General features: G+C 48.3%; 4 protein-coding genes and 2 long non-coding RNA genes across 15 annotated transcripts in view; 3 read left to right on the forward strand and 3 right to left on the reverse strand.

Moving 5' to 3' along the window:
• Nucleotides 1-4,361: 4,361 nt before the first annotated feature.
• ZBTB8OS (zinc finger and BTB domain containing 8 opposite strand) lies at nucleotides 4,362-18,862 on the reverse strand. Of its 2 annotated transcripts, XM_034754030.1 has the most exons (7): nucleotides 18,710-18,862; nucleotides 14,018-14,042; nucleotides 10,375-10,496; nucleotides 10,017-10,099; nucleotides 9,550-9,602; nucleotides 7,559-7,595; nucleotides 4,362-6,459 (listed from the first exon to the last, which is right to left on the reverse strand). In XM_034754030.1, the coding sequence occupies exons 1-7, from the start codon at nucleotides 18,795-18,797 to the stop codon at nucleotides 6,373-6,375; spliced, it is 495 nt and encodes a 164-aa protein (XP_034609921.1). In that variant the 5' UTR covers nucleotides 18,798-18,862; the 3' UTR covers nucleotides 4,362-6,372. The 2 variants fall into 2 exon arrangements, with proteins under 2 accessions (XP_034609921.1, XP_034609922.1); XM_034754031.1 differs by lacking the exon at nucleotides 7,559-7,595.
• Nucleotides 18,863-23,910: 5,048 nt separating this feature from the next.
• On the forward strand, nucleotides 23,911-34,401 carry RBBP4 (RB binding protein 4, chromatin remodeling factor). 4 transcript variants are annotated; one of them, XM_034754014.1, is made up of 12 exons: nucleotides 23,911-24,072; nucleotides 25,406-25,550; nucleotides 26,284-26,429; nucleotides 28,892-29,065; nucleotides 29,817-29,932; nucleotides 30,040-30,218; nucleotides 30,322-30,448; nucleotides 30,572-30,649; nucleotides 31,902-31,978; nucleotides 32,081-32,138; nucleotides 32,243-32,353; nucleotides 33,313-34,401. In XM_034754014.1, the coding sequence occupies exons 1-12, from the start codon at nucleotides 23,937-23,939 to the stop codon at nucleotides 33,376-33,378; spliced, it is 1,413 nt and encodes a 470-aa protein (XP_034609905.1). In that variant the 5' UTR covers nucleotides 23,911-23,936; the 3' UTR covers nucleotides 33,379-34,401. The 4 variants fall into 4 exon arrangements, with proteins under 4 accessions (XP_034609905.1, XP_034609903.1, XP_034609906.1 ...); XM_034754012.1 differs by having other exon boundaries at nucleotides 23,913-24,072; nucleotides 25,403-25,550; XM_034754015.1 differs by having other exon boundaries at nucleotides 23,915-24,072; nucleotides 25,403-25,550; nucleotides 30,058-30,218.
• Nucleotides 34,402-35,988: 1,587 nt separating this feature from the next.
• Nucleotides 35,989-48,229, reverse strand: SYNC (syncoilin, intermediate filament protein). Of its 3 annotated transcripts, XM_034754017.1 has the most exons (5): nucleotides 47,984-48,229; nucleotides 45,582-45,736; nucleotides 41,262-42,231; nucleotides 37,682-37,806; nucleotides 35,989-36,105 (listed from the first exon to the last, which is right to left on the reverse strand). In XM_034754017.1, the coding sequence occupies exons 2-5, from the start codon at nucleotides 45,641-45,643 to the stop codon at nucleotides 36,048-36,050; spliced, it is 1,215 nt and encodes a 404-aa protein (XP_034609908.1). In that variant the 5' UTR covers nucleotides 45,644-45,736; nucleotides 47,984-48,229; the 3' UTR covers nucleotides 35,989-36,047. The 3 variants fall into 3 exon arrangements, with proteins under 3 accessions (XP_034609908.1, XP_034609910.1, XP_034609909.1); XM_034754019.1 differs by lacking the exon at nucleotides 45,582-45,736; XM_034754018.1 differs by lacking the exons at nucleotides 45,582-45,736; nucleotides 47,984-48,229 and adding an exon at nucleotides 45,042-45,249.
• On the forward strand, nucleotides 43,676-69,503 carry LOC117868224. Its single transcript, XR_004643584.1, has 3 exons — nucleotides 43,676-43,960; nucleotides 64,255-64,340; nucleotides 69,359-69,503. It is a non-coding gene; the product is annotated as an uncharacterized LOC117868224 (long non-coding RNA).
• Nucleotides 69,504-73,959: 4,456 nt separating this feature from the next.
• LOC117868433 lies at nucleotides 73,960-75,108 on the reverse strand. Its single transcript, XR_004643626.1, has 2 exons — nucleotides 74,381-75,108; nucleotides 73,960-74,218 (listed from the first exon to the last, which is right to left on the reverse strand). It is a non-coding gene; the product is annotated as an uncharacterized LOC117868433 (long non-coding RNA).
• A 552-nt stretch (nucleotides 75,109-75,660) lies between these two features.
• KIAA1522 (KIAA1522 ortholog) overlaps nucleotides 75,661-119,824 on the forward strand; it is a 53,467-nt gene continuing 9,303 nt past the window's right edge. For 2 of the 4 annotated variants that reach the window (XR_004643625.1, XM_034754358.1), the window contains exons 1-3: nucleotides 75,661-76,202; nucleotides 116,868-117,023; nucleotides 117,661-117,716. Coding sequence is in view for 3 of the 4 variants with exons in the window: in XM_034754358.1 (XP_034610249.1) it covers nucleotides 75,920-76,202; nucleotides 116,868-117,023; nucleotides 117,661-117,716 (495 nt within the window). In the remaining variant the exon portion in view is untranslated. Of the gene's footprint in view, nucleotides 76,203-85,760; nucleotides 86,010-109,637; nucleotides 111,718-116,867; nucleotides 117,024-117,660; nucleotides 117,717-119,824 lie in introns of those variants that run through there. The other 2 variants (XM_034754359.1, XM_034754360.1) reach the window with 2 other exon arrangements.

The raw sequence follows: 119,824 nt of genomic DNA on the forward strand, positions 1-119,824 counted from the left end.
AAAGCTTATGCTCTAATAAATTTGTTAGTCTCTAAGGTGCCACAAGTACTCCTGTTCTTTTTGCGGATACAGACTAACATGGCTTCTACTCTGAAAAAAACCACAGTATATTAAGTATAGGGACAAGTGAGACTGAGGGCTAAAACATACAAATTTAAAATACAATTTAACTAATTTTAAAAATTTTGTAAACAAATACAGATCATACTTCAAGAATTTGATTTGACTACACAAGGTGAATGGCAGTACAAAATTGAGCCCCTAATCTACATTGCTGAGCTGCATGAAAGGCAACTTTCCCTGTTCCTGGATCTGTCTTTTTCATCCTTAAGAACCATCTTTGTAGAATGCTCAATCATGTGGTCTCGCAAAACCTTTAGATCCTAGAAACACTGAATTCTTAGTGCTAACTGCTACAACACTTCAAAGGGGAAATGCAAAAAAGAAACACTGGCAGTGGCGAATGGGGGGGGGGGCACTAATGAATGGAGAATGTCAGCCTTATGAAGAGAAGCCACAGCTTTCTCCCATACCCAGTTTCTAGTTTTCTCTTTTCTCCCAACATAACTGCAGGAGAACAAATGACTTTCATGAGTTATTAAAAGGTAGACAAAAGGTTCTTGAACATTCTTTGAAATAGAAGGCTATAGATGAAGTAGCAATAATGGGCCTGATTCTCTCCTGTATCCCTGCCCCCTTCACACTGCTCCAGTGACCTAAAGTGACAGCAAACCTGGCAGAAATAGCCTTTAGAGCAGGGGTCAGCAGCCTTTCAGAAGTGATGTGCTGAGTCTTCATTTATGCACTCTAATTTAAGGTTTCGCATGCCAGTAATACATTTTAACCTTTTTAGAAGGTCTCTTTCTACAAGTCTAATATATAACTAAACTATTGTTGTTTGTAAAGTAAAGAAGGTTTTTAAAATGTTTAAGAAGCTTCATTTAAAATTCAGACCCCCAGACCAATCGCCAGGACCTGGACAGTGTGAGTGCCACTGAAAATCAGCTCATGTGCCACCTTCAGCACGCGTGCCATAGGTTGCCTACCCCTGCTTTAGAGAATTACGCCCTGCCTGCCCCAGAACAGCTCTGCCACTATTTCCTTATAGCCCCGAGTGTAGGAAATGTCAGGACAAAGATGGAGTGTAGCCAGAGCCTTTGTGTGCTGTGGTTATCATCAGGCAGTGAATTGCCCCTATGGGGCATGACTATTCTCAGCCTCCAGCTGCAATAGATATGAGATTGCTAAGTTTCAACAGGGGCTGAACAGGCCTTCAGAGAGTTTAAGAACTAGTCTACACTAGAAGTGCTGCAGCTGCGCCACTGTAGTGCATCTGGTGAAGACACTATGCCAACAGGGGAGAGCTGCTCCCACCAACATAGCACTGTCCACACTGGCACTTAAGTCAGTGTAACTTACATCACTCTTGGGGTAGGAGGGCTTATTCACACCCCTGAGCAACATAAGTTATACCCACATAACCTGTAGCATAGACAAGCCCTTAGAATACGAGTGCACGTAGAATTTAAACTTGTTTTTGGCATGTCCATTCATTAAGGCCTACATACTTCAAACAAGTATTTAAAATATAAATTGGTTTGTTTCTTACCTACCAAAGTCCAAAGTTTTACCCAGCAAGTGTCACACCTCCTAAAAGCAAAGCATTTTTTTCCATTACTACAATAATTTTATATAGTATCTTTTTCTCCATTGTTGATACTTGTTAAAATTAAAAATAATTTCTCTTTGTAACTTTCATTTAACTGTAAAAGTGTTTTGAGTGTATGTTACACTTCCAGAAGAGACTTGAAAATATCTGAAGTTGAGGTGAAAAGATACATAAGGCTGTTCTGAACCCAAGGAGCTGCAAATGTGTTTCTTACCTACATTAGCAAATTTCTTATCCCTTGTTCAGCAAGGGTGCAGCTGCCCCTGTGCTACCAATGCATAGTGCAATATAGTCCACATGTATGCATACTTTTAAAAAATCTGTATCATCAGATACCAAAGTGGCTAGATTTTATGGAGGGGCAGAGGAGACCAGTGCTAAGATAAGTGAATAAAGGGGAGAGAAAGAGAAAGCATGTGAGGTTCAGAGTAAATCAGTAGAAGGCTTTGAAATCAGGATCCAAATTAGTCAATGGGGTAATTTCATTGCAGTTAGTAGATGGAGTTACTTCATGGATGAGTGGGGCCTCAGAGGACATTTTTTCCCATTATGCACTGAAACAGATGATCTAGTAGTATCTGTGAGGAGTATGGAATTACACTTGTTTTAATGTATGAGAAAGTAGACAGAAGCATTCTGCACAAGCTGAAATCTAATTAATCAAACCTATAGTATCTGTAAATGCATGAACCATGCTCTTTTCAAAGATGCAGCCTTCCCAAAAGGTAATGGATATATTTAAAAATAAATATGGAATACAATTAAAAGCATGCCCCAAAATAAAAAAAAAAAAAATAAAAAAAAAGTGAGACAGCATAATGTGCCTACAAACATAAATAGGTTTCTCCAGTCTGAGCAGGAAACTTCTATTTCCCCCTCCCCCCCTCAAATAGAGCATTCCTTTTGCATCTAAACTATTTTTTAAAAGTTTACTCACATTTTTAGCTACCAGATTGTAGATGTAAATATGTATCTAACAAAATGAAACATGTGTAGTCATTTGTCATTAATAAAATGAACTACTTTTATTTTAAAATAGTGACTTTTCATAGCTTTCAATTATTTACAGATAATACAGACAATATTATTAAAAAAAATATTGCTATATTGTACTGTATACATATTTGAATTCCTTTCAAATGTATTTGAATAAATATGGCATTATGAGCAAAATATAAATGGGGAAAAGATAAAACGAATGTCAAATTTTACCCACAAGCACAACCCCTTCATCTGCAGGGGAGCCACATATGCAGCAATGAAGTCAGCACTTTCCACCCCAACCCCACACACCCCAACCCCATCCCACCACCACACACTATACAAATTGTTCCAGCAGCACTGGCCTCACCCCCCACCTCCCTCATTCTCACCTCTAGCCCCATCACAGGCCGGCCCTTGCCACCCTGCCCCCTCTATCCCCTCAGGAGGGCCCCCCCCCCCAACCTCCCCTACAGGACCTTCCACTCACACTTCCACTGCTGCTGCCCCTTTAGCTTTTGGGACCACGCTACCCCCCTCATGCAAAAAGTTGACCCCACATGCCACAGCCAGCCCCACCTGAAACTCCTTCACGCGCCAACGGGAACTGAACCTGACCTGCCCGAGGTTGCTCTTGTGACAGAATCCAACTTGAAGCACCATTGGCTGAATACAGCCCCCTGACAGCCAATGGGAAGTTGGGCTAACTAGGTTAATCTGACTGATTGACAGCCACTTGGTCCAATAGAACTCCTTCCTGATGAGATGTCTTGAGTGGGCAGGACCTGACCCAGCACTCAAACAGCTCTGTGGCGTAAACAAAGCTTCACAGAGCTTCCCGCTGGCCCCATGTCAAATCCACGCTGCTACTGGCTGAACAAATCAGCGGACCATTTTTGCCCAATGGGGTGATGAGTTGCCACGAGGGAGGGACAGGGGCTGGCTTGGGCGGGAGACTGTCCCCGTTCATGCCCTGGCCCTCAGACAGGTGTGTCTTTTGGTTCCACTCTTACGCTATAAACCCTCCTGACCAACCCGCTCTCTGGCTCCACCCCACCAGCCAGCATTGGCCTAGCAGTGTCCAACTGAGGCCCAGTTTCCCTCACAGGCCAGGCTAGTTTCCCCTTCCCTCCCTCCCTCCCTTTCCCCCTCCCCACCATTGTACTCTGTATTACACACCCACCCCGCTCATGATATCAGTTCAACTAGTTGTCAGGCTCACATGTGTTTAGCCCCTCCACCCCTCCCAGACAAACAGGACATCACCCCCCTGCAGCCAGCTCTGGGGTGGAGGGCAGCAGCAGACAGCCAACACAACTGTACATCTTGCAACAGCCTGAGAGAGGGGCAGTTTAGCCAATATGTCATTGCCCACATATAACAGTTGCAGAGGGTCAACTGGAGAGAGAGGGAAGAAAATTGGTGGTGGTATTTTCCCTACTCCACCTACAAAACTAACCCTACCAGTCTGTCTCACCTCCAGGAGATGCTGCTCTCAGATTGTTATAACACCTGCACAATTAGGTCAACTTTATTTTGCACTATACATACAACTAAATTGAAGAGATTTTTAAATGGACACATGCACAGTAACATGATTGCAAGAAAACCCATTCCTTTCTTTAAGTCAGTCTTAAGTGAAACATTTTAAAAGAAAGCTGCTTAAAGTGGGCAGCCCTTTCTACACTTTGTATTTTGAGAAAACAATTACAATGGAAGAATGGAGGGTATTGAACACAATATTAAACCTTTCCTAGTTATAGTACGATAGATGCTTCCTTTTTGAGGTAGTGGGCAGTGGGGTTCATTAGGGTGACAATGTCCCAATTTTATAGGGACAGTCCCGATGGTTGGGACTTTGTCTTATATCGGCAACTATTGTTGTTGTCTTATATAGGCAACTATTACCGCCAACCCCTGTCCCAATTTTTCACACTTGCTGTCTGGTTACCCTAGTTCTGAACATGCTATACTGAGCCAAACTTAGAGACAGCTGCAGAAGAGATGTTACTGATACCAGTCTGCGATTTGCTCCTTCCCTTTTCAAAGATCCTGGCCCTTATGCTGATAATAAAGGAGCGCTCATAAGCAGTCATTAAAAAAAAAAAAAAAAGTTAATTGTCTCATATGGATCCCTATATGCAGTAATGTTCAAACAGCAAAGGACCATCACTCGCACAGTTAACTTGTATATTACTGTGAAAGATATAGGTCCCAATTCTAGTTTGCCCTAAAGCTCCTTTCACACAGCTCTGGCAGAGTTGCTGCACATAAAATTTACTCACACCTGCCCTCCAAAAAACTCCAAGTGCTGTAGTTATTCTTTTTCTCCTCCCCACTACCATACTCACAACCATCCCTTGCTGGTAAAGGCCAACTCAAAATATATCTTAGCATTTAAAGAAAGGCAAAGAACCTTCTGCACTGTTTACATGCAAGGGCTCAGAATTGTGTAGCACGATGAAGAAAGGTGAAGTTTGAACACCTTTCCTGCAGAGAAGTGTGTGTAGTCAGAGTTTGCCTCCTGCATTATAATGCATTGTCCGACAGTGGAGGAACATTCTGTACTGTTCTATGGTCTTGTCTTATGAAAGAAGCACCAGCCAGTTTATTGACTGCCATCACTGGAACAGGAGAGAAGTGCCCTTTGTATTCCAAAATCTAATTATTCTGGGACATGCAGATCCTGGTAGGCTCTCTGAATGCAGCCTCTACTTGTGAGAAGGGCAAGAGGAAACATTAGTACTGAACTACACACTCACAGGGACACACGCGTCATTACACCAGTATTCTATAGAGATCCAGCACCACCTAGTGGCATCTTTTCATTTTAACACAGACATGTGGAAAAGGATTTACCATGTTAAAAGTCATTCATTAGACCAGACTAGCAGCAGAGATCTCAGGGTAAGTCTACACCCCAGCGAGACACTTGTGGCTGACCCATGCCAGCCAACTCAGGCTCGTGGGGCTGTTTCACTGCTGTGTAGACTTCCAGGCTTGGGCTGGGGCCCAAGCTCTGGGACCCTGTGAGGCAGGAGGGGCCCAGAGCCTGGGCGCCAGCCTGAAAGTCTACACAGCAGTGAAACAGCCCCGCACCCAGAGCCTGAGTCGCCTGGCACAGCCCAGCCCTGGGTTTTACTTTGTTGTGTAGACATACCCTCAGAGGCTTTCAATAAAGTGAAACAGAGATGCCACTTTGGAATGAGCAAATTAAAATCTATATCATAGCAGCACAAAACAGAGGAGAGGTAGTTTCTCTAAAAGCAGGCAAAAGTGTGCAGAGCTATTACAATCTCGTCTTCTCCCCCTCCTGCTATCTCAATAAAATATATATTTTGGCTAATAAAAATAACCTCCTTTTGATTTCCCACACCTACATTCAAAAAGAACCCAGTACCAATGCTGGCCTTTAAAAATCAATATAAAGTATCAGTGCTACCGAGAGACTCCCTACAAATCCCTTTCTTCTCACCAGAGAAACCTAGCTCTCCTTTCTAGATATGCAGTTCCCAGCCTGGTTCACCATCCTCAGAGTAAAATCATAGGTGGCTATTCCCTGTGGTTCCTCCTCCCAGCTGAGGGAGCATCTTATTGGTTCCAAGTATTACAATACATTTATAGCCAATTTTTCCATTATTTCCTGACAGATGTCAGAGTCTGTGTGGGACCTTTGCCAGCACTGACAAGCATTCACTTCTTTCAGCAGTTCTCTTCTTGTTTTATATATCAATGATGACAAACACTTCTGGAGTATCTTCTTCATAGATCTGCATTGCTGAATAAGTTATTGCCTTGACCTCAGTACCCTGGAGGGAATAGGCACAGGAAATTAGAGTGTGTAGACCATGAACCCCAGCAGTGACTCTGCATGAATCACAGCAATACATGAATATTCACAGACCTCCTGGGAATGCTATTCAGTTTACAGTAGTTTTCAAACTGGGGTACGTGTACCCCTAGGGGTATGTGAGCTCTCGTCAGGGGGTACATAAGAAAAATCCTGTAATGGCAGACATTTTATTTAGTATAGAGATTTTCAAACTGTGTGTGTGGGAGGGTGCCCCCTAGGGGTGTGTGGAAGAACATTCGGGAGTGAGCAGGGACACCAGGTGGCTTGGGCCAGCAATGCCAGGCAGCTCAAGGAGGGAGTGCCACCTCCACCCCCTGACTGACCTCTGTGAAAACTTCTAGCAGCTGTTGCTAAATGGAAGGAAGAAATTGGGGAGGGGCACATGATACCACACACCCTCCCCCACCTATGTCAGATGGCGGCATGCAGTAGACTACATTATTTTGAAAGGGGTACAAAGCCTAAAAAGTTTGAAAACCGCTTAGTTTAAAAAATAAATATATCTATCTCCTTCCCCAGAAGCACAGCTGTGCTACATTTGTTATGAGTGCAAAGGTTGGGACATCACCATGTAGTAACTGGTCTAGGTCCGTGACTGATGGGAAAGTAGCAGAACGGAAGTAACATCCTGCATAGCATGATCTCCCATCTCCTAGCCACAACAGAACACCACAGTTTGGGTGATGTGAGAGGTAAACAGGAAGGATTATATTAGTTTATTACGGACTCTCTAGAGAATTTACAAAAGAGCACCCTAATAACTAATGCCAGTGTAAGCCCCCTGACTTTGGATTGCTTTGCATTTCATTGGCTCCACAAGACAACTGACTTCTCATTGTTGCTAGCTGGAGTGTCTGGGTGATTACTCAGAACAGTTTCAGGAGTGCTAATTGCTGCCTTCACAAATGGCAGTTAGTGAGCCAGGGTTTTGGTATCAGAGGCAATACTGACATCGAATTACACAGAAAAGTTTGTAACTGGCATTCTTAATAATTTAGGAGAAAAGCCTTTGTCATACTCATGAGACTGTAAGACGCAGAGCAATTGTTACATACCTGAGGGTGTTTGGGTAAAGAGAACTCTTCCCCCCACCTTAGGGAACAAACAAAAACAAACAAACCCACAAATAAGTATGAAGAGATTGATGAAGCTTTGGTTTAATTCAGCAACTACCATTGCTGGAATCACTAGTGCAAGAGAGACACTTAGCGGAAATCCACTTTATGGTAAACGTCAGATTAACTCTCCTCAGTAGTTCTCTCATAGCATAACAATTGAGGTGGTGTGGGGATAGAGAGCGGAGCCATCCCAGCATAGATGCTAGTTACTTGTACCGTGCTTGTTTAAATATATAAAAAGCTTCCTGTTCCAGGCTCTAGCCTCTTGGACAATTTTACAAGCTATTAACAACAACAAAAATGTAAGTAATTCAGGGGACAACATACTACACCCTCTCTAGTAGTTAAAACATGCAACTCCCACTGTAGGGGAGAGAATGGCACACCATCCCTTGATGGAGTCTGTGTGTCCCATGGAGGGGAATTTGCCTTTTCCAACTAATTGGTGGAAAGGTCACTCCCATAAGCCATGATTGCTAGGAAAGATGTGGGTGGAAAAGAGGAAGCATGAGCCAGTGGTTAGGCAGCAACCCAGGATATAAAAGAACTGGGGTGGGGCTCTACTACAGAATTCCTGTGTGACCTTGGGCAACTCACTTAGCCTCCCACGGTTTCAGTTCCCCCACCTGTAAAATGGGGATGATAGCACTTCCACACCTCAGAGGTTTTGTGAGGATAAATATGTTAAAGCCTGTGAGGCCCTAAAAATAAAGGGGCCCAGAGAAGTACTTAAAATAGATAGGAGGAAGAGGAGAATAAACAAAGCCCCTTTTCCTTTCACTTATGCATTAGAGATTCACTCTTACACAGTTCCCCTATACAATCCTCCTATTAAAAAGGATTCAAGTTATTCTGGTCCTTCCAAGTCTCCTCATGCAAGTATAATACACGCAGTGTACGGTCAGCTACAAAACTGAAAAGCTAATCCCCCAATAAATTCACCGAATTAACAACCCCTTCAGAATGTAAATGCTATAGAAATTCTCCAGTGGGAGTGAAACTAGGCATCTATGGCCTTGTCTAGACTATGGCCACATCCACACCAGGAAAATGTATTAACTAACCATGTGCTAACAGCCTAATCTTAATAAGGCTGCTATAGTTCAAACGTTTTAAACTGGTCAAGATAAAACCTAGCGGAGAGCATAGGTTTAACTCCATCAGGTTAACATGTTCTGAAGTACAATTGCTTTGTATCAATTAGACATTTAGGGCTGGTCCACACTAAGCCCCCAGTTCGAACTAAGATACGCAACTTCAGCTACATGAATAACGTAGCTGAAGTCGAAGTATCTTAGTTCGAACTTAAAGGTACTTACCGTGGGTCCACATGCGGCAGGCAGGCTCCCCCGTCGACTCCGCCTACTCCTCTTGCGGAGCAGGATTATTGGCGTCGACGGCGAGCACTTCTGGGATTGATTCATCGCGTCTAAACAAGATGCAACAAATCGATCCCAGAAGATCCGACTGCTTGCCGCCGAACCAGCGGGTAAGTATAGACGTACCCTTAGATGAGGTTAGTTAGATTGAGCTGCCTCAATCTAACATCACACCTTTAAATCCTAGTCTAGAGAAGGCCGACAAAACAGAGAGAAGGAAGTGGAGAGACATTGATTTGCCTACAGTCCCTGCATGGTCTCAAGTAATTCCCTGAAGTTCTGGGCTCAGATTATTTTTATTTCCGGTCTGCTTCCACGTCTTTGATAGTGACTGGTTGAAACGCATCAGAATAATAAGTAGTATTTATACAGTTTTACAAACATTGGCTGGTTAATCTTCATGACAGAGAGCATGGTAGATACTTAAATTTTATATACAAGACAGACAGAGATAGAGGGACTTGCCCAAGGGCCCCCCCAACTCCTTCCTAGTCTTTATTCATTGGTTTTCAGAATTTTGCTTTTAATGAGATGGTGTTGATCACTCACCCAATGGACCTTATTTTGTACCTCATTCGGTCAATGTAAAGCACTTTCACCTCCTGCAAGGAAAAAAGAAACAGGGGGGAAAAGTTGCCATTAAGAGGACTTCTCAGAATGATTTATACCACCAGATGAAGACTCCCAGCGAACATGCCCCCATACAAAGCCAATATTCACATAATCATCAGAACCTAAAGCCAACATTTGAGCAGCCTTAGAGAGACACTGGTGTTCAGAATTCAGATGTACATAGAACAGTTATTACAGTAGAATGGCACCTATTCATTAGCATTTATAACAGCTAAACTAAGAGTGTATTCCTTGCCTCTCCCTATCCTTGTGTCTACAATCCTCCCATGTGTTGGTGGGTCTAAGTGGTTTGTTGGTTCCACCTTTACTGCCCCAGATACTGCTGTACATAGGGCAGGTGTTGGTAGGGAATATTCCTGTCCTGTAAGATGGAAGAGACTTACCCTGGGTATGAAGAACTGGTCAGCACTGAATTTATACAGCCACTCATTCAAGAAGTTATAGAGAAGAGAAGGGAGGTCATGTCCTGCAGGATAGAAGCAGAGAGAAAGTGACTCAACTGGGAGCCCGGTCAAGAACTTCCCAAACATTCTTTGAGTCCATATCAAAGGGGCAGTTTCCTGATGACAAAGCACTAGAAGGTTCAGATTACCGGTGTATAAATCTGGATTTAATAAATCTGCACCAGTACCACATCTAAGGAGCCAACTGAGATTGGCTCCTTTGATGTAGTACTGACCTTTTAATTTCAATGCACTTCTCTTTCAATGAGTTAATATAATAGGTCCACTGCCTTCTTACCTTCTGCCTCCACTTCTATAGTATCCAAGGGTTCAACAGTCTCTGTATCCGTCATGTAGCCAAACATGGCCATAGCACATTGCTCAAATGTCTCTTCCAAAGTATCTCCCCAGGCATGTAACCTACAGACATCAGCATTACTCCATCATACAACAGTAACAAAGAAAGTGGAGGGGATGCAGATGAAAGATTGGGGTGCTAGTATAAGTGGGAAAGGAAGTGAATGCCGAGAAGTGCAGGCCTGCCATTACCCAAGATTAGGGAAGCACTGCTTAAAAATTGCAAGAGGAAAGGGGCTTCCTTTTGGAGGCACAGTGGGAAAGTAGTAAATATTTTATTAAAAGTAGTGATGTCCTTCCTAAATATGGACAGTTGGCATGCATGGAAATAGACCACTTGGAAATAAGAGGTAGCATGAAAATTTGAGTTTGAAGAGAAGAGACAAAGAGATGAAGAATTAAAACACCTCCATGTAGCTTAGACTTATTTCAGGAGTACTCTAGGCATACCTCTGTGACATTCTGTACCTTGGGGGAGCACCCTGTAACACCCCCATACTCATCTGTATAGAATTGTGATATTACATATAAAGCATGCCTTGTAAAGTACCAGGGGAAAGGTTATCTGCTGAAAGTCATTTCTCTATCCATATACAGACATTCCCCGGGTTACACAAACCTGACTTACGGAAATCCAGGTACGGAATTTTTTCCGTAAGCTTTTTTGTTTTTTGGCGCACGTAATTGTTGGAGATACATTCCCAACTTACACAAAGTTCCAGAACAGAATGTTTGCGTAAGTCGGGGAGCATCTGTAGGTATATCATTAATGTATGTGACGTTATGAGAATTGTGTTGTATGGTTGTCGCTAAAACATGCTGTAAGTTGGGGAATCAGCAGATATTAGCTCCCCAGAGGCAACAGCAAGGAAAGTAACCAACGCTCGGGCAGGGTGTCAACCCATCAACAACCACTGTCTAGCAAGGGCACTACAATTCAATGATTCACTTGCATGAGGCCACACCAAGGGAATTGCTCAACCTTGCCTGGAGACTCAGCAATGCCCTGAGACATTCCTGGACTTGTGTTCTACAAGCAGGGTAGAAAACTGAACACAGGGGCCCAGGCTTGGCCTTTCTCCTTCACCCACCTACACTGCAAGCAACAAGGACACTCTGAAGACTCCCACTGAGGGGACTGGCCCAGATGTCTAGGGTGAAATCGGTGTACTATGAACTGCAATATCTAGTGGAGTGAGAAAAACTGCTTAATCTAGTTGTTGCCCAGTTTAATAGTGTTGAGAGTTAAGACTGCAGGCTTATATTTTATTTCTGTTGGTAACTAACTGACTTTTTGCCTATCACTTAAAAATCTCTCTTTTGTAGTCAATACATGTGTTTTACTGTTTTATCTTTACCAGTGAATTTGCCTGAAGTGTGTGGTAAATCTGCTCAGGTTTTGCAAAGGCTGGAGTATGTCCACTTTCCATTAATGAAGTAGTGAACCAATTAATAAATCTGCACTGCCCAACTTGAATATATTCCTGAAGTCCAGTGCTGGGAGGATTTGGTTGGTGCCTTTCCCGGTGTGATTCATGAGTGGCTCTGGGAGCATTCATGCAATCTAGCTGGCTCTGGGGCTCCACATGTGGTTGTGCTGAGTGATAACAGCTCCTGGAGGGGTTTGCTGCTGGTCACTAGAAAGGCATTATGACAGACAGCCCAGGTTGCACAGTTTAGGGGGCACAGCGGTCCCACGGTCCCAGGCTGCACCCTGGGGAATCCATCACAACCTTAATAAAAGGGAAATAGAGGACTATATTCCCCCCCACCCCTATGTCCTCCCAAGAGAAACCATATTGTTAAAATGAAACAAAGAATATCTAGCATCCCAGCAGTGGTGTTGGAACCACTTTTATAGTGGGGGTGCTGAAAGCCATTGAACAAGACTGTAAACCCTGTACATGATAGAAACTACTTCAAGCAAGAGGGTGCTGCTGCACCCCCAGACCCCTAGTTCCAGCACCTCTGCATCTCAGCATGCTTAGATATGCATTCCGTAAGCTCAAAGGGGATATATTTGGCCCAATTCTCCTCTCACAACAGTTTACATAGATGCAACCCTGCTGACTTCACAGTTACTCCTGATTTACATCAAATGTAATAGAAGAATTAATCTTAGTGAGGTTACACACAGAAATTTACTCCTGGGGGAATTCTGCGCCACTGTGCATGCACAGAATCCCCCCCCAACAGAAAATACATTCTGCCCCAGAAGTGCTGCAGTTCCGCCTTTCGCACACCAGAGGCTGCTGTGGTGCCACCGCATCCTCTGGTGGGCAAAAGGAAGAACTGCAGCACTTCCAGGGCAGAATGTATTTTCTGTTGGGGGGGNCTGTGACATACACACACACACACACGCACCCAGCAGCTGTGTGTGCCCCACTCTCTGTCCTAACCTGGCTCTGGAGGCAGGGTGCAGTGATGAACTTCTCCTGGGGGAATTCTGCGCCACTGTGCATGCACAGAATCCCCCCCAACAGAAAATACATTCTGCCCCAGAAGTGCTGCAGTTCTTCCTTTTGCCCACCAGAGGATGCGGTGGCACCACAGCAGCCTCTGGTGTGCGAAAGGCGGAACTGCAGCACTTCTGGGGCAGAATGTATTTTCTGTTGGGGGGGATTCTGTGCATGCACAGTGGCGCAGAATTCCCCCAGGAGAAGTTCATCACTGCACCCTGCCTCCAGAGCCAGGTTAGGACAGAGAGTGGGGCACACACAGCTGCTGGGTGCGTGTGTGTGTGTGTGTATGTCACAGATTGGGGTTCAGAATAGCTAGTGGGGTGGGGGGCAGACTGGGGCATGGGCCCAGGAGATGGTGTGGTGACAGTGTTGAGCCAGGGGCTAAATGGGAGTTGGGATGCAAGGCCACATGGGGATGGGGGAGAAGGGCTGCAGGGACATATTCGGATGGGGAAGGAAGCTGCAGAGACCCATGGGCATAGGTGCTGACTCCATGGATGCTCTGGCACTGGAGCTAGGGTCGAGCACCCCCTGGCACATTAGAAAGTTGGCACCTGTGCCCATGGGGATGGGAGGTGTGGGGAGAGGGGCAGATGGGCCTGACTGAATGGGACAGGCTTTGGGTCACCAAGGGTCTGCATGTGGAAGGCTTCCGAATTCCCTAACAATCCAGCCCCACCCCAACAAACAAACAACCCGTTCCATACTTCTCCCAGCCACATCCAACAACCCTCCGGGTTCACTCCAGGCTCCTTCCCTCTCCCTCAGCTCCTCCGTTACCCCTGACTCCCCCAAGCCTTTGCACTGCTTCTGACAGGTACAGGAAATACAGTTCTGTATTGTAATTTAAAATTAAATTACTCAAAGTTCTGTGTTAATATCCCTAGTAAGGAATCTGTTTGTCAAAAAAAATTACCAGAATCATTTTTTGGTCTGTATTGTTACAGACAAACTTGCTGACAGATATTTTGAAATAAATTACCAAAATAATTGAAACTGGCATGATTATACTGATATTTTGGCAAATAAAATTTGCAGAATTTTAAAATACTGTGTACAGAATTTTTAATATTTTGGCACAGAATTCCCCCAGGAGTAGAAATTGCAGCTGTAAATACTCACTGCACATCAGCTGTGTGATCCAGATCTGAGGGAGTAGAAAAAGAATAGTTATAATGAGATCATCATGGTGGTTTAAAAATAAGCAATAATATGGAAGAAAAAGTCAGGTTCTGTTAATAACAAGATAATTGTTTGTGCTTGTTTTGACACTGAAGTTCCAGTTAGTGTGTTAATCTGATTAATAAACAATGACATTGGAAAATATTTAATTCAGGGTCATCAACACATGTCCACAGAGCAGGTTTTAAAAGAAAGCCACCAAAAGCCAACTTGTTGCTAGTGAAGCCACCGATAACATGGTACAATTCAGGGCAGGCTGCAACAGTGTTCCCCTTTTGTGGTCCACCAAGGGCACCCACTCTTAGGCTTCCAGCTCCCAGCCATCACCTCTCTTGGGGAGAGACCCACATCTCTCTCCCCCTCCTGAGTGGGTTTTTTCCAGGTGGCACAATTCCCTGCCTAAATAAACCAGGGTTTGTGATTTGCTCTCCTCCCAGAAGCTATAGCCAGCTTAGATTGCCCACAGTTATGTTCTGACACAACCCTTTCTAAGTAAGCACTTTTACTCTTAAGATGAAAGCATTACAGAGAAAACACAATTTAAAAAAAAAAAAAAAAAAACCATGACCCTACACATGCAATAAGTTTACCAAAGATCACCCCTCCTCCAGCAGGGGCTCTGGTAGGAGGTAGTCCTTCAAACCCACAAAAGATTTCGTGGTTACAAGTTCCTAACAGCTTCAGCTCAGCACAAGCCCACCTATGCATAGGTTAGTCTTTTCTTTATGCAGCCAGGTTGTCTAACTGCATCCACTGCTTTTAAAATCAGTTTTATTTGTTAAAATGCTATTCTAGACCATTCCAGCTTTTATCCGCCTTCCATTAATCTATTCTTCGGGTCAGCTCGTCAACATTCAGCCCCTCCCTGTGCTTCTGCTTGTAGGAGTCAAGCACAGACAACGTAACCAAGTTAATTTTACAATGTAAATGTACTCCCACCTCCATTGTAGGCACGATACCCCAGAGGGGACTGAGCTGAATAAGAAAAAAGCAGCAGGTGGTACAGAATGTATTTTGCTGTTTGCATACAACAAGGTGTGGCGTTGTAATTGATAACAGTATTCTGCACCATAATTTTGAAGCATAATGTTGATGGATCAGGACCGGATACAGGAAGTTGGGGAGAACATAAGAACAGCCATACTGGGTCAGACCAAAGGTCCATCTAGCCCAGTATCCTGTCTTCCGACAGTGGCCAACGCCAGGTGCCCCGGAGGGAATGAACAGAACAGGTAATCAGCAAGTGATCCATCCCGTCGCCCATTCCCAGCTTCTGCCAAACAGAGGCTAGGGACACCATGTCTGCCCATTCCGGCTAATAGCCATTGATGGACCTATCTAGTTCTCTTTTGAACCCTATTATAGTCTTGACCTTCAAAACATCCTCTGGCAAAGAGTTCCACAGGTTGACTGTGCTTTGGGTGAAGAAATACTTCCTTTTGTTTGTTTTAAACCTGCTGCCTATTAATTTCATTTGGTGACCCCTAGTTCTTGTTTTATGAGAAGGAGTAAATAACACTTCCTGATTTACTTTCTCCACACCAGTCATGATTTTATAAACCTCAATCATATCCCCTGCTTAGTCGTCTCTTTTCCAAGCTGCAAAGTCCCAGTCTTATTAATCTCTCCTCATATGGAAGCTGTTCCAACCCCCTAATCATTTTGTTTCTCCTTTTCTGAACGTTTTCCAATTCCAATACATCTTTTTTGAGATGGGCCAACCACATCTGCACGCAGTATTCAAGATGTGGGAGTACCATGGATTTATATACAGGCAGTATGATATTTTCTGTCACATTATCAATCTCTTTCTTAATGATGCCCAACATTCTGTTTGCTTTTTTGACTGCTGCTGTACATTGAGTGGATATTTTCAGAGAACTATCCACAATGACTCCAAGATATCTTTCTTGAGTGGTAACAGCTAATTTTGACCCCATCATTTTATATGTATAGTTGGGATTAGGTTTTCCAATGTGCATTACTTTGCATTTATCAACATTGAATTTCATCTGCCATTTTGTTGCTCAGTCACCTAATTTTGAGAGATCCTTTTGTAGCTCTTTGCAATCTGCCTGGGACTTAACTATTTTGAGTAGTTTTGTATCATCTGCAAATTTGCCACCTCACTGTTTACCCCTTTTTCCAGATAATTTATTAATATGTTGAATAGGACTGGTCCCAGTAGCAACGCCTGGAGAACACCACTATTTACCTCTCTCCATTCTGAGAGCTGACCATTTATTCCTACCCTTCGTTTCCTATCTTTTAACCAGTTACCAATCCATGAGAGGACCTTCCCTCTTATCCCAAGACAGCTTACTTTGCTTAAGAGCCTGTGGTGAGAGACCTTGTCAAAGGCTTTCTGAAAAATCTAAGTACACTATATCCACTGGATCCCCCTTGTCCATGTTTGTTGATCCCTTCAAGAATTCTAGTAGATTGGTGAGGCATGATTTCTCTTTACAAAAAAAAAAAAAAAAAAATAGATGTTGACTCTTTCCCAACACTTGAGCACTTGATTCCCACTGAAACCAGTAACTCAGAGGATCAGACCCTAAATGCCTTCAGTTACATAGGGGCTCCCCAGTATAGCTGCACTCTGTAAAGCATTAGGTTTATGTTTAAAACGGTCTTTAAAAAATAGTTTCCAAACTTGTGCCGTTAAAGCAGATACATGAACAGTCAAAACGTTGGTCATCAGCCACTAACGGATCCAAAAAAGCGTATACATGGACTGTACAATCCACTGCAGATAGAGATCTTTGTACAGAGTCATGTTAAGAGTAGTCCAGTGAAAGGACTAAAGAGTCCGGCTCTGTGCACCTACAGTGCAAGATGCAGACATTAGGCCCGATCCTACAAATACTGCCCGTCAGCTGCCAGAAGTGGGGACAGCTGCTGAGTGAAGAGCACTCTTGAAAATCTGACCAATAATGCTTACTACCTTTAAGTCCCATTGACTTATGCCAAGTGTTAAGTGCTTGTGTGATCACACCCAAGATGGCACAGTTTCTCCATTTTATTATTGCCAGGGCAGTATGCTCCAAATCCAGATCATTACTCCTTAAGATTATGAAAGTCCATTTTAAGCAAAACCGCTCTTTCATAAAAAAGGCTTTTACAGCTGGGTTTGGGGATGCGTGTGTCAGTAAGGGTTTTAAGAGAGGACAGTGCACTTAACAAATAAAGAGTATGATGACCTTAAGTGACAAAATCTAATTGAGAGCAAAGTTAAGGAACAAAAGTAAGTGAGCTAGTGATTGAATGAAATGATAGTTATTAAAATCAATAGGGGAAACCTAGAAATGGTGTATCAGTGTTGTTGCATTGTCAAACAAATAATTATAGAACAGAATTTCAAAGCAAAGATGAACACAGTCTATATCTCCTATCTCTAGCTAAAACAGATTTCTGCCAGCTCTTAGGAGATATTAAAGGTGTTTACTGCACCAACACAGCAAACAAGTGATGAGGACTAGATGTCTGTGACAGTTTCTTCTTTTCCCGCAAGGCTGAGAAGTGTCATGTGTCTGGTATATTCTGCAGGCTCAGTGCACAAGCCTTTTTTTGTTCATTTATAGCTTTTAAGCTATACATGAACACCCTAATATGTGGCACTGGCTTTTAAACTATTAAGAATTACAGAATGAGGAGGACAGGGACCCACACTATAAAATTAATCTTAAATTACGTAATATTAATTTCTTTAACACATATGAAATTTTATACAACCACAATTTAGGGATCTAGTTTAAGTCAACTCACAGTAATAAAAAAAAAGTGTGAGAAATAACCACATTTGTCGGAGACAGATCTAAACTGAGGTCTAAAATAAGTAACAGACCATAGATCATCACAGCTGAAAACCATCCTCTTGGTTCCATAATCACTTACCTGATTAGGATTTGTGACTAGTTTCCCTACCAACTGTCTCTAACAAACAACAAACATAATGACAACAACTCCATTCAGCCAGAGAATAAAAATCTTCTCTGATTACATAAGGAAGATTGGTTCCATTTTGACTGGTGGAATATGCTGCTGTCATTAGACCTATACTAGGCTTAAGAGCTGAACAAGTCCTGGAATATATGTTAATGAATTACACAAACTACTCTCCCAAATGGGCACTACCCAAATAAAACTGCAGTTAGACACAGGAGGCCCTTCCTGTAAGTGCCTAAAGCTATTAAATCAAGGCAGGAAGGAATTCCTGGGGAGGGAAGGGGGGAAAAAGCCCAGGCAAAAGTCTCAAAGCAGCAAATTAAAGCACATAATGCAAAAACAAAACAAACAGAAAAACGAGTGGAGAAGGAAATGGAAAAAATATATTCTCCAGCTAAGATCTTAAGCATTTGTTTAGAGACAAGAAACAGCTTAGAAGGAGAGTTTCTCGGTTTGCTTTTTATGAATAAGTCATTGTCTAGTTATTTACATCACAGAAAGGCACAAAATAATTCAACAAATTAAGAAACATAAACAACCCCTACAGTTAAGCTACAGACACACCCACAATCTGAAAGTGAAAAGAGCATGCAGCACTAGTGTATTAAGGGGACTCACCTTTCCATAGTCCCCCCACACCCATCACCACATCGACTATGCCTAGACAAGGCTAGGAATACTCACACTCATATTTCTTATTGAGGGGCGGATACTTGGCTTTAACGGCCTGCTGGTCCGCTGTCAGATTATAGTCCCTGTAGTTGTCTGCCATGATCACTTTGGTGTACACGACTCACTTCCTGCTTTATAAAAATGGCCACCCCCTTCCAGGCTACTGTCAGGGAAGTTTCCACACGTGATGCTGGTGCTTAAAGAGAGAGTTCTCTTTTTATCAGGCCAGTCTCTGAGGAGAATCAATAGCAATTTTGGAAGAGCTCTTTTATTGTAACTAAAAGTAGCTAGCACCACAATTGTAGGAAGCTATGGAACGGTGATATTTTAAATGTGCCTCTTTGAATTCCCATGCCACCAAATCCTTTGTTCATGGGGGAACTTTAGACCTTGATTCTGCAAAGATTTTACATGTGCGTTTAAATGTATGCACTGCAAATAGTGAACATGCACAGTGGGTAAAGTTAAGCATGTGCATAAGTCTTTGCAGGTTTGGGGCCACAAATTGTAAACTCCTTGGAGCAGGAATAATGTCTTCCTTTATGCCCCAAGCATGCTGTCAATGCTCCATAAATAATAGAATGATATTAAAACCAAAGTAACAAGCCAGTTGTATAGGAGGCCTGCCTGAGCTTACAAGTGTCAAATGCTTTCCAGTCCCCCTGAAGTTAATGGCATCTGAGGGTATTCAGCACTTTACAGAACGCTGTCCAGTGCGCATATGGTAATCTAAACATAGACGTGTTACAAAACAAGCCCCTATAAAGCCCACCAAAACCGCAACAGCTGGCACAAATGCAGACTCTGTGGCTCTCAACCAGGTTACTACAGCAGATAAAAGTGAAATCTGTTCTTAAGGGCAGTGACTGTTTGTTAGTCCCCAATCCTGAAAACACACACAAATGCTTAAGTCAATGGGGCTCTGCATAGGATCTGGTCCCTAGCGAACAAGGTTGTCAGATCCCAGTGAAGAGTATGTTTCCTAAAATCAGCCTCTTTGCAGTTCCTTCAGACTTTCATGCCAGGTTTATAATTTGAAAGGTAAATGGAAATAAACGTCAGGACCATAAAACACATATCAACTGCAGGTTCTGTAATAAAATATTTATCCCCGAACTGGACCTTCCTATATCTTCCCCTTCCCCACAGAGTGGCAAGCCTTGCTCTTTCCTTAAATTGTTTGCATGTGGAAGGATCTATCTACAGCTAAATCCAAGTAGCATCCTCAACAGCTGATGGAAATTGTACTGATTCAAAACAGTATTGCCAGCTCTTGTGATTTTATCATGAAGGTCTCACAATGTGTAGTGTCTTCTTAAAGGCCCAGGTTCTGGAATCATGCTATTGCATGATAATTTCAACTTTAATTTTTAAAGTACATTTCTAGCCCTCGTGCTTGCAGAGAAAAGCTTGAAAACGTGAAGCAAGGGATCCCTAAAGAGCCAAAAGGCAAGAAAAAGGACCTAACATTTAATATATATATATATATATAAAAACCTCATGATTTTGAAAACAATCTCTCAATTTTTTATGGGCCAAGTTAATTATTTTTTCAATATTTGGGGTTGACAACACAGGGCTAATAATAAAAACATAAGAGGGGAAATCTATAAATAAGGGCATATGTGAAGTGAAATAAGGGTATATCTTTTTAATTTCAGTAGAAGGGAAGGACTTTTTGGAAGGACTAAATAAAAAGCTCTCATAGTGCTTTTTATCAGGAGATTTTAAAGGAGGTCAGTATCATTATTTCCACTTTAAAAATGAGGAAATGGAAGCTCAGAGATGTACAAGTGACTTATCTAAAGTCTCCTAGTAGAGTCAGAAATAGAACCTCTGCATTTCCTGAGTGCTAGTCTAGTGTGTACACCTCTAGACCACATGTTTTTAGCTGCAGCTAGTCTGCTTTTTAAAATTGGGATTAAGGGCAGAGTATAGTCTGTGTCTATCCAACGTAGTGTTTTCTATAATGTCCATCTCTGTCACATCTAAGTGGAACGGGGAAAGTATTGACTAGGGTTGAATATAGTCCATTTATGTCTTGCTGCCATAGAGAGAACTAAGAAAATAATCAGGAGACAGGAAACATCCAAGATTTAGGAATCAGATTAAAGTCTCAATTTGAACCTTATTTCTCAAATTCTGTAATTGTTTGGATTTTAGGGTGTTCCATACTATTCATAGATTATCAGGGTTGGAAGGGACCTCAGGAGGTCATCTAGTCCAACCCCCCCTGCTCAAAGCAGGACCAATCCCCAGACAGATTTTTACCCCAGTTCCCTAAATGGCCCCTCAAGGATTGAGCTCACAATGCTGGATTTAGCAGGCCACTGTTCAAACCACTGAGGTATCCCTCCCCCCCAAAATTTTATCTGATAATAGATTGCTCTGACTTGTAGACAAAAAAATTTTATTCCTAGGTGTATTTACTTCCCTCAGATGTAGTATGTAGGGACACACAAACTTTAAAAAAACGGAGGCTTATGGATAATTTGCATAAAGTGGAGCCGCTAACAGTTTTTCGGCTCTCTCCTAGATGCAGTATGGAGACCTCAAATGTCTGATGCAGCACCTCATTAAAGAACATCTTGAAGCACTGCATGGTGGGGCCTCTAGTCTCTGCAGTATAGTGCTGCACTATTTAAAAACTGCTTGGACTAACATGCAGCATTGCATACTGAGACCTAAAATATGTATGTGACCCATCTGCCTGTATTATATGAGCCATTACACACATTGAATCTATTTCCCCATGTTAAGTATCCTCACACCCACCTTCTTGTCAAACTGTCTGAAATGGGCCATCTTGATTATCACTACAAACGTTTTTTTTCTCCTGCTGGTAAAAGCTTATCTTAATTAATTAGCCTCTTAGAGTTGGTAGGGCAACTCCCACCTTTTCATGTTCTCTATATGTATATATATATATATATCTCCTTATTGTATGTTCCATTCTATGCCTCTAATGAAGTGGGCTGTAGCCCACGAAAGCCTATGCTCAAATAAATTTGTTAGTCTCTAAGGTGCCACAAGTACTCCTGTTCTTTTTGAGGATACAGACTAACACGGCTGCTGCTCTGAAACCTATTATAGATGAGTGGTTGTTCATTGCATATTCCTCTTTGGTGCACCTTAGCCAGTACATAATACAATATTACTCCTTATCATGGATTCACAGGATCAGTGCTACACTCCCAATTTTGGAAGAGCGTCTTGGAGGAATCCCTGTGATCTGCCAGACCCCTAGGGGTCTCACTTGTTTCCCAGGGTAGGCCATGCATCCTTACCATCTCCTGATACTGAACTTCTGGGGCTTCATCACTAGGGTTACCATACGTCCTCTTTTTCCCCGGACATGTCTGGCTTTTCGGCAATCAAACCCCCGTCCGGGGGGAATTGCCAAAAAGCCGAACATGTCTGGGAAAATGGCGGCTCTGCTCCTCCCCTGACTCTTCGGCTCTGTTTAAGAGCCGGGCTGCCCAAGCACTACCGGCTTCAGGCAGCCCCCATGCCTCCGGACCCTGCGCCGCCGGAGCCCAGGAGGGGAAGTGCCCGGCTGGGGGCGCAGGGTCCGGAGGCAAGGGGGCTGCCCGAAGCCCAAGCACTACCGGCTTCACGGTTTGCCGTGCAGCCTCCAGACCCTGCGCCCCCAGCTGGGCGCTTCCCCTCCCGGGCTCCAGCTGCGCTGGGGAAGCGCCGGCCGGGGGCGCAGGGTTTGGGGGCTGCCCGGCAAACCGTGAAGCCGGTAGCGCTCGGGCAGCCCTTTCCACGTGGCTGGGAGTGGGAGGGAGGAGGGGGCGGAGTTAGGGTGGGGAAGGGGCGGAGTTGGGGCGGGCTGGTTGGGGAAATGGGTGGGGCCAGGGCCCGTGGAAGGTCCTCTTTTTTTATTTGCTAGATATGGTAACCCTATTCATCACTCCTGCTACACACTGAGCTCTGTTCAGCAAGTCCAACTGAGACAGGGTCCTGATAGAGACTTGTACACTCTTCAGGGATTAGTGCACCTTATCAAGTAATTACACTGACACTAACAGCATTTTCAATACAGTAGGGTTTATTAGTCAACTGGAACACAGCACAGGAAGTCCTTAGGTTAGCATACAGAAATTAAGATTAAAACATTCTGGTCAGCCCAGAGCACCAGTCAAGCAGTAGTGAACCCTATTTTCAGATTCTCTGTCTCTGACTTCATTCCTCAGTTCCCAGGTAACAGTGCTCCAAGCTTCTTCCAGGAGCCAACTCTTATGTCCTCACCTCACACCTCCCAGCCCTTTGTTCTCCAGTTTGGGTCTCTGCTCAGTTTCTCTGCTGAGAGGCAGGGACATCCTCCTCCATCTGGGTCATTCGTTGCTCGGTGTCAATGTCCTGGTGCGTGGGCTTTCCATTGTTTCCTGGATTTTCCATTCTCTGCCAGTCCTTTTTAATGACATTCATCTAGTCCACTGTGTGACACACACACAGACACAGCTATGTCTTAGGCTATGTCTACACTATCATTTCTGTTGGTATAATTTATATCGCTCATGGGTGTGAATAAGCCACCCCCCAAGCAACATAAGTTACACTGACATAAGCGCTGGTGTAGACAGGGCTATGTCAGCAGAAGAGCTTCTCCGACCAACATAGCTACTGCGGCTCGTTGTGGGTGGATTAAGTTGATGGGAGAGCTCTCTCCCATTGGCTTACAGTGGCATGGGTGCAGCTGTGCTACTGTAAGCTCTCTAGTGTAGCCATAGCCTTAGCCTTCCCTGAGAGCAAACACAGTCCTTTTCCCCCAGGGCCTCCACAGTATCACCTGCGGGATGGGGTGCAATCGCTGATCCCACTATCCAGGATGACCCCAACTAATGCATGCACATGGGGCTAGAACCTGACAGTCATAGAATCATAGACTATCAGGGTGGGAATGGACCTCAGGAGGTCATCTAGTCCAACCCCCTGCTCAAAACAGGACCAATCCCCAACTAAATCATCCCAGCCAGGGCTTTGTGGAGTCTGTGGTGCCTGCATGCAAGTGGCCACTGACTGGTTACTGGCCCTTTAAGAAGACCTGGGCGAGGAACAGGGTCCATGCCGCCCTACGTTGGGAAATGGCGGCTCCCAGGGGAACTTCAGCAGCACCTTCGCCGCCCACGTGATCGGAGAGCGCGCTCGCCGCCCTCTGGGCCCGCCCACCCGAGGTCGCCTCGGCGCTATGATTGGCAGCGGGGGCCCGGCAGCGGGTTGTGATTGGCGGCTGATGGCGCGAAGGGCGCGCGGCGCTGGAGCCGCACGCAGGGGGCAGGAAACAATAGAGCGGCGGCTGGCGGGGACGGAGGGAGGCGAGGAGCCGGCTGGCCGCACCGCCTGCACCGACGCCATGGCGGACAAGGAGGGTAGGCGAGAGCGCGGAGCCGACGCCCAGGCCCCGGCCGCCTCTCTGGGGCGGAGGCCGCTCGGCCCCTTCCCCGGCCTGTGGCGAGCCTGCGCCGGGGGGGAGGGGCCCTGCTCCCGGTCTCCCCCCCCCCCGCGCCCCGCCCGCCGTGTCTTCCACGGAGCCGGTCCCTGGTGCGAGGCCGCCCTCCCCGGAAGGGCTGGGGGTGGGGCCCCGCTCCCAGGCTGGCTGCTGTGGAGGCGGCCCCTGGGTCTGGGGGGCGGGGTCCGTCCCTGGGGGGGGGTCAGGCTGCGGGCGTGTCCGCTGTGGGGGGGGGGGGCGGCGTACCAGGGGGCGCCTGCCCCCGTAGGGCCCCTTGTCTGGGGGCTCTGGGAGGTGCCCGTCTGGGGTTCGCCGCCGCCCTCGTACGGTCACGGCCGAGGTCCTGTCCCCGGGGATGTCAGGCCCTTCCGCACGCTCGGCACCCTGCCCTCCCTCCACTGCTTCCCAGGGGCTGGGGGTGTCCAGGGGTGGGAGGGATTTCTTCCCTAGCCGCCTGCTCCTGCTTTCTGCCCGCATGGGAGCTGATTCTCTGGGGCGTGTTGGTCCATTGAAGAACTTCCTGCCATCTGCTTACAGGGGTTTATCATGTGTGATTCCCCAAATCGCCCTTATCTAGTCGTTTAACCCTCAAGCCCCCCCCCCCCCCCAACTCCTCTTCTACACACATGGAAATACCTTTGCTCGGTCTGGATTCTAACCCTGTCTTTACTGCTGCATTTTCATAAGTTTCCTGGGTTGCTCAAACCTAGCTAGTATGAAAGGAGGGAGATTTTGTTTTTAATGCTCAATGAAAACATGAGAGAAAAATGCCATTCTAAATGGCAGAAAACTTTATGCGTTATCTTTAAAGCAATTTTTAGCGAAGGGTGAGTTGGTAAGCCAAGATTCAACTCACCTGTCACACAAGGAGATGCACAGGAATCTATTGGCTGACTTAGGGCTATATAGCCTTATTGGGGATATTTCTAGTATGAACTGAGCCTAGGCACTGCTCCTTCCTATTCCAGGCATATTTAATTTTTATTGCTTTCTACATCTGTGAGATGATGAGTCTTTATGTATTGGTTCTGGGTTAGCCTTCTTTATCTGAAGAGAGAGAAGTGATTGCATGTGCTGCAGGGGATTTTTAATCCAATAGTTGTCTTTTCAGTAGAAGAACTGTCTATGTATCAGTAGCGTGACAGTGTAAGGCAGACAGCTAGTTGTTAAATGCCCACTCATTGTCTTGTTGCCAGCTTATAAATGTACTTGTCCATATTAATTTTGTGCATTTTTAAAAAAAACTTTAGCAGCCTTTGATGATGCGGTGGAGGAGCGTGTGATCAATGAGGAATATAAAATTTGGAAAAAGAACACTCCTTTCCTGTATGATCTGGTAATGACCCATGCTCTGGAGTGGCCCAGCCTGACTGCTCAGTGGCTTCCTGATGTAACAAGGTAAATTGAGCCTCTTATTTTGAATGAGGAGGGAGAAGGCAACCGAAGAACAAATTTGCTATCACATCTCATATTGCTGTGAGACTGTATAATTGCTGTCTTCCATGACCAGCTGTTTGTGCTCTTGCCTTATCAGTAGTGAGCTGAGGACTGTTATGGCGTGCAGAATGTTACTAATACCTCTGCTCTTCCTTTTTGAGTTAGAAACGAGCTTCTGTCTGACATTTTTTTTGCCTATATTCAAAATATTCTGTTTTCTGCTCTTCCCCCTCCCCCCTACACCAAACAAAAGCTTCAGAGTAAAAGTAAACAGTTTACATATGTCCATTGCCTGCTTCCTTGTCTGCACACAACCACTGTCATCCCCTAAATTTCTGAGCCAATTTATTTTCCATCTGCTGCCTGCAGAAAGTGCTAATGAGCCTCAAGGTTTTTACTCCACTAGAAGCTCCTTGGGGGTATATCAGGGACACTATAGAGGGGCAAAGAAAACTAGTAGGCTTTGGTGCTGTGAGGACTCCAGTATAGGATCTGGAAGCAACCTGGTTTGGAGTGAGGGGATTTCCTATCTGAGTAGGAGGGGAGGGACAATACTAAAATGAGTGGGTGGTTGTGTTGTTTGTTATGATTTTGTTTTGTAAGGGATAACTTCCAGGCAATGGCTCATTCTGACGAACTGGTTATAGCTGGATCTCTCTCCCTTGATTCCTCATGTAATTTGATTTTGTTGTAGACCCGAAGGCAAAGATTTCAGTATTCACCGACTAGTCCTGGGGACCCACACTTCAGATGAACAAAACCATCTTGTGATAGCCAGTGTTCAGCTGCCCAATGATGATGCACAGTTTGATGCTTCACACTATGATAGTGAGAAAGGAGGTAAGAGACAAATGAGATGAACAAAGTGGAGTTCTAACATTTTTCTCACTAGCTCTTGGCCTTTTCTTAGCTTTGGGTTTGTAAAGTACAGATATAAAATTAAAAACTCTTACACTATTTAATCATCAGGAAAGGATTCAGCTTCTCTTTCATGGATTTCTACGCAGTACCTCTGTAATTCATATGCTACACTGAATGAAATTTAATTTTTACTTACAAAAAAAAAGGGTTACATTTTACTAACCGTGATGAAAAGAAAGGGGGAAAGGTTTACTGCAAAATGGTGGGGCACAACTATATATCCATTATGAGATGACTGAATTCTACAGGTTGTCTTTTACAGTGCATAAAGTATTCCTTTGTAGTGACTGTTTTCTTAACCTGGTGAAAGGGTCCTTTTCCCCTGCCCCAGAGGGGGTGTAATGTTTCAAATGTTCTCTTCAGTTTGAATCCTGCTGTCAATATTTGTGCCAGCCCCTTCAGAATAAAAAGGATGATTGTACTTTGTCCAGTTAAATAGTCAAATACTTCGGGTTTGGATCCCATGTTTTCTGCAGCCTTGTTTGGCTGCCAGTGTGCCTACTTGTTATAAGGAATGGCTATTTTAGTCAGTTTAATCAATTGTTCTACATGACATAGAAAATTCCCAATCCAGTTGTTTGCTGTGCACTTTCTTGCTAGAAGCCAGGATTGTGCAATTGGCATTTTGATCTTTGGACTTCTCAGTATTGATCATGAACAGGATTCTATCTAATAAAATACTTTATTTTAGAATTTGTTTTCCAGAAATGTCAAATCTCAGTAATGCTGCTGCTTTTCTCCTTGGTATCTTAATACTTTTTGTTTTTCATGATGGGGGGGGGGGGTGAATCACAATAAAATTGCAAGAAGTATTCAAATAATTGAGATGGGAAGTCTGTAGAAATCTCTTCATCCCAAAACCTTTAATCATGGTCCCAAAATGGCTTTCGTTTTAATGTAATGACTTTCACATTAGTGCCTCTTTCAAGGAATATACCGCACAATACTTGCTCTCAATTTCATATTCAGATGCTAAACACAGCTTCAAAAAGGCTATCATTGAATTTTTTTTAGTCATCTGACTTTTTCTATAACCCTGATATACTTGCTACTTCCCATTCTTCCACATGAGGCAGTATGGTCTATTGAACTGAGCACTAGACTAGAAGCCAAGAACGATTGACCTAATCCTAGCTGTGGCAGTAATGAATGCCTTGTCTAAAGGCCCATGGCAAGGCCTCATTTTGTGGCCTTGGGCAGGTTGCTTAATATAACCTTTCTACCTCAGTTCCACTCTGTAAAACAGAAATCTGTTTTCTATTATTATCCATTTATCTTCTATTTTAAGCATATTTTTATTAGTTGTAAATGAGAGGAGCATGAACCAGAACTTTGTTTAATTGATTACAAGAACATTGACAAGGAATGTGAACTTTTTTAGTTATTTTTAATGTCCCAGTACTGTAAAGTACATTCATCACAAAAGAAACTTGCCATTTTACTGAGAGTTCAGTTGATAGTTTCCTATCAATTCACTAAAACTTATCTAAAAACTTTAAAATTTCTCTGAAAATCTCATTTCTTACATTCATGGGCCAGATTCCAATGTGGTTTCATTATCATTCAGAAATGGAAGAGAAATCTACTGTGAATCCACTCATAGGAGTAGGTAGATTGATGCCAACACTGTGGAAGAGAGGTCAGGAACTCTGTCCAGGGATTCTGTCACTCTGACACCTTTCTCATCTCTGGTCCCTGCTGCCAGATCAATGGTGGTAGGTTCTATTCTCTTTCCTAGACTTGGGTTGCCTGCCAGATTTTTCCTACAAGGTCCTGTATCATCTTCAGGGAGCCTTGGGGGTAGGCTGAAGGCTGTATTGGTCCTGGCTGCAGAGGCAGGCTGAACTGTTGAACAAAATTGTGCTGTAACTCCAGGCCTTAAAGGACAGTATTATGCTTTGTTAAAAAAAGTTTGGTACCATCTAACTGGGCAAGACTCGAACTGTGTTGTGTTTTAGGAACAGATGTGTTCTAATCGATCTCCCAACATACATGACCTATTTGTAGAACAGAGAGGCTCTTTTAAAACTTAGTCTTTCATCTTTACCAGTAATACGTTTGTCGTGAGTTTCTTAGCTGAAATAATTAGCAGAAGGTTTTAGTAAATTAGCAGAAGGTTTTAGTAATAAACTGTCTTGGGGGTGGGGGGGTTGGGAGCTAGTTAGAGCCCTGATGTGTGGATGTAACAACAACAAATATATTTCAAAATGCAGTATTTGAAAATCCGCTTCTCCTGGTTTATTTTTTGTGAATATTGCTTCAGAACGATGTATTGTCCTGTAATCCATGTGGATATTTCTCTGGCCTTGTTGAGTTCTTGTATTCTGATTTGAATGACATGCTCAGTTCACTATTAACCGCTATCTGTTCCTTATTTCCAGAGTTTGGAGGCTTTGGATCTGTTAGTGGGAAAATCGAAATTGAAATAAAGATCAACCATGAAGGAGAAGTGAACAGAGCACGCTACATGCCCCAAAATCCATGCATCATTGCCACAAAGACTCCATCCAGCGATGTCCTGGTCTTTGACTACACCAAACACCCCTCTAAACCAGGTGTCTGTAGCTCTGTCTCTTACCATAGCTGAGCAAAGTTGAGCAACATTCTAGTGGATAGGCCTTATGAGTTTCTTTTGGGGTGGGGGAGGGGAGGCTGAAGGAAGGGTGAAACAGCCCAATAGAAGCTTAAGGGTTTTTGTGGGATACATTTTGTTTTTAACTTAGAATTAAAACTGACTTTTGTTTCTTGCGTAGAAGATTTCTCCAAGGAACTAGTTGATGTGTGCCACCAGTGGCTGCCTCATTGCATTCTCTGTCATGTCTTGTTTAGAATCTAATTTTTAAATATTTATGTATTGGCTGAGTGGGGCACCACTAGCAGTTCCTCACTATAAGGCAGTATTGGGAATTCACCTGTTGTGGTAATGGAGGATGCTCAGTGGCCAGTTTTGTTAGCCAGGACAGCAGCTCAGCCACCTAGCAAACAGCAATGTAAAATTATCAGCAAACAGCCTTGGCAAAGTGGGGAGGAGTCGCCTTAAAAACTACTTTGGGGCTCTCTTAGGAGAAGCAGAGGAAGATCATTGCTAATTACAAAATGAGTGGGTTTTGGGAACTTAATTGAAAACAGACCCTACTAATGCAGTAAGGAGAATTATCAGAATAGTAATTCTCCTGTGGGAATCCTGTTTAAAATGTGAAAGCAAAGCTTGGGAAAGCACCATAGAACTCTTGTCATCGTGTTTCATGATGGGCTTGCATTAGTGGAGTTGTTAGGAACTGAAGTTTTCTGACATTACCTTTGCAGACCCTTCTGGAGAGTGTAACCCTGATCTGCGTCTTCGTGGACACCAAAAGGAAGGCTATGGACTATCATGGAATCCAAATCTGAGTGGGCATTTGCTTAGTGCTTCTGATGATCATGTGAGTATTGTAAATATATGTAAAATGCCGGCTGTGCTTTAGTTGATTAACTATCGCTTTTTTGGGGGTGGGTGGGGGGAGGTGAGGAGAGTTCCTCTATCTTAAAGATACACTTTTTCTTTAAGACCATCTGCTTGTGGGATATTAGTGCTGTTCCGAAGGAAGGTAAAGTGGTGGATGCAAAGACCATCTTTACAGGGCATACAGCAGTAGTGGAAGATGTATCTTGGCACCTGCTCCACGAATCTCTTTTTGGATCTGTTGCCGATGATCAGAAGCTCATGATGTAAGTGGGTAGTATCTTTATTTGTAAAGTTGGGGACGTTCCCCCTTTCTCGTGACATTGGACAAGAAAAACTTATATCCCCTCACGGTCCCTCTCTTTGTAGTTGGGACACCCGGTCAAACAACACCTCCAAACCCAGTCACTCTGTGGATGCTCACACAGCTGAAGTGAACTGCCTCTCTTTCAATCCCTATAGTGAGTTTATTCTGGCTACAGGATCAGCTGATAAGGTATGGTCTGTCTTGAATGTGGACAGATGACATCCCTTAAGCTCATGTTCACACAACTATATATTGCTAACTCTGCTAAAAGTATCTCTTGCCTTAATTTTATTTTTCCATCTTCCTGAATAGACGGTTGCTTTATGGGATCTGAGAAACCTAAAACTGAAGCTGCACTCCTTTGAATCTCATAAAGATGAAATATTTCAGGTACAGTAAAATGGTATCATTTTTTTATGGAACTACTTTGATTTTTGTTTCCTGCAGTTGAGGCCTCCGAGACACTGACATCCTGCACAATGTTAAAATTAGTCCATTTAATTCCTTCCACTGTTTTTCATACTAAGAATATTTGCATTAAAAACTCGTGGTGGTTTTTAGCTCATCTTTGTGATTCTCCCCACAGTAACTAGTTGCAGTGAGGAGCTCCATAATAGTGAGCCCTCTAAATGTGGGAGAATACCAAACCCTTAAGGGAGTTAATAAAATGATTGGGAGAATGGAACAGGTTAGATGAGAGGTAGCTTTAATGGCCATTCCTCTTTATCACTAGAAGAGTGAAATTAAATTATTCTTGGTGGTAGACAGAAACAAGGCGGTGTGCTGAAATGGCTGCAGCATGTTCATCATCTGGATTTGTCCCTCAAGGAAAGCTGCACCTTCATAGAGTACAAACTGGTGACCAATAATGGGGATCTTCAGGATCAGCTAAAGACAGGGAGCAATTGGGAAAGCAGGACCCCTTTTTAGACAGACTAGCATCTTCAGCATCAGAAGAGATGGCAGGTGAAGCTAATTGTCCAAGAGCAGCAAAATGGAAGACTGATTTGAAAGAAAAGAATATGCAGGGGTTTGTTGGGTAAGATGATTATCATTGAGAACTATAACTGCTTCTAAATAGAACACTTGATGGCTTTTACATGCATTGTTGGAAGATATGTGCTTAGAACGCTACTCTCTTCCCTCGATCTCTGGCCCAGCTGCTGGATTCAGTAGTATTCCCAGGAATAGTTTGTTTTCCAGTTGGAGGCAGTAACTCTAGTATTTGGGCTGGTATAAACAGGATTGTGGGATTTATTCCTTTTCCCTCTGTTCTGCTTTTTTTTGTGCTCCATGTAATCTTGCCTCCTATTTCACGAGTGCATGGTTTATTGTGTAAGTGTAACCCTTGGAGGATGCAGTGCTTTTCAGTAAGCATCCCACATGAGAAGGAAGATTGGATGTTGCAGCTCCCTGGAGTCTGAGCACATCACCTCATTCATGCTTTAGGCATGCAGTCATGAGCCTCTCTTCCATGTAAAAGCATTATCAGTGGAAAATTCATATTTTGAATTGATGCATTTACATCTTGAAGCTGGAAAACTGCATTCATGAGATAAAGCAGATGTCGCTCCACTAACTGTCTCACGCATCGCTTCTTAAGATTCATCTCCTTCCTGGTGTGCTTCTTCTATTTGTGCAGGTTCAGTGGTCTCCTCATAATGAAACTATTTTGGCCTCCAGTGGTACTGACCGCAGGCTAAATGTCTGGGACTTGAGGTAAGTCCTAAACTGACAATGTTATCTGCTATTGTCTTTCCTGAATCAATTCCCTTGTGTCCTGTGAAATCTGTTTACATTTTGCTCTTGTTTCTACTACAGTAAAATTGGAGAAGAACAGTCCCCTGAAGATGCAGAGGATGGCCCACCAGAGCTGTTGGTAAGTTTCCCAAACCATAACACTGGATCTGACATGCTCTCCATCTCTGCACTGTAGATCTGAATGCTGTCTCGTTTGTTTGTTTGTTTTTTCCCCAATACTAGTTTATTCATGGTGGTCACACTGCAAAGATATCTGATTTCTCCTGGAATCCCAATGAACCCTGGGTAATTTGTTCTGTATCAGAAGACAATATTATGCAAGTCTGGCAAATGGTAAGTTTCTTTGTGGTTTGTGTGTGCAGGGGTGTGTGTTGTTTGGTGGCTGTGTGGGGAAATGACACTGTCTCAGATCTATTGAGCAAAGTAGAATTCCCTGCTCTGATACAGACTTGTTGTGCAGCCTTGGCCAACGCCACATGGAAATACTGAAGTTGGTTTAGGTTTTGTTTGTTTTTACAAACATTAAAGAAACTACTTCATGTCTCTCAATTCCAAAAATAAACATTCCCTTCCGGTATTTGTAACCCACACATTATATTAGTGCGTGAGAGCCAAAGGAGAAGTTGAAAACTGATTGGTCATTGTCCAAAGTGAGTGAAATGCTTACAAATGGTAAATAGAATAAATGGGGCTGGGGAAATTAATTTTATATTGTTTTACATAACACCAGTTAGAAGCATAGGAAAATAAACTGGTGTTTCTAAGTGACTTATACGCTGACAGTTACTTTTTTTACCTCCTGTTTATCTACCCATAAATGGGTGGAATATCCACTTTGCAGGGGCTTTGGTATGATAGTGTTGAAGTGCTTTGAGATCTTCTGAAAGGCACTTACTGAGTGTAGAGTATGGGTGCTTTAAAAAAAAAAAAATTATTTTCCTTTATTTAATTTTCTTTAAAATACAGTGGGATTCTCAGTGATCTTCACTTACAGTTAATACACAATTAGGGACTTGCCTCCTTATGTACAAACTACAGTCTTTATAATGAGCCTTTAAGGAAATACTGTGGAAAACATTACCATTATGAGACAGTTCAGTTGTATTTATAGTAACACTTCTGTAAATGCTAAATGGCCTTGAGGGATCTAGGGTGAGAGCTCAGTATGTGGAGATGAGCAACTGCTAAAACTGCAGTCCTTGGGAGTGTTCCGATTGAATCCCTTTAACTTGGATGAATGTTGTCCTGTTAAGTTTTTCTCCAATTCTCCATCCCCTATATCTGTCTTGCAGGCTGAGAACATATATAATGATGAAGACCCTGAAGGAAGTGTGGATCCAGAAGGTCAAGGGTCCTAGATGACTGACCTTTTACTGTTTTTAGTCCTCTTTCCCTCTCTTCCCTTCCAGCCCTGATATTGATTTAACACTGGTTTTGAGACACACATAGACTTTGTGTTCAGCCTTCCTTATGTAGATACCATCAACAATGCTTTTAATTCCAACAGTGAGGACTCTAACTTAAGGGCTTGGCCCAACTGAGCTGGTACTGTGCTATAGCTCCTTGTTTAAATTTCCTACAGAGGCTTTGTGTGTATTGAAGGGGCCTAAGATGCCTTCATGAAGTGGAAAAAACCTCACACTTTTTTTTTTTTTTTTTTTTTTCCCCCCTTCTGCTTAAATGCTAAAGCTGCAGGTTTTCTGGCTAACTTTAACCAAGGTTTGGAGCCACCTAAGTGTGTGCCTGAGATGATGCGGTTCAGATGTTGCAAGGGGTTTTAATCTGTGAGCAGTTAAATGGAGAGTGGAATCTCTTGTCCTCTTTTTGGTAAAACTCAGACTGTCGGGATCCTTTTAGTCTGTGTGCCAGTATTTTCAAGTGCAGATTCTGACTTCAACCAGAACTAGAGTTCTTTCCTTAATTCTGGGTTTTCACTTTCTCTTCCCCCATCCCTCCCCTTCTGGTGGGCAACGCAGAATTTTGGATACAGTAGCTATTCCTGCAGATCACTATTCACCACCCATGTAGTTTGCTCTATTGTGTGTTCTTGAGCTGTGTTTTCATATTATATTTTCTTTCCTTTCTGTGAAATGGTTTTTAAAACTTGGGACCACCAAGTTGTAAAGTTGTATGTTTTTACCTGACTGATGTACCACAGATGGCATGCCCAGTAATCTGAAAACACCATTGATAGCTGGTATATGTAAAACAAAATATTAACTAAATGTGGATGACCTACTTTTTTTTTTAGGAGTTAGTCCTTGACCACTAACTTCTGCACATCTCCCACTAGGGTGACCTGTTCCACCACTAGGCTGTTACTCTCCATGACTAATTATGTGTAAGTGCTTCAAATGGAATAAATTGTTTTTCTACATAAATGGTGTGCTGCTTTGATTTTTTTGGCGAAGCTTATCTTCAGGAAAAGTGCATTCTCAAGGCAAAACTGTACCTCTTAGAATAGAGGTGCTTTCTGAGCAGTAGTGTGTGGAGGCATACCTTCTAGGAGGTGCTTTAAAAGGTGTGACACGCAAATGCTGCCACGAGAATGCTGGTGTGTAGGAGGCAGGACCATGGCTTCTCCTCCACATCAACCTCTGGGGCTATTACTATGTGGTACTGCTGCCAATGCTATCTTCTGTGACCCCCTTCAGCCAAAACATGGCTGTGGTGATAGGGGAGGAATGAAGGGTGCTCTCTTGCCCATTCCTTCTAGAGTATATGTACAGAGCTATCCATAATTTAGCCTTTAGAAAGTTCTTCTGTTCACACCCTCTCAAGGACAAAGTTCTAATGGCGTGGCAGCGGTGGGCGGGGAGAGTCCAAAATCTTGATATCCGTGAGGTCAAAAAATACAATTCAAGGTTACGTAGCATGGATTGCCTTTCTATATAAGGCTTTGTGGCTCTGATTCATTCAACGTAAGGTAAAGTTTGGCTTTCAAGAAGTTGAGCAGACTGAGGTGTAATTCTGAAAAGGGGTTACTGTAGAGTCTGATTCTCGCCAGGTGCTTTGAGTGGGGCTGTGTTTACACTACAGATGCTGTGGTGCTGCTGCAGTGCCATGGTGTAGATACTTGCTACAGTGATGGAAGGGGGTTTTCTGTGGCTGTAGTTAATTCACCCCTCCAACAGGCAGTAACTAGGTTGATAGAATAATTCTTCTGTTGACCAAACTGTGTCTACAGTGGGGCTTAGAAGTGTAGTTGAGCCACCTTTAGGAGTGAATGTTTCACACCATTGCACAACATAGGTCAGCCTAAATTTTAGGTGTAGACCAGGCCTGGGTCTTAAACCCCCTACCGATTGTTAATAATAGGCTGTTAGGTCTACATGCTATGATGAACATTAAGGTGTGAACAAAACAGCTGTAAATTTGATTTGATCACGTGAGCATGTTGTACTTTCCATGAGGCAGAATGTGCTTTGGGATATACAAGCAGCCTTTAAAACCTGAATCCTTATTTTCAAGGTGAAATTTTTATATAAAGTGGAAACCACTTATATGGGGACTCAGTTTATGGACCCTACTAGAACATGTCACAATACAGCAGTCATCTTTTAGGTTACAAAAGAAACAATCCTGGTTACCGTGCAACAACAGTAGTCCTCTGAAGTATGTTGTTTGAAACAAAAAAATTGGCTTTCTATATGATCCTTTCTGTGCAGGCTTATACGATCTACCTGCAAAGCAAGATCAGATATACTTTCCAAACACACAGCAAAACCTACATCTATCGTTCCTCTTTATAGGTTCGTTGTTTAGTGCAAGTGTACTCTTCTGTGCTCTCCTAGAGGACAGCAGCTTCATTCTTTCTACCATGCTAGAAGATCAACAGAGCAGCACCTCAAGAAATATAAACAAGCAAATGATTGTCTAGTAGTCCTGATTTTAAATAGCTGCTATGCATTATTTAGGAGGGGGTGAGCAGGGAGAGGGAAATGTAAGTGTCCACTGCAGATACCTCAGTCCTTCACATTGAGTGCCTCTGCATTTATTTTTTGACAGAATAAGGAAAGTCCATAAGTCAGTCTTGATCGACTTTTTCTGAGTTGCAAAGATGACCATAGATTTCTAAGCAGCCCCTGCAAGGGAATAAAGTAAATTTAGGCCACCAATTCTATGAAATAATGATCTGGAGAGTTACGGGAGGCGGATTTTATTTATGAAGAACATCCTAGTGCTGCAAGATGTGCAGGAATAGCACTGGATAGCACCCAGGTTGGCTGACTAAGCATGTAGAACTGAAATTTGCCTCTAGAATGCAGATCAACTTATCCTTAGCACAGAGTTTGACAAATGAAGAACTACTGCTATGGCAGAGAGAGGAAGGGTGTTGACATGCAGGCCACAGACAAAGGAGTAAACAACACACACTTTCAAATTTGGGTACCCACTTTTAGGTTTCTTATTTAGATGTCTCAAGCCATATTAAATGGCCTAACTTTGAGTAGTGAACACCTGCAGCATGTGTAAGTATCCAGGAATTCTGACTATTGGGCAACTTTTATTTAGATGCAAATACGGATTTAAGAGTCCAAGACTGACCATTCACATTTGAAAATGTTGGCCTTTGAAACCTGTGATTTAGAATAATCTGGCCTACATCTGTAGTGTCCTAAAGCAGAGGTTCTCAGACTTTTGTACTGGTGACCCCTTTCACACAGCAAGCCTCTGAGTATGACACCCCCCCCTTTATACATTAAAACACTTTTTTATATATTTAACACCATTATAAATGCTGGAGCCAAAGCAGGGTTTGGGGTGGAGGCTGACAGCTTGCGACCTGCCCCCCATGTAATAACCTCACAACCCCCTGAGGGGTCTCAACCCCCACTTTGAGAACCCCTGTCCTAAAGGCTTTGCTACCTGATACCCATTCAGAAGGGTGGATAAAACTAACTCCTTTGGCAGCCTTGGGAGAGGGACTAGAGATAAAATGGGCTAGGAGACTGAATTTCTCCCTCTTAAGGCAGGGGCAATTCCCTACTAATTGTTTTGAGGGAAGCATATCATCTCTCTCTGGAGTGAGGGACTATTTTCTGAAACTGTACAAAAGAAAAAAGTGTGGGGAAATGAATGCTACAGTAAAAAGAAAAATTACTAAACACCTCCAGAGCCTGTACAGCCCAAGGAAGGGGTAAGATGCCCTGAAGTGCAAACTTTGATTTGCATCAGACCAATCATCGGTCTCGCTTCTCAATGTATTTTTGTTTGAAATTCTTGGCGTTGTGGAGCATTCCCATATCATGATGAGGCGTCCCCAGGAAAAATTAGCAGTAGTGGTATCTTGGCTAGAAGGGGAATTTTCCCCTTTGCTTGTGGTGATGGAGAATATCCACAGGTGCATTTCCCAAACTTTTCCAAAACTGGGGCCTTCTTCAAGAAAATTGTGCCCCCACTTCAATCCTTTTGTGTTGCTAAAGGTCTATCCATTTTAATTTCTATCCTGCTCTCTGGTAAATACTTATGAGTGCCAATCCCACCCTTTTCTGGCTGACATTAATGGAACTGTGCCTAGTTTGCACGGTAAGTGCTTTCCATCAAAATAGTACTGCTCTGGCCCCCTGCTTGTATAGGAACTAGGAGCCTTAGGCTCCTACTCAACCAACGTCTAAGGCTGCCCTTGAAAACTACTGAAAACAAGAGAAATAAACTGACTTGTAAATAGATAGCGCCTGGTGCAGGCTGGTCCTCAGCTCTTCCAATTCTTGGTTCTTACGTTGCTGAAGTTGGACCTCGTTTTTCAGTTCCCGTAGCCTCTCTTCCATCTCTTCCACCTGTTCCTGTGGACAAAGAAAATGTCTGATGTGTAACTCTGAAACACAGTGCCTGGGAGATGGTTAACCAGCTCTTAGTGTTGTCTACATGGGGAGGAGTGGGAGGAAGACGATTTGTCCTGCTTGCAGCCATCAGTATAGCAGATCTGCCTGTTTACATTATGGGTTTGCACCGTTGCAGCTATACTGGTGGCTAGCCCCACCCATTGATTAATTCCCTGGTATAGATAAGGAACCTAGTTTGCCAAGGGAGGAAGTTCTGCTCTTGGCTGAATGTGCTAATACATGCTCGGTTGGCTCATCTGTACGTATGGGATGTTTCTCAGCTCCTAGTGCCTCAAGAAGCGATAACTGAAGTGTAATACAAACAGGAAAATTGTGTTTCAGAGAGATCTAATCTATATTTTTATCTTCATGTAAAATTGGCAGGAGGTAAAGAGGAAATTAATGGGGAAAGTACACTCTGAGTTCTTGTGTGCTGTGGAAATAGGGGGGAGATCTGAATCCATTTTCAGCAAGCCCTGTCCATTCAGAGCGCTGAATGGGAAGAGAAATCTAAAATGAAAAGTTGATGTAAGACCATAAGCTGATCTGGACATAGATGGCTTGACCTCTTCATACAGTGCCTGCTGCATCTGTTACCTTCCTGCATGATCAGGGGAACTTGCCAAAAGCTTTTCAACAGTAGCGTTCGGAAAGGGTATAGGGATTGAAATCCAAGTCCAGTTTTAGAAGCCACTGACTGCCTTGGCTTGCTTTAACTTAGCTGAAAAGCTGTGGAGTGAAATGGGGATAAATGTGGTGGATCATCTTCACCTAAATGCACTCTGTAGGTAGTTAATTGCTTTCCCTTTCCCTACAAAATGGGGGAGAAATGCTTAACATTGGACATTTCTCTTGTCTTTATAGATAACCTCTGGCAAGGGAGGCAGCCCAACCCTGTAGCGAAGTATGAGAGATTGTTACTGTTAATGCAGGAGGAAGTCAGCCAGGCAGTGCTTTCACTGGGACCTAAAATGTTAGGGAAACAGCTGAACCAGGGCATTCAGAAAGGCTTTTACTTTTAAAGGAGCACCAACTTCATTGACTAGATAGCATAGACTCTATTAATAGCTGTGTTAAGAAAAGCAGAGAGAACAATTACTGAAAACAGTCTGCCATTATGGGCCTTGACTGTACATTCTCCCCTTTGAATTCTGTGGGTTCAGGTTTGGTCTCAAAAAGCATATTCTAGAAATAGAAAAAACTAGGGAAAGTGTTTAAAGACAGGGAAAGAATTTCTATAGGAAGAGAGATTAGAGTTGGACTATTATGTTTTAGAGAGGAGGTGAATGTGATAGAGGTATAGAAAAAGGGTCCGCTAGGGGGCTTCTGTTTATCCTCTGTCATAATACAAGAACAAGATAAAGGAAATGTAGCAGATTTTAAAATGGAAAAGGAAACTTACACAACTCCTTGAACTGTAGAACTCACTGCTAAAAGAGAACGTGGCAAAGATTCAGAGAAGGAGTACTCATTTATCTGAGTAATATCTGCCATTACACCAACTGGGATAAAAAAATGTATAAGAGGTCTAAACCTTCACATTTCAGGGCATAAACCAACCACTAGCTGCACTTGCTTAGAAAGAAATTCCCTCTCCTTTCCATCCTCTGAGCAGGCTATGGCATAAGTAGCCATGATGAAGGTTTAAATCGTTCTTTGAAGCTTCTGATGTTGGCCAGTGGAGGACACAGGATACCAGACTGGATGGACCATTGGTCTAATGCAGTATGGGAATTTGTAGGAAAATCATTTCTCTTTCTAGGGGGGAAAATAGCCCTACTTGAAACAATAGAGGGAGGTCTACAGCTCTTCCCATCAACATCAGTAGTTTGGTAATAACAGTGTATTTGGTTTAGGCATTTGTAATGGTGCCAAACATTTCCACAACTGGTGCTTTGTGTTACTCAAATCAGCTGCTAGTAAAGGCTTACATTTTCAAGATAATATTTGACATCCACTCCCTGGCTTTGCCAATGATGCACCAGAGAGGACAATTCCAATGTGTCTTACACAGCAGTCTGAAGCTCCCCAAGTTAGCAGCCCAGTGTCCTGCCAACAAGGTGACAAGATAAATAACAGGCATAAACCATTTAAGACTTTATAAACTAACCAGCACCTGGAACTAATCCCAGAAGCAGACAGTACTCTGAACACTAGTGTCGTCGCAGAAGCTCGCTCGGTATAAGAGAAGTTGCTGTATTCAGCACAAAGTGAAGCTATTAGGTGCTTCTCGGGTAGCCCCAAGCAGAAATGTGATGTGCTGCAAGTTGGACTCTTTGGATACATCTCTCCTTCTCTCTCTCTCTTTGTTTATGAGGTGCTTATCTCTGTGGTATTTGAACATGCATGTCTCTAAGGCAGAAATAAATCTGCAGAGGTGTGTGTATTACATACCTGTTAAGCTAGTGTGTCTGTATATTGGATATGCAGTGTTGTTGTAGTCCTGTTGGTCCCACTTTATGCCTGTGTATCCAGTATACAGAGACATGTTCTCCTGGGACAAATCTAAATAGAGATAGGGCCAGGTCCTCCGGTGGTGCTAATTGGTGTCGCTTCATTGAAGTCAATGGAGTTTCACTGAATTATACAGAGGATCTGTTTCATTGTGTCTCATAGGTCAGTCAAAGCTTAGAGGCTTTTCAAAAAACAAAAACCTTTTAGCAGGACTTGTATTTGACATCCGATTTAAATGCAAATACATAAGACAACTGCTGCAGGTATAAAAATCAACAACGTTGGCACTACACTGCTTCACAGGCTTTAAACTAACGCCTTGACAATGAACATGCATGTGATAAGCTCATGGTGTTGCGCTTTAGGCCCTTAATTAAGATTTGCTTTGAAAGTAACAAAGCTAAAGTTATTGCTGCTCCACTGTGTTTCACACAGTGTGCGAGGTAGGGACTGGCTTTGTTATTTGGAGCGGTTATCTAGGTGCCTCACGTTTGAAGAGGAGATCAGTAACCGATCTGGTTAACCTAGAAGAATATTTCCTTTGGCTGTCCATGGTGGTGAATCTCTAGCAATATCGCCTAGTGTCCTCTTTATTTCTAACCTCTCTTTTCTGCCTACCTAGCAGCTCCCATTGCTTTGCCTTGCCTCCATCAAGGAGAGGGACATCTGTCGTTTCTGGGCTACTAAATGTATCAGCAAGTAGAAGATGTCTGACTTCCTATTACCCCTGTTATTCCCTGCCATCTTTTCCCTGGGCTCTGAGTGCAGTGTCTTCTATAGCCTAGTTTCCACGGGTTTCAGAGTAAGATTCCCAACTCTTGTGTGTAAGGTACTTGTCTAGCACCAATCACTGTAGTATGCTGTTTCTGAATCCAGGAGCCAGACCACCTACATGGAAGCAGCAGAGACTAGGCCTAGACTAGAACGGTGTTTAAGCTATTTTATAGGCCCGTAAAACGTACCCTGTACTGGAGAACTTCTTCGTCCCGTTTTTGCTTAATGAGCCTGATCTGTTCTTCCAGATTTCTGTTCTGCAGCCGCAGCCTGCTGGCCTCTCCCTGCAGTGGTCTCAGTGTCTCCTTCAGCCCCTGAATCTCTCCCTGTGTTTGTTGCAAAGCCTTAGCACTGGCTTCTCGCCTTTCTAAAAGGCACACGAGCTGCGGCTCATAGTGTTTCTCCAGGCCCTGGCGGCTCTCTGCCACAAAGCTCTCAAACTCCATGGAAAGCCTTCGGCTCTCCTGCAAGTAATGGCTATCCCCCCGGTACTGGGGCATCTCCAGACGCTGCCTGAACTGTTCCTTCTGCTTTTCACAAGTCTCTCTCAGCTGCGATATTTCCTCGGAAAGCTGGCTGACCCTGGTTTCCAGTTCAGCCCGATAGACCGCATACTGGGCCATGTCACGCCGTCTGGTTTCCAGCTGGTACTGGCAAGCCACACACTCTCTGGTCACCTTGAATAGCTTCTGCTTGACTTGTCGGATCTCATTTCTCAGATTGTCCCGCTCCAGCTCCACCTTGGACTGCAGTCTGTAGGCTGCCAGTATCTCCTCATGAGCTTGTCTGATTTCTTGAAGGGCAGGTTCCCGGAGCAGCGTGAGTTCCTGGATGAGGCTGTCCCTCTCCTCCTCCAGCTGCTCCACTGCTTCAATGCATTCCTGGAAATGCTCTCCCAGCTCCTCAATGCTCAGAGTCTGGGGCACTGCAACATCTAAGTCCAAGGGAGCATCTGCGCCATCCACATGCTGCTCCAAGGGTGCGCCTGCGTTGTTCAGCTCCAGAGGGGCATTTGTGACATCCATACGTAGCTCCAAAGGGGCATGTGCACCTTCAGGCTCCAACAGGGCATCTGTAGCATCTCCCTCGAGCTCTAAGCATGTACCTGCATCGTCCATGTGCAGCTCCAAAGGGGGTTCTGAATCTGCCATCAGGTCCCTGGAAATGAGAGATGAAGCGTGAATCAGAACAACATTCACTGAGAGTTTCCACCTTCCCTTTCCCTCGCCGAAGTGTTCAGGAATGGTTCCTCAAGCGGGTTCCCCTGAACCAGGAACATTAATGGTGTGTCAAGCTAGTGCCTGCTTCTGCTGCAGGGCCGCATCTCTGCTGCTCTTAGCTGCCTTTGCACAAGTAAGACACCCTTCCTGTCCTTTACAAGAGACCATGCTCTCAAACGCACAAGCTGCTTCAAGCATGAAGGCTACAGTATTGGTTGGAATTGATGCATTGTGCATGGTCTTACACCAAGTTTGCCCTTAAAAAAATCGAAGAGGTTTAACAAATAAAATAAGAAGTGCCATTGGCTCGGATGGACGGGGAAGAAGAGAGACCCAGTGGTACCCAGCCTCCCAGAACTGTAGAGCCACTTCATCCAGTGGAACTTCAGGGAGTTACAGAATAAACAGCCCAGGACAATACATTGCGAAGTTGCACTACCATGATTGGTCAGGTAGTAAAACTTCACTAATGATGCAAACCGTTATCCCATGGCAGGATGTGACCAGTGAGTGACTCTGCTGAAACCCTGGCACATAGACACTATGGGGACTGTTGCATTGTAAATACCAGGGTAGATGTATCCTTTTGTTTCCTGGCTGCTGGTAGTAAGACTGTTTCTGATCACTCCTTGTTGCCTCATAGGAAATAGACCAAATGGTCCTGATCTATTTACTCATTGTTTCTTCACACTGTCTTGCGCCACAAGCACAGAGGATCCTACTGGAATGTCTGTGGGCATATGTACCCCGAGACCAACACTCGGCTAAACTTTTTTGTTTGCATGAGTGAAGGTGTTTGCTGCTAGAGGTTGGGTGTGGAAACACATCTCTATTTTTCTGCTGTAGTTGGTACGTGAGCTGGTAGCTAGATGCTGTAGGGATGGGTGCATTAAACATGCCTAGATTCATATTATTGCTTGTCAAACTGTATTTCTGTCAGGCTACGTCTACACTAGAAACTTTGAAGTGCTGCTGCGGGAGCGCTCCCACGGCAGCGCTTTGAAGTGTGAGCGTGGTCACACGCGAGCACTGGGCGAGAGCTCTCCCAGCGCTCCTGGTAATCCACCTCCATGAGGGGAATAACTCCGAGCTCTGGGAGCATGGCTCCCAGTGCTCGGAGCCTGTCCACACGAGTGCTTTAAAGCGCTCAAACTTGCTGCGCTCAGGGGGGTGATTTTTCACACACACACCCCCCCCGCGAGCCAGCAAGTTAGCGTGCTATACAATGTAAGTGTAGACAAGCCTTGGTTAGGACGCTGAGGTGCTGCAGTAATACAAAATAATAATAATAGATGTGTCTTCCTGCCTAAGTCTGTATCTCTTTTATTTTTAGGAGAGAATTTACTACTCAGAATGATAGAAAGTCAAATGAAAGGCTTTTACTAGGTGCTGTTGCACCGAGAGCTTGTCTACAAAATGTCAGGCAGACAGCAATTCATACTGCCAAGTTATAGATTTTTTTTTCATTAAAACCTGCCTGGTTTTCTGCCATGCTGACACAGCCTCCGAGGGAGGGAATGTGCTGATCGAGTACATCCAGGCTCTCCAAGATGGCTGAGGATGGAATACAACATTTAACACAGAGTAGAGAAGCTTCAGCTTTCCCAGGTGGGATTCTTAACTCGCCTCCGCAGCTGTGAGCTGATCATTCATCCACTACAATCTATGTAAGTCCCTAATACATGTTATTGTTACAAAATGCTTCAGTCATAACTAATCTAAACACGTGCTTTGGGGTCCTGAGGAGAGAATGATCTATTGCAAAAAGGCGGTTACATTGTCTTTTTTTTTTTAAATACACCCTAGAATAGGTTCAGTGGGGAAGCTGCAACCACACCCAATTTGTAGTAGAGTTAGAGAGAAAGAAAGCATGCTCGCTGCCAGCATGGATCTGAGCTAACGTCTAGTCACCTAGAAATAAATTTGCGTAGGCTGGCACAATAACAGCGCTCCCCTCTGTTCGCTAAAACAGTTCTAAGATGAGAGAGAACAGATTATTTTCACGGATACGCTCCCTCTTTCCAAATAAGGCAGTTTTCTGAAATCATGACACATCCCTAGCCTCAGAAGCAGGGCGAGTGTCTCTTATTTCCTAAGGGAGAAGGGGAAAGATCATGAAAAGGTGAGGACAAAAGCAGAGCCCCTTTTCAGCTGGTACCATCAACGTTTTGGCTAATTGAACCTCTTGGTGCTCATCTGCATGTGTGGGACTAAAATCAGGAAATAACCCCTGCCACACCTGTCCTGCTGTTACAGGATTTAATCCTGAAACTGATCAACTGCCTAAGACCACACACTGCAGTCCCACCCTTCCAGATCTGGGTTTAGAGATTCACACCCACTCACCATGCCACCCCTCTTCTCTCTCTCACACACTTACTTTTTTTTCCAGTTCACACAAGGAATCTCTTACCTGGCACGTAACATCCCTTCCTTATGGTCCCGTGCTGAAGTACAATACATTCTTCAGCACAGACTAGAATGGCTGGTAATCTGACCTGCATGAATCGACTAAGGCAAACTCCTGGCAGATCTTGTAACCTTTTCAAATGAATGAAGCTGCTGCCTGCAGGAGCCCTGCTGCCCTACATTCTGAGCAGAGCTGCTGGACTTTCTGGGTTAATCCCAGCAAGAAGGGTGAAAGTGGCTCTGCTCAGGGAAGACCCCTCCACTTTTGCCCCCTTTACCCCATCTGGTCCCCGACGAGGGAAAAAGCACAGCCCCAAATTTGCAATTGTTAGCTCTCACCTTTCTCTCCAGGAGCCCAGTTCCTCGTGTTCTGGACTGGACGTGGGTGTAGCATGGGAGTGTGTATTTGCTATTAATAAAGTGTTAGAAACCAGAGCCCCCTGGCCTCCAAGCAGCAATCTCCCTTTCTTTGCCTGGGAGCCAGCTGCAATGCCAGCTGCAGGCTGACACTGGATCCCTCCCAGCGTGGTCAGAGAGGAGGAGGAGGGCGGAGAAAGGGAAAACTGGCTCCTTGCTCCAGATCATTTTTAGCAGGCGGCAAGTTACAGCAAATGAGGTTGGGTCCTTCCGGAAGTCGAAGGCAGGTTATGGGCCTGGACTCGGGAGCCTGGATCTAAAACATGCCCATCCTGGGAGGCATTTGCCAGGGAAGGTGGTGGCTGGAGTTACCCTGTTCGAGACTGAGCACAAGCTCTGGGTTGCTGTGCTCCTTTGATTTTGAGAAGGATTTTGAAGGGATGGTTTTCTTTGTGCAGCCTTAAGCCCGCCCCTTCCCTGCCCTTATTGGGCCCTCTTCCCTGACTGGCACAATGCCCTTACCATTCCCGGTCCAGCCATGGGGATACTTGCACAGAGAGGCAGCTGTCTCGTGAGCAGTCCATGGGAAAGCAGACAGAGTGGAATGGGTGGGATCAGTTGGAGGGTGGGGCGTAAGGGTTTGCGATGTTCGTTCTGAGTTCTTGGCCTGTGATTACCTTTAGTTAATTGAAATAGAAAATACTACAGAATTTACAACAAAAAAAAAACCCAGCAAATCACTTAAAAATACTTGAGATTAAATGGACTTTAGGGATGGGGCACTGCTCACTGCTGTGGCTAGGACACCGATCTGCGAGTCAGGCTCCTGGCTTCTACTCCTCCGTCTGCCCCAGACTCACTAGTTGAGCTAGAGCTAATCACTTTGGGTAAAATTTTCAAAAGCACCTAAATGATTTAGGAGCCTAAATTCCACTGACGTTCAGTGAGATGTGGGTCCCTAAATTCCTTGTGACAATGAGGCTATGGCTACACTACAGGCACAGCTACGGCACTGCCGCTCTGCCACTGTGGCACAGTAGTCTAGAAGGAGGGATGGAAGGAGTGTAGTTAATCCAGCCCCTCAAGAGGTGGTAGCTAGGCGGTTTTTACACCGGGGTTTAGGCTGGGTTAACTACATCTCTGAGTGTGAATTTTTCACACCCCTGACCGATGTATCTAGTTGATCTAAGTTTTAAGCCTAGACCAGGTCTTAGACTTAGACTGTAGCCAGGTGTTAGAATTAAAAGTTAGGTTGACCCAGCTACGTCACTCGAGGATGTGAAAAATTTATACCTCTGAGCAACGTAGTTAAGCCGACCTAACACCAGATGCAGACAGCATTACATCGACAGAAGAATTCTTCCATCAACCTAGCTACTGCCTCTCCGGGACGGGGATTAACTACGGCAATGGAGATCTCCTCCTGTTGCTGTGGTGGTGTCTGCATCAAAGTGCTACAGAGGTGCAGCTGAATGTTCCTAGTGAAGACATAGCCTGTGTCTTCACTACAGACTTCTGCCAGCATAGCTCTGTTGGTCAGGAGTCTGAGATTCTTGAGATTCCCTGACTGACTGAGCTGTGCTGGCAAAAGTTTGTAGTGTGCACGCAGCTATACTAGTAAAATGATACTTGTATTGGGTTAGCTTGTTTTGCTCATGGGCGAGTGGATTTACCACACTGGTACAAAGCACAGTAGAGCTGTGTCCACACTAGGTCTTCGCTGGGATAGCTTTGCTGGTATAGTATACTTGTATTCCTATACTGGTAAAGTGCTCCTAGTCTAGACATAATCTTAAGCTCCTAAGTCACTTACTCACTTCTGAAATTTCTATCCTTTACCTTTGTGCGCCTCTGTCCCCATGTGTAAACGGAATTAGAATAATGACCTTGGTAAAGCATTTTGAGATCTGCAGTTGAAAAGTGAATATATAAGTGCCAGGTGCTCTTATTATTAGGAATAATTAAATTCTCTCTCTTTTGCCACTGCACTTCAGTCTTCCCCTCTCAGCTGGCACAAGACAGAGCTCAGTTGAGCTTCACTAATAAACCTGCCCACCCCTGCAGTGCTGCTCTGACAGTAACATTCTCCCTGTCCTTTGGAATGAGATGGGGCTGTGTTGTTTCAAGACTGCACCCTTTCAAATATATTCCCATTTATTAACATTTAATACCGATATACAAATGTGCTCCACTCATGCTTCGTCTCCTCTGAAATGTGGCTATTGTGAGTGTAATGCAGAGAGTGCAGAGGGGAGATGAGCCAAGCTGTGCCCCCCAGGTTCTGCTGCTGCCAACGCCCTTTCCTTTCCAGTGGTGGTAAATCTTAGCCTCAGTCCCTAACCTGGCAGCTGTCTCTCTCCCCCTCCAAGTTCTCAGGGCAGCCTTCGCCTTGTTCACTATACCAGCTGCAGAAAGTTCAGAAATGGAAGAAGATGCCAGCTACCTGCTAACGGTGATTACATAACCCTGTGATGATGATCTTCCCAGCATAAAGGACTGCAGTATAAAACCATCAACAAAGGAGTGGAAAGACATAAAACTATAGATGTATAAAGATTGTCACAAGGTAGAAGTAACCCAGGAAGAAGATCTATCATACAGTCAAGTCTATCAGAGGCCGGAGTTTACCCTTTGCATTTGCAGACCTGACAAGTCTCGGAGTTTCTGCTTTTTTTGGATTAATTTTAAGACCTTTTTAAAGACTCTCCCTCTTGCAACGAAGGGCTTTGTTGTGTTTCAGTGAGATGTTCACAGCCTCACCAATGACTTCTCGACACCTCCTTCACTGAGATTGTCAGGTCTTGACAACCCTGCGTTCCTATTGTACTGATAGGCCCTGTGATCTGCGCGCCTTTACATTCAAAAAATACAAATAATCTGTCAATCCAGCAATAATCTCTGGTGGGAACTAAACTAGACCTTACCTTTGCTGTAGCAGCCCTGTTCGTGCCCGGTCCTCGGCATCCTCCCGGGCAGTTACGAGCTGGCTCTGCTTATCTACCTACGGATTGCCAAGCAACACCCACCACTCTCTTGAAACATTCATAAATGTCAACGTAGTCCCAAACGTCAGCTTCCCCAGTCTTGCTAATCCTCCCTGGGCCAAACACTAGTGCAAGGATCAGGTTACCCATCCCTTGTTTGCCTTCAGGTTTCTAAGTTCCAGTGAAATCAGGGCTAAATCGGGCTTGCCAATATAAGCACTGAAGGAAACACAGCTTTCAGTGACAAATATTTTTGTTAAAAAAGATCCTTTTTTCAGTACAGTCCACACTCCTCCTCCTCTTCTCCTCTCCCTCCCCCCCCAGCTCCCCTATTTGTGGAGTGCCTTTTGACTCAATAGCATAGGAATGCTATTAACTTGAACAAGTTGTGTGTGTGTGAGAGTATAAATATATAACTGTCCAAAGCTGCCAGGGGGACAAAACCTGTGGGTCATGTGCGCTGGGTAGAAAAAGCCTTGTATGGGATGAAATTAAAAAAAGGTGACTTCTGAAGTGCCAGGTTTACACCTCTTTCTGATTTATCCATTAAATATTTCAGGGGAGGGAGGAATGTGAAAAAGTTCAGCTGTGCTTTCCTTCTGGACTGGGTGAGTTTGCAGCTCGTCTCCTGTTGGGGATCTGTTTGTGAGTACAGCTAGGCAACAGTCAGCTAGGGTGTCATCAGGAGAGGAAGGGGCATTACATCTGATAGGCCCAGGGCTGCTAATACAATGCAGCGTGTTACAGCAAGTCCAGAGAAGAGAGCTCGGCAACATCGTGACCCCTCATAGCTGCAGAGAAATGAAATCCCTTTTTGGATTTGGTTAAGCACGACTCCCCACATCTGCTTCTCTTTGGTTAATTCAGGTCTGAAGGTTGGATGGATTCTTGTTTGTATGGGGCAATCTGAAAAAACGTGTGTGTGTGTGTGTGTGTGTGTGTGTGTGTGTGTGTGTGCACTGAAATAGTCTGTACTTTGCTCCTGTAAACAGCACCAGTGAAGGCTTATCAGGAACACTGCTAAAACCATGAAGGAGAAAAGAAAACGTAGGAGCATATTGCAAAAACTAAATGTTCCTGCTTTTTTTAAAAACTTCAGTGTCCCTGATTGTCCCTCTTGTTCTCTTGGGGTTACAGATTTTTCTGCTTTGAACCTGATGACCTACTAAAAATAGCGAAGCACCACAGAGCACAAAAGTAATACTGAGTTCACTCTCTCTCTGTCTGTCCCTCTCCCGCTTTGCTGGGGTTCAAGTTTTTTCCTTTGAATTATGCCTTTTTTCCCCCCTCTCCCTCTTCAAAAATTTCACATCTTCTCCAAATCCAATATCTGGGTAGTGGGTTTAATAAATGTTAGAATAGAGGAACATGGTTCTAGGCTCCTGGGTTCTGGACCCAGCTTTGCTACTGACTCACTGAAAGATCTTGAGTAAAGCATTTAACTGTCTATATCTCAGTTTTTACCCATCTTTGTAATGGGGATAATACTTACCCCACAGAAGTGTTAAGAGGTTTAATCAGTGTCTCCTCTTTTCTCCCTGGTGGGACCATTTATCTCACATGGTAAATACTATCCATATAAAGACATTCTGCCTAAGTTCTTTTCCATTGTCCTCCTTTCTTAGCTTAAGTTCATGTCCTCTGTCTGCTTCTTGTCTCTGACACTAACTTGAACAATTTTGCAGCACATAGCCTGTCTAGTCCCCACAGAATTTCATACTCCTCAGTGAGTTCTCCTCTAATGGCCTATCCTGCTCTCATTGGAGTTTCCCCATTGATTTAAATGGGAGCAGGATGGCTTTCTTTCACAAAGAATGCAGAGCTTTAAAGATCCCCTGTCAGCCATTGCCCTTCTCTCTGAATTGTCTCAATTTCTATTCTCTGCTTTCCCCAGTGTATCCAGAGGGGCAGAGAGTTTTACATGAGAGGCCTGGGTAATCCCTCAGGCAGGGATAGGATCATTTCCCCATCCCTGTATGTAACCTAGCATTTCTTTCATTCTTTTACTGCATTAGCAGCCTGTGTCAAAGGTTTTAAGATTGCATGTGCCGCCACTCCTGATTCTTCTGCTCCTCAGTGTTTTCTAGCATATCATCTTGAGGATCGGTTTATTCCCTTTCTTCCATTGCATGTCCCCAACACCATTGCCTTGTTTGTTTCTATATTGAATAAGATCATCCGTAGTGTCCAGATCATTCTGAATTTTACTGAACTCTTCCTTTCTACTGAAAGCTCCCTTCCTCCCTCCCAGCCTTAACATCAGCAAATTCCGCCAGCCAACTGCACTTTCCTTCTTCCAGGTCGTTAAAAAAAATTGATCCTTATTTACTGATCTCTGTGGCTCTGCACTACCTAGCTGCCTACATTCCCAACTGCTTCCATGTGCTTGAGCTGTATGTGTTTGATAGCTAAACCTGTTCCTAATGATCTCAAGCAGAGATGCTCATTAACTAACTGTATGAATTAGTCTTTTGCAAGGTGCTGTCTCCAGAAATGGCCTAAACATTCCGGGAAAAGATGTCCACGGCTTCTTCCTCTCAACTCTTCCACCTTCCTTTTCAGACCTCACTCTCGGATCTCACTTTCTGAATTGATGTGGCCTGTTCTTATCCTATTAGTCCTTCCCTTGTCATGCCATTTGCTGAACTCAAATTCACTTTTCACTTTTGTGCATTTTCCTTCCACTTCCTTAATTCCATTCTGCCACCCTGTCCAATCCTCCTCTAGATCTCACAAAGAGACTCTTTAAAAGCTCTTGACGCTTTTATTGCTAGCTGGGACCCACCATCCTTTGGACGTAGCAATTCTGTCTGTGAAAACTTTCCGATTCTCCTCTGTGTCTTTCCTTCCATTGCTTCCTCTCGCTATCTTCAGCACATCCTGCATTCCTCACTATTATTATTTATTGCATTCTGGCTGAAACCACCATGTGCTAGGTGCTGTTCACTTGCACAGGAATATCCAGGGCATGATTCTCAGCTACAGCATTCCTAAACTGGGGACAGTGTAACTGACACTCAAATCCATACTCCCTGCCCCACACAGAATCATAGAATCTCAAGGTTGGACGGGACCTCAGGAGGTATCTAGTCCAACCCCCTGCTCAAAGCAGGACCAATCCCCAACGAAATCATCCCAGCCAGGGCTTTGTCAAGCCTGATCTTAAAAACCACTAAGGAAGGAGATTCCACCACCTCCCTAGGGAACCCATCCCAGTGCTTCACCATCCTCCTCGTGAAAAAGTTTTTCCTAAGATCCAACCTAAACCTCCCGCACTGCAACTTGAGACACAGCTCACAGTCTCTGCTGCAGTTTGCTCATGTTTGTGTTCCCCAGACTTTAGACCGCCTAACTTCATTGCTTAGGCCTGCAGCATTGCCATCTCTGGGGCATCCTGGCAGAATTTTGTCCGGGGCAGGAGCCAGTTACCTGGTGATGCAACCCTCCTAGCACATTGGAGCCCTCTTTTTGGCTGTAACCCCACTTGCCTAGCTCGCGGAGGAAGAACAACCAATAAAAGCTGCTGTGGGCAGTGCACTCTTTCTCACCCTGGCTTGGAAAGGCTGCAGTGGGGTCCCCTCCCCACTTCCAGGCTGGGGGGGGCCAGCTCTAGGGGGTCTTCACCTTCCTCTGCCCCTGGCCCTGTGCTACAGCTCTTCGTTCCTTCTTCCCCTCCAGAGAGAAGTGCTGAGCACAGGGGCAAAGGGAGGTGAGGAGCCCCTAGACTTACCCCACCCCACTGCAACCCCCCTAGGCCAGAGGGTGGGGTGAGGAATCCAGGAGGAGCAGAGATGAATCTGGGGGGTGGAGGGGCTGATCTGCTGGGTGGGGCCTGGGGGACAGGATTGATTGCTGGGCAGGGGACAGACAGACATGGGGGAGAGAGTTCTTGTAGCAGTGGCCAAATTATCTTAATACATTTGGAAGTGTTGGCAACACTGATTGTCACACATAGACACCAGGTGCAGGGAGGGTGGGGGGAGTCCAAAATCAAAAGACTGAAAAGAAACAGTATATATATATTTTTAAATTGAGTTTTTTGAGGTGTGACTCATGATTTTTGATCTCTTGAGGTTGGCAACACTGGGCCTGTGGATTGTCACTGACTCCTCATCCACATTGCTAGTAGTTCCTGGGCTGGGCTGGGCTGGAAACGAGCACTTAGGATTTTTAATCTGATTCTGTGGGGAAAATGTGAATCTTTGCTCCAGCCCTGCGTATATTTCCACGGAAGGCAGCACTCCGTGGGAAGGATTGCTAAAAGGCTCTTTTGCATGATATCCAGGCTCCTGCATCTTTCTCCATGGGGATTTCCCCTTCTATGTCCCTGAACAAAAAGACCCTCCACAGGTAGATCTTTCTGCCTTGGCAATGCTTGATGTAGTGTGTCATGGCGATGCAGGGGGACAGGAGTGAATTGATTTACTGTACTGGGATGTTCTGCAGCAGTTTTTCATCCCTTTGGCCGCCAGAGGCCGCCCTGAATGCGAGTTACATTTGTGATTTGCCTGGACAGGAGGCAGGATTAAATATTACTCAGACTTCCAAGGGGGAGGGGCAGTGCTGGGCCTTGAGCCGTCTTATTTTCCAGTTAAAAATTACATAGGTTTGAGCTAATCACTGATAAATTAACTTCAGTTTCCCCTGCAGCTCTGCTCCCGCTGAGTGACACGCACTGTACTGCTCCCACCTGTTCCAGACCACTGGGCTCAACACAGCCATAAATCCCTAAGTGCTACCAGACATCGTCCGGACTCCCTTTCAGTCCTGACGGTGTTACATTCCAAGTGCCTAGCAGTTGTGGCAGGGATTTTCCAAACCAATGGGCCTTATCCCGCCCTCTGGCCATCTACAGGAGTCACTAGGAGTAAGGAACCGTAGAACTAGATTCCCTACTTCCCACCCCTCGGACAAACAGGCACTGCTAGGTACTAAGTGGGATTCTTGGGGGGTGCAGCGTGGCGTAATGCATATTCTAGAATCAGGACTACTGGGTTCTAGCTATGGGTTTCTACAGCATTCATCGCCATAGTATCCATCCAGCTTGGCCACTGAACTGCTGTGTGACCTTGGGTGAGTTACTTCTGCTCTCTGTGCCTCGGTTTTCCCGTATATAACACAGAGATGGTTGAACTGCAAGTGCTTTGGTATCCTTGGATGCAAGGTGCTGTCGATGTGCAATGCGGCATTATTACTAGGAGAGAATGCCCCATCTGCTGAATTACCTACAGCAGCCATGGCTTGGCTCAGACAGCTACTCTCCTCCCACCCGCTTTCTTCTTCACTGACTCCTGCAGTGACACAACTGCTTTGTTGCATCTCCTCAGTCCTGCGGGGGGGGGGGGGGGGGGGGGGGGGGGTGAGGAGGGGGGGAATCTGGCTGAGATTTGATCAGAGCAGATGTCTGTAAACAACCAAATTACAACAAGCAGTTGGGCTGCAGAAGCACGTGCCTGAGGTATCCAAATGCTGTGCCGTGGGGCTGTCTGGAGAGCTCTGATCGGGAGTCTGGAAGGGCTGGCATTATCACCCTGCTTTGGTGATTTTTTGTCACCCCTCCACCTTCTGCTTTCTGTTGGTTCCTGCCCACAGAGTTAGTGTAACTGGAGGGTTAGCCACAGAAAACCAACAGTTCCAGCTTAGGCATTGACACCCACATCCTAGCTGGAAGGGGAGAGAGGATGGGAGCAGGGTGGCAGATGTGACGATCACGATCCAGGTTTCAGAGGGGTATTCGGGTTAGTCTGTATCAGCAGAAACAACAAGGAGTCCTTGTGGCACCTTAGAGACTAACACATTTATTTGGGCATCAGCTTTCCTGGGCTAGAACCCACTTCATCAGATGCATGCAGTGGAAAATACAGGAGCAGGTATAAATATATGAAAGGATGGGGGCTGCTTTACCAAGTGTGAGGTCAGTCTAATGAGATAAATCACTTGACAGCAGGATACCAAGGGAGGAAAAATAACTTTTGAAGTGATAAGAGAGTGGCCCATTACAGACAGTTGACAAGAAGGTGTGAGTAACAGTAGGGAGAAATTAGTATTGGGGAAATTAGGTTTAGGTTTTGTAATGACCCAACCACTGCCAGTCTTTATTCAGGCCTAATCTGATGGTATCCAGTTTGCAAATTAATTCCAGTTGTGCAGCTTCAGGATGGAGTCTGTTTTTGAAGTTTTGTTGTTGAAGAATTGTCACTTTTAGGTCTGTTATTGAGTGACCAGAAAGATTGAAGTGTTCTCCTACTGGTTTTTTAATGTTATGATTCCTGACGTCAGACACCCCAAGGGGAGAAGAGGGGATCTGATTGTAATGAGTTATGTATACAGACGGTGGTTATGAACTTGGGGTAGATGGATTGGGGGAGACTCTGGAGTGGAAAGGCTGTTAGGATCACCCTGTCAGGAGTGATGAGGCTGGTGGAAGCCAGGGTGGGCCTGTTGGCTTGCTACTGGTGTCAGGGCTCTGAGTCATAGCATCATAGCATTAAGGCACCCAAAGTTACAAGGCAGGCAGTTGCAGAACCCCTTACTGGTCTGGGTGATCCCCAAAATGTTACATGGGGCAAAGAGGCATTTTTATAGGTTCACGGGCAAAGCAGGGTTTCTGAGGACAGAGTACATTGAAAGCTGTCACATCTCATCAATTCCCTGAGTAAAAAAGCTTGTGAGTATGTTGTATTCAAGGCTTTATACTCCAGTAATAGCCTCTCTCAGCTGGAGAGAGAAAGGATGGCTCAGTGGTTAGGGTACTAGCCTGAGACTCAGAAAACCCTCATGACCTTGGGCAAGTCATTTAGGGCCAGATCTTCAAAGGTATTTAGGTATTTAGGTCCCAAGTTAGTCACCTAAATACCTTCAAGGATCTGTGCCCTAGGCTGGTCTGCATTACAAAGTTTGCAAACAATGTCATGCCCTCTGTGACGTAATTAAGATGACCTAATCCCTGGTACAGACACCACTAGGTTGAGAGAAGAAGTCTTCCTCAACCTAGATACCTTCTCTCAAGGCGGATTTATTACAGCGATGGAGGAACCCCTATACTACAGCGCTAAAACTGCACCACTGTAGCATTTCTAGTGTAGTCTTTTTGGGTCTCCCTTTCCCATCTGTACAATGGCGTTAACAGCACTGCCCTACCTCACAGGAGTGTGGGGAGGATAAATACATCAAAGAGTGTGAGGTGCTCAGATACTATGGTGACAGATGCCAGAAAAGTACTTTAGCTAGTTAGAGGCACGACAGGGAGGGGCCAGAGCACTGGCTCTAAGGTATGTCTACACTTGTAAATTATGCCAGAATAATTTTGTCAGTTGGCGGGTGATTTTTACCTATATAGTTATACCAGTAAAATCCCTAGTGTAGACACAATTTTATACTGGTATAAAAGTTATGCTGGTATAATTTATTCTGCCTCCGGAATTGGAATAAGCTAGATTGGTATAACTGCATCCACACTAGGTGGGGTTTGCCACTTTACCTCTGCCAGTGTAGTTAAAGCAGTCTATCTTTTACTGCAGATAGAGCGTAAGGGATGTCACCGCGCTTCCGATCCTATTCTTCTACATCAAAAGTTCTGGCTGTAGGGGGTTCCCAGCTCCCCCAGTAGGAGTCACTCTGCAAAATGGTGTCGCTTCTCGCAGCAAGAAGCTGCAAGAGCAAAGGTGCCCCCAGCTAATCCCACCCCAGCCTTCTGTGGCAGCTGTCACTATATAGATCTATGCAGGAATGCAGGCTGGGGGGGGCTCTAGCTACCTCAGACTCCGCTTCTCCCTGCCGGAGTTAATGTAGGGAGTACTGTCAAAGGTGCTGGCTGTGGGGAGAACACATTCCCAGCCTCTGCTCTATCCCTTTGATTAGGATTGATCTGTCTCCACTGAAATGTCATCCTAAACCCAGATGAAGTAGTAATGGAGAGAGAAGGCTTGAACATAATCTGTGAGAAAGCAAGGAACGGGTTAAGCTGGGGAAAGATTTATACGATAGGCAAAGCAAATATCCCAGAGAGGATGGGCTGTGGCTGTTGGCAGGGCCTGGCCAGGTCCAAAGGGGAAAAGCTTTCTGAGAGCAGATCAGGATCAAGACACTCTCCTCTTTGAAGACAGCTGGGGTGCGGCTCTGGAGAGGAAGGAGAAACTTACAATTTCACCAGCTTCCAAACATTTCTTTCAGCCTTATTATTATTTATTATTTTATGTATTATGGTCGCTTCTGGAGCCTTAGTCGTGGGCTAGGACCCCACTGTGCTGTACAAACACAGAACAAAGAGACAGTCCCTGTTGCTGCTTGTGGACACTGCAGGAATGCAGCTTCCACTGCTCTGGGATATTTGCTTTTCATATCTTCCTGCCTGGCACTGCCAGGGCACTACTGCCAGGAAGCTTGCAGCCCAGATGTCCTGCCTGGCACTGCTGGGCGGAAGCTGGTGTGTTGGCTGGAACTGTTAGAAAGCAGGCAGTGCTGGAGCATAACCAGCCAGTTCAAATAAGCAGCTAGAGGCAGCGGTCTCCTCTGCACAGCAGGTTCCCTTTAACAGCAGCATGAATCTTTAGGCTCTGCTACTCTTGAATAACAGACAAGCATCCCAAGCTCTGCCCTCCTGACTCCTTGGCCTGGCATGTCACATCAGCCTCCCTACACAGACGGCTCTTGCATTTTCAGTTCATTTCAGGCTCCATCCAGGGCACGTCACGCTCAGAGTTAAGAAACACCTGGCCAAGTGTTGCCACGTGGGCAGGCTGAACATTCCCTGTTCCTTTTGGGGTGGGGGTGGCAGCTGGAATTCTACCTTCCCTGCACTTGCTTTCAAACCTGTCCTAAAATCCCTCCAGAAGAAGGCAGCCTGGTAGGCATGAAGGTTTCCGGCAGCTGGATGAGCGAGCGGTTGGAGGAGGAAGTGCGTGAAGTGATAGCTATTCGTTTGGAATCTTTCAAGGCCAGAGAGAGCGCATGCTGGCACCGACCTGGTGGGAAACCGGGAGCAGTCCGGGGAGGAGTCTGGCAGAGCTCAGCCACCTGGCAGAGAGGCAGCAGCTGGATACAGAGGCATCAAACCGTCAACCTAGGTTGGCTAGTTTATTCTGGAACAGGGAGCCATAATTCTCTTGCCACAGACTGACACTGTCCCTGCAGGGCTCTTGTAACCGGGGAAGTCACTGTAGCACTAAACTGGCAATGACTGTATACGGGTCCCCATGCTCCATTTGGTTATTGCAGGGAGTCTCAGACTCTCTGGTCTGTGGGGTAAACTTGGGCAAGTCAGTTTCCTTCCCTGTGCCTCAGTTTCCTCATCTGTAAAAGGGGGTAATTATGCTGACTTCCTTTTTCAAGCATGTTGGGATCGATGTATAACTGGGTTAAGTAAAGAACTAGATAAGCTCATGGAGGACACCATCAATGGCTATTAGCCAAGATGGTCAGGGAAGTAACGCCATGTTCTGACTGCCGCGTAACATGTGACTGCCAGAAGCCGGGCCTGGATGACAGGGGATGGATCACTGGATAAATTGCCCTATTCTGTTCATTCCCTCTGAAGCATCTGGCACCAGCCACTGTCAGAGACAGGATACTGGCCTAGATGAACCATTGGTCTGACCCAGTATGGCTGTTCTTATTTATTAATTAATGGAGGTATCCCATCTCCTAGAACTGGAAGGGACCTTGAAAGGTCATCAAGTCCAGCCCCCTGCCTTCACTAGGCAGGACCAAGTACTGATTTTACCCCAGATCCCTAAGTGGCCCCCTCAAGGATTGAACTCCCAACCCTGGGTTTAGCAGGCCAATGCTCAAACGACTGAGCTATCCCTTTGTAATAGATGGGAACTGCTTTATAAGAGATTCATTCTCAATCATCTGGACCCTTCCTATTTGCCAGTGCTTGGCTTTCCTTCCTGTCATGATCACCAGCCCCCCACCTCTCTTCCCTATTTGTGATCATGCAAGTCCTGCCCCCCTCCGTTCAGCATCTCACATCCTCCCTTGCCATTCGTTATTGCCTGCTCCTACCTCTGCTCCCATTTGCCATCAGCTGGCCTTCACCTCCCTTCCCATTCAATCCCATCATAACCGCCTCATTCTGTCCCCCTACTAGTGCTTTATGGCTCTGACCTGTGAGAAAGGAGATGGGGGTGCAGGCCCGGGCCTTTAGAGAGGGAATGAGGCAGTCTGCTCCTCCTTCTACAGGGAAGCTCTCCTTTAACCAGGCCTTCTTCTTCCCCAGTGAGCTCTTGTTGTTTGAATAGTGCTCTGCAGGATTTCCCATTGGGCTGGACACTGTCTGTAACGCAACATGCCGGATGGGTTTAGAACTGCTACACTAAAGACCTCTTCCAGCAGGTGGAGCTGTCAGAGGATGGTATTTGAATACTGGTGGGAGGTGCTCACCACTACACCGATCTCATCACTTTCCAGAAGGAGGCACTGTAGGGGGATGGTGTAGGAGCTCGAGCTATTGGAGAGCGGGCAGTGGCTCCCGTCCTAGCAGCAGGATCCCTCTAGGAAATGGTGCAGGCAGAGTGTGGTGGGCTCCACAGACTATGGCCGTTGGTGGGAGTGGGAAGCATCCAACAAAGACCAAGAAAAGAGACGTGGGGGGGGGGGGGAAGAGAGTGTCCTCTCCTTCTACTGCGCAGAAAAGAAAACGGATGAGGTGCTTCCGAGGGCTCTTCAATGAAGTGTCCATTTGGGGCAGACGCTGCAGCGCTGACACAGCGGAGTGTGAGCCCTTTGCTTGCAAATACTTTCTGTCTTTAGCAACCGGGACATGTCCTCAGACAGTACTTGAAAACACAGGCCTTTCCCCTGACCCTGGGACATCCCAGCACCTCGGCAGGGTGGTTTTAATTTTAAAGGGCTCCTGCATAGCAGTGCTTATGGGATGAGGGGAAGCTGGGGAAGCAGAGTGGAGTCCTTTGCTTGCAGGAAACTCATTTCTGCTCCTGGCTTGTCCATGACTGTCAGCCAGGCAGCTGGTACTACAGGAAGGCTTGTCGCAACCTGAGAACAGGGATGTCAGGGGTCTGATCCAGCCTCTCTCCAGTGCTCTGCATAGTCTGTGCTGTATTTGTGGTGCACCTTGTGCTTTGTGACACGTAAGAAGGGAACATTACTACCCCAAGGAGCTTACAATCATTCTCACACTGCAGCTTCTTCTCCGGATGCCCATGGACATCATGTAAAGCTAAACTGCTGTCAGGGCAGTTTTGGGGACCAGGCTGCTAGTGGAGAGAGATTTCAGGAACGGGGCACCCCTGGACTTTGTCCTCTGCAGCAGCTCTCGCTTTGCTGAGGTTTGCTCTGACGCTGAGAGGGGAGAAAGATCCTTTTGCCAATCCTGACTCAATGCTGAGAAAAGACCAGTCAGCTAAATGGCTTCCCCCCGGGAATAACAACTCGGCACTTGGTATCAGCATGCCTGAGTGCATGACAGCTCCAGTGCTGGACACTTGTGTGTATGGATGTGTGAGCCCATGTCCTCCATTACTGTGTGTCTGTTTGTGTGTGAGAGAGAGAGAGCGCCCCTGACTCTGCCTGGGGTGCCTTGACTTTGGGTCTCCTTGTGTTTGTCTGGCACAGACTCAGTGTGTGATACTGACACTTTAGGTGGGAGGCCCTGTCTGTGTGTCTCCTTGCCTTGTGTGCGCCCTTTGTGTGTCGCTGTGGATCTCCTTGGCCATCTCTGTGTGTTTCCCTGTGCACCTCCCTGACTCTGTGTGAGTGTCTGTTTCCTACTTCTAGTTCAGCGTGTTTCCTTGGTTCGCCGTGTGCTTTCCTGACTGATTCTGTGCATCTCCTTGACTGTGCATGTGTGTCTCCCTGACTGTATCTTTCTTGCTTCTCTGTGACCCGTCCCTATGTGTCTCCCTGCCTCTGTGTGTGTGTGTGTTTCCATGACACTCAGCCTGTGTTTCCATGACTGTTTGTGTGTCTCTGACTGTATGTGTGCATCTGGGCGTTTCCCTAGCTCTGGCTGTGTGTGTGGCCGCCTCTTTTCCTGCACTGATACCCGAGGTCTCCCAAGATCTCCTGGGGGAGTAGCTGAGTGATATGACTCAAATAGTGCAGCCCTTGTTCTTAATTCCAGGGTGTGGCCCTCATTTGCTCCTTTGTTCTCATTCTGTGTGTATTTCTCTTGGCATGAGAGTGACTTTGCTCTCCCAGTGCAATGCAATATCGCAACATCCGCTCTGCTGGCGAGGAAGCAAAGAGGAATGGAACAGTCCCAGCAAAGCCTTTAGCTGCTCACTGCTCTGTTCCAGACTCTTGTTTGGTACCCGCCTTCTCTCCCCTGTTGTTACAGCCCCATTCCCATCCCCACATATGACCCTCTCTCCTGTTGCCTGCATCATCCTGATTTGCAGAGATTGGCCTATGTGATCTATGACCCCTACCCCTGTACCAGTGTTGCCTTCTTCTGGTTGGCCCAGACATTACCTCCTGTGTTTAAAACAAACCCTTACGATTGCTACAGCTCTCAGCGTGGGCAGCCTGTCCCGGCCCTGCCCCTTTTGCCTGAGGCCCCACCCCCATCCCCCACTGGAGCCCAGAGTTCCCATCCCCCCGGCCACTAGTCCCCCCACCCCAGCCCTGAGCCCCGGAGCATCAGTCAGGTGAGTGGCATGGCTCCAGCCACCCCCCCTAGCCCCGGCCACAGGGGAAGAGTGCCCCTGGAGGCAGGAGGGGGCTTTGGGGCGGAGTGTGGGTGGGGCCACGCATGGCTGTTTGTGGAGGCTTAGCCTCCCCTGGCCTGGGACGAGGGTGACCAGACAGCAAGTGTGAAACATCGGGATGGGGGTGGGGGTAATAGGAGCCTATATAAGAAAAAGACCCAAAAATCAGGACTGTCCCTATAAAATCAGGACATCTGGTCACTCTACCTGTGACACCCTCTGCCCATGGCTCCCAGTATCTCACCTATCCTAGAGGCTACACTTCCGCTCACTGATCTGCAGGAGAGGAAAGTCCGAGGGTTCAGGAGAAAGTTTTTGTAAAAGTCTCCATTTTAGAAAATTCATAGGGTTTGTTCCCATCACTCCCATCACCCCTTCCCCAGGGATTCTAGTGAGAGGGTGTGGCCAACCTTGTGTGAGCTTGTGGTAGGCATGAATCTTTAAAGACACCTTTTGTACATGTTCCAACATGTAAGTACCCGTTGATGCTGAGTTCCGGCACTGATGGGTGCGCTGTGAACGAACACGGGCGGATAGGCACGATTTGAAAGGAGGCAGTTTGCACATGTAGAACTCGTACGTACTAGAACTAGTTAATTCGTTTCAACTCTTTAACCCCCCCCAGGCAATCCCTGTACAAAGCAATATGGGCCATGCTGATTCCTGGTGTAATTCCATTGCCTTCATTGTTACATCAGGGATGAATTGAGTCCAATATATTAAGGCTGTGTGCCGTGAGGAGGCAGCACACTGGCTCCTTACCTAATGCACCAAAATGAACCCTCGGGGGGCCCTTGCTGGGGGTGGAGGGTTTGTCTGAAGCATCACCTTTCCTGGATTTGTTGCTTCATGTCACAGCCTCATCCTTATCTCATGGGTGTCATCCCATCCCTCTGTGCATGCGATGGGCATCATCGTGTTGTTGATTTGCTTTAATTTCATGCGATTTGCCGGAAGGGAATGTAAATGCAGTGCTGGGATGATGGGAGCTAATCACAGGAGCTGCAGCCCTCCCTGATTGCTCTAGAAAGGGGCCGGGGCGGGCTAACCAGACTAAGATAGGAAGGTATTTGGGCACCTCTGAGCAGAGCAAACCCTTTCCCAGGAGGCTTAGAACCAGCTGAGGTTAATTCATTGAGCAGGGCAGTGGTTATGTTCTAGGAGACAAGGGAGTGTGTTGTTTCCACGCTGCTCAGTCAGTGTAGCCCAGGGCTGAGGGGAACGCCTTGTCCTAGACTGAGTGAGAAGGCTGTGCAGCTCCCCTGTTCTTTCACCCCGGGACTCCTTTGTGAGGAGTGGGCCTTGTGGTTACAGCCTCGGCTTGGGAAGCGGGAACAGAGGTTCTGCCCCTCGCTCACTGCATGACCCTGGGCAAGTCATTTCCCAGCTCCGTGCCTCAGTTTCCCCATCTGTGAATAAGGGTGATGCTTGCCTCCCTCACTGGAGGGGTTGTTTGGGATTAAATCAGTAATGCCAGTAATAGACTTTGGGACCCCCCAACTGAAAGGGGTAAATAGGATTAATTGTGGTGAGGGCTGCACCAATGGTCCTTGTGTCTGCACCCTCTATAGCAGGCTGGGAGGACAGTTGTGTCCATGTTCATTCATGGGCATCTCCACACCCCTGTGGCAATGTAGCCTGATGTGGATATTAAGGGACCACGCTCTGGCTCCTCCCCCTCTATGGTGCTGCTCCAGTGGCTTGGAGCTGCCACCCCCCAGAGGAGCTCTTTCTCCACATTTAATCATAGAATTCATTCCCAGCAGCTGTTCTGAATTATGCCAAAAATCCAGAGGAGTCCTGTTGCCACTGGCTGGGCGAGTTGTTTGTAGCGGGTCTGCAGGAGGCTTCCTCTCCTGTCCTGGGGGTCTGGCATTCAACCCTTCACTACAGAGACTTGCAACCCTGTTCAAAACATCCAGGGCTGTTTGTGCGATGTGGGAATCAGATCAAGAACTCTCAGGCAGGCGCCTGGACGGAGAGACCGAGCGGATGGAGACACCAGGAGAAAGCTAGTGAGACTGGGGGGAGGAGGAGGAGGAAGGAGAAGAGGAGAAAATAGACTAAAAACTCATCTGGCCGTGGTGGTGGGGGGTGAAAGATGAAAGGGAAGAGGCCAAGGCTGCCAACCACCCACTATTTCCCATGTTCCTGAAGGAGCTTGGAACTTGTCTTTGTGCAGACAATAGAGTGACTGTGGGGAATGAGGCACCCGGAGCTGGGGCCCGCAGGGTGGTTACAATCGCTGGCAGTTTTTAGCTTCTCCCAGTTGCCTAGGCCCTTTCTGTCGGCCCTACTGGCTTAAAGGGAAGGGAGAAAAAGAGAAAAGCGGCTTTCTCATGACAGCAGTTGCCCCGTGGGAGAGCTGCCCCATGGGAGAGTGGGGGCTCAAGGTTAGGGTTACGGGGAGAGCTTCAGAGGAGGATAAGGGGGCTCTGGGGTTTAAAGGGGCAGAGACAGCCCCCTGCCTGGGTGAGACAGGAGGGCTCGGGAGTGAGAATCACAGCATCAGCCCCTTCCCAGAGTAAAACAGGGGGATCTGGGGTTGAGAGGAGCAGAGCCAGCCCCCTCCCTCCTTGGAGGAGTAAATAAAATTTCCTATTGCTGCATTTGCCCAGCCTTCCTTCAGCCAAATCACCCTCCACCTGCAGCGAGCTGTACTGGGAATCACCCCCACCTCCACGTGGCTGGACTGGGAAGCTCTTTCCAAGTTAGTGGCTGACGGAGAGAGCGAGCTATGAGAAGACTCCAGGGGGGAACCCTAAGAGCACTGGGGCTAGGGAGGTGGGAGCCCACTTTGCAGCTCCTCTAGCCTGTTCTAGCTCCGTCTCGGCAAAGTGGAGGAGCGAAATCTGGCGTGAAGGGTTGGAGCCAGGTTTTTCTCCAAGAAAGGCAAAAAAGCTGCAGCAGGGAGAGGCTGACCCCCGACTGGTGCTAGAGTGGCAGCATGGTCCATTGGGTAGGACACTGGGTTGGGACTTAGGAGACCTGGGTTCTGTTCCTAACTCTGCTATTGACTTGCTGGGTAACCCTGTGGCAAGTCTCTTCTCCCCTCCTTTGTCTATTTATGCTCTAAGCTCTTTGAGGTATAGACTCTCTCTCCCTCGCTGTCTACGCAGCACCGAACACAATGGGATGCTGATCTCAGCTGGGGGCCTCTCAGTGCTACTGTTATACAAATAATGATAATAGCCATCGTGGCTACACCACAGAACTCCTGTGTCTTCTGGGTGGGGGTCTGCTCACGCCGAGGCTCGGCAGAGCAAGCCCCGTTCCTTTCCCTTGTGCCACGAAGTATCCTCCAGACAATCCCTTTGCTCATGTCGGTGGCACTGATGCTCCGACTTCCCACTGCTTCCTTGTCCTGATGGCTCCACACACTTCTCAGAAGTAGGTTCAGGCACCAAACAGTGAAAGCCAAGCTGTGTTGTGAGGATGCTCCCAGTCCTGCAGAAAGAAGAGGCTGCAGGAGGCTGGGAATTGGCAATGTTTGACCCCCGAACACGTGGGAGAGAAACTTACCTCCTGTTTTAATTCTTACAGTTTTGCTTCAAAGCTGGGATGTCCAAAAATCAGCTACGGCCATGCACACGAGTTGAACTTCTATTCAGTGGATGACATTAAAGCTGGTAGGTCCAAAATCAAAAGGATGGGGTTTTTTTCCCTTTATTTCTCCCTGCAGAGTCTGTGTCATGTTCAGATCCTTTTGCAAAACGTTTGTCAGTGCTCTTTTGTCTAAAGCAGCCAAAACCTCAGTGCAATCTCTAGTACTACAACCCCAAGACCAGCCCTACAATAATAAATGTGAGCATGTGTGTGTGTAGCCCAGCAATCACGTACACCCCTACACTCATAAACACGTGTGTGCGTGCAGCTCAGCATGCATGAGCAACCCTACATGAACAAACTGCTGAAGACAGAGCCCAGCCCTTGATGATAACCCCACATTATTGACAACCCACTGTGCTCATGAGACGTGTGCATGGATGGAGCTAGCAAAGAGCTTTCCGGGTCATGCTGCTGAGGGGAGGTTTGTAACAACAATGCGCTGATTCTACAATTATGAGCTGTCTTTTGACAATGTCCTCCTAATTGCCATTCAGTATTAATATTCACAGACACATTTCCCAAAGCTTTCTGAGCCCTCCTCATCACTGCAGCTGCCTGTCTTTTGTATTGCAACTTGTGGTTTGCAAGAGTTTCGGACACGCTCACAGTTCCTTCCAAGGGCTCATGGGAGGGTCATTTGCATAAGCCATGTCCCAATGGCTGACCAGCTCCTGGCTGAAACCAAGTGCTGCCTGATCAACACACCCCAGTCCTGATTCAGGAAGGCACGTCATTGCATTCTTAACTTTAAGCATGCAACTAAGTTCCATTGAAGACACCGGGGCATATGTCTTCAATGCTTAGGTGCTATCCTGGATAGGCATGTGTTCCTGCATCGGGGCCAGGCTGCACGGATGTCCACGTGGGCTGAATGACAGCAAGACGGGGGCAGGTGCTAGGCAGCCCTGCTGCTTTGTCGTCGTTCGGGAGCTGCACCTTCACCTAATTCAAACTCTCACGATTAGGCTGCAGCAAACTTTACAAAGTGTAAACGTGTGATGTGTCAACAATAGCGTGTTATCAAACCCCATGCCCATCAGATCCTATAGCATCTAGATACTATAGTGACGGGCACACAGGAAATGCCTTAGAGCAGTGCTTTTCAACCTGTGGTCTGCAGACCCCTGAGGGTCCACAGACTATGTTTAAGGGGTCTGCGAAAGGATATCGTTACCATAGAACAGTGGTTTTCAACCTGGGGTCCACAGGCTATGTCTGAGATTTCCAAAGGGATCTGCAAATGAAAAAAGGTTGAAAACCACTGCCTTAGACGGACAGACAGCCCTACTAAAATGTCATGTACTTTTCTGTGTTTCCTGCCCTCTCTTTACTGAATTACAAGCTATTTGTGTGTAAACAGAAGCTGTGTCCTCTCTAATCTGCTCCCTTGGCCTGAACGACTCATGCAGCGATGATGCTATTCAGCAGCTGTGACAATACAATCACTTACCCGGCTATAAAGTGGGGCATCAGCAGCCCTGGCCCGCATATCACTGAATGGAGCAGTCTGATTAGAAAGGAAAAGGCTGCTGTTTACGCACTTACATCCTGGTGCAATCACTAGAGATGGGGAAGGAAATAACATTGAGCACATTGATATGGTGCTTCTCATCCAGAGCTCCCCAAGCACCTTACCAGAGAGGGGCCATGTCATTATCCCTGTTTTACAAAGGAGCACAGACAATGCACATGGCAGTTGAATGAGATGTTTTTCAAATGTTCTTTTCTAAAACATCTTTCTAAATTGCAAACTTTTATCTATCATTCCGAACCCCTCCCTGTATGTTCATCACGAGTTACAGTGTGTTTGCTTTTTGAGCATTGTAATGGAAAAACCTGTTCTGCGCTTAGCGTGATTATGTCGGGATCTCGGCTAATGTGCCTGGTGCTGTACAAAACCCAATGAAAGACACTGTCCCTGCCATAAGGGGCTTATGTCTCGCATAGACCACATACAACTTTCCTGAAACAAGAACGAGACGCCACGATTCTTCGTTAGTCTGTCCCTGAGCTGAGCACAGGAATAGAAAGTGGGGGTGGGTGAGGCAAAGGGGGCTTTAACTCTCCTTTACAATCCCTGTGTTGTGGAGCCACTTGGGGACCATGCGTCTTCCTCTGTATTTAGGATCTTATGGGCCTTGGGAAGTCGAGAATAGCTGTAGCGTAGTGTGCTCCGCTTACCCCCGCCCTTCCTGACACCCTTGGGGGTGGGAGCTGGGCTAGCAAACAGCTGCTCCAGATGTTCCATGCTGGTGGCAGTGTTGCCACCATGAATCTCACGCAATTTGATGTTTGCCTTAAGGCCCCTGCTATTGGAGTGAGGTGAGTACATGAGTCGCAGCCTCCATTTAAAAAATAAACAGTAAGTTTCTAGTCCCTGTGGTCGCAGAGAAAAGCTTGAAAGTGTGACCCCAAGTGTGTCCTAAGGGCTCCAACACCAGAAGGCAAAAGGAAAATAATTTATTATTTACCTGCTTTCAAAAACCCTCCTGAATTTGAAGTTAATCACATGATTTTGGTGGGGGCCTGACTCATGATTTTGGAATGCTTGGGAAAAACCCATTCAGATCAGGAGTTAGAATGGCCTTGGGGCAGCTCCAGTTTGTGCCAGCTGTTAATGACTCACAAAGGGCTGTTAGATCAGATGGGGCTCACCAGAGAGAGCAGCAGTGGTCTAAGCACTCCCTGTCCCCACTCCCCAACCCCGATACTAGTTTGGCCCTACTGCGGTGTGGAGTCCCTTTCACTGGGAATATTCCATTCCTGCCCCCGTTAGTGTCTCTGTGCCTTGCAGCATGGAGAATCGTCACCGGAGTTTGTAAAGCTTGCCCCAAGTGACAGTGGTTCTGTAGTACTAAGCTGACACATCTGTGATTGCTTAGTCAGGGGTAATCAATTCTTTTTTTTGTCAAGGTCCAAGTTTCTTAGTCAAGGTATAGTCAAAGTTCCAGACTCCAGAGAAAATAATACAAAAATAGTAACAATAAAGATGATAATAAGTAAATAAAAAGATTTTGTGGTCTGTACAAAAGCATCTGGCAGTCTAGATTTGGCTCCCGACCTACCTCTTGACTACCCGGGGCTTAGACTGTCAGTTCTTGGGGGAGGGTCCGTCTTTTTGTTTTGTGTCTGTACTGCACCCAGCACAAGGGGGTTCTGACACTAATGCGGTACACTTAATAACTAATCTGTGACCGACTGAAAATGGAGTTTTTGGCCCTAATAAATTATACTGATTAATTGATTAGCATAAATTATTTAACCTCCATGCGCCTGTGAAGAATTATTGTTTCCATGTAACAAATGGGTAAACTGAGGCACGGCGCGAGTAAGTGGCTTGTCCAAATCAGGGACAGAATTGAGAATAGAATCCAGGGATCCGACACCCAGGCCCCCTTGCTCTAACCATTAGACATTTCCCTTCCCAAACAGTTGCAATGATTCATGGATAGTCTGGGCTCAGCTAACATGGCCTTTGTGGGGCCTTAGTGCTTGTCTAAAAGGCTCTTGGTTAGGTTTTTCCATCTCTTGGGGCCACTGTTTTAGAGCAGATGCACAGACTGCACTGCTCCCATCACTGCCAGGTTCCTTTCAGCAAAAAGTTTGTTCTCAAAGCAGGCACAGAAGTGTCAGAAACACCTCTCAGGCTCTGGAAGTGGCCATGTCACTTTTGTTCCAGCCGGCACACCCAGCTGTGAAGGAGCCCAGAGCTAGCGCCTGTCTGGGCAGGACACAGATCAAGTTACACTTTCCACACACAGCTGGGTGAAGAGAGAAATACAGGTAAAAATTAACAGGAACCTTGGGGTGGATTCTTTCCAACTCCTGGGACTCTGTGAGTTACCGCTGCAAGGTGTTTGCTGTGACCTACGAGATGAAAAGCTGAGGTGTCCTGAGCAGGTTAGTTAGGTGTGACTGCACAGGTCAGAGGGCAAGAACAACTGTGCCTCCTGATCTGAACAAGGACCTTGTAATGCAGCCTCAGAGCAGGTTACAAAGAAGGTGTTACTGGGTATTAATGAGGCTGAGATAGACAGAGGAGAGACAGAGCCCAGGGAGGATGGCCTCGCCAGTGTCCACATGAGGGAGGAAACCAGAGGCACAGAGAGTTCAGCATCTGAATGGGATTCATTTGAGGGTGGGCTGTTCTAAAAGCACATATTTAAAGGGGGAGCATCTAGACAGATGGAGGAGAGGGACTGCAAGACCAGATCTGGCTCATGCCACCCTTTTTGCCACCCTGGAGAAATCCATAGCTGCCCAGCTAATGTGGGGACAGGGGACAGTGAGGGGAGTGGTCAGAGCACTGCTGCTCTCTGGTGATTCCCATATGATCTAACAGCCCATTGGGGGCCATTACCAGCTGGCATAAGTTAGAGCTGCCCCGAGGCTGCTCTAACTCATACAGGGGGATGAATTGGCCCCAGCATCAGAGAAAGGGTATAAAGGTGACATGGTCACTTTTGCACCCCCATCCTGGCCAAGCACAGCTCAGCTGGACCTGTGATCCAAGGGCACACACTCCCCACCCTGGACACTGGTTTAGCCTCCTATTTTTGCATTAATCAGGGAAATTTTGCGGGGGGGGGGGGGAGTCTGTTGGGAGTCTCAGAAGTGAGGCCAGGGGCAGGACTGCATAAGCCCCACAGGCTAAGTATACTGATTGAATAATGTTTGGGAAGCGAAGGGAGCCTGCGTGTGTGCTCTACGTGTTCTGTTGATAGAGGCCTTAGGCCAAATTTTAAAGGTACCTAAGTGCCTGAAGATGCGGATAGGCAGCTACTGAGAATTACAAAAGCACCTGAGCAGGTTGGGCAAACTAATGGGAGTTAGGCACCGAGGTGCATTTTAAAATCCCTGCAGATGCTCACCTGCATCTTTAGATGCCTACATACCTTCAAAAATCTCACCCCTCGAGGTTCCAGAGCTGTCAGACCAGTATGAAATTCAGCTGCACATGCACAAAATGAAGACATTCAAATTCTGCCCCATTGTTCCTATTCCTGTTGCTGCCGTTTCATTTTTGACTCTTCACTAGCAAAGCTCTACTTGATTTGAAGATGATCCTTACCAGAGGGAGGAAATAACAGGAGCATTCAAGCTTCTGCAACGACCAGACCGGTCTCTTATTCCTGACGTAACATCTCAGATCAGCCAACACGTCAGAGGGCAACGTTCTCTGTTTAAAAATTGACCATAAGGCTCAAAGTACAATCCAGAAATAAAACCTCTCTTTGTCCAAATGTTTCATGGAAATTCTTACTCAGCAAATATCTCCTCTCAACCTTAATCTCTGCGGCTATGAGATTAGTGATTGGCAGGCAAGATCAACATTAATTTTGGGGCACTGGCTCTATGATAGGAAAGGAAATAGGGTCCAGTGGTTGGGGATTTAGTCTGGGAGTTGAGTCCCAGCTTCAGTGTTTATTCCACCTTACTCTCTATAACCTTGGGCAGATCACTCAGTCTCGCTGTGCTTTGGGGCCTCATCTTTAAAATGGGGATAATAATACTGTGGGTCTTGTGAAGATAAAGCCATTAAAGATTGCGAGGGGCTCAGAGACTGGGATAATGAGGGCCATAGTAGTACCTAAAATAGGTAATATAATGGGGGAAAGGAGCGTTAGAGGAAATGAGGGAACAAAACCCAGCAAAAAGCATCTGAACTTCATCTGTCTTAAGGTTTTCTATTGCCCCCCACTCCCCCAATCACTATAGCTTCTTAAATGCTGCATAGGTCTTTTGGACCTGCACTGCAATGACTATAGTAAACTTCAGAGGATTCTGCTCTTTGCCTGTCCCAAGGTTAAGGACAGTTGGTTTGGGTGTGTCTGGAGTTTTAAGAAGAAAGAAAACTTGCTGTTGTTGTGAGAAACCTGTGTCACCGAGGAGGATCCTGCAATGTGTTTTGATGTCCTCCGATAGCTCAATCCATGGTCAAGCCCCCAGGGACGAGAATGCTTTAGCTTTTCCCCTCACACTCCTTGTCCTGGGTTTTGTCAGCTGCTTTGTCCCAGATGAAGTACTTTGGTCTTGGATGGTGGTTTGGTCATTGACGTAGCTGGGTTCTGACCCACTGACGGTTTTGTAAATCAGACTCATCGCCTTGCACTGTCAGCAGAAACTGATTGGGAGCCAGTAGGGGGGATTGGTGCACAGGGGTGATGTGCTGTCAGGGGCTGGTCTCACTGAGGGGTCGGGCTGCTGTATTCCGCACAAACTGGAGCCTATGCATTGCTTCCACTTTCAGCCCCAGATAGAGTAAGTTACAGAAATCCAGTTGGGGTAATAAATGCCTGGATCATTGGGGAGGCCAGAAGATCCTCCTCTGAGAGGAAGGGCAATGTCCCCGCAAGCTGCCACTGGAAGGTTTTCCTTGACATTCTCACTGCCTGGTCAACCAGGGCTAGTGATGAGTCCAGCAGGACTTCAAGGCTTTGCACCACTGTAATAAATAGGGGGCAGATGCCTTTAGTGGGAGGGGAGGTCAGGGTCCTGACTCATGCCAGGAAACATTTTCCCCTCCCAACCAGCATCACTTTGGTCTTGCTTGAGTTGAGTTTGAGCCAGCTTCTTTTTTTCCAGACACTGATCTCCTCTAGGCACTCTGACACCCTTGCAACGGTCTTGGCTGCATCTGCAGAAAATGAGTTACACAGCTGGGTATCATGAGTGCATTGCTGGCAGTGGAACCCACAGCATCACACCACCTCTCCAGCCGCCGCTTGTAAATACTGCAAATGACTAGGCAGGATAATCCTCATGGGACTCTGCAGGGCAGGGCTTTTGGGGAAGAACTGCGGTTGCCCCCCCCACCCCGCACTCTCTGGGTCCTCTTGTAGTGTTATGCTGACTACTCCAGCAGTAGAAGGTGGTCAGCAGTACCTATAGTTCACTCCTCTAACCAGTGCCACGCCTATAAAAGGAGAATGTTGAGTAGGACATTAACAATAGACTAGCTTGGGGGAGGGGAGAGGGGGGAGAGCCAAACTGACCCTTGTGGAAAGGCCTGAGCAAAGTTAATACACTTTTACAGCACTTGGTCTCTTGCACAGCAATGAACAGCACTAATCACAGGGCTGGGTACAATTATTATAATATGGGATTCAGGCCATAACTATAAAATAAGACTGACGTAAGGGCTGCAGTTACTACATGGGCATTTTTGTCACCCTCTAGAAATCATCCCAGAAAGGGTGTTTTCATCCCTCGTTTCCCTCCCTAGCACATCTAATGGGATAGATTTCCCTGCAGGCTAATGGTTATTCTCTTGCCTCTCTTTTCATAATTATTTGGACAACGCCCCATAACTGAGTGCAAAGATATTTTCAAACTGGTTCAGTTGCCACTTGAGGAGGGGAAAGAGGTGAAAAATACGATCACTTTGTGGAAGGCTCATGACTCATTAGCAGCCGGCAGCACAAAGTATAAAAAAAAAAAAAAAAAAAAAAAAAGCCCTAATTAGGGATTAGCTTTTCCCCTGCAAAGTTCAGTTATTTTTAAATTGGTCACATGCACTTTTCCTGACAAACACCACGTTTGTTCTGCTTGTATACCCCAGATCTGTGCAAGGTGGGGTTGGTGGAGCTTGTTCCCATGGGCCCACAGCAAAAGCTTTGCAGGTCGAGTTCCTCACAGCTGCTTCTCTCAGATGTGAATTTCACATATAATCATTGTTTCCTTTGGGACTGGGCTGCTCTTGGAGGGGCCAGGTTAGCCAGGAAATCCATCCTTCTGGAGCCATGTTGCAGTCCTAGGGGTATAGTGATGACTATGTCAAGGTTGCCACTCATACCACAGTAGTTAAGGTGGAACAAATTGCAACTGTTGCAGGGGTCACTAACTAGGCCACAGACCTTTTGGTGTAAGGGAAGGAGAGATGAAAGGGATGGGTGCAGTATTAGACCCTACTGAAGGGTGAGGGTAAAGACACCATAGCCCCTAGATAACATTAAACATACCATGGAGTAAACAGGCAAGCTGAGGAAAGGGCCAAAACCGGGAGCAATCGGAAAATATAGTTTACTTCAGTCATAGTTTAGATCTAAGTAAAGAAGTTTAAGAGGAGGGACGGTGTGGGTGAAAGAAAATTGAAGTTTGGGGAATCAGAGCCCTGCTCATGGGGAAATCCAGGCTACACAGTATCCACATTTCCAGTCCAGAAGCCTTTTTGTTTATTTGTTAAGCAGCAGCAAGACACTCAGCATTGTACAAATCACAGAATACACACCCTAAGAACGGACCATGTGAATGAAATAGATACAGTAAACAGATATGGGGACAGAAAATTTGTGTCCACATCCGATCAGCAATGTGCAAAAATGGTCCGCGGCTATCTACAGCTTTGCAGGGCTCTACAAACACGTACTAGGAAGCCCATAGGAGACAGGGGCTAGTTTCCAGAGAGTGAGGTTTAAAATCCTTCTAGCCATTTCTAGAAGTTGGCAAAAAGTCATCCGTCTTTAGGTGGAGCGTTTTGAGCCTCTAAGAAAGGTTGCATTTTAAAGAGCAATCAGGCAGGCTACACAGTTAGAAAATACATCTGCACAATAACTTAAAACATGGGTAACTTGTTTGTCACATAGCACTGTAACACAGAAAATTAGCTTCTGCTTTCTTGCAAGGTTTGTAGCCCACCCCTTTGTTTTAACACAATAATATTGCAAGCTGCAGGCTGACAGGATGTATAGCTAGCCATTACAATGCATCATGTCAAAGATCTGCCAACTAATAGCTCTGACAAGATGCATAACCGCTCCTTCAGTGGCTTTAGGATGCATCATTAGGAGATGAATGGAATCTTGAGAGCAGAGGATGATTCAAGCTATCCTCCTGGCTCGCATACACAACACTCATACTGCAGCTATTCTGGCAGCCTGCTTTGACATTCCCCTTCCCCTAAAGGTTCTGTGTCTGTCTGGGAATGTTTGTGTTTCTCATGCATCCTCCTATGCATGAGAGTTGTAAATTCATCTGGGATTAAACACTATCTCCAGTAGCTTTGGATCCACTCACTTATAATTCTGACAGACATACACAAAGTATCAGAGTGGTAGCCGGGTTAGTCTGTATCAGCAAAAATAATGAGGAGTCCTGGGGGCACCTTAGAGACTAACAAATTTATTTGGGCATACGCTTTCATGGGCTAAAACCCACTTCATCATATGCATGCAGTGGGAAATACAGTAGGAAGATTGTGTGTATACACACACACACACACCATGAAAAAATAGGGGTTGCCATACCAACTCTAAAAAGAATAATCAATTAAGGTGGGCTATTATCAGCAGGAGAAAAAAAAAACGTTTGTAGTGATAATCAGGATGGCCCATTTCAAACATTTGACAAGAAGGTGTGAGTAACAGTAGAGGAAAAATTAGCATGGGGAAATAATAAATTTGTTAGTCTCTAAGGTGCCACAAGTACTCCTGTTCTTTTTGCGGATACAGACTGACACGGCTGCTATTCTGAAACCTGTCAGTTTTTAGTTTGTATAATGACCCATCCACTCCCAGTCTAAACTCTGCTCTGCTAGGTGTGGGCTTTTTGCACCTGAGAGGCAGAACTTTTCTTCTCAAATTGTATCTTACATTTACTTGTTTTATAAATACAGACTAATAAAACTGCATCAAACAATTAAAGACCCAATATCTTTTTATTTTCCAATTGAGACTTATAAACAACAAGCCAGAGCTTGACACAAGGCATTTACTAGGAATGAATGACCAACAGAGGGTTAATGACCCTGACCCAGGCTATCAGTTCCCCAATTATGCTCAGGAAGTGTCCCCTTGATTAGCTTTGTCATCATTCATGAAACAATAAGACTGTGCTTTGCTTCCAGGATACATCAAGTTTCAGGACTTCAGTTCAAAGCACCACTGTGGTACCAGGCTACCTGCAATAAAAGGGGAAAAGAACAGTCATGAAATTGGAAGTAATCTCTCCCTCCTCATTCCGTTGCACTGACTTTATATTATTGTATATAACTTGCACCTCTTCTGAAGATCCTGTAAAGCCCTGAAAGGTGAGTGGTGAAGCTTAAAAGGTTTTTACTTACCATTTTTCAGATAGTGAAACTGAGGCACGGACTTGCCCATGATCACACAAGAATTCAGGAGTGCTGATATCCCCGATTGGCAGCAGATTAGATGGAACTCCCAATCTCTTGCTTTAACCATTAGACTATACTCCTGTCCAAGACCTCAGTAGTAGAACCTAGGAGTCCTAACTCCCACTCCTCCAGATGTAAGCTCATAGTGCCAGTTCTAACCAATAGACCCCACACTCACTTCCATTTTAATGCTGTGATTGCTGGGGTTTTAGATTTAAAAAACTGACCAAACCCATCATGGCTAGAATAGGAGATTAGTTTTTTTTTACAAGGGATGCTGGAAATGCCCCCAGGCTCCCATGTGATGGGGCTCAGGAGCCAATTTTAATAAAATGCAAAGGGAAAGGTTCATTAAAAAGCGATGATTCTTTCGTTTAAAGATGACCCCCTAATCTCAATGCAGACACCCCCTCCTCCAAACACACACCAGGGCAAGCGCGTGGGGGAGGCAGAGGGGAAGGGAGAAAGCTGGGGGGGGGGGGAGAGAATTACATCCTGCCCAGAGCCAGGCACCGCATCCTGCTGGTGTAATCCTCGCCCCACCGCTCCCCTCTAATCAGACAGTCACAATGGGGCCTTTCTCTCCCCAGCCTGCTCCCGGGCTCGGAGCCTCCGCAGAGCCCGGGGTGGTTGGCTCGGAAGCACGGTGCCCCTCCCCAGCCTGGAGGAGGAGATAACCCCCCCCCCATTTTAACCTGCCCCCCACAATACAGCCCTCCTCTGGCCCACGCACCTCCCCTTCCTCAGGGGCAGCTCAGCTTCCTAGCCCCACACTCCCTACCCTCGGGGTCAGCCCCCTTCCTCCGCTAGGCATCTCTCCGAGGCCCTCCCACCGACCTAGGCCGCCGCCGGCTCCTACCTGCCGCCGCGCTCCCTGGCAGCGGGCCGGGATGGACAGCTCAGCCCGGGCCCCTCTCCGGTGCGCCCTGCGCGGGCTGGGGAGCGCACTCTGCGGAGCGTCCGCGGAGCCCCGGGCCGGGGCCGGGCAGCCGGGGAGGCGGAGTGAGGGGCCGGGGGCAGAGCCTCTCCACACCCCAGCGCGCTCGGCAGGCCCCGCCCGCTCCACACACGCCCGCCCGCCCGTCCGGGAGAAACTTTCCCCGGCTGCTTCCTTGGCGCCTTGTGCAGCCGGGCGCAGAGCGGACCCGGAGCAGAACAGCCCCGGGGGGACGGGGAGCCTGGGCTGGGGCGCACGGGGAAGGGGGAACGCGGGGGGTGTCCCGGGGCAGGTGAGGGGGGCCCGGAGCCCTGGGCGCAGGGGAGAAGCGGGAGCCTGGCTGCCAGGAATCCAGAGGCAGTGGCGGGCTGGGGCGCACGGGAGAGGAGGCTCCGGCGTGGGGCACGGGAGACTGGGAGGGGAGGCGCTTCACCCCACCCCGGATGGGGCGCTCGCGTCCTGCGGTGGCTCCCCCGGGCGGAGCGTAGCCGAGGCGAGCTCTCCCCGTGAAGCGGGGCTTTCGGCGACCCACCCTCCCCTGCCCGGAGATGTCCGGGAGGCGCTCGCAGGAGGCACCTGCGGCGGGTGAGGACACCTGGCTCCCCGCCGGCGGACAGGAAAAAGGGGACGTGCCTTCCGCGCAGGGGCCCCCGAGGAAGAAGAAGCCCAAGTCTGGCTCCTCCAGCCTGCGCTGGGCTTTCAGCTGGCTTCGGGGCAAGAGGAAGAAGAAGAAGAGCAGCGGCTCCAACGCCCACCATGGGGCGCCCCCAGCGGAGGGGGAGGCGCCCTCTAAGGGAAAGAAGCAGGAGGAGCGAGCCAAGAAGGGCAAAGGTAGGGCAGGGGCTGCCCTTGGAGGAGTGGGTGCCTGGGTGAGGGGCTGTTTGCTGGCTGGGTCTCTCCTCCCTCCCCTTCATGCCACCGAGACTTTCCCCTCTGCCCCCTATGCTGGTGTGTGGCCAGCCTTGAGGAGCCCTGCGAGGGGACTAGCTGCTCGTTGCCCTCGCTCGTGTTATGGCTACTGCAGCAGGCCCGTTCCGGTTCCCTGTAATCGGGAATGCCAGGCGCCCTGTGTAATCTCATTCCTCCCCTAAGGGATGTTGCCGGTTCACTGGGTATGTTCTCTCTCTGCTGAGTCAGAAGGTCACATAGACTGGAAGAAACCTGGAGCAAATCCAGATTCCTCCTCCTCCGCATGGTGTTCGCGGGAGTTGGGCTGCTCCAGGTGTGGCCTCTTGCTGGCGGCCTACGGCCTACTGCCAACATCCCCAGCCAGGCCGAGGTGCTGGCCTTGGTGACCTGGATGTAATTCCTCCCCACTACTTCAGGGTGGCGGTAGGGGCTGCTCTGCTCCTGGAGGCAGGCCTTCAAAGCCTGGATGTAAGATCATAGCTGAAAATGCCAAAGGCCTGTTAGATCAACAACTCCACCCTTCTGCAGGGCAGGATACGATCCCTCAGAGAGGGCACAGCTCCCAAACCCATGCTATACTCATACCCTCCACTGCTCCAGTGTGTGATGTTATGTGGTGCCATGCTACGAGGAGCTCAGCCCTTCATCCCAGGATTATACACCCTCTTCCAGCCCTCACTGCTAGGTGATGCTGTGTTGCTGGAGGTGCTGTTCTTCTTAACATGGCCTTTCTCCATTTGCATATGGCCCAGTATACATGTACTGCTCGAGGTGTTGTCCCTTCTAATCTGGAGGTATTCTGCCAGTTCTGGGATGTGGTGTTAGGGACCCTATGTATGCTAGTGTCTCCGCCCACCTGTTAGGACATCAAAATGAAGTCTCTCCTGCCTGGCGTTTTGGAAAAGGGGATCCAGATTCATGTGGTAATCCATTCAGAGGCGTGCCTCACACCATGATTCATTGTCCAGTATTAGTGTCCTGGTTCCCTCGCTGGGCATTAATTAGTTTAATTTGCAGGTATCCATAATGTGGGGAGTTGCTGTTTTTATCAACACTCAGTTGCTCTTTTACTGGTCTGTCAGTTATTGCTTTCAAGAGCATACCGAGAGCTGTGCTAAGAGGGGACAGCCATGGAAATGCAAGTTGCTCTTTCAAAGAGATCTTTGGAAGGTGGCTGAGTTTTCACCTAACAGTCTCATAAGATGCTACCAGCACGTCCCATCAGACATGTCTGGCTGCAGCTTTCCCCTAATGCTAGGTGCTCAGATTCCACGCTGATGGGCAAAGCATAAGAACCTGAATATAATAGTCCACCCAGTGTGATATTCCTCACTGCGGTGCCCCACCAATACTGGCATCAATTCCGTTCCTAATTTTCAAAACCGGGCCTATACAACCAGTCATTGCCAGAGTTGGGATCAGAACATAAGAGACCCCGGCTCTCATTCTACTAGACATGCACCTTTCTTATGGACACTGGCCGTGTGTTGTTAATGCCAGCTAGGAGTCCAGCATTATGCTTCCAACATCACTGGCCAGCTCTTTGACAAGTGTAAACTGGATATCTGCTCCGTGCCCACTCAAACTGCCTTAAATGCCCCACTTCCCGAGACCCGTAAACTAGCTGCATGCCTTACTCTGCTCTGCTGTGAGTATGAAACCATCTCCCTTTTGCGTGGGAGGCTGCAGGCCGTGTATGTGTGTGCCATGGAGCATGTACACCGGGCTTAGAGTTCCTTGCCATGTTTCCGTAGTGCAGTCATTTCTTGGTGTGACGGGGAGAGAGGTGTGGATTGGTAGAAACAACATGCATATGAAATTATTGCAGTTTGTGTGCCTGATTCAATCACTTTGTCTGTTCTAATAACATGCTCGCTTCCAAAATGCAAAACATGAAGGGACCACACCCTGTTTAACCCTTCCTATCCCAGCTGCTTTGCTATTTGCATTCTAATGATGTGGCCATGAAGGCAGCATGGACCAGGGGACTAAGCACTGGGATGCAAGATAGGAAGCCCGGTCCATTACTGACTTCTTATGTGACCTTGGTCATGTCATGGTGTGTGTTTCAATGTCGTAGTCCTCTGTAAAATGAGGGGAGTAAACACTTGCCTACGTCACTGAGGGGCTGCTGTGCAGATTCTTCAATAATGTTTGGGCAGCGCTTTGAAGATGGAAAGAGTGACAGCTATCAAAGTGCTAAGTTATTGATTAGTTTCTTATGTGCACTGGAGTCAGGTAACACTCAGCTGCCACTGCCTGAAATACTGACTGGTATGGAGGGTAGGTCTGCCTTTAGCTGATGACAGGGGTGAACCTATCAGTAATATGTTTTGCCTGAGCCTGTGAATTTTCCAGTTACCAAGCAGGAGGCGACAGGCCAGGACTGATGGAGGAACAGTCTGGAGTTAGGCAGGTCTGGGTTGGCCTCTAGGGTTCTGATTGTACAGGTTGCTGGTGGTGTCTGCTGATCTTTTTATATTTCTCTGGTTTTGGGAGGTACTTCAGGCCCTTCCAAAGATCAGCCTGGAATCCTGGGAAGTAGCATGTCCTGCAGCAGAGATGGAACCCAGGGTTGTGACTCTTCATCTTTGCCTCGCATGCCCTGGCCCATTATGAAGACTTAGATTTGGTTATGGAAGGAGTGGCTGGGATGCATGTGGAAACATTTCCTCCTGTGTCCACGCTGGGATAAGAGCCCTTCTCCCCTGGGGAGGGGGTGCAGACATAGGTTAGAAATGGCAGGAGTGTACAGGGTCTGAAGAGTGAACAAATCATTCCAGTGAAGTCAAGGGAGGTATGGGTCAGGGCTGGGTCAGGATCTAGTTCCCCTGAGGTTTGGTCTCTGTTCAGGATTTGGGTGTAAACAAGGGCTGGGTGACTGAGCACTGAAATAACCAGAATGTAAAAATGGAGGAAGTCCCATAATGGAGAACTCAGTGATCCGTCTAGTCAAATATTCTGACTCTGATTGGCCAGTACCAGCTGAGCTGCGTCAGAGAAAGGTGAAATTAATTCTGCAGTAGGCAGTTCTTGGATCACCGACCCATGGGGAAACTTTCTTCCTTTCCCCCCCATGAGTCAGAGGTGGCCTTGTGCCTTGAAGTAGGTGGGTATTAGATCCCTTCCAAAAGTGGTGTGTGTGTTTTTTTTTTAAATCCTCTCTTTTGTATCCCTGGATGTTCTAATTATCCATCAAAACGTCCAAACTTTAACCAAAAAAAGAAAGAATCCTGCTAAGCTCTTGGCTGCTATGATACCTTGTTGCAAGGAGCTCACAAGCTAACTCTGTGTTGCATGAAAGGTATTTCCTTCTGCTGGTTTGAAACTTGCAACCCTGGTGTGTTTGACTCCCTGGCTTGAGGTACCTTCTTCCCCTATTCTCCTCTGACTGCTGCTGTTTTATTGCTTTACCAGCTCAGGCCTTGTGCTATGGGAGCCCCTCCCTGTCCCTACAAAGTACTATTACCCCTACTGTTACTTTTAAACAGCAAAATCTTCCATACAGCTGCTTGGCCAAGTTCCTCTCTCCTGTTTATTCAAAGAAATAAATCTTATCACTGAAATCTCTGTTGGCACCTGGAGAATGGAAGGGTACAGTGAGTCTAGTTAACCCGTAAGGGTTACTACAGTATTAGAAGGATACAATCTAGTGAAGGGGACTCCATCACCACGCTTCTGTCTGAAAATAATTTACCTACTGTTGTTACAAATAACTACTAAGATCACGGGAAATGAGACGAACCAATCATATTTCTTTTTATTCAGTTTGTTGATCCCATCTAATCTATCTATCTTAGGTACTTATATGGCCTCCGTTACTGTGGCGTTTGAGCATTTCAGTCTTTCATGTGTTCGTCTGCACAACACTGCTGTGTGGTAGGACAGTGTTGTTATCCCCAGTTTTGAGCTGGGGAGCTGAAGCATGGAGAAATGAAGTGACAAGATATCTATGATGAAGCAAGGAATTGCTCTCAAGTGCCACGCTAGTGTCCAAACCACTGAACCCTTGAGCATTTGACTGTACTTTGGGTGTAGTCAGAGTCACTGTTTCCTGTGGGTAGTCAGTAACAGAGGGTCCTGTGGCACCTTTAAGACTAACAGAAGTATAGGGAGCATAAGCTTTTGTGGGTAAGAACCTCACTTCTTCAGATGCAAGTAATGGAAATCTCCAGAGGCAGGTATAAATCAGTGTGGAGATAACGAGGTTAGTTCAATCAGGGAGGGTGAGGTGCTCTGCTAGCAGTTGAGATGTGAACACCAAGGGAGGAGAAACTGCTTCTGTAGTTGGATAGCCATTCACAGTCCTTGTTTAATCCTGATCTGATGGTGTCAAATTTGCAAATGAACTGGAGCTCAGCAGTTTCTCTTTGGAGTCTGGTCTTGAAGTTTTTTTGCCCTTAAGATGGCTACCTTTACATCTGCTATTGTGTGGCCAGGGAGGTTGAAGTGTTCTCCTACAGGTTTTTGTATATTGCCATTCCTGATATCTGACTTGTGTCCATTTATCCTCTTGCGTAGTGACTGTCCAGTTTGGCCAATGTACATAGCAGAGGGGCATTGCTGGCATATATAACATTGGTGGACGTGCAGGTGAATGAGCCAGTGATGTTGTAGCTGATCTGGTTAGGTCCTGTGATGGTGTTGCTGGTGGTTGTGGGTAGTCAGTTTCTCCAGGGGTTGTGTGGGGGTTTTCACTTGGGGACGAGAAAGAAGAAAAGCATTTAAAAAAAAAAATTGTGATTGCAAATCCACCCCAATAGTTAAGGTGTCCCTTTAACACTTTAGTACCGCTGTGAAAGTGCATGTGTACCAGCGCCACATTTTAGGAGGACCATTTGACTAGAACATCATTGAGGAATGATGTCCTAGTGCTTTTGCCCCATCTTTTGGGGGGTTGATATAGGTTTCACAATATTACTTCTGAAGGGTTTTAAGAATGAAGGAGTTGATGTTCCAAACATTTTCAGTTACTCATTTTTTTGTATTAATTTGGCCCAACAGCATATAGACTCCTCACTGTGTTGTTAAAAATAAAATACTAAATACACTCAATGAGAGAGAGCTTGTTGGAAATTACATATGATTTGGTTTGTTGTTTGCCATGGTGAGCCAATATAACCTAATTGTATTGGAGGATCCCTGGTGCAGGGTTGTGATATAGCAGAAGTGATGCTGTTATCCCTGTGCTGGAGATTCCTGGGTGCTAGACTACCATATATCAGTGAAGATGCAGTTGTGAGTTGTGCTGAAGGTTCCTAGGTGCTGTGCTTTAACAGCACTATGTCAGGACTAAAAGTCCATGGATGCTGCTCGTGATAATAGCTGAGATAGTGAAGTTGAGTCTGAATGCTGCAGGTTCCTAGATCCGTTGCTATAATATAATCGAGACATCCTAGTTCTCTGCAGATGCAGCAGTTGTATCCTAGTGCTAAGGGTTCAGAGTTCTGCAGCCATGTGGACATTCCTGCATGCTGCCTCGGAGTCTCTCATTCAGGGGAATTGTTTCGGTGTATTTGGTAATGAACTTGTTAATCTGCAGAGAGCAAAGAGTGACATTTCAGAAAATCTGAACAACAGGAATCCACTGGCTGGTCTGAGCTGGAAACTGTAAGCTTCTCTGCTGAACAAAGAGAGGTGTGTCTGCCAGCCACAGCCATTCCACCTGGAGACAACTGGAAGAATTACTCTTGCAAATAATGTTCCATAAGATCCGATAAAACTATTTTGCTGGAGTCGGGTTTCTCTTCATAAGGACGGTTTTATTTCATAAGACAATATGATCATTGACTATGTCTCCAGCACCGAAAGAAACAGAAACCTCTGAAAGGTGAAGAGCCGAGCAAACTGTCTACCTGCCAAACTGGAGTTCATGCCGTTGGGTTTTGTGTGTCTGCTGCTACAGGTGATGAACACCTGAACACCTCAGCTGGAGCATGGGGGAACCCACCTCTTTGGGTGCTAGTTCTGCCATCAGTCATAGCAACACACACACACAAACCTGGGGGCCTGGATTCAGGCTTTGCAGGACATGAGTGGAAACAGTTCTGGTTATTTTTTTCTGTTAAAGGTTTGGGATCTTAAACATTTTTTGTGTTACCTTTTTTCCTTCTGAGTTCCATTTCCCCTTTAAGAGATCATCCTAGTAGCCCAGATCATGCTCTGTGTCTGTTCATTGGCATATCGAGGGTAGAAAATTGTAGGGCTGGCTTTTCTGCTCCTTCTGCCAAGAGAGAAGGGTCCCATCACTGTAGGACTTTGACTCATTGGTATAATGGGGCAAAAGCTAGGCTACAATGACTGTGGAGATTGTAACCTTTCTCGGCACAGTAAGGAGGAGAGCCCTATAGGTTGAAGGACTAGTACTAAAACCTCAAATTGTGCACTTTGATGCAGAGTTTTGGACTGGAAAGGTGCCAGATTGGTAGCCCTGGGAACTGAAGATGTTTCTTTAGCCACAGAACAGGTCTGGCCTAGGCTTGGTGGGGCGAGCTTTCCTGCTCGTTGCCCAATCAGTGGGCTTCAGTTCTGACTGGAAGGAAACAGCTGTGGGGGTGAAGAGGGCAGCTCAATCTCCGATTCTCCGTGAGGCCTTTGGCCATCCTCCAGGGTGCCCAGTTGGTGTCAGGTCTGTGATGTGGATGCTTACAGGAACTGGACTGAGACCATCAACTCATCTCACGTAGGCCACTAAACTACCATCAGCAGGGAACTACTGGCCGCTAGGGCCCCAAGCTGTGTTCGAACTGGTCACCGAGTGGTGAAAGGCTCTCACCACCAACCCCCGAACCATTTGGTCCCCTTGATGAATAACTAGGGGGTTTCTTCCACAGCACATGCTAGAGGCAGAAAGGCCCCTGGCGCTGCATCCCCTGGTTTTGTAGCAATGTGAGTGTGCTTCCTTGATGTGAATGACATGGTGGGAGAGGCTGTGATGCTTCCGGGCTGCCGGAGTGTGTTCTGAGAGGACTCTGGAGTGCAATGTGGTCAAATCTGAGTCCAGAAGGCAGAGATGGACGTGGCCAGCGGCAGCTAGTGTGCCGACGTGACTGTGCTGGGGGCTTTGCCGTGGATCTTGTGACAGGATCTGTGCAAACAGTAAGCAGTTGGGTAATGAGCTGCTCTCAGTGGGTAGGTAGGTGGTGGGGCTCCTGGCTGATCTGGATTGTAATGAAGAGTGACACTCATACACTGAGACAGAAGGGGCCATAGAGGCAGCAAGGTCTGAAACTAGTGAGGTCAGCAGCTCCCTGGGCTCCGCAGATTGTCTGTATGTGGCATATAAACCTGGCCAACCCAGGGGCCCCACTGTCCTTAATCCCAGAAAACACAGACTCAGTCCAGCTCCGAGGCTTCCGCACCCCTGCGGGGCCTTCTGTGCCTCAGAGCTTTATGTGCAGGTCCTGAGCCTCGTGGACATGCCCATGCCCATACCCTGATCACTGGGATCAGAGGCAGTGACGTCTTGGTGCTGTGCAGAGTGTCTGAGCCAAGGGCTCGGGGTCCTGGGGGAGCACATGTTCCTGGTCTGGGCACTGACGGGTTTCTGTCTTGGGGGCAGGAAAGGAAGATTCAGGCTGTATCCAGACCAGCTGGTCCTTTTCATGGTAAGAGAGGAGCAAATGTGTCATGTGGAAAATCTGTTGCATGCAACGTCCTTTTTGCACTCTGCTATCGAGTGCCCTACTGTGTCATGCGGAGGAGAGGGGGGAGTCTGGAGTGGAGAGGTTCCTTTCTTTTGCCACAGTGAAGCCACTGCGTGAGGACACCTCCTTTACTGGGGTCAGATCCTGCGAACCTGCAGGGGAGAGGCTGCGGCCAGGGCAGCCCTTTCCGTCCTTTCGTCATGGAGACTCAAGAATGCGGTGCAGGCATGTGACTCTAGCCTGAGTGCCCCCTCCCCAGCTGGAGTGACCTTGCAATCTGGTGAGAAGTCTGTGTTGTAAACTAGGGTGTAGCGCGCAATGGGATCACAGAGGCTGAGCTGTTGCCCACCAATCCTCTCACATCCCCAGCATCTTCCAAGGCAGAACTGCCACCAGACAGACTGACATTTTGGATGCAGCTGCTGTTAGTTATTTGTATTACAGCAGCAACACCTAGAGGTCCCGGCCCCATGGTGCTAGGTCCTTGCCCCATAGAACTTTCAGTCTAAGTCAGCAAGACAGGCCGTGTGTGGAAGAAAGGACGAGGAATCATCTCCATTGAACTGTGGGGAGCTGAGGCTCAGAGATGGTGATTTTCCCAAGGTCGCACAGAGTGTCTGTGGCAGATTTGGGAATTTAACCTACAGCCCCTGATTCCCAGGCCTGTGCCTTAGCCACAAAGCCGCCCTTCCTCCTTAGCAGAATGTCTGATTAATCACGTAAACATTGTCCTTAGGGAGTGCATCTCGTGTGCCCATGACTCTGACCAGCTGACCCCTCCCTGCCCTGTCACCATCTCATTTTCAAATTCAAAGAAGAGGAGAAAGCTACATTTCAGCCAGGCCTTGAATCTGACATGCTGCTTTTCTGGATTAGTACCCTTCACAATCTCCTGTCTCGGGGCTTCTCTGCAGAGAGGTTACACTGGGTTAACTCTTGAATTGGTTCATTCAAACCAGTGCAGCTGTGTGTGTGAACACTCTTATTGCACTGTCAACCTAGTTCACATTGTTTTAATTTGCACCACTGGATGACACGAGCCAGGCAGGTGGCGATGTAAGTGTCCGTGCACAAAGTGACATCCATTTAATCTGTCTCAAATCCCCCCCTCGATTTGTATTGCTGTAGCTTCATGTGAAGAGCGGGCTCTGGAGGGCAAGTGGGCTGTATGTGTGCTCTCCTAGCTGGGAGTCTGTATTGAGACCTGTTTGCCTGTCTTGGGTACTTATGTGGTCCCCATCTCCATAGTATCTGAGTGCCTCACGGCCTTTAATGTATTTATCATCTCAGCCCTCCTGTGTGCCCATTGTACAGATGGGGAACTGAGGCACAGAAAGACTAAGTGACTTGCTTTCAAGGACCCTTCCGCTATCGCCCTCACCTGGCTCTGCTGCTGCTTCTGCTAGAGCGGTGAGGGTGGGCTGGATGGGTGTGTGATTGCCGGAGCGGTGACCCCACCCTGGCTGATGGGGGTGAGGGGACGTTCATGGGGAACGGTCCCAGCTGTAATGTGAGCCTGGGGGCTGTGCTGCACACTGGTGGGGGCAGGATCCCCAGGAACTACCTTGTTGCGGGCCCACCGAATCCTAAAGCCAATCCTGGCCATCACCCACTTTGTATCCTACTCTCTGGCAGAGCCATGGACTCTACAACCAACCTGACGGGGAGGGGGCGGGGTGTGGGCAGAGAGAGAGAAGGCAGCAGAGCTGCAGGGGCAGAGAGGGAGGGTGAGAGAGGACAACCCATCCCAGCTATTCTCCTGGAGGCCCCTCCTCTGTGTCAGCCGTGATTGGCTCCAGGGCTGAGGGAGAGCACAGCCTGTGGAAGGCTGAGGGCTTGACGGTCGCTGGAGGGATGGGAACCGGAGCTGAGCGCCGGCTCTCTGGAGCTGGAAGCAGGCCAAGGTGAAGCCTGTTTGGTGCAGTCATGTAGCACCCCGTGCTTCCTCCACCCAGGAGAGGGGGAGGGAAAGTGCCGCTTGCACACTCTGACACCATGGGCAACATGCACCACAAGAGGAACCCCCCGCATGCCAAGGCCAGGTCCTTCTGGCATTTTGGCCGCACAGGGAAGCTGAAGACAGGTAGGAGCCTGAAGCAGGGGCCCAGCCAGGGTGTGGGTGGGAGAGGGCGGGACTCTGTCGATGGCAGCTCCAGCGGGGCTGGTATGGCTCACGCACAGTACAACAGTATTCTGCAGTCACGAGCCACAGCCTGTTGCTGGCAGGATGGGCGCCCAGGCTCTGGGGCTGGCACTTTGGGCACAGTCCCTCCTATGTGCCCAGAAAGTTTGTGCCCATGCCCTTGTACCCAAGATTGGGCTGCTGTGGGTAGGAGGCGGTGTCTGTATTGGTGCTGTGCGATGTGGGGGCTTCGTGCAGGTACCCAAGGATTCTTTTAGCAAGGCTGGAAGGAGCCTGGGTGGGTCTGAGGTTCCCGGAGCTCTGCAATCTGCCACGGTTACTGGGGGCTGGGTCTCGGAGCGCTGGAGCTGAAAAGATCCTAATCTGCTTTGGGACTGGTGAAATTCTCACCGTGTTCTCTCCCAGAGACCCAGGCTTTTCAGCATTGTCAGTGCAATTAACATCCACTGAGTTAGTTACCGATTTGTTTTTCTCTCTTCTCAGCTAGTCGATGGCCCCAGTGGTTAGGGCCGGTGGTAGGGAGCCAAAACTCCTGGGTTGTATTCTCACCTTTGCCATTACCTCGCTGTGTGGTCTTGAGCAAGTTGCTTTCCTCTCTCTGTGCCTCAGTTTCCCTATTTGTAAAACTGCACCGGGTTTAATGACTGTCTGCAAAGTGTCTTGAGATCCTTGTATGAAAGTGACTTGCTGTGAATGGGCTGTTTACAGGCACAATGTTCTTACCTGGACTTTTCATTCTCCCTGGTTAAGCACAATATTGATTTCCATTTTTGTTCTCCTGATGTCTCTGTCCAGCCCACACCATGAGGAGTGGGGAGGGAAAGGAGTGGATTTTCCTTTGATTTATGCTTTCCCCCTCGTTCCATGCTGGGAAGACACCTCCACTGCAGAAGGCTGCAATATAAAGGCAGAAAGTAAAACTCAGAACAATACCCCGTTATTGTTGGCTGGCTGTGGGGGGTACAAATTCCACTGCTTTCTCTGCTCTGGTTCCGTGGATTCAGAGTGTGAAAAGTTTAAGAACTCCAGAAGTGAGGGCAGGGGTGGTGAATGGGCCATCTCCCTCCTTGCTGGATTTGGGTATCAGGGGAGACAGGGGCTTGATTCCTTGCCAGTTGAACATGTTTCAGAGGTACCAGACCTCCTAGGGTACCCCCTCCCCCACGAAGATTCCCCCATCAGTTCAGTAGCTGAACTGGAGCAAGCTGGAAATCTATGAAATTAAAGTTCTTGTGATAGTTTTGTCCTGGTTCAGCCACTGAAACTGGCCCATCCTTTTAGATGTTGCTACATTTGCAATTGTTCCCTCAGCCCTGTGTGTGTGTGTGTGTGTGTGTGTGTGTATAAGTAACAGGGGAATGGGGGGGTCAGTCTGTGCTTGAGTAGGAATCTAGGCTGGAAATCAGAAGATGATTTCTAACCATCAGAAAAGGGAATCATGGGGGGGTAAACCAGTGGGAGTCGTGGGGGGCAAACAACCTGACTAGTTTTAAGGAGGAGCATGATAAGGTTATGAATGGGATGACATGATGGAGTTGCTTGAGGTGGCAGGGGACTGAGCCTGAAGGTGTGGGAGGTCCCTGCCAGTTTTATGTTCCTGGGTTTGGCAAAAGCCCCCAGAAGTGGGGCCCTCTTGTCTAATGGATCAGGGTGGGTTTAGCCTGGAAACCTGGCTTCTTGTGCTGCTTCTGACGCTGCCTCGCTGTGAGAGGCCTCGTTCCTCCTCTTTGCCCCGGAGTTTCCCCGTTGTGGTACAATGCTGTGAGAGCTCTGCATAGAGAAGTGCCATGCACATGCAGAGTCTGAGAGTTGGGCTTTATCCCCCTTCTAACGATCACCGAAACAGGGAGACTCCCCACTGGGAAAGACCATCTGGCCCGAACAGACCTGTGTGTGGGGACTGACAAACTGAGCTGCTCTCCTACTTGCTGCTTTTTACATTTCATACCCAAGTACGATCCAAGCAAATGAGCAATAATATCCAATGCCTGCAATATACCAGTGCAGCCCCAGCCTCCTGGAGGCCAGTGAGTGAGACCTGGCTTGGAAGGATCCTCTGGGAGCTGCCCTGAATCCCAAATTGTGTGCTTTGTGAGAGCAAAGCGGTCCCCCATTTCAGCGTGTGCACTTCTCTGCACACTCTGGTCCATTAGACAAGAGCGCCCCACTTCTGGGGGCTTTTGCCAAACCCAGGAACATAGGACTGGGAGGGACTTCCCACGCCTTCAAGCCCAGTCCCCTGCCACCTCAAGCAACTCCATCATGTCATCCCGTTCATAACCGTATTATGCTCCTCTTTAAAACTAGTCAGGTTGTTTGCCCCCCACGACTCCCATTGGGAGGTTGTTCCAGGACCTCCCTTTTCTGATGGTTAGAAACCTTCTGCTTGGGGCATTTTAAAACTAGATTCGTTCAAACATCAGAGCAGTGATTCTTGGGACCAGTCCTGTATTGGCTGAGGAGAGGGAAGAGGGCATAGATGGGATCTAATATGTTTTTTCCATCTGTCATTTCTCTGCTTCTCTCAGAGGATCGGGTTCTCCCATGCACAGCTCTGGTTGCTCAGAGAGCACCAGTTGTACCCTACAAAGTCTTTGTAGGGAGAGAGTTTGGATTCCCCCATGCACATAAACACTCCCCAAGATGTATCCAGAAGGGGAGTGTGTCTCCTATTGGCCATGTGGGTGAATTTTCTAGCCAGTGCCTGGGTGTGTTACCCTGCCCTGCTCACACCTGAATGCTTTGCTGGTTCAGACAGTGTGTTTTGGGGGGAGACACGGGTGGCAAGGGGGCTCCTGCTGATAGGCCCTGCTGGAATCACACACTGTCTGACAACACTTGATCCCCCTGCTTCGTTCTTTCTTTACTGTCAGCATGTTGTACAGGTGTGGCTGGAATGGGCTAACTAGACTGTCCGCAAGGTAAACATGCACTGGGCCCGGATTCAAAATCTTCAGCGCAGGCTTAGGGAGTGACCAAACAAAGCAAAACTACTCACTGGGCATGGCTTAAAGGTGACCTGCAAAGGGCTCAGAAAGAATGGGGCGGTGCCCTTCCCTGCTGCTTTGTGGGGGAGAACCAAGACTTGTGAGGTTTTTGGCTTGTACCTTAGAAATATCAGGAAGGTCAAGTCAGGTTTAGCAGGGGCACCTCTGGGCGGCCTCAGGGATGTTAATCTGGAGCCTTAACTCCTTAATTGAAGGGGGAGGGTTGTTGAATCTGTAACAAAGGCTGCCTTTATCCAAACCATTAATTATTTGTTGAAGTTAAATGGGTATTAACCAAAGCAAACAACCCCCAAAGAGTCTGTTTGGGAATGCCTTCCCCCTCGACTGTCATTCATAAAGAAGCAAAAAAAGAGCAGAAGCCCCAGCGTTGTTTCTCTTTGGAGCTCACCTTGAAGGAGAGCAGAGAGGCCAGGAGCCACCTGGGGGAGCAAAGGCAGGCCGGAGGAATAACAGTTCTTAGCACTTGCTCACATCATAGAGCAGTGACTCAGTAACCCTCAAACTCACAGGGGAGACAAGCTGGTGTCTTGCAGATGGGGAAACTGACAGAGAGATCAAGTGAGTGACCCAAGGTCATACAGGGAGTCAGTGGCAGAGCCAGGATTGGACTCCAGGAATTGCTGGTGTTGTGCATTGGCCTCTAGATTGTGAGTTCTCAAATAGCTTCCCTTCTTTATGGCTGCTTGGGGACCCCCAAAACTATCTTCTGTTATAAGACAGGGTTACACCATGGAAGAGGTTGAGAAGCACCACTCTAAACTACACTGACTAACAGTATGGATACTCTTCTGCGTAGGTCTGTTTTCAGCCTAGCTGGGCTGTATTTCCATTGTCCTGTATTTCTCTTCTGAGAGGCTGCAAGCCAGATTTCGCAGTAACATGCAAAAGTGGAGGGTTACCCGTTGGTAAGGGGACATATCTTGTGGGGTGATTTCTATTCTGAGTGGCTAGAAGTAGATGTAAAGTCATAGATTGTAAAGCCAGAAGGGCCATATGACTTCCCTGAATTAATTTCAGTTTGAAATAGAGCATCCCATCTTGATTTAAAAATTCCCAGTGATGGAGAATCCACCACGACCCCTGAGAAGTTGTTCAATGACCCTCGCTGATCAATTAAAATTTTTAACAATTGAAGTGCAGCCCCTCTCATGTGCTTTAGCTTCGTCCCTCCTGTGAGCTGCTTTCTCTGCTTCACCCCTCTCATCTGGCCCCGCAAGATGGAAGGGCTGGTTTACATGAGAAGGTTTTTTTCAGTCTGTGCTTTTCTGCTGTAACTTTATAGATGTAACTCTCCCAAAAGAGGGGGCACCCATGCCATTTTGTTTATGCTGGTTTAAGCCATTTCCCCTGTGAATCGTTGCATCCACACAGCCCTGATTATTTTTGGAAATAACGGCACAACATTCTGAACAGAGCCTATGGTGCAGTGTTCCTCCCCTACGCTCTGTGCATTCTGGGTTTTTTTCCTCGCAGTGCACTGTGGGATACTACCAGAATCCATTGGAATTCTGGGACTTGGGATCAAACTAACACATCCCCAGCACTGACTCTAAGACCCATTCACCAATCGGTCACTCGCACCATCTGAATTTGCCTGGATCTGCCACATCTCAGTTTCCACTTGCCATTGTAACTCCTCAGTGCAGGCTGCAAGGGGAATGCTGGGAGGCTGGGACTGGCTGTGGGATGATCCCACAAAGCTTTGCAATGAGGAAGGATTGCGGCAAACTCTTTCTGTGCCAGGGCTGCCCTCCTCGTCCAGTGTTGGAAGTGAGGGTTAGCCCATGATTAGGTCTCTGTAGGTAACTGACTCGGGGGAGTGCCTGGTGCAGACAGCAGTGCGGAGTTGCCCGGGGCTCTTGGCTGGGATCATCCAGAATAGTGAATGCAGAGTGAAGTTGAGTGGTACTGGACTGGTCAAGTGGTGTGGACAGGTTTATGGGTACCAGGAGTGGGGAGTGGGTTCCAGTTTTCCCATTAGTATGGGAGGATCTGGAAATCAGAGTTGCGAGGCGTAAAACAGGTCTAGGGGAGTGGAGGCAAGAACCTGGCCAGCTGGTGTGAGACTTGGGGAAGGCAGGGAGAGGTGTCTGGGCCTTGCAGTCTGGGGCCTGGGGGTGTGTATGGGGAGGGCAGTTGGACCTGGCTGTATGGGGGGGTCGTCAGGCCTTCCTGGGAGAAAACTTTCTGCCCCTCTTGGATCTCTCTTGCCTGGCTTGGGACCTTCATTATTTCTTGGTGACTGTGTGGGGCAGAGGGCTGTGATGTGCACCCAACCCCTCTCCAAGTGAGCAGCAGTTGTTGGAGGGGCACTGGACCGGAATAGTCTTGGGGGAGTCGTGAGGGGAGAGACCAACTCACATGGGAACGTCCACCACCAACCTTGGCCCCCTCACTCCCCTAGGATATGAAGGCTGACCAATTTCCAGACAGATCCCTTCCCTCATTGGATTCAAGTTCTTCCTAGCTGGATCCCTGGGCCCAGAACATGAGTCTGGTGAGCGATGTCACCTTGCTACCTTCCTAGCTGAGAATATCAGACATGCTCCCCCTGGGGGGCTCTGTGTGATGCATCTAGGGGAGCCAGCTCCTCTGCTGTTGCCTAGGTGCTAGGGTGATGGGCACTCCATGAATGTCTGGCTGAGATCCTGCTGGGCATGGGGGAAAGTGTGCACGAACAGGCTTTCACTTAGCTGGTGCAGCAGGACCATGAACACGAGCTTTTCTGCTGGCATCCCTTTGGGTCACCATAGAGGAGGCGCTCGCTGTTACAGTGATGGGGACATTACAAATGCAGGGATGAGAGGAGAAGGAGAGTGAACGGGGGTGGGGAGGGAGAGAGGAAGAAGAGGGGGAAGGGCATTGGGCAGAAGGTGCTGAGAAAACATAGAATGAGTTCTGTTTGTTCTCTGCCCCGGCTCCATGGGAACGGAACAGAGGCCACGAAGCGAAAGAATTTGCATTGTGTTGCTTCAGCATTTTGCAGTGCGTGTGGCTGGGATCAATAGGCTGGGGGCAGGGTGTGTTTGGGGAGCGGCACGAGGAAGACCCAGAGGGAGCAGGCCAGGTTGCTGAGGCACCCTCTCTCCTTCTGCAGAGGGAGGGTGCGGTCTCTGGGGCCAGGGATTCTGCCCTGTTGAGGAGCAGTGGACACACACCGGTGTGGGGCACTACATGAGTGCAGAGGGTGGATTCCTCCCTTCCCTGGATAGGGGGTTAAACACATTCTCTGTTTGTGTGGTCAGGGAATTCCTTCCCCCCCCCCCCAGCCCCATTCGTGGTCTTTCAATGTGGGCAGGGAGGTGGATCTGGGTTTCAGTTACCAGGCTGGCTAATTATCACTGAAGATTGGACCAGTAGACGAATAAATTGGAGAGAATCTTCCCTTCAACATTAAATGTCTAAACGGCCTTCCATTCCGCTAGCCCTGTATCTCTGCCATTCTCCCCCTCCCCCAACCTTGTGCTTCGCTCCCTTTTTGGCTCAGCCTTTTCTCCTTCCTTCGGGCAGGATGTTTGGGACAGGACATTCCCATCATCTTCCCCTCTTCTCATTCCCCACCCCATAGCTTCTGCATAGCAGGAGACCTGGACACTGCTCCCTCCACGGTTACGGCTGCAGATATTTCAGCTGCGCTGGCAAATGCTGAGTGGTTCTCACTCCCCAAGGCTCACAGCCCCTGTGAGTCTGTGGACAGAGGGTCCAAATTCAGTCCCCAATCCATGCAGCTGCTGCACCAACCAATGCAGCTCCCACTCCCCTCTTGCACTTTGGTGCATCCCTCCTCCTTTCCATGGATTTTCTTCTCTCTTCACCACCTTTCCTCGCCTGATTTCTCTCTCTCTCCTCCTTGCCTTTCCTCCCTCCTCCCCTTCTGGTTTCCTTCTCTTCCCCTGGATGGATACCAGCGCTGCCTGCTCCTGGACACGGCGCTTGTGATGCCAAGCCGGGGCCAGAAGGAAGCTGTTGGGAGAAGCTAGTCAGTTTCACTTTGCTGTGTGCCAGTGCTCAGGGCAGGGGCAGCTCAGGCCCTGCTGTGCAGCCCGGGGCAGAAGCAGCAAAGGCCGCTCGTACATTTGCGGCTGCCATGAACGCTTCCCCAGCAGGGCATCTATTTCCCTCTGATCCCCACGGGCAGGGGCAACCGCAGGGGAATTCCTACAGCGCAGGGAAAAGTGGGCAGGAGATGGGGGTCACTGAAGATGAGGATGAGGCTGAATCAGGCACCCAGAATGCTCCCACTCCCTCCCAGGAGATGGGGGCAGGGCATCCCTTTGGGTTGATTCCTTGGGCTGTACCTGCCCTGCCGGTCACCTGGAACCTGATCCTTCTCTCCCCCACCTGACACCATGTTTGTTGTTGGACGCTGTGTTCTCATAACCCAGCCCCACCCCGGGCTGGCCATACCCAACAAGTTACAAACTCTTATGTCTCCATGGAAACAACCCTCCTCCCCTGCCCATGCTGGATCAAACTCTGCCCACCCTGCACTGGGATGAATCCCACTCCTCGCCCCACAGGGTTTGCGGCCCCTTATCCCCTTGCTCCCTCCGGAAGGGCCTTTGCAGTCCTTGAACTCCATGGAGACCAGAGTTCTTTATCTCGTCTTTATCGGCAGGGGCACGCCAGGTGCTCACTGAGTCATGGCAGCGGAACGTGGCCTCTGGCCAAACTGCACCCAGCAGAAACAAGACGGCCAGTGGAGCCAACTGCCGCTGGGTCGCCGCTGTCACCGGCGCTGGGTTCGCGTTCACACCGCTTCCTTCTTGGCACCGTCCACTGCTGAGCCTCCCCCCCCTCCCCCACAGCACGGCAGACTCTGGAGGAACGGCCCATTGCTGAGGGCAGCCGGTGATTGCCCCACGATGCTTGTTGGGGTCCCCGGTGTTTAAAATAGTCTGAAAGAACTGGATCATCTGTTGTCATCTGGGAGGGGCAGCTTTGGTCAGACAGCGCTGTGGAGTGTGCCCCTCAGCGACCTGGCTCGATGGTTCATTATTTTGTTTGCCAGGTCTGTGACCCCTTGTGACCCTTCCCCCACACATTTGGGGCAGTGTCCTGAACCCTGCAGGGTGGAGACAGCTGAGCATGTGAAGCAGGTAGCTAGTAACTCTGCTTTGTAAAAGCAAGTGAACAGATAGACTGAACCCACTAAGCTGTGACGGTCAGTTTCCCGTAGGGAACCAACATCAGCGTCTGATGAAGTGGGCATTCACCCACGAAAGCTCATGCTCCCAATACTTCTGTTAGTCTTAAAGGTGCCACAGGACCCTCTGTTGCTTTCAACATCCGGTTGGGCACTGCAGTCTGTGTAGAGAGGCCTGGGCTGAATGGGTCACAGAGACAGAACCATCCTCTCCCTCCCTCGCCTCCTGGGTAGGTAATGCAGCTGCAGCCGCTGTGTGGCTGGAGGAGTTCAGTCTGTAGGGCTGCCCGGTCCAACTCCTTTCACCAGCACAGAAGTAATTTCCTTCAAAATGGCTCAGCCCAGTGGCTGGGTCTGTGTTCCCTGGAGGCTACGCTGCCTTCAAAAATCCCCCAGGCTGCAGGGTTTGGAGAAATGAGGTGGATTCCTGCCACCACGACCCTAGTAGCCCACACCAGCAGCTTCTCCGTTATCCAGGGGGCTGTTCAGTGTTGCCCTTTGGTAGCCCACGCTAAGGAGGAGCTGTGTGATGCTTATGGTCAGATCCTTTCCTAGCCTTGGAGAGGGAGGGCATGGTGCTTCCTGGGTCGGATGTTGGTGAGGGGACCGTCCTATGGTCTGGGTCTAGAAGGCCAGATGCTTACGGGCCCGCCTCTGAATGGTTTATTGAGGAAGCCAGCCCAGATGTAGTGATTCTTTCTAGCCTAGCCAGCTGTGTTCACACAGCCAGGTGCACTAAGTCAGTGAGAGACAATCGCAGAATCTGGGCTGGGTCTGTGGATAAACCGCAACTCGATAAGAGGGGGCCCAACCCTCAACCGCCGGGGAATGTGTTTGTCATGATAGGTACAGGTGCTCCCTCTGGGCACTAGAATCCTGGGGCTCGCCTTGGGGAGACGCCTGGCCTGCCGCGCTGGCTGACCAGGACCTCGGCCAACACTGGCTAAAACGACTTCTCCTCCCCCATACCAACTCATGCTCTTGGGATAGATCTGCAGAGGTGGTGATGATGAATGGGGCTCCTCTCGCAGTAGAGCCACCTCCAGGATTTAGCTCTGACAGGCTGGGTCCTGCCCAGGGGGCACCTCCTCCTTCTTTCCAGAGAGGGGTGGGAGGGGACTCCCCATTTAACAGCTTCACAAAGCTTCTCCTGTGGGAAGCCCTGTGGTGGAAGCAGCCCCTCTGCGCTGTGCCTGGCAGCTCCCCATTGCTAGCCTCCCTCACTTCCTCCCTCTGCTTTGCTCCCACTTCCTGTCCTACCACCAGCTGGTTCCATAAGGAGAAATGGGTTGAGACTAGGGTTGCCATCCTTCTGGGATTGTCTTGCAGTCTCCCGGAATTAACGATTAATCTTTAATTAAAGCTGATGTCATGTGATGAAACCTCCAGGAATACGTCCAACCAAAATTGGCAACCCTAGTAGAGACAGCCTGTTCTTGCACTTCTCCACTGTCTCTGTCCTATCTCTCTCTTGCTGGCAGGGACAGCAGCCAGCTGCTGCAATGGTGAAGGTTCTTGTTCTCCACTGGGAGAAGGCTAGAGCCTGGGTGAAGCTGTCGAGGAGGGCTGTAAAGCTGGCATCATAGGTCTTGTTCCTCTTGGGTAAGAGAGAGCAGGAGCCACCACCTCAAATAATAATCTCCCCCCCCCCCCAACTCTGCAATATCTGACCCAGTGTGAGAACATGTGGGATGGGGTTGATGTGCCTATAGCAGGGCCTTTCTGTGTGGCAGGACATATGTGATAAGCATGTGGGCACGGGCGCATGTGTGAAGGGCAGCAGGGTGTGCAAGGAGGTGAGTGATGGCGTCCTGATTGCATATTGGCTCAATGCATAGGGAGCACATGTGGTTGCTGCTGGCTGCACGGTAAAGTACCTGCACACGGAAGGATGTGCTCGGTCATGTGCTCATGTCAGTAATCTGCCTCCCTCCCTCCCTGTGTGAATCAGGATCAGGAAATCAAATAGCTGAGGTTTCACATTAGTATTTGATATTTACAGAGCAGCTTTAATTCCTCTAAATGGAATATGACTTGTCTCACCTGGAGCTGAAATGCAGCCAGCTGTGGGTGGCGCACAGCAGTGCGCTGCAGCACTTCAGAAGTTTAGGACAGGAAGTGAAGAAGAACAATGCATCCAACTGAAAATGAAACAGGGATATAGGTAGGCAGTGGGCATTAGCCTTGGTGTGTTGGCCACATGTACCTCACCCCTAGAAAAAAGTATTATGGAATCTCTCCTATCTCCGGGGCTCATGACCTCGTCAGCACCTCCAGCAACACAGCATCCTCTGGCACCATGCTGGTGCCTTGGTTCAATCCTGACTCAGCATGTGCAACACCCTGGGTTTTCCTTGGCCGTCTCAGCCCCATCTGTGCTCTGACCTGAGCCGACCCTGTACAGCTCTTGACAAGATCCCAGTCTGAAGTGGTCTGCTTGCTGATTGCCACCTCTTCAGTCTCCTTATGCCTGCACCGCTCTGCTCTCCAGGGCCTGGGCTCCTCCTGCTTGGTTCTGGCTCCAGAGGAAATCTGTATTTACCTTAAAACCTGTTAGGTGGCTTTTCTCAGGAGGGCAGGCAGAGGCCCAGGGCAGAGGGGTGGGGATTGTTAGGAGGAGGAGGAATGAGGCTGAGGTTATTGATGGAATGGAACAGCTATATCAGGGGAGCAGAGACAAAGATTTTACAGCTGTTCTAAACCCAGTGCTGGAGTGATGAAGAATGTGGAGTGATGCCCTAAATCTGAAAGGCTGAGTCGTTGTGTTACTGCAGGTGCTCCGTCTTCCCTTGGGGCCTGATCCCGACTCCCACTGGAGCTTTGCCTCAGTAAGGACTGTTGGATCAGGCCCTGGAGTTACACTTAGAACATAAGAACGGCCAGACTGGGTCAGACCAAAGGTCCATCCAGCCCAGTCCTGTCTACCGACCGTGGCCAATGCCAGGTGTCCCAGAGGGAGTGAATCTAACAGGTAATGATCAATTGACCTCTCTCCTGCCATCCATCTCCACCCTCTGACAAACAGAGGCTAGGGACACCATTCCTTACCCATCCTGGCTAATAGCCATTAATGGACTTAACCACCATGAATTTATCCAGTTCTCTTTTAAACCCTGTTATAGTCCTGGCCTTCACAACCTCCTCAGGCTTCTGTGCCTCAACATTTCCTGCTTTTAATGTGCGTTGATGCCAGGCCTTATGTGGAGACTGTAGAGCTGGCAGAAGCCATTACTGCTTATTGCTGCTGTGGTCATGGACTTATTTTATTCAGCATGTAATTAATTTGTGGAAGTTCGCCGTACAATGTAGAAATACTCACAGGGAGGGCAGCATTGTCTAGTGGCCAGAGCATGCAACTGGACTTCAGGAAACCAGGGTTCTGACGTTTGTGTCACTTCGAGCAAGTGACTTAGCATCTCCGTTCTTGTCTCCACCTCGTTCAGTAAATTGGGTATAATAATGTGACTACATACTTCTCAGATGTGTTGTGAAGATTTATCCCTAAATATTAGTAAAGTGCTTTTAGAGCCTTCCAGGGGAGCTGGCAGAGAATTGCTAAATATTGTGATAAGAATGACATCTGCAGTTGGATGAAATTCCAAGGGGCCACCAATCCTCAGGTTTCAGGGCACATGTTGCTCACTAACTGGGGTCAGGAAGGAATTTTCTCTGATGAGCCAGTATTGCACAAAAAGGTGTGTTCCCTTCTTTTAAAGCAGCTAGTACAAGCCATTGCTGGAGGCAGGTTGCTAGACTGGATGGACCACCAGTCTTTTCCAATGTAATAATTCCTATAGTGGATTGCATCAAGGCTTATTCCTTTGTGGATCTTTGCCTGGTTACAATCTAGTGGGCCAAGGCTGTAGCTTTCCATGTGTGCAGGAGGAACTGCTTGGAGAAAACAAAATACCCACGTTGTTTTTCCACTTAGGGGCCGTTTCCAGAGCAGGTGTATGTGTTGCAATAGCTTTATATTTCCCTCTGCATGTTGAATCCTAATTGGGGTTAGAAATGGGAACCTGGATTATTTATTCCTTGTTAGAAGATTTCCTGGGCTGAGGTGTGGGGCTCTGAACCTCTCAGCCCAGCGAGGTGTTTAAGGCAGGTTGCAACCCCTGGAAAAGAATGGGTTTGGAAAGGGACTGCCAATAGTCTCTGTAACTGCAAGGGGTGCTGCTGCTACGCCATCAGAAATATTGTTGCACTTTTCCTCTGGCCTTGAAAGAGCTTGTGGCTGTTGTGTGCCAGAGGGATGCACATCCGGATACAAGACTCACAGAACAACAAGGGCTTGGATTTCAGACAACTTCCTTTAGCAAATAGAAGAGAATGTTTAAAAAGGAGGAAAAATGTGTTTGTCATTCATCCCCTTAGTTCTGATACTGGGCTAAGCCTTGTGCTCCTAACCTAGGAACCTGGCTCCTTACTTGGTTTTTACTCTTGTTGAAGCCTAAGTAGGAACGGAGTAAAAACTGGCTAAGCATGGCAGGACTGGGCCACAGGCAGGGTGGATTTGATTTAAATCGCTAGTCAGGAAGACTTGATTTAATGATGGATTTCTACATAAAAGTGCATTCTTGTTGATTGTTATAACCTTAATACGTATTCCTCACAACTCAGAGATAGATGTAGGTTTCATTTTTAGAAGGGACACACTATACATTTTAAAAGTGATTTATTTTGAAAACTTTTCAGATTAGTTTTACAGCTATATCAGAAAATGAATGATTGTTTGGTTATTTCATTTACCAAGGTAATTGAAGCAGATATTTATGAACTCATTGGGAGGTGAACTAGCTCCAATTCAACACGTTAATCATTAATTGGAGGATTTTCTTGCCATGCTGTATTAGGAGGAGAACATCACCAGACAGACATTAAAATTGTTTTATTTAACTAAAACAACAACGTTATGTATTCTGAATTTTTTTCTTTAACAGCAAACATATAATATTTTAACAAAACAAGCATGAATTTTTGAATTTAGTTAAACATTCAAGTTTTTTAATATCAGGTTTGTTTTTGTTAAAATTGTTTTAATTAAAATAGTTAAATGAAATATTTAAAAAAAAACCCCGAAAATTAAATCGACTGTCAGTCAGGTCAACATGAGAAACTTAAAATATTGGCTTCTGCGGCTAACTCAGTCGTCTTCACCTTCATTTTCCTGTTTGTTCATAATCTGGAAAAGAAAAACAAGCTTTCCTGCTTTTTCAGGTCCCAAACGATTTCTCAATTTGGAATGAATTAGTCCAAAGGAAGAAAATATTCTTTCTACACCGGCAGAAGAAGCTACTGCTGTTTAAAGTGAGATTATCACTTCAACAGTCTCTGAATCCAAGTGCTTAAGTGACTTCCACCAGTTCACTGGTGTGATTTTCTTTAAAACATCATCAGTAAACATATATTTCTTGAATGGTTCTTATTCCCAAACTGGGTCTCTTTTACGCCTGCTGCCATTATAGGTTTTCCCTTCTAGTGAGAGAATGGTATGGTAGATCTCAAATCAATGAAGGCTACACTCAGAAAGACCTCAAGACTTGTTGAATATGCTGCTCAGACAGTTTCACTTTTGTTTCTACTGCCTGTCCCTCCCTTCTCACATTTTTTTTCCAGACTTCTTCTCCTTGTCCAGATCTATTCCGCCCCCAACAATCTTCTATTCATTGAACTTTTTGAAACTGTGCACTTTTAGAAAGAGGTAAGGGATTGACTATGTGTACACACATTTGCAGAGGGACAATAGGGTTGACGTCTGTTATTTCTCACCTCTATATATTTATTTATTTAAAAATTTTTTTGCTGTTAACAAGCACTATATCTCTGGAGACACAAATCCACAGTTTGAGAACTGCAAAACTAAGCATCTCTGATGGTATCTTCTAGACTGAGCACTGAGTCCCATTGGGTAGATAGAAAGATTAACCTAAATAATCTATACAGAAGCCTGTGGAACCCCATAAAATTGGGTCCCTAATCCATGAATTATTGGAACTCATTTACAAAACTTTTCTTAAACATGACATGAATATATTGTCTCATACTATAGAATTAGACTTTATAATCCCTATTCCACGATGAGATATCTTTGAGCTATAATGTATCTTAATTAAAACTATCGTTAGATAGGTTTTTTCCTCAAAAAGAATGTTATCAAAAAATCCGATTTAAATAAACAAAATACGATTTTTTTATATTTAAAAAAAAATTATTGATTTTTATCCACCCTGGCCACAGGTCATTGTAAAATAGCCTCCTTCACTGCCCATTGCAGCCAATGGGATCTGAGAGCGGTCAGTGCCTCTGCATATTAGGTCCTAGATGTCTCCAGTGGACACTCAAAATTAGCAGTCGTTTTTGAACATTTAGGCCTAAGTGAAGTGAGGCGGCAGGTAATAGAACCCAGGAGTCCTGGCTCCCAGGCCTGTCCTGTGCTCCAGCCATTAGACCACCTTGCTAGATAAGGATATGAAAATCTTTTCAAGTAAGTGATGTCCTTCTGAAGGTTGCCTTGGAGTGCCCGGTGTGTGCTGTAGAGGAGAAGGTGTGTTTGGGTGAGGCGGTGAGCAGGGGCAGGTAGAGAAGCGAAGGTGTGACGGGTGAGGAAGTGGAGGCGCTCTCGGGGGCGGCTGGCCTGTGCTATCCCAGAGTATGAATCGTGAGTGAATGGATCACCCCTAGAGGAGATGACGTGGACAGGTGAGAGGTGAGCAGACTCAGCGTGTGTGTTGCCTGAAAGAATCCGCGTCATTCCCAGTGTGGAAGGAGCTTGTTAGGGCAGCTAACTCTGCCTAAGCCACCTAACTGGTTATTTAACCGGCTCTAATGAGAGGCACAATGCTGGGATCTTAATCTTTGTGCAGTGTGGGCCCTTCCTAGCCAGCAAGTGCCATGCGAGGAGCCATGAGGATGAAGCTCCCAGAGCCCCCTCAGTCTCCTTGGAGCCTCTGGCCTTTGGTCCACTTCTGGTAGTGGGACCTGCCTTGCTGCTGTGCCCAGTGAGGAAGGGAGGAGAGGGTTTCACACAAGATTGCTTGAGCTGCTTCAAAACAGGGTCTTGGACAAACACGGGGGGTCGGATGCCCCGGTGGCACGGTTTCAAGTCTCAGCAGGGGTGTCTCCACCCTTCTCCTGCTAGAAATAGGTGGAATCCCAGACCATTTGCTCTGAGACATTTAACAACTCAGGTCAGATCCCATGGTGTTTATCCATGGCCAAAATCTGCCCCCTCCACCACTGCTGCGCAGCATGCTTTCCACTAGCCCTCCAGCTGGCTGCCTCCTCTACCCAAGAAGTGGCTGCATTTTGGTGTGCTATATAGGCTAAGGGCTTTGGGATCCCCCTCGTAATGTAAAATACACGTCTACGGGGATGTTCAGAGAAGCACTTGCAAACTTGAGCTAATTAGCTCTCCATTCGCCCTATGTAAATGCACATGGCTTGGGACCAGATGGTGACGGTCACCATTTTGAGAGAGAGAGAGAGAGAGAGACCTGGGTTGTGATGTGAGCACCAGCTTTGCCCTTTGCCAGGAAAATGGCTTGGAGCACTGGAGCAGGTGGCAGCACAAGTTCTAGGCCCTAAACAGGGACTTGCTCACCTTGCCTCTGTTGTAACTTGTGAAAGATCCTCAAAAGATGCTACAGTATGCCTGGAGGGAAATGATGATATCCCCATTTTACAGAAGGGGAAACTGAGGTACAGAGGGTGACGTCTCCAAGACCAGGTGGCAGGTCAGTATGTGAGCTGGAAATAGAGGAAATTGCATGGAGCAGAGTTTTGCTGAAAGCCCTGCTCTAAGACACTCTTTATTGGAGCTATTCCTTTACTCTTGTAGCAAACACCTCCAGTGTAGCCCCTAGGCCAGTTAGACAGCACATTTCTCGAGAGGATTTCCACTTCTCTAGCTTTATTCAGATTTACAGCTGGGTTTTCTGCAGGATCCAAAGGGGATCACCAATTCAGTTGCAGCAAGGAGGCTGCAGGAGGAAGACAGACAAATGCACACACCCTGGCTGGGTGTACATGTGAGCACATCTGCATGCTCTTGGTCGGTGTCCTGATGCATGCTGCAGAAACAAGCCCACGAGGGATTGTGTGTGAGCAACAGCCTATCTGGAGACCCTGCAGGTTGCATGCAGCATCTCACGTCCTGGACTGAGATTGAAGGGAGAGACCTGGTTGTGTGTGGCGAGCCCCAAGGCTCCCAGGACTGAGCATTGCAGAGAAAGATAAACTGGCTTTTCCTCTCCTTTAATCTCTCTGCTCCTTGCTGCTCCCCATCTCCACCCCCTTTGACTAGCTTCCCCCACAACCCCTGCTTCTCATTTTTCTCCTGTGAGTCAGTGGGGGTGGAAGGGGGCTGACTGAACTGGGTGTTTCCCTGCCTCCTGCTGCAGGATCCTTTGCAGAGGGAGCAGGCAAGTTGAGGCATTGCTGTGGAGATGATTGAAATGGATGTTTGCAGGCTCCTCCAAAAGCCGAGTGCACAGAGAGCTCTGGCCTGAAACGCAGAGTGTGGGGCTGCCTTGCTGAAGAAACACCCAGCGAGCCCTTGTGTTTAGTTAGTCCTGAGCTAGTAGCACCGTCCCAAGATAGGCAAACTCCGGGCAGGCAACTGCCGGCTTCCACCATGCAGCTGTGGGACGGGGTGGAGCGAGCCCCTCCCCGAGCAGTGCCTGCTCCTGACTCTGCGCCCTTTGCTTTTCCATACCTGGCCCCTCACCGTTCTGCAGAGGCTCCTAACCTGCACCTACTTCAGTCTTGGATCCCTCCTGCAGCCGCAGCTCTGCCAATGGCCCTCAGTTTTGATCAGCACCTTCTCCTGTTCCTGCCCTGCTCCTCCCAGCGCCCTGCCAGGGCGCTTCAGTTCTGACCTGCAGCCCCCATCTGTCCTGGCTCTGGGTCTCTCTGGAGCAGACCCTGCCAAGCCCCAACTCTCTCTCTCTCGTGAGCTTAGGCTCCTGGAAGTGAAAGGCTGGGATGCTCCGTCCCCAGGGGTGATCGGCGGAGACCTGGAGAGGTCTCTTCATCCTGCTGTGTGGGGTGCACCCCCTAAACCCCGCTGCTGTTAGCCTGGGGCTGCAGTGGCTAGAATCCATGGCACCCTTTTGCTTTACTCCATGCCTGGTAGGTAGCTGCTGTGTGCTGTGTGGTACTGGCAGGTAGGGAGCTGGAATGCAACTCCCTCTGCCCCAGTCGGAGTGAACAGAGCAGAGGCTGAGGTTGATGTGTTTGGGTCAGGCCCCACGGTGCTGGCGGCTGTCTGCTCTGTGTCCGCACCAATTGATTTGCACTGAATAGCAATTCGGCTGCAGATCCGGCTGTGTCTCATTGTGACAACATGGCACTGACTAGTGTTGGGCACCCCCGCCAGTGGGGCCATCTGGACGCCTCTCAAACCAACCTGCAGCCTCTGCTCTGCGCTTTCTTAGCCTAGGCCTGTGCCACAAGGGAGAAATGGCTGGGAAGCAGAATTTCCTCTATATTCTTCAGTGAACTTTGCGTTCAGGAATTGCTTAGGGTTAGAGTCAGTGCAGGGCTCCTGGCAGGCATTTGGATGCCTGAGTGGCACATGCACATGGTACTGTCCTGCTGCTGTCGTTGGCATTCTGTGTAGCTATGAAAATCAAATTCCCCCTACCATTTCAACTTGATACAGGATTCTTCTTTACTTCAGGCCCTAAACTGTATTGTTGTGTTACTGTGAGCTATGGACCAGCTGCCATGCTCCACCCCAGAAGCAGCTGCATTTCAGGGGTGGGTGGAATTATTCCTGTTGTTGGTACAATCAGTAAAGTGCCTTCTGTCTGAGAAGAGCTAGAGGAATGGAAGACTCTTCTCTTTCTCCCGTCAGCAGTCCAAACCAATCATTTCTGTGTGATCTCTTCCCAGCTGTTGAGGGGATTTAGGCAAAATTTCCCTCCTTTAATATTTTGGGTTATTTTATGAAATAACCTCTTTTTTAAAACAATACTTAAGATTTCCCCAGTTTTTCTGACGCTGTACTCCTGGGCAAAGCCTTAGTTAACACAAAGGTAGGGTTGAGAATGTATTAACCTGAGTGTTACGTTTTCCAAACACAAAGACCAAACACAGACTTTCAGCCTGAATATCTTTTGTTTTAGATGAAGCATAACCCCGAACAAGAAAGAACAAAAGCAAAAGCCTCCGGGAGAGAGCCCAATGTGTATGTGCGCCTTTGTGACAATCTGCACTGGACTGAACACAAAATGGCTGCCTGCCACAGTAGAGGCCTTAGAGATGTAAAGGTGCAGCTCGGGTGGGCGCATGGGCACGGTGGGCTCTGTGGCCTGCGGCTGGGTGAATGGCGATGTTTGGGGCCTGTATGGGCAGCTGAGATCCAAGAAGTTGGAATCTCTCGAATCTTTAAGTTTGGGCCTGCACTTCCGTTGGTTGAGACGCGAGAGCCAAAGTCCCAGGTTAGGAGGGAATATTAGGGTTCGTGGCTGGGTCTATCAGAGTTGTTGCAAAGTTGGCTTTTAAAACCAGCTTATTGGTGCTCTCTTCTCTGGAGGAAACCACCGTGGGGAGGGTGTAGAGCGCTTCTATCTCTTTACTTTGGGGTGGGGCCAGATCCCAAAGTCCTTCTCAAGCCAAGCTCTTGCTGCAGTCTGTAGTTGTTTGCCTGAGCTAATGGCCTCTGGATCCACTCCAGGAGGCTGTGCCCGAGATACCTCCCAGCATGGGGAGGCCAAGGTTTCCTCATCCAGAAGGATTTCTCTTTCTGCTCCTTCGCTTCCAGTCTGGGAGCTCATGCGAACCACACACATGGTTCTGTGAACTGGACCTTACTTAGTGTATCCAGCGGTGTGTACTGGCTGGGATGAGCAAATCCAGGGCAATTCACCAAGGACATATGGAGAGTGAGATGTCAGTTACATCTGGACATGTTGCTACCAGCACAGGCTGCAGCTGGATTAAATTCCTCAGCCGTGGAAATCAGCAGCTTCCACTAAAGGCTCAGACTTCTGTCTTTTTGTCTGTCTTCCCTTTCAGCTGAGTTTGTGCTGTCTTGCTGGTCCATTTCCTAGGTGAACCCGAACCCGTGTGGGTATTGCGGAGGGGGGATTCTACCCTGCAGTATTTCTAGCTGTGCTGTACGTAAATACAGGGCGCTGGTAGGGCCATGCCTACAACTCTTGTTTTTCTGGGAATGGAGTACTGGGGGTTGTAGAAAGGGCAGCCGTGGCCGTATTAGACTCTAGCAGCCACGTAAGGTACCGAGAGAGAACCAGAAACCCATGCTTTGAGCATCCCCTGTCCAACAAGATGTCAACCCAAGGGCCTGACCTTTTGTGGTTATTAGCGATCTCATGGCTCTGCGTATGAGGAAAGGGGCGTTGGCGCTGGTGTCCTGGCCACATGACAATTTGGATAATTATATCCTGCCTGCGCAATTTCAAGTGGCTACAGACCTCTCCTTCGCTTCCTGCCCTAAGCTGCTGCCGGTCACTTGCCTGTGGCTGCCATGCTCCACTCTAGAGTTGGCTGCGTTCCCGAGATCAGGGATGGGATTCCTGCGACGTGTGTCGAGTAACGTTTGCAAAGCGCTATGGATCCCTGTGCGTGCATGGGGCTGCCTAAACTTAAGATCAATGTCCATGGTCTGTGTATGTGCATGGAGGAATATCCTTCTAGGAGCTACAGACCCGATTCAACACAGCACTTCCGGGCATTCCCCTGATTCAGAGGGAACTGCTCGGTGGTGAGCATGTGCTTAAGTGCCTTGCTGGACTGGGGCCCTATGTGGGAGAGCGAGAGGTGGTAAACATGGGGATGGGTTTGTGAATCATGCAGCTCCTTCCTCCCGTAGCAAGGGAGAGTAGGTTGGACCCTAAAGTGGAATGTGTTCTCTGTGCCGCTGACACAGTGGGCTGTGGTGGTCAAAATTGCTCCCCGGCGTGGCAGCCAGCCGGTGAGCTTGGTTCTCCCGTTCAGTCAGTGCAGGGCGAGCGGAACTCTTCCGCTGTGGCTCAGTGGGACGGGAGGCCCTTTTCCCAAGCAGGGATGCCCTTCTGCTTCCCTGCAGCACTGGATGGGACCCGGGGCAGCATCTCCTTTGGCAGCAATGCCCGCTGTTCGCCGTGGCTGACGTGATGACTCATGATGTGTTGCAACAGCAGCATAAGGAGAGGAGCAGGGCAGCGTTCAACGCCGCACGTGGCTCCTCGCTTTGTGCATTATCAGCCCTTTTAATTATAGTGCATTCCACTTGGGCTGTGAAAACAACCCGCAGCTAATGCCGTCCCTTTGTGTAAGTGTTCATTTAGCAGGGCCTGATCCTGCACACGCTGACGTTCGAGGGTGTCCGGCTTTTGGCTTTGACAGGAGCGGGGTGGAGGGATAGTGAGCTCAGAGAGAGGGAAACTTGTTGGAGAGCGCAATGCAATGTACCAGCACCAGTGTGGGTTCTGCCTAGAAGTTGGGGAAGTTTTTCTATGCAAGATGCCGCTTGGCTGGGGGTAGCTCCGGCTGTGTGTTTGCTGGTGGCATGCACAATGTGCAAGGTGCTGTCCATATGGGAGGGAGAAACAGTCCCTGCCCCACAGAGCGGCAAAGCTAAGGGCTGTGGGGGAGGGGAGAGCTGCCTGTTCACACTGTCCACCTACACGGAGTGCAAAGCTCCGCATCTGCTTTGGGTAACTCCTTTCAGTCTGCAGCGGTGTCTCACCGGGGTAATTAAATGGCACACGCCAGAGAGCGTGTTTTGTCTCAGGAACCGGCAGGGGTGGGGAAATGGGAGGTGTTGGAGGGTCTTCTCCCTGGAGGGGAAGCGAAGTGAGAGTTTGGGGAATCTCCTCCCACAGAAAAAAATATTTGGAAACTGCCTGCCGCTTGGTGCAAAGCATCGTCATGAACCAGAGATCAGACACCTTCTGGCTGGGGTGGTTTAGGAAGATCCAAAGAGGCCAGGGGTGAGCCCCAGCAAAGGCAGGGAAATCTATCCCTCCTACCCCACTTTGAACACTGCCAAGGGAGAACCCAGCTGCCCCCCATGCACTGAGCTGAGTGCATCCTGATGCTCTGCAGGAGATGCCAGTGCTCTGTTCTCGTTGGCCGTCCGCATTCCCATTACAGCTTGGGTGGAAATCAAAAGAATTCCCCACGTTTTCCAAGGGATCAGCCCTTTCTTGAGCTCTGTAATCATCCCGCTCCGCTTCCCTCCCCGGTCACTGTCTGCCCGCCACCTGCATCTGACAAGGGCTGTGCCGCAGAAGGTGCTGTCCCCAAGACAGAATGGCGTTTTTGCATGTTTGAAAATAACCGAGCTTTACTAGAGTGTGTGTGGGAGGGAGGACAACTGGAATGTGTGTTGGCATGGACCTTTCAGTTAAAACTATCGTTTCGCAGGGAGTTCCATTTTCTGGGGATGTGCCGTTAATAACAATAATGCACAGCTCTTATAGCGCTGTTCATCAGCAGATCTCCAAGTGCTTTACAAAGGAGGTCAGTGTCATTATCCCCACTTTCCTGATGGGGAAACCAAGGCACAGAGAGGGGAAGTGACATGCCCAGGGTCAGCCAGCAGACCAGTGGCAGAGCCAAGAATAGAACCCAGGTCTCTTGGGTCCCAGCTCTATCCACTAGGGTACATTGCCTGTCCCACTAGGCCTCAGAGGCGCTTTAGATTCAGATTCACTTGGAAGGACAGGGAATTAAACCCGTAAACAGGAGTGAAGCCCTTGTAGTAATAGTAGTGTGATGCGCTGGCTTATTTGCGCATGCCATTGTCTTCTAGTAGTGGATGTAATTCAAAGTGCTCCGCTGTGTGTCATAGCCCTGTACTGTGAACAGCTGATGGAGATTCTTTAGCTCATTGTAGGGGCCTGGTTTCCGTTGGCATGAGGTTCCCAGTGGCCATGGTGTGTACCATATTGACAACACGTTCCTAGGGAACGTGAATTTGCTGATACTTGGCACTTTACATTGTGTGACCATCAGTCAATCCCACTGCCCCAGGGGTCACTGATTACTGTCATCACCTCCCATTTTACACATGGGAAACCAAGGCACAGAGTGGTTAGGTGACTTGCCCAAGGTCGTGCCGCAGGTTGACAGCAGAGCGGGGGGTAGGACTCGGGAACCTGACCCTGATTCCCTGCCCCATTCTCAAACCACTAGCTAATGCTGCCTCTCTCATTACCCCGCTATGTGAGCTAACCCTAAGGCAATGGGGATCCCCACCACCTGGGTAACAGGTGTCTCTTCCTACCTTGGCCCAGTGCCTTCTGGGTGAAGTTTCAGCTCCGTCCCCCGCTCCTGATAACTTTGGAGCACGTCCTTTGCTCCCTACAGTGTGATCCTGCTGGAGCACGAGCTGTATGTTGGACAGATGGGTTATCACGCAGACTAGGCTCTGGCTAGAAGATAGTGCTGGGTCGAGGCAGAGTGAAGCAGCCACGCTGTTAATGTAGCTACCTCAAGGACACATGCTCCTGGCAAGGATCCAGCTTGTCTGATGCGGTCAGCCTCTGTCCTTCCTCTGAACACTGAACAGGACGGAGCCATCGGTGAGACGTGTACAAACAGTGCTCCCGGTCGGGGACATGTGCCTGACCCATCTGGCAGTGCTGAGGAATCCCCCAGGAGCACGTCTGTAAGGTGTGCAGGGAAGGCCCTCTGAGCCCTGTGTCTAAGGGCTGGGGGCAGCAGGGAGCGGTCACCCCAGGGTGCAGAGACAACTTACGTACCAGGACTTACCAAATGAGCCTCCGAACTGGGGCTGAGGATGACTCTCTAGTGGGATCGGAGCTGAAGCCTATGCAGGGTGGGGCTGTGGGGTACCCCGGGGGAGAGAAGGGGCACACAGAGCCCTCTGCTCCCTTCCTGCCCTGGGCTCCTCTCCCACCCCGTAGTCCCCCATCCCTGGTGCCTGGCCCTCCGGCCCCCTCCTCCTCAGCGCTCTCTGATCCCAGCTGCCTGGTGTCCTCCCCGCACCCTGCCAGGCATTGTTTCCCCCCGGATGAGGGACACTGCAAGGGAGAATTAGCAGACTCCCCTTCTGTCTCTCCGCACTGCAGCTGCAGCCAGCCTCTTGCACTTTTCCTTGGGTTGTGCCACAGACCCGGCCCGGACCTCCCCGCATGCCAGATGGTGCTGGCCTGCCCTTCCCGGGGATCCTCTCTCCAGAGTCCTGATGAATATTCAGCAGTGAGAGGCAGAGGTTCAGCTCCTCAGAAGAGCAGGAGCGATAGGGGGAGGGCCATGCCAGCCAGCAGGAATGAACTGTGATGCCCATGGAATGGGAGGGGAGCAGAGCTTGAGAGGAAGGGACCCCAGTGCTGGAGAGGGACCGAGATGAATGCTGACAAGTGAGGGGCACGCACCGTTGTAGGGGGGAGGTGTGGGGAGGGAGGGAGTGTGGTCTGGATTGGTTGCCAAGACCTCTGGGTTCTATTCCTGGCTCTGCCAGGCTCCGTGTCACCCCCTGGGCAAGTTACAGCCCCTTGCTATGCCTCAGTTTCCCCTTCTGGAAAATGAGGATAATCCTGATCTGCCTCTCGGGGCTGTGAGGCTCAGGCCAGGTCCACACGAGAAATGTTTGCTGATCTAGCCGTGTCAGCTGGGCGGTGGCTGGTTTTTGTATGGCATTTCTAAACTGTCCAAGATCCCAGTGCAGGCGCGGTTCTACTGGCACAAAAGTGCTTTGGTGGATACAGATTATGTCGCTCAGGGAACCAGTATAAGCTATACCAGCAGAAGCACTCTTTTGCTGGTATAATCTGTGTCTTCACTTGGAGAGCTTACCAGTATAACCCTGCCAGCAAAGCTTTCTAGTGTAGCCCTGGCCTCAGCGCCACCTGTGTCTGTGTTAGTGACCCTTCGCACTTCCCTACCACTTTGCAAGCCTTCATTAGTTCTGAGAGGAGACCAGTCAGCATCAATTTCCAGATGGGGAAACTGAGGCACAACGTGGGGCTGTGGCTCTCCCAGGGAGTGAGTGGCAGAGCCAGGAATAGTTGAGTCACTCAACAGGCTCCCCCCTGCATAGGTGTTTCTGTAGTACCCACGGGGTCTGCGACCCACAGGGGTTTGGCGGGGGGATGGTTATCAGACCGTCGGGCTGCTAGCTGGTTGATGCTAATTCCCCAGCTTCCTCTCTCCCCAGAGCCTTCCAGATTCCCTGGCCAGTGCGTTCATGGGTCGTGCCCTCCCTGGAGTACCGCTGGTCACTTGGGTGACTGTCTCCATATGCAGGAGTGGGGGTCGAGGGATGTCCTGCTCAGCTGGGAGATGAGGTCTCCTGCACACCCCCCTCCCCAGTCAAAGAGAAGTCGGCCCCGTATCCGAAGGGATGTTGCTCTGCAGACTCGGCACATGGGGAGGGAGCTGCCTGGGCCACTCTCCTCCCTCCTGAGCTAGTCGGTTAGATCTGCTTTGGGGTCGCTTTTCTGTATGGTCCCCCTCCCTCAGCGGTATCCGAGAGCTGGGGGGAGGGGATGATCGTGCCAACCAGGGTGAAACTGCCTAGTGCTCTGGGAACAACCGTCCATCTCCCTGCTGACTGCGTGTGTGTGTGTCCGTCCGTCCGTCTGTCCAAGCCTGGGGATAGTTACTCCTGAACTGTTTCTGCCTCATTGCCCTGGTCTGTCCCAAAGGCTCGCCCTTAGTCCAGGAAAAGTCCCTGCTACCCTGGACGCCAGAGTGGAAGTTCCAGCTGAAAATCTGCTAGCTCCTGACAGCTGCCAACTCGGGTTTGGGAGAGAGCAACAGGTCTGCTCCCTCCAGCAGGGCCCAGCGAAAGGGCTCACTGGAATTTCCATGGGCACAGGCCGACGGCTCCCCGGGGTTTCCCAGGCCTGTCTAGGTGGGAGCTGGCTCCCTCTTGCCTTTGCCCTGCGGCCCATACAGGCTGTATCGCTCCAGGCAGCTGCTCTGGATTTAGTTTCCTGGAAGCCGGGCGGGTGGGAAGCGTTTGCTGAACTCTTCCCGCTCTGGATGCAGCATCTGTGCTCGGGGCCAGATACTGGGCCTGGGGGAGTGCAGGGGAGGGGCTGCTTTTCTTTTTCAATGAATGGACTGTGCAGTTGGAACAGCTGGGGGCTGGTATTCATTCCCCTGCTGGCCTCCAAGGAGATGCAGAGACCCAGGGAGATGAGATCCCTCCCCCCACTGCGCCCCGCTCCTCTCCCTGTCCTTGAGTTCACACTTTTCCAGGCCCGCTCTCTTTATGGAGGCTGCTGCACCAGCAGCGTCTCTGTGCGGCTGGTTTTGTGCATCTTCCTGCCGGATCCCGAGGCACAGATGAGCGTGAAGGAGAGAGGCAGCAGAAAGCGCCGGGGATGCTGAATGCTGGGGGGCAGCTGGATAAAGGCAACAGCCTGAGCTGGGACCCTGGTGTGGCAGGAGTTCTTGGCTGCATAGCCCCATCTCCGGAGGGTCCCTTGGCGCCAGAGCCTACCAGCCGCTGGGATGGTGGTTTTCCTCGGCAGAAACCTCCCCTCCCTCCTGACTCTGTTTAAGAAGAAAGGTGAGTACAGCCTCGGTGGGACGATCCCTTGTCCTTCTGCATCCCTGGCCACTGGCGACCTCCAAGCATGAAGCCTCCCTGCCCCCCTTGTGTTGTAGGGCTGGGTTGGCTCCCCGGCGTGGTGCGAGAAGGATCCCGTTCTAGCTGGCTGCCTCTCTGGGTCGGGTAGGGAAAGGTCACCCCAGCAGCAGCTGCTCTTGTTAGGAAGTTAACGGAATAAACCAGGGAGCTGCTTCCTGCCTGAAGATGACTCGCAGAGTGTTCCCGGGCTGGGGGAGTGATCGTGTTGAACTCACAGCAGTAAAGGGCTTGGTTGGGGTTTGCACGGTCCTATGGGGGTGGACCGGGGTTCTGGATGAAGGCATTGGCCCTGGTGGTGTGTGAGAGAGAGCTCCTGGGTCCCATAAACTGGGTTGTGTGTGCTTTGTGGTCTCCGCCCCAACTTATCCTGGACGCTTTGGCCCTGCTGTTTCTGCCCATGTCCGACCCTGCGGCTGGCTGGCTGCAGATGCTGCCTGGCTGGGAGACAATCTCTTTTTCTGTGCGGCTTAGCAGGGTGGAATCCTGTCTATTGTCCTGTGTCCTTTCCCCATTGTGCAGATCTGGAGCTGCTGCAGCAGTCGGTATTTCATCTGCCTGGCTTTTAATCTGAGTGCATCCATGGGGTGTGTGCAGCAGTGGCAGAGATGCTGTGGAGGAGGGGTGGTTCTCTAGCTATTTGGGCTAGAGGCCCTGTGTGTGTGTGTGTGTGTGTGTGTGTGTGTGTGTGTGTGGCCTGCCGACTGGGCGATTGGCAAAGAAGGCCCTGGGAAGTGTGTGCAGGGGGACGGTCGGTGCCTCTGGGGTGATTCCACGGCCTCTGTCTGCTACTCATCCTCTCCCGTCCTTGCTTCAGCACAAAGTTGTTTTTCTCTCCACTGCTGCAGGGCAGCTAGACTGAGATGAGCCGTAATGGGCGGGAAACATAGGCTGAAGGGGGGGGGAGCCTGCCGAGCTAACTCTGCACCCGCCTATCTCCCAGGGTGGACAGTGGGAAGCGTGACCCCCCCCAGAACTCATCCAGGAGATCCTGGAGCCCCGGGGCAGCTGGTGAGAGCCAGCTACTGATGCCTCCGGCCACTGAGCAGCTGTGTGCGCGGAGGCTGTTCTGAGCTGAGAACCTAGCGTGCTACCACAAGGAAAGGGATGATTTCACTGGAATGGGGTAGGAATGCCTAATAGATAAAGGAGGGGACTGGAAGTTAGGAGATCTGGGTTCTGCTCCCGGCTCGACTGGGTGCACCAGTCGCAGCCTCCCCCTGTGCCTCAGTTTCCCTATTTTAAAAAACTGGGTAAATACTTCCCGGCCTCACAGGGGGATGGTGGGGGTTAGTTAATTCCTGTGTTTGAGGGGCTTTGAGGCGCCTGGTTGGAGTACTGTCAGGGGTGTAAATGCTGAGGTGGGAGGAGAATCTTCTGCTTTATTTACTTGTTTCGCTTCAGACTCCCACCCCCTCCCCTGCCACTTATCTCCTTTGCTGGTGGCAAACCTGCGTCCAATGTACCAACTCGCTTTCCCTGGACAGAGATGCTCGTAGACGGATGGGCCCAGGGTCCTCCCCAGTGTGGGCAGTGCTTGGGAAACCTGTCTCCACTGTATCGATCCGTTGCTAAGCTGAGAGAAGGCAGGTGGGGTGAGCTGTTCCAGGGCAGCCTGGGGTTGGCATGTAGAAGGCTTCAGTGCACTAGTAACTAGTGGGGTGAAGTAGGGCAATAGCTGGGCTAAGAAGCAGCCTGGACTCCTGGATTCTTTTTCCAGCTCTGCCACTGATTGGCTGGGACACCTCATTCAGAGATGAATTGATTCCAAGGCCAGAAGGGACCATGAGATCATGTTGTCTGACCCCCTGCGGAGAACAGGCCAGAGAACTTCCCCCAGGTCCCCCTGCGTTGGGCCTTGTAACCTGTGTTCGACCAGAGCATCTCTTCCAAAAAGAGAGTTTTGCTCTGAAGATGACATCGGGGCAAGTCCCTTCACCTCTCTGTGGCTTGGGATAATAATCCTCCCCTCCCTCTGACGGGGTCTGAGGGTGAACTACGGTTCGAAGCTATAAGTGCTACCTGCCTGGAGAGAAGAGGTGCAAAGCTCAGGGAAAGTGTGAGATCGTGGACAGAAAGGGGAATGTGGGAGGAAGGCCTCGTGGAATGGGAAGGAGAGAGACAGTTTGGAAGATTTGTGGCTGGGGTGGGATCTGATCTCCAACCACAGAGTTTGGTAGGTCCCAGTTATTGTCCTGGTCATCAACCCTTTCCCTCCTTCATCTCGGCTGGCTGTGAGAAGCCCAGGGAGAAAACGCTGAAGCCAGTGCTTCCTCCTTCTTGCTGGTCTGTGGGCAGAAGAAATGAATGCAAATTTCTGGTGTGGATAAGTAAAGCCTTGTCTATGCACGCAAGTTGTACTGCTGTAGCCATAGTGGGATAGTTACAGCAATACCAACCCTCTAGGGTGGATACTACTGGTATAAAGGTGCTTTTACCGTGTACCGGTCCCTTCCTGTACGGGAATAGCTATACTGGTAAAATTGGGCTTGCACTGGTATAACTACTGATAGAAAATCACACCCCTAACCAACAGTTATACTGGTACAAAATCTGTGTAGCCCTGGCAAAGCAAGTAATGCCCAGTGACGAGAGCAGGGGGTTGGGACTCAAAGCCCCTAGGCTCTGTTCCTGGCTCTTCCGCTGACTCACTGTGTGACTCTGGGCAAGTGATTTGTGCCTCAGTTTCCCCATCTGTGAAATGGGGATAATTATCTGGGAATAAATCTCACTGTAGCCACTTAGTGACAACTTTGAATCCTGTACTAAACCCTGCAGCTGCTCAGAACTTCACAGAGACCGTGGGGATAGAAAATTGGTCCTCCTGTTTCATTTCAAATCCACAGGCCCCTGCCACTTGAATGTAAGGAGATTCTCTTTTAGTTATTATCCACATAGGGGCTATGACTCAGTTGAGCTATTCTGATTCCACCTAGTGGAAGACAATGATGCCCCCAAAAGCTAGTTTATTACAATATATAGCAACTTCATGGGGAAGAGAGGCAATTCTGATGCTTAATTAGTGTTTGTAATGTGCTTTGAGATCCTCAGATGAAAGGGGCTGTATAATAAGGACAACGTATTAGTCATTTATTGGCTCGAAGTTGGGCTATAAATAGCACGTCAGTACTATTATTAGGGATGTATTTAAGGGCCTGACTGTTTCTCAAGGTATTTTGATCACTAGGGCAGCAATAAATCAGCCGCCAATTACCCTCTCGCTCTGAGATTATGCCAAACAGCCCCCTGGTCCCATCCTGCAAGGCACTGGGCACGCTTTGCTCCCATTGGGTTAGGATTGGCTCCTTAGTCCCTGAGGTGAAGTTGGAGGCGTTGGGGCTCTGTGGAGGGCTCTCCCCCGGGCTGGTGTGGCCTGTCCCTTTAAGCTGCCCTGAACTGCTGGCTCATTTGGTCTGTGTGCAAGGTGCACGGATATTTCTGGTATCAGTCATGTGATACACCCTGGGGAGCTTTCAGTTATTCAGTGCATTCATTTTAAAGGCACAGGACCCACTTCCAAAAGAGCGGAGTCAGACCTGCAGCCTCCCGCTGCCAAAGCCAGGGCTGGAGGGGAAGGTATTAGATCACCTCTGCCAGCGCAGGGCTGTAAGAGGAGCTGACTGGGAAGGCTTCTGCTGCAATGGAGACAGGAAATGCAAAAGCCCTGGACTCGCCTAGCTGGCTTGTTGATTCCTGCTAGCATCGCAGAGTCAGAAACGCCAGGCCGTGGGGATACAGACTCCAGCAGAGGGGAGGCCAAGGGGATGGTTCCTAGAGCAGAGACTGCGGCCAGGTCCACACTATAAACGTACATCGGTATAAGGACGTCGCTCAGAGGTGTGAAAAATCCACCCCTCGAAGCACCGCACTTTTACTGACCTAACCCCCGGTGTGGGCAGCGCAGGGGCGATGGGAGGGCCTCTCCCGTCGTCTTAGCTACCGCGTCTCCCGTCGTCTTAGCTACCGCGTCTCCCGTCGGCATAGCTACCGCCTCTCCCGTCGGCATAGCTACTGCGCCATAGTAGTGTCTTCACTAACATGCGGCAGCTTTTTAAGTGTAGACCTGCCCTGAGCACTGACCTTCCCCAGCAGGGCCAGGCCTTCAGCTGTCTAGCTTTGCCCCTAGCTTCGTCAGGGAAAGCTAGTTAACCCCAGCCCTGTCCCCCAAAGGTAATGGAGATCCTCCTAATGCTTGGGAAGGACGGTCCAGTGACCAGGGCACCGAGCAGGCACTTGGGAGAGCTGGAGTCAGTTCCCCGCTCTGCCACAAGTTGCTGTATGATGCATTGGATCCACCCTGGGCCTCAGCTCCTGTGTGTACGGAATGGGATGGCCCCTCCCTACCTGCGGCTCGCATGGCGTGATGGGCACTGGGTAGAGCCCTGGGGCTGAAGCAGGAGTCATTGGCATCCCACTGGTGTGGCCGGGGGGATGTGTGAGCAGGACCAGGTGGGAGCGAGAGAGCCAAAGCTGCCAGTGAGTCCAGGGAACTCACGCGTGCTGCTTCCCCAGAAGTCCTCCGGTGTCCCCCCATTTGCACACCTGCTTCTGTTCAGGCTCCCCCCCACTTTCTGTGATGCACTTTCCCCTCCCACCGCCCAAACACCTGCTATCTGTGCAAGCTGTTGATGGGAACCATGCAACCAAGGGGAATTTCCCACGGCCTTTAGCAGGGCTGGAAGCCAGTTGCCCAGAGCTGCCCTTCACCCTTTCTGAGCCTCATGCAGCCCAAACGATAACGCATCAGTCCCCCCCTGTACCCAGCTGGGCCCGGTGCTCCCTCCCCCACGCGCCGGGGCACCAGGATTCCTGCAGGCCACGTGGCTGCACTGCTCTGCTTCCATCTCGCTGACAGAGTCAGTCAGCCCCGAGCGAGGATAGGAGCAAATATTTGTCCCTCGCGGGAAGCTGTGAGTGTGAGGGCTGCTCAGAACTGGTGGGGGGGAGGGAGGGAGCCCAGGCCTGGAGCTGCCTCTTGCTGTCTCCTCCCCATCCCACTGGGGGGCGCCAGGAGCCCCCACGGCAGGGGCTGGGATGTGGGGGTGCTAGGTTGATTCCTTTTGCCTTCCCAGGCTCTGCCAAGGCTGAGAACAACAAGAGGCTGAATGTCCAGTACAAGGCGGGAGAGGAGCGGCCCGACAATGTCTTCTTCCCCAGCAGCCGCCCGCCGCACCTGGAAGAGCTGCACAACCAGGCTCAGGCAGGACTCAAATCTCTGCAGCACCAAGGTACGCATCGTCCCAGGGGGCTGCTTGTCCACTCCCGGTACTCTGCACCTGCTTCCCCCTGAGCATGCACCCAGGGGAGAGGGTCTCCCAGGGGGTGGGGCAGGCCTGGTGCTCCCTGAGGATACAAACGGGGCACGTGCCTTGGTGGGAGGCGAGTGTCAGAGGAGGCAGCACTGGTGCAGCCCACACACTGAAGGGGAGGAAACGCCAAAGCAGGAGGGGGTCACATAAATCTGACACTCTTTCCCCCCACTCGAATCTCACTCTCTCACACAGGCCCAGTATGTATGTTCCACCAGCCTGCACCCACCCACGCTGCCCCTGCTCGTCGGTCGGACAGGCAGGGGGCTGTGGGTGGGCTGTTTTTGTGTCTGACCAGAGGTCCAGTTACTGTGGGGCTGGCAGAGAAGGTGGAGTGGTTGCGGCGGGGTGTGTGTGGGGGAGGGGGGTGTATTGATCTGCAGGACACACAGGGCCAGCATCACCTGCTGTCCCCCAGCCCTGCTCTGGGCTGCTCCGTGCCTGCGCCCCCGGGCCATGGCCTCCAAGCACAGCGGTTCTGCCAGCCCGCAGTTTGATGGGACTCCTCCTCTCTTACGTTTTCCTTAGGGATTTTTTTCCATCTTTCCTCTTCCAGAAAAACAAAAACAGACCAGAAGCGGCTGGGACCACGGAGACAGCAACAGCATCCAGGTGGGTGACTGCCCTCACCCCTGCCTCTCTGGGCTAGGGTGCTGGCTGGCATGCAGCGCACTCTGCTGAGGCACATGGCAGTCATTGCCCCTGCAGTGGGGCAGGTACAGCGTTGGGCGGTGAATGTTCCTGGCTGCTCCCCAGCCCCCAGCATGGGGAAGGCCTGGGCATCCCCGAGATGTTCTCTCGCCCGCTCATGCTGGATCTAAAGGAGTATCCTGGCAAGCAGCTTCTCCAGGGTGATGGCCGGGGAAGGGAAACCCTGGGGGAACACGAGGAGCTGAGAGATGCAATCAGATGCTGTGACGCTAAGAAGCAGCAGGACGTAGGAGCGGATTGGGCTGAGTCAGGGCCATGTGGTTCTTAGGTGGTTCTGCGGCGGATCAGGGAGAACGGAGCCCGGTGCTGCTGATTGTGCTGGGGAAAGGCAGGCCCTGCAAACAAGCCGCCGCGTGGAGCTGGTGTCCTAGCGCATGCTATTCCCTTCACTGCAGTTATTCCCTTCGGTTTATCTTGGCAGTAATGAGCGGTGGGGAGGGCCTGCCCAACTGTGACCCACTCGGCTCATGTCCACAGTCCCTCCCCAGTCTCTAACAGCCAAGAAATGCCGACCCCTTTAGCCAAAGCTTGGTTTCGGCCAGTCTCTGGGCCTCTGGCCCTCCTCCGCCCACGCCCTTCTCTCCCCTAGAGCCTCACTGGGTGTATTTGCTCAGACAGCTAACTGTCTGGTTTTTTGCCTCTGTAACTCAGTAGGGCAGACAGAGCCACCAGGGAAGGCAAACCCGAGACCTGAGACCTCTGTCCTACACAGTACCTCATCTAGAGCCCTGTGGGGCCGGTTCTGAACTCCTCAGTATCAAATGTTAGAGAATTCAGAGAAGAGCAGCAACTGTGATTCATAGGCTGGCGTGGTTCATCTAAATGTATCCAGCTGGGCTGAGGCTAAGTGGAGGATACATTCGAAAGCTCGCTATGCCTTGTGAGACAGGGATTATCATCTCTGCTTTGCAAAATGGGGAAACGGAGGCAGAAAGCAGCTAAGTGACTTGGCCAAGGCCACCCAACAAGTCACTGGGGATGGAGCCCAGATCTCGTGACTCCCAGTCCAGTGCTTGAACCACAAGACTATTCATGTTGGCTGCAGACACCCCAGCTGCAGACCATTGATTCGGTGGCCATAATATCAAGCAAGAAAAACGTAGGTTGGATGTCAGGACGGATTCCCCACTGATAGGGTCTGATGGGCTTTGAAACGGTCTCTCAAGGGAATATGGGGGAGCGCCGGGCCGCAAACGAGCAGCCTTAACGCCTGTGAGTGTGTAGACGGGGGGCGGGAGGAGGCACAGAGGAGAGGTGGGGAAGATGGACAGTGTGGTGGTTTTCAGAGAGAGGCAGCAGAAATAAACTGCAGAGTGTTGCTGGCAAAGCTGCGATTTTGTGCTGCTGTTTCACCCAGGGAGGGGGCTCTGGGGTCCCGCTGCAGCAAATCGCAGTCCCACCACTGTGCGATTGTTTGCATCCTTCCCAGTGCCCTTCCTAATCATCTACAGGCCACTCCCTCATTCCCATCGGGCATGTTCGAGCGGCGCTCCCTCCCTTGGGGAGAATGAGATGAAATCCTGGTAGCGCAGGGCATGTGTAGACACATGCAGTGGTGCAGAGGGCTGCGTGGAACCCTCATGCTGGTTCACACCAGGGTGACGCCGGTTTGGCTGCACTCGCTTGGGAGCCAGATTAAATTCAGCCGCAATCAGTGCATCCCCAGTCAGACAACTGCAGCTGGCCACTCGCTGAGAAGGGTACGTGAAGTAGGCAGCGCCATCTGGTGCCAGGTCAGGTCACTGCTGGGCATTCATTCCCTCTGGCTGGGTCACCTATCAAGGGGGCCCAGAGGCTGGCTGAACACACCTTAGGACAAGGGGCTTTCCCGCCTGCACTCTCCGGCCCCGTTTCCTAGTTGAGGGGGTTCTGCCTGCATGCAGATGAGGCTGGGCCTCCGAGAAGTTTTATGTCTTCAAAGTGTGGAGCTGCTGAGTTGCTTTCTGGCTGAGAAGGGACCCTGTTGGGGGACTGTGACGCTGGGGAGGCGGCTTGCAGAAGGAGGGAGG

This window comes from Trachemys scripta, chromosome 20 (assembly GCF_013100865.1).
Source record: "Trachemys scripta elegans isolate TJP31775 chromosome 20, CAS_Tse_1.0, whole genome shotgun sequence".
In the NCBI taxonomy this organism is placed as follows: Eukaryota; Metazoa; Chordata; order Testudines; family Emydidae; genus Trachemys; species Trachemys scripta.

Excerpts from the sequence above, each read along its gene's own strand:
- ZBTB8OS (XM_034754030.1), bottom strand. The coding sequence starts at position 18,797 with ATGGCAGACAACTACAGGGACTATAATCTGACAGCGGACCAGCAGGCC. Across the intron at positions 14,043-18,709 it reads CCTCAATAAGAAATATGAGT|ATCTGGATCACACAGCTGAT; the intron begins GTGAGTATTCCT and ends CTACTCCCTCAG. Across the intron at positions 10,100-10,374 it reads TATAGAAGTGGAGGCAGAAG|GACATGACCTCCCTTCTCTT; the intron begins GTAAGAAGGCAG and ends TCTATCCTGCAG.
- RBBP4 (XM_034754012.1), top strand. The coding sequence starts at position 23,937 with ATGGCGCGAAGGGCGCGCGGCGCTGGAGCCGCACGCAGGGGGCAGGAA. Across the intron at positions 25,551-26,283 it reads TGGCTTCCTGATGTAACAAG|ACCCGAAGGCAAAGATTTCA; the intron begins GTAAATTGAGCC and ends ATTTTGTTGTAG. Across the intron at positions 30,449-30,571 it reads CTACAGGATCAGCTGATAAG|ACGGTTGCTTTATGGGATCT; the intron begins GTATGGTCTGTC and ends CTTCCTGAATAG.
- SYNC (XM_034754017.1), bottom strand. The coding sequence starts at position 45,643 with ATGGACTGCTCACGAGACAGCTGCCTCTCTGTGCAAGTATCCCCATGG. Across the intron at positions 37,807-41,261 it reads AAGAAGTTCTCCAGTACAGG|GAACAGGTGGAAGAGATGGA; the intron begins GTACGTTTTACG and ends CTTTGTCCACAG. Across the intron at positions 36,106-37,681 it reads CAGGCGCTATCTATTTACAA|GGGCTGCTTAGAAATCTATG; the intron begins GTCAGTTTATTT and ends ATTCCCTTGCAG.